At 36.0% G+C, this 122033-nt stretch overlaps 11 protein-coding genes, 5 long non-coding RNA genes and 1 other non-coding gene across 17 annotated transcripts; 14 read left to right on the top strand and 3 right to left on the bottom strand.

Moving 5' to 3' along the window:
* Window positions 1-7703: 7703 nt before the first annotated feature.
* LOC113395386 (U4 spliceosomal RNA) lies at window positions 7704-7872 on the top strand. Its single transcript, XR_003368655.2, has one exon. It is a non-coding gene; the product is annotated as a U4 spliceosomal RNA (small nuclear RNA).
* Window positions 7873-8962: 1090 nt separating this feature from the next.
* On the top strand, window positions 8963-11003 carry LOC135194243 (uncharacterized). The gene is made up of 2 exons (XR_010309726.1): window positions 8963-9078; window positions 10723-11003. It is a non-coding gene; the product is annotated as an uncharacterized LOC135194243 (long non-coding RNA).
* A 2900-nt stretch (window positions 11004-13903) lies between these two features.
* Window positions 13904-36107, bottom strand: LOC113395367 (ITG-like peptide). The gene is made up of 6 exons (XM_026632969.2): window positions 36040-36107; window positions 32220-32367; window positions 29515-29647; window positions 20035-20142; window positions 16041-16177; window positions 13904-14820 (listed from the first exon to the last, which is right to left on the bottom strand). Exons 2-6 carry the CDS (start codon window positions 32358-32360, stop codon window positions 14701-14703), a joined length of 639 nt encoding a protein of 212 aa, XP_026488754.1. The 5' UTR covers window positions 32361-32367; window positions 36040-36107; the 3' UTR covers window positions 13904-14700.
* Window positions 36108-42107: 6000 nt separating this feature from the next.
* LOC135194257 (uncharacterized) lies at window positions 42108-43303 on the bottom strand. Its single transcript, XM_064219550.1, has 2 exons — window positions 43178-43303; window positions 42108-42624 (listed from the first exon to the last, which is right to left on the bottom strand). Exons 1-2 carry the CDS (start codon window positions 43229-43231, stop codon window positions 42196-42198), a joined length of 483 nt encoding a protein of 160 aa, XP_064075620.1. The 5' UTR covers window positions 43232-43303; the 3' UTR covers window positions 42108-42195.
* A 5368-nt stretch (window positions 43304-48671) lies between these two features.
* LOC135194235 (MATH and LRR domain-containing protein PFE0570w-like) lies at window positions 48672-52993 on the top strand. The gene is made up of 2 exons (XM_064219493.1): window positions 48672-48801; window positions 50434-52993. The coding sequence occupies exons 1-2, from the start codon at window positions 48754-48756 to the stop codon at window positions 52849-52851; spliced, it is 2466 nt and encodes an 821-aa protein (XP_064075563.1). The 5' UTR covers window positions 48672-48753; the 3' UTR covers window positions 52852-52993.
* Window positions 52994-54322: 1329 nt separating this feature from the next.
* On the bottom strand, window positions 54323-57062 carry LOC135194247 (uncharacterized). The gene is made up of 2 exons (XM_064219511.1): window positions 56901-57062; window positions 54323-56188 (listed from the first exon to the last, which is right to left on the bottom strand). Exons 1-2 carry the CDS (start codon window positions 56940-56942, stop codon window positions 54458-54460), a joined length of 1773 nt encoding a protein of 590 aa, XP_064075581.1. The 5' UTR covers window positions 56943-57062; the 3' UTR covers window positions 54323-54457.
* Window positions 57063-62747: 5685 nt separating this feature from the next.
* On the top strand, window positions 62748-63850 carry LOC135194251 (uncharacterized). Its single transcript, XM_064219537.1, has 2 exons — window positions 62748-62861; window positions 63455-63850. Exons 1-2 carry the CDS (start codon window positions 62811-62813, stop codon window positions 63788-63790), a joined length of 387 nt encoding a protein of 128 aa, XP_064075607.1. The 5' UTR covers window positions 62748-62810; the 3' UTR covers window positions 63791-63850.
* Window positions 63851-67483: 3633 nt separating this feature from the next.
* Window positions 67484-68559, top strand: LOC135194256 (uncharacterized). Its single transcript, XM_064219549.1, has 2 exons — window positions 67484-67593; window positions 67749-68559. Exons 1-2 carry the CDS (start codon window positions 67543-67545, stop codon window positions 68445-68447), a joined length of 750 nt encoding a protein of 249 aa, XP_064075619.1. The 5' UTR covers window positions 67484-67542; the 3' UTR covers window positions 68448-68559.
* A 2011-nt stretch (window positions 68560-70570) lies between these two features.
* LOC135194236 (uncharacterized) lies at window positions 70571-73582 on the top strand. Its single transcript, XM_064219494.1, has 2 exons — window positions 70571-70625; window positions 72262-73582. The coding sequence occupies exons 1-2, from the start codon at window positions 70578-70580 to the stop codon at window positions 73531-73533; spliced, it is 1320 nt and encodes a 439-aa protein (XP_064075564.1). The 5' UTR covers window positions 70571-70577; the 3' UTR covers window positions 73534-73582.
* Window positions 73583-78477: 4895 nt separating this feature from the next.
* On the top strand, window positions 78478-80784 carry LOC113395351 (protein FAM136A). Its single transcript, XM_026632953.2, has 4 exons — window positions 78478-78655; window positions 79254-79373; window positions 80182-80280; window positions 80549-80784. The coding sequence occupies exons 1-4, from the start codon at window positions 78569-78571 to the stop codon at window positions 80684-80686; spliced, it is 444 nt and encodes a 147-aa protein (XP_026488738.2). The 5' UTR covers window positions 78478-78568; the 3' UTR covers window positions 80687-80784.
* Window positions 80785-82881: 2097 nt separating this feature from the next.
* LOC135194262 (uncharacterized) lies at window positions 82882-84375 on the top strand. The gene is made up of 2 exons (XR_010309738.1): window positions 82882-82933; window positions 84015-84375. It is a non-coding gene; the product is annotated as an uncharacterized LOC135194262 (long non-coding RNA).
* Window positions 84376-87147: 2772 nt separating this feature from the next.
* Window positions 87148-88299, top strand: LOC135194264 (uncharacterized). Its single transcript, XR_010309740.1, has 2 exons — window positions 87148-87239; window positions 87857-88299. It is a non-coding gene; the product is annotated as an uncharacterized LOC135194264 (long non-coding RNA).
* A 744-nt stretch (window positions 88300-89043) lies between these two features.
* On the top strand, window positions 89044-90105 carry LOC135194253 (uncharacterized). Its single transcript, XR_010309729.1, has 2 exons — window positions 89044-89158; window positions 89664-90105. It is a non-coding gene; the product is annotated as an uncharacterized LOC135194253 (long non-coding RNA).
* Window positions 90106-92817: 2712 nt separating this feature from the next.
* Window positions 92818-93805, top strand: LOC135194259 (uncharacterized). Its single transcript, XR_010309734.1, has 2 exons — window positions 92818-92950; window positions 93239-93805. It is a non-coding gene; the product is annotated as an uncharacterized LOC135194259 (long non-coding RNA).
* A 1282-nt stretch (window positions 93806-95087) lies between these two features.
* LOC135194250 (uncharacterized) lies at window positions 95088-97315 on the top strand. The gene is made up of 3 exons (XM_064219535.1): window positions 95088-95210; window positions 96498-96677; window positions 96914-97315. Exons 1-3 carry the CDS (start codon window positions 95166-95168, stop codon window positions 97250-97252), a joined length of 564 nt encoding a protein of 187 aa, XP_064075605.1. The 5' UTR covers window positions 95088-95165; the 3' UTR covers window positions 97253-97315.
* Window positions 97316-102811: 5496 nt separating this feature from the next.
* Window positions 102812-103234, top strand: LOC113395375 (uncharacterized). The gene has a single exon (XM_026632975.2). The coding sequence runs from the start codon at window positions 102812-102814 to the stop codon at window positions 103232-103234; it is 423 nt and encodes a 140-aa protein (XP_026488760.2).
* A 3359-nt stretch (window positions 103235-106593) lies between these two features.
* Window positions 106594-107666, top strand: LOC113395376 (uncharacterized). Its single transcript, XM_026632976.2, has 2 exons — window positions 106594-106720; window positions 107086-107666. The coding sequence occupies exons 1-2, from the start codon at window positions 106676-106678 to the stop codon at window positions 107590-107592; spliced, it is 552 nt and encodes a 183-aa protein (XP_026488761.1). The 5' UTR covers window positions 106594-106675; the 3' UTR covers window positions 107593-107666.
* The last annotated feature ends 14367 nt before the right edge of the window (window positions 107667-122033 follow it).

Genomic DNA, 122033 nt, shown 5'->3' with positions numbered 1-122033 from the left:
ATCAGGATGAATAGTGATGTGAAAATGATATATCGATGTTTTTTGGATGTTCATGAAATCAAGTGTGTCTTTGTCCGGTATGGGACATTTGTGTGAATATTTCTAATATGATGAGACTAACAGACAAAATGTGGTGCGCAAGTAGTATTTGATAATATAAATAACAATATCAAATTAAAAAAAAATACGTCTGCGTCTCGAGACTCCCGGGAGAAGTGATAACTTAAACTAACCGTAAGGAAAGGTTATTTCTTAATAAAATCTTTTATTGACTATAAAATATATTTTTATTATAAGTTACAATTCTTGAATATAATATATACAATGAATTGTGTATGTACATTGTTAGTATAACTATTGCCTGACTACCGTATGCGTAAGAGAAGGGGAAGCCAGACAGACTGGCGCCGTAACGCGTTACGTAACGAAGCGGTTTACCCTTCCATAAGAAGTTACCACTTCAAAATTATCTATCTCAAATATACTCTGATAAAATAAATAATAAATAAAGTTGGAACCCATATGCATCACTTCATCATTGTTTTGATTCTACATAGATCACTCTCAAGCGGTATATAGCAATATTAAATACAATTACTTTATATTCCTGTGTAATTTAATTTGCAAAAAAGAGTAACTGCTGAGTTCATACATTCGAAACGGCGCGGTGGTAGCTTTACATTGAAATAAATATGTTTTCAATCATTACATAGTATAAAACAAAGTCGCTTATCGCCGTCTGTCTGTCCTGTCCTGTGCTGTGTATGCTTAGATCTTTAAAATTACACAATGGATTTTGATACTTGATGATTTTGATATTTTTAATAGATAGAGTGATTCAAAAGTTTATATGTATAATACACTCACAATATAGTAGTGAAACACTGATAATTTTAGAGGTTTCTAAGGTGATGTCGTAAATAAACACATTTTTTTGCGCTTACATTGCAAACGCTGTAATTGCAGGAATATAAATTTTAATTGTAGAACTTACTTGAGTATCGATATCTCAGTAAGTGCAACACTAGGGCAGGACGGCGCAATTGCAGCGTTGCAGGCGGTCGATCGAGCCCCAGTCGACATTTACATAACGCTCCGGGTAAAGGTTACTTTATATAAGCCCCGATACAAAATTGGTACACACGAGAACGTATGCACACATATGCAATTATAATTTTATATGTGTGGGTGAGCACGCTGACGTTGATTAAAATGGCCACTTTTTTTTTTATATTTATCTTTTGTGGCGTTTTATTCCCGATTTCTCCTTTAACACAAAGGTAACTACTAAAGTTACTAAAGGTAAATACTTGGTAATCGTCGTCATTGTTTCTTATTCTATAATTACAAAAGACTATGATGATGAGCCGAGATGGCCCAGTGGTTAGAACGCGTGCATCTTAACCGATGATTTCGGGTTCAAACCTAGGCAACATCACTAAATTTAATGTGCTTAATTTGTGTTTATAATTCATCTCGTGCTCGGCGGTGAAGGAAAACATCGTGAGGAAACCTGCATGTGTCTAATTTCAATGAAATTCTGCCACTATACTTACATAATATATTACATACGTATATAATACAAATATTTATACTTAACATGACGACCGATCCCTTAACCGCGAGCGGATCTGCGGGCTACGCATTGTTCACTTACTGCTGAAAACAAGTTAATCATAATACCAAAAGTTAATGGTTTGACCTTTGTACGAGATTCACTTATTTCGTTGAGCCATTGTAACAGAAATTAATCAAAATTAATATTTCTGAATATTCCTATTATTTTGGGAATCAGTGTTTTACGAAAATTTAATGAATTACTTTAACGAGGACGAACTGATCTCTCGAGATAAGAAACGGAGTCTGTGTCTAATTAAATTCATCTTATAATCTTATCTATAATATTTTACGTGAAATCTTTATTTTTTTTTAAAACTGTATAACATTCTATATGAGTCAATCTTTAGGCTATATTCCAATACAGCAAGGCAGTACTGCTATTAAAACAATCTGTACTACAATATTATAAACGCGTAAGTAACTGTGTCTGTCTGTCTGTACGTTAGGGTTTCGTGATTAAACTACTGGACTGATTATGATGAAATTTGTTACGAAGCAAGCATTTAAGGAGTAATAGGGGATCCCCCTTATCCATAACATTACTCCTCAGGAGGAGGGAGGAGCAATTTCAACGAGTACTAGAATAAATTATATACAAAAACGTAATATAAATACAATTATTTATTTAGAATGGATATTATATGGATAAAGACTGGACGTCTTTTGTATATAATGACTGGACTATATACTATTGTGAAATAAAATATCTGATACTAAAAGTTAACTAAAAATTGAAATTAAGGGATTCGATTGTTTGCTAACGGCACGTACAATTTAGAAGGTAGCGTAGGAAGGTATTATTTAATTTTATACAACGCCTAAGTTAAAATCTACTTTGGGTTAGCAAACAAACTTTAAGTAGCAACTTAAAGTTTAAAATAACGAGTAGTTCAATGAACTTTAGAAGAAGAATAACACTTGGCTTTCAATTAAAACTTGTTAACTCCAAAATATAATAAAGAAAATCCATAAAGTATATAAATCTACCTTTTATAGAACAACTAACGGAAACATATGTTTAGAAGTATAATGAAACTTTCGATATAATATATTGATTCGCTGCGCCTGTTACTTGCAAATAGCAAAAATGGGTTTATATGTTATTTATTTTATTGCTCTCGTCGGGAATAATTCATTAATTTTACAAAATAGCTCGAATATTTTTTGTATAATATAATTAATTATCTCGAATATTATTGGGCTTTTGTCGCTGCATAACAGACATTAATTACCACCTTCCAAAGACACTTGTGAGAAAGTCGAAAACAACCTGAAATCGATAAATTCGTCGTGTAAGTTATTAAATTTTTTGATGGTCAGCTGCCGTAAGGGAATAATTAAAATTCAGTTTAGACATCGCAAAGGCTTTGATATTTTTATCGAAATAGAAAGGCCACCGTCCATTGACATTAGTACTTTAAGAAATATTAATTATTATTCAATTTATTTTCATTCGGACAACCAACAGTAGATACAATATCACATCCAAAATAAAAAATAAAAAATTACATTTCAAAATCATCAAGACAAAAGTTCTACTGCCTACAGGTAGTCTCACCATGCATATCGTATTACACAATATACCAATGCACCATTAACTTTGGAAAAAACATTGATTTTACCAAGGTCGTCCCTTGTGCCTATAGTTTAACGCTGTCTCATTCGCCCTTCAAACCGAAACAAAAATATAATAATAATAAATATTGTTTTGTATTTATATAATGATGAGTGTGTGCTGTGTACCTAGCCAGACGGGATATAAATGAAAAAAAAATTGGAAATAATATTTTAGAAAATATGATTATTCAATATTTCAATTTCGATAACGTTGTACAGTAGTTACTTTGATATATTATAGATTTGAACATTTAGAAATTCTATTTGCGTTATAAATTATAATGTTATTACTAAACTCTGTGATCTGTTTCTCTTTGAAATTGATTTCCCGGGCGACTTTACGGTAAAGGGATGTTTGAAGTAAAGATGATTTTACGTTATGGAACGAAAATAACTCATGGAATTGAATGAAAACAAAGTAAGCGCGACCGGCTGTGTAGGCGGATAGAAGCTCCGTGCGGAGTTGCATCGAGAAAATCTGGGCGTTTTCAAAGGACAAAGGGCAAAGTCTGCATTTGTTAACATGCTATTTATAAACTATGAAAATAATTGTGTAAAATATATCTCTCGTTCTGCGCTGTGCTGAAACGAAACGAAACAAATGCCGAATAGTTATTTTAAATTAACTTTTATTTTTTTGTTGTTAGTGATATTTATTCTGCAGTAATTAAAATTTAATAAATAAGCAATTGTGATATATTTAATAAGGAAACTAAGTTCAACTATTTTCTGCCACATGTGAATCCACTAACCTTGGAGCAGCGTGGTGGAATGTGCTCCTAACCTTCTCCTCAAGAGGAGGCGTTAGCCCAGCAGTGGGAAATTTACAGTCTGTTACTATTATTATATTAATAAGGAAACCGTGTCATATTAAATGACACCTATTTTATATCAGTTTCTTAATATATTATTTTAATTAATTATTGCCACGTATCAATTAATATAAACGTTTGTTTTTGTGTATTATTTAATAGAAGGAGTTTTCTGGAGGGTGAGCGAGACAGCGTAATAAAAAACAAGAGGATCAGCTGATCTCATGGCAACTGTAACCCTTTCCAATCACAAGAGTAATGTACACAAATATATCGAAATACGCGACATCACTGGCCGAGAGCTTAAATAATCTATGATATTCATCACAGACCAAATGTCAAAGCTGTTATCAGAAATTTGGAAGTTAAAGTGGAGCAGTTATGTGGAACAGTGTTGTATTATAAATAAAGATGTATGATTTAAGAACTGTTTGTAGTTTATAATTGTAAAACTCAATTAGAATGTAATACTTTATATTAAATGTATTACCAAAGTCGACATAGCCCACCGGATTAGTAAGCTGAAGTGGCGGCGGGCCGGCCATATTTGTCGTAGAACCGATAACCGCTGGGGAAAACGTGTTCTAGAGTGTAGGACGTCCTCAGGCACGGTGGAGTGACGATTTGCGCAAGACGGCTGGCAGGAGCTGGCTGCGAGCCGAAGATGATCACAGTCGCGTGGATGTGAATTGGAGTAGCCTACGTCCAGCAGTGGACAAGTATAGGCTGCTGATGATGATGATGATTTATTACGAATTATTATTATATTTTTAATCTGGCAACATAACATTGACAGATACTCGTCATGACGGGAAAATTGACTCTTGAATATTTTATAGATTGTGCATCGACTAAAAGATTATTAATAATTCTTATAAAATTATACTAAAAATCTAATAAACATCGTTTTATTTCGGAGCTAAGACCGTGTTCTTACATAATATAGTCGAAGCTATTATCAAATCGGAAGGATTATGTAAATCTAAGGTTCTTTTATCTCTATTTCTTCTTTGGATGGAATAGGCTAGTTTCAAGCAGACGCGAGCGATGTAAACTATTTTGAAAAACTAATTTTATCTTCAAATTATATTTGTTTAGCGTGGCGTTTAATAGATTCAAATGAGCTGACCACATCATAAATAAATATTTATATATCATACATATGCGCAAATAATATTACGCATTTTTTTTGTGAACTGTCAAATTGGTGAGACAGTTGACAGACTAAGGTCATTGACGTTAGATAATAACTATAACATAACTTTTTGCGACTTTAGGGTAAAAATGGTCACCTTGAGTGTTACGTAACGTTTAGAGAGGAGGAGGGGGAGTACAGAAAAACGTTACGGTGCGTTACAAGGGGAGGAGGGAGGCTCAAAAATCTTCAAAAATTGCGTTACGTAATACTTGAACGTTCCCTAAGCCATTTGTATATTATTTCCTTTTGAAATTACAATACCACAGTATAAAAAACACGTCGCAGACGCGCAAGCATTTTTAGTTGACTGCTCCACATCAATGGCGTCGTTTTTAATTCCCGCCAAATATCGATACGACGCTTCAACAGACGGACTAGCAGTCAAATCTTGTTACCTCGCAATTCAAAAGATTACGCTAGCGATGCGATTCTTACCTTATTCGAATAGCTGAGTAGCTTTTATGAGCTATACAATATTTCATCATTCTGAAGAATAAAATGTTGACGTAATAATTATAATGTTTAGTTTTTCTTATAATATGTTGATTTCGCATTTTGCTAATGTTGTACCTTAAGCGCTAGTATTATTGAAATTAAACTTCTTAGGCCCCGATTAGATTTCTTTTTTACAAAGTACAGTACCAATGCCCCATTTTAAGGAACTAATAACATTCCTATCTAGCCTAATACTTGTGTTAGGTGTGGGGATGGCAATAGTCCAAGGGCTCAAAATGTAACCTAAATATTTCCCTTAACTAATTGGTAAAATATCAATTAACACAACATTATATGGATGATAAAAAAACGTGGAGCTAATACTTGTTGACTTTGTATTTCAAGAGTTGCTTTTTTAGAGTTGCGATTGCTTTTATGAGCCTTCATTAATAGAAAACATTTGATTTGAATGCTATCTTGAAAAAAAAAATATATGTACAAACGACTTAGAAGTGCTTCTAAAATCCTACTCGAATACTTGTTTTGATTTGGAAATCTCAGCGGCACGCACATTTCTTACGTATGGCGTACATTTGGTACCAGGTTGAGAATACGGCAAAATAATTCCCGTTCAGTGGATATCAGAATAATTACAATGTACTGTTTTGTTGGTAAATTTAATTACACATGAAATATATCGGCAATTCAAGTATCTGTTATTGCATATACTTGAAGTTAGATATTCCACTTCCGAGCCTAAAACTCAAGCCAAATGGCTGCTCACAGCACGTAAGTCGAGTACGACTAAACGCAATGAATGTGTTCAGATATTTGTTTTGCATATATTTTCGCTGACTGTTAACGAAGCATAACAGCGTTGTTTCGTAATTTATTTTAGTCATTAGTATGTTTAATATATATTATTTAAATTAGCACATTTTGTCTGTACATGACTCGCGTCTCGGTGAAGTACCTTTTCATAAACATTGTCAGTCTTTATGGTTCATGTATCATGTACATGTATATTGGTAAATAAACATGTATATGTTAATAGTCTTACAATATTTCTTGTTTTACATTGACCTTTAATATCAGATTTAATATACAACGAGTTGTTTAACTTTATTCACAAAATTGAAAACATTGTTTATTTTTACTTGTTTAACTTAATTTTTTTCCAAATGAATGTATGATATAAACAGTAGAGTTAACGCTTATAGTCTGTTCCAACCACAAGAGGATACAAGGCAAATAAGCAACATTTGAAAACATCGAGGTAGCGTCGAGAGCTCAATGCTTTTGTATCCACTCATAAGTATTCACATCCACATTCATCATTTAACTAAACCCAGAAGCCGCTGCCTTCGGTAGTTGCCTCGATCTTTAGGTACTATTCTCAGAACCTAAAGATGGTAGTGCCACGCTGCATACATTCGGGTTGCAACCCAATAGGCCGACAAATTCGGGGAAGTATCACTCTCACACTCAAACGTCGGCGTAAAACGGCAGCTACCACTTTTCTAAGAGTCCCGGAGGACCGGCACCACCTAAACAGGGTTGCCCAGGAGCAGGCACCATAATGTAATCTCTTCCACAACATAAGTGGACTGAATTCCACATTGATCCCCAAAGGGATAAATGTTGAAAAGTCATGATTTGTCGTATCTCGGCACTTTGAGAACATTCCCTTGCTGCCACACCAGTATCGGATGCTTGGCATTGACGATTCGAACATCGTTCAGTTCCGCAGTCAATTGGAAGGTAAAGCCAAATTGGTATTTAGAAGGCTCGGTGTGCTCAGCAAGGCAAGATGATACTTCACGTCGACTAAACTGTACAAGGCGCAGATTCAACCTGGAGCGCCAATATGTGGTGGTACTAGGTGATCCTTTTGTCACTCACCTAACTACCTTAAATAAAAAATATATAGCCTGTAAATTTCCCACTGCTGGGCTAAGGCCTCCTCTCCCGTTGAGGAGAAGGTATGGAGCATATTCCACCACGCTGCTCCAATGCGGGTTTTTTTTGCGCAGAGGCAATATCGTAACCAATGAGGTGAATCCGAGGTGCGATTATTGCTAGTTGAATAAAAAATATATACATTAGATATTGTCAGAGGTTCAGTGGTTTCATACGTATAACGAATTACATTTTACAAACAAATTCTTCGCAAATCTATGAATCATGGATTCCTCTTTAGTATTGGTACAAACTACTCGTTCTACAAATAACAAGATTGATAAATAATTACCTGACAAATTCACATCGAATACATGATTCTATAATGAAATTAGCACTTTACAAGACTTTATTATATGTAAAACTAGCACTATGGTGACGAACACAACGTTGATGCAGCAGTTAGAAGAAAATAATGCGGATTAATGTGCTTAATATGTGTTTTGTAATTAACATATCATATCAAATTCCTTCATTCGATATAGAAGCGTTTGCTTATCTATTGTCAAATTAAACACTACCACCGGTTCGGAAAAAATACATTATTTTCTAAAATGTAATTTAAAAACTGAGGAGGTGTCATCAGCAAACAATACTATGTGATGTTTTGTCCCAAGAAGAAAGGGCATGTCATTTATGTATATAAGAAATAGAAAAGGTCCAAGAATTGATCATTGACCCCATACCAACCGAGATCCCAGGCGTCCTTTTTCCTTTAACGCCAACCCTCTGAATTCTATTGTTAAGATAAGAAGTCAATTGTCATGTGATTTCTTAATTTTATTTTTTAATGTCGGCCACTCATTCAATTGTAATTTTTTTTCTGTATTAACTGTTTTAGAAATGATCCGGTGGTAGCTTTACTTTAAATAGTTTGTTAAATGACGATTCAAAAGTGCTTGTAAAAGACTCGAATACAGTATATTTTGATTTGATTTGATTTGAATATAGCATTGATATATTGATAGGAATGTAAACACCGTCTCCTCAATATAAGCTCTCAGCCCAGAAGTGTGACGTTTACCTTCTTAAAAAAATACTCAATCCGGCTAGAATAGTTCCGGGTTGCTGCTATTCCATATTTATAATATAACAAATGGACATACGGACATTGCACTGTTATGTACTTTAAATGAAGCGGAGTTTGTTCAATCGTGGTCAGTTATCGTGTACACGCTAAACAAAATCTAGAAAAATATAACTTAAAACCAAAGACAGACAATTTTAAACCTTATTGCATTGTAATAAGAATATACGAAGGAGTATTTCATTATTAATTATCTTGGTTATCTAGCTTTATATACAGACGTGCATGTCTGCTATCAATATTTTGTTTCGGAATAACACAAACCACAGTCATCTGTCACAGTTTCTCTCATCAAAATGGGTTTAGTAAAATCTCTGCTACTATTGTTCGTTTTTATGCTCACAATTCAGGTATGTGTGTGTTTAAATTTCATCTGTGCATGTGTCTTTGATTAAATCAAAATAACTACCTATAATTTATTCAAAGTAGGTTTTTATAAGTACTTTTGAACCACTTGGACCTTGGAGTAAGTATAGCACCTCGCCTTATTGCCTCCACTGGTTGACAGGAGGGCTGGTTCGTATATTCCCAGAGGATAGCTAGCTATTCTTGCCCCCACTCCACGCGGTCATGATTTATGCAGTAACGGTATTTAATTATGTATGTTACACGATAAATTTATAATTTGTTAGATTATAATCTATCTGGAAAGATTGTTACAAACTGTTAAAAGATTGCGAATTCATTGTAATTGAATCAGAATAACATGTATATTTCGATTTTTTATAATTACTTCACTAGGTTCGTCTTTTTTTAATAACTTAACCGAATGAATTTCAGTTCAATCAATATCAATCTACCGATAAATAATTCGTTATATTGTGAACGTGTTACGGTTCACATGCTTTCGACAGTCTGCAATCTCGCGAGATAGATTGTAATCTAGCGGTATTAACGATTTTACAGTGACATATCTATACCAGTCTTATGAAACTTAAAAGTTTGTTTGTATTTTACTTTTTTGTAATATTATTGTTTATTATTGTTTGATATAATCTGTAGTATAGCCGAGTGGAGTCATTACGAGCAGCTAGTTATTATTAAAGCGAAACCACACATTGATCTCCGAAATTATGAGGCCGATTGCTTAAACTTCAGCATAGTTACAAGTATCTTAACGAGTTTTGCAACGGAAACGTTCGTTGAGAAAGAATTTTTTAATGGATATAAATGGGATTTTGTTACTTTGTATGATTTATACACGAACGAAGACCGGACGCACAGCTAGTTAAAATATATGACTGCTATATATTCGGATATAATAAAGACAACAAACGATAAAAATCTCCGTAATTACTTGCAATGTAAACGCTCGCTATTGTTCCTGATATATGTAGTACCTTTTATTTTATATTTTGTATGAAGCCGGGATACTTAACTAGTTAATAAATATAGCAGTTTAAAAACAAATCAGAAAATCAATTCCGTTCAAGCGAAAATTTTCATTTAACTACGTGAAGGTTTTGTGGAAATAAATCATTTTCCAAACATGTACTCGCTGCAGCCGTGGGGGCCGCCCCTACACGTGGGATAATACCTCGCGTATTATAAACTCGTTTCATTTATGATGAAAAATAGGAGACGAGATGTTTCATTTGGAAAGAAGTGTTATAATAATATATTTACTGGTATATACTAATTATTGTTTTAATACGAAAATGAGTTTGTTTGTTTGTTGCACTTAAACTCGTATTAAAAAGCCTTTTATTTCCTACTCGTACATTAAGTTGTTTCAAGTTACAAGTTAACTATTTGAATATACTTAGCTGTATCTAAATCCTATTTGTTTTTTAATTAGCAATTTTATTTCTTTTACCTATTCCAGTTCAGTTTCGTCTTAACTACTTAGATTGAAAAATACTGACCACCAATAATACGTTTCACATTCTAATTTTTCTTTGAATCGACTATTTGTGGCGTATTGTGCTCTAGGTTTTATTTCCAGTACCTACACCTAAGGTTCTAGTTACTATTAAAGTTATTTCTATTTTCAGATAATTACCTGCCATTGGTACGGCAGGTTCGGCTACCCCCCACCTCCGCCTCCACCCCCGCCGGGCATATTTGGGGGGTTTGGATACGGCGGATTTTACAGACCATACCCACAGATTATAATCGCGCCACCACCCCCACCGTTCTTCGGTTGATATAAGCTTCGGCCGTTGCGACTTCTAACACTTCTGGCCTAGATTCTAATACCGTTGTTATGTAAATGGTTGTATTAATTTTACGATAATTGTATATTTGTAAGATATAATAATAAATGTTAATGTGTTTATTGTGTGTGTCCACTGGGTAACCACGGTTTATTTTAATAATTAACAAACGTTTTTTTTATTTATATAATAATATTATATACTAATACCTTCTCCGAGACGCGCCGGCATGCAGTGGTATAAGTTGTATGTATATTGGTTTAGTAGGTATTTTCTTATTTATTTATTGAAAAAGGAAGTACACTTGGAAAAACACGTCTCGCAGTGTAACAAAAACAATAAAGGATTTCTCTATGATGACCGTGATGGCCCAGTGGTGAGAACGCGTGCATCTTAACCGATGATTTCGAGTTCAAACACAGACAAGCACCGCTGAATTTTCATGTGCTTAATTTGTGTTTATAATTCATCTCGTGCTCGGCGGTGAAGGAAAACATCGTGAGGTAACCTGCATGTGTCTAATTTCAACGAAATTCTGCTACATGTATATTCCACCAACACACATTGGAATATGCTCTAAACCTTCTCTTCAAAGGGAGAGGAGGCCTTAGCCCAGCAGTGGGAAAGACTGTTAATGTGGCGTGTGCTTTCTAGCAGTAGCAAAAATCTCTTATAATTATTATCCATAAGGTCTTTAGTATAAAATACTGAGAATAAAAATACTTCAAAATGCTGATTTTCCTAATAAAAAGCCACAAAAACATATTTCGATAAAATAAAAACGGTTTCTTTGCGACTGGCATACATTCCACTTGAACACCTATAAATATTTAGTGCTTTTGGGATAATAATGAATTACAACCACTTTCGTTGAGTGTAAAGACTAGCATTTAGCAAGTTGTTTATCAAAGTGCCAGATGATATTGAAAGGACAGCTTTTGCCTGTCTGACGTCACACCGTGGCGGCTCGTGTTTAGGTCACGTGATACGCAGACTAAAAATCACGACTTTTAATTTCAATATAACAAATTAATAATGCGCTTCTATGATTCAAAATCAAAAATATTTAAGTATAAGGCTACACATATTTTAATTATTACCATAATTTATTTTTCACAGCCGAAAATATTCCATTGCTAACTCAATTATTATTTATGTAATACTATATGTAATTTCGTGATTTTGTAAACATATATTATATACGTATTACATACATTACCACGACCTCCGTGGTCGAATAGTGTGTACACCGGTTTTCATGGGTACGCCACTCCGAGGGTTCGATTTCCGGCCGAGTCGATGAAGAAAAAGATCATTAGTTTTCTATGTTGTCTTGGGTCTGGGTGTTTGTGGTACCGTCGTTACTTCTGATCTTCCATAACACGAGTGCTTTAGCTACTTACATTGGGATCAGATTAATGTATGTGATGTTGTCCAATATTTATATATGTTTGTTATGCAAAACTTCTGTCCTGCTCTTTCTGGAGTTGCCTGGTTATAACAACACTGCATTTTATTTTGTTATACAATAACGTATTGCATAAATGTCAATGCGTATTAATTGTTTATAAATACGTCTTATATAAACATTTTATGTACACCACGGGTTTTCCCCACACTGTCTGTTAACTTGAACTGAGTATACTGAGATACTAACACGCACACACTAAAACTTAGGTTAGGTTAGGTTAGTTAATACGCGTTAATTATTTAACGCGCACTAAAACATACAATTATACATTTTAATTAATGGTAGTGTTTTGTGTGGACCCTTCCGGGTCGGTGTCTACATATGGTTTGGTGGTATTCCAGTTTCAAACCCTAACAACAAATATCTTTATGATATTAGGTTTTTTAGGAGATAGTAATCTCACGTGCATTTCGACTGGTAGTTCCTGAGATTAACGCGATGAAACAGACAAAGTCTTCAGCTTTTATGTATACTAGTCGTCGACTGCGGCTTCGCTCGCGTTTTGGGGTTTGATCGTCAGTTGTTAGGTGTGGAAAAATACCCTTGCTTGAGGTTCAAACTTGCTTTATACGAAAATTCATGAAATTCGGTTCAGTGGCTTAGACAGACAGACAGAGTTACTTTCGCGTTTAAAATATGAATTTAGATGAAACTCTTTACGTCACGTGTCAATTGATATCGTCTTTTGAAAATGTGTATTCAGAATGCCACAGTACTCAGTGCACTGTTGTTATTCGATAACACTTTGTACAGCGACAGCAAATCGCTTTGGAGTGTGTGCTAATATTTAATTTAATTTATTATTACTGTAATTATCGAAACGGCTCAGTGGTTAGGACTCGTGAATCACACCAGATTGTTCAAACGTTCAAGCCATTATTGCGATTATAACTCATCTCGGGCTCGTGAAGGCTAATAGGCAGTAATGTTTGTATCGTCTGTAGGGTGATAGTGCTTAATAAATATTCACTAGTTTTCTATCGCAACATTGCCCGTATGTCCTCTCACACGAGGGGAGGGTCAGGTATAAGACACCTCATGTTAATTTCTGTATGATCCGTTCAGTATTCGCTCTAGTTATGAAATAGGGGTGGAAATAAAAACGTCAACAGCTGATATGACTGTATAATATAACACATATATTATATGAAATACACGAGTATCATAACATCAGATAGCGTAACGACACAGATATACAAAAGTTTTTTTTTTAAATGTTTTCAACTTTAGTCGATCTATTTTCACGAAGCGTTAGGCCGTTTCCAGCGATCGAGAAACTATTATAAAACGATCGAAATGATAACGCGATGATAACATCGACTGTATAATTTTTGGCAGAAAAATATTTCCTACTATTCTCCGCTAAACTTTATCAGAAAATACTTATGTCAGACTTAATGCTAAATTTTTATCAATATACGCTTTGATTGTGACAATCTTAAACTTTGACTTTTAATAGGAATATATTTAAATAATGGTATGTCTCCTAGGCACCTATCGTAGTGGAATTGCTTAATTTATATATCCTTTAGAATAAAACAAGCGAAATCTTAATTATTCTAATTATAATTTTAACATCAATATTTTTAAACCTATAAATGCCTCAGCCAGTATGATATGTTTTAGTTTCGATAGTGAAGACTTTATTAACCTAATTAATATTAAGGATTAAACATTTTAAAATTCACTATTAATAACACGAATAACATCCATAGTGTAACATTTACTTCATTTAGTAATAATATATTTATACTCTACGCACACTGGTATCATTTGATGAAAACTAAAATTTATCCAGCTACGTAAATTTTTGTTGTTTTTTTTTTTTGTTTTTAATTAATATTCTATGCTTGAAAATTAATAAATCGGTGACCGTTTTTCGAAGCGTTCGTTTCGGTTATTTTTAAATCTTCGGTGGAAATAGTGCCATCAATATAACGAAATCATTGCCATCGCAAATAAAAATTCCGTCAATTCCTCGTGTTAGGAAATTATGTTTAACAAATATAAAATTGCAATAATTTTTAATGGCAATATTTCCAAAAATGTTGCTATTGAGAAAAATCTATAAATGATTTTTAATTTTTCTGGATGTCAACTCGTTTGATAAGTTGTTTTTATTAGCTCTTCTTATCAACTTAGAGAATTTTCTCAATTTAATTGAAATCATTTATAAATGAAAAGGATTATTTAAATTTATAAATGATTCAAATCCTAAAAATACTCCGAGTAAAATGAAAAAATAATTAAATATAGTTAAAAAAAAACAAGTTTGAAACCGCTTTATAAATTATTGGAACATAGAAGAAGCCATTTTACTCGAAGTCAATAAATTGAAGATTAATTTAATGCATTCTGTACAAGCCGAGTCTCTTCTCGCCAGCGGTGTGCTGAACGATTTCGCGGATCTGGTCGGTGGCTACGGGTCCAATGCACACCAGGGGCTCCTTGAAGTATCCACAGCTCTGAAAAGATTACACACAATAATGTTTCTACTTTTGGTAATGAATGATTTTAATATGAGTGTTTTCTTGGCATTTGTAGGTGGACGGGATAATGACCAGTAATGATTAGTGATCACCGCCGCCCATAGACATTGACGGCGTAAGAAATATTAACCATTCCTTACGTCGACAATGCGCCACCAACCTTGAGAACTAAGGTATTATGTCCCTTGTGCCTGCAGTTACACTGTCTCAATCACCCAACAATACCAAGTACTGCTATTTGGCAGTAAAATATCGGATGAGTGGGTGGTGCTCAGATCCAGCCTTGGTCCAACATTGGTGATATATGTCAGTACATAAAAACTGGTGCCGTCTTTTCAGATTCTCATAGTTTGGTAGCATGAGAATCCGAAACGATAGGATGGATATTAGGGATGAGAAAGACTACATGTTCGGCTATACTCGTGGAGAAATCTACGCAGTAGACATTTTAGTAATCGAATGTGTGCGGAAGCACAGGTATACTCGCATAGTCTGGTCAAAACCGCTTCACGTGTATCACGAAAAACAAGAACATCACCTCTGCCAAATTAAATTTCAGGACATTGCAAGGAGAATACGATCGATGAAGAAGAGCGAATAATAAGTTTCTTGCCGGTTCTCATCGATAATGCTTCACCACAAACCGGCTTCGTATTCAATTGCATAATATTTAATGGTGCTACATAATTTCTTTCCGAGAGTATCATTAAAAAGACCTAATGACAGGTATCTTCATCAAAGTCACTTCTTATACAGTTGTTGGGGTGGCCAACAGGATCTCTTGAGCCGGTCACAACACTGTGAATCATCACCATTCGAGCCAGACTGAAGTGGATAATATGTAATACTAATTCTAGGAAAATTGGTAAGTTCAAAATGCCTATTCAATAGCACACTGTGAAACTCTATTCATACTGATAGGAAGACTCAACAGTTAGTAGCATAGCTAATACGATACGATAGAGGAAATATGAACATTTTTGATGACCAGCCATCAATTGAGTCCAAGATGCTATTATTAAGCCTTTAATCACACGAGGATCTCCACATTAAAACATATAAACGATTAAAAGTATACTATATTTCACGTACCACTTATTTTTTGATTAATGGATACACTGATGGTAAGTAGCAATTTTAAACCTTAAACTATCATAATTATGTTATTCCTTAAGCTTTAAAGTTGCTTAACTCACCTTCCTAGGCTTCTGGCGGTGACGACGTTGCATGATGCAGCAAAGACCACGGGTGATGTCACATTCGCTGGACGAGGAGCAGTCTTCGTTGTACTGCTTGTGTCCGGCTGAAGGCGGACGGCAGACGTGCATCTCACCTACACAAATACGCTTTAACATTTACAGCCTGTAAATTTTTCACTGCTGGACTAAGGCCTCCTCTCACTTTGAGGAGAAGGTTTGGATACACATGTGGCAGAATTTCGTCGAAATTAAACACATGCAGATTTCCTCGTCATGTTTTCCTTCACCAGCGAGCACGAGATAAATTATAAACACAAATTAAGCACATGAAAATTCAGTGGCGCTTACCTGGGTTTGAACCCGACGCGTCCTAACCGCTGGGCCATCTCGGCTTTTTTTAAAAACAAATACTTCACTTAAATTCACATCTATACATTTGTGAATATTAGTCCGAAAACAATGTTTTCCTGATCGAATATTGGACACAATAATAATCTCAGAGACTAATACGAATATGATGATAATGAGATCGTCCTGGCTGATTACTGTTGTCGGTTAATGTTCTTTCAGGTTACATTTCGTGCGTGTAAATGGCATGACGTCATTGATAATAACGCTACGCACACTGAGGCCGCTCTGTATAGGGCTCCTGACTTGTCGGGTCGGGCGGCGGAGTCGCCGTCGTTGACGTGCTAATGTGTTACCAGTTAATAATTTCGATATAGTTTAGTGTTTAGTTTATGATCGAGTTCTAATATATTCCGCACCATACGACGTGCCTAACTAAATATTTCATAATTTGCCAGTATACGAGGAAGTAACAATTATGAATGCCTAAATAAGTTTAAAATATTCATGTATATTTTATAGCAGTAGGTATGATATACTGCCACTTGAATCATATGGAAAATTTTCTTCAGAATTGCCGCTGTCGCTTTCATTGACCATCATTTTCTTTCAAGGTAATACGAATATGATAGTCGCCCTCAGTTCAATCGAAAAATAAAGAATTTTATTTGTGATTAATACTAATTTTATGGTTTATCTTATTGGTTTTTATTAATTATTATTCATTATATAATTGTTAAAAAATTTCTTATTTTTAATTATTATGCTTATGTTTGATTTATATTTTCAATAATTTGTCTAATATGATATGCATGGTGAGACTACCTGTAGGCAGTAGAACTTTTGCCTTGATCATTTTGAAATGTAATTTATTTTTTATTTTGGATGTGATATTGTATCTACTGTTGGTTGTCCTGATGAAAATAAAATAAAATACAAATCAAATGAAATCGAAATATTCTTTATTCAAGTAGGCTTATAAAAGCACTTTTGAATCGTCACGTTACGGTGTTGGATTAAATGCAAAGCTACCACTTGTTCGGAAAGTATATTCCACCGAGAAGAACCAGCAATACACTCAGTGGATACCCTTTTCCACAATTTTAATAGCAGAGTATGTCAGTAAAGAATAATTATTTTTTAATTGGGACATACTAAGTCCATGCTTTTCTTTATCTTTAATATAATCTTATATTGAGTAATATGCCTTATATATCATCAATGTTTGTTTACATATACGGTCAAGTCACTAAAAGATAGATCTAACTAAAGTGTGAGTTATGGACGCTCGACAATGTTGACAGCGAAATGACAATTCAAAATGGCGTTGTTAGTTCTCCTTTTGTCCGTCCTGACAGATAAGCAAGTGGCGCTGCTCTCTATACACGGATCCGTATAATTTTTTCTTCTAAACTCTTATGTTTTTTTATTTATTTCACTGGTATTTATTGGTTTTCTTTAATCATAAATGTTTTCAGTTCCCGAGCTACAGGGTGCGTCGAAACGGTCACGTATATTAACATTCCATGCGGAGTACGAAACGTGAGGTACGGTGATTAAACCGACAATGGACAATGTCGATAAGTATTTATATAACGTAACGAGAGCCGAGATAGACCAGTGGTTGCAACGCGTGACCAACCAACTTAACCAATGATTATGGGTTCAAACCAGGCGAGCATCACTGAATTTTTATGTGTTTAATTTGTGTTTATAATTCATCTCACGCTCGGTGATATTCACCAACCAGCATCAAATCAGTGTGGTCGAACAGCTCCAAATCTTCTATTCAAAAAGGAGAGTAGGCCTGAGTCCAACAGCGGGATCACTTTATTTACTATATAACAACAAACGCTAAATGTAAAGTTCAAACAAATATTAATTACAAAATATATTACTTTAACCACATGAAATACAGTAGGTATTTCCAACTAGAAAAATTGCGAAAGAGCTGAGGGCAATGACCTTTGTATGTCGTACGATACGATGTATGTACGTTTGTTATCAAAGGACAATTCTTTGGGGACTGTTTTTATGATCACGCAAAACAGTCGTTGCCGTATCTTTGTCATACTAGCAAATATATTTGTTTAAATGTTGGGTACAAGTTTTTGACCCATCCTTGGGATCTCTTTCTTTCATTCAGGTCTTCAATGTTGGTTTCCGGATGACACATGGGTCTTAGCTTTAGTTGCCTTTCGATCGTGTGAAAGAACTACTAAGTTTGTGAGAGTTTTGTTTAACTATATAATAAATCTTTTGCTCGACTGTGAATTGTAACCATGAACACGCGCCGCATGGAAGCTGGACTTTAGAGGCGCGGAGGAATCTAAATTAAACTCTCTTCTTAAGAGGACAGGAGGTGTACACAAAGTCAAAGTCAAAAATCTTTATTCAATATAGAAGTGTTTACACTTGCTTATTGATTGTCAAAAATCTACCACCGGTTCGGAATTTAGCACCTCGGACCTGAGAGGAACCGGCGACAGAAATTCAGCGGGATATTTTTTTTTTCATTTTGCATGTACAATAATAATTTTATTTTAGCTATTTGAAACAGCCTGGAGGCGATAATTTCATTCCCAAGGTGTGCAGTCAACTAAAAAGTAATTAGTGTTGTAATATCCTTTAGCACACAAACAATCTTTAACAATTCTTTTGAATTTTATAATTGAATAATTTTGAACGTTTTCTGGGATCCTGTTGTAAAAACGTATACATTGCCCCAAAAAAGAGTTACTAACCCTGTGTAATCGGGTACTTGGAGTAACAAGTTTATTCTTGTTCCTAGTGTTAATAGAATGTACGTCATAATTTCTGGGAAAATCATTTATGTTTTTGCGTACATATATTACATAAATTGAGAAGCGACAGTCATTAATTTAATTTCTTTAAATTTACCTCTTAACGAATCTTTTGGGCCCAGGTTATAAATTGCACGAATAGCCCTCTTCTGCAGTACAAAAATGGTATTAATGTCAGCTGCATTACCCCAGAGTAGGATGCCACATATGAGGCTAATACAGTACAAAAGTTATCGCCATGTTGAGCCTTACTCACTCGTTCAGTTTCAAAGTCACCTATGATATTACTAATTTTGTAATAATGTTTAGCTCATAAGTCTTTATTATTGACTGTACATACAAAGTTATTACGAAAGACAGTTGATAGTTGTACACAACTATAACAGGTTCGAATCTGTGCAAAAACTACATTTCCTGTGTTGAATACGTTTTTATAGTACTTGTTATAATAATAATAATAATTTTTAATTGAACAATATTATAAGCATTATTTATTTACCAAGTCGCTTATATCTGCACTGGTTACTAAACAAATTTTATAAAATATTCTTATCAATTTAAGAGAAACATACTACTACGGACAAATTAAATAAAATTCATAAAAATTAAAGTAAACAAAACAAGCAAGCCAGTCGCGACACGAGATTACTGAGTTAATCTAAACTCGTCGCATGAAGTTATACAACTTTATTTAACTAATCGCAATGGAACAGCGTGACAGCACCAAGTCTTAATCTTCTCTAAGAAATGGCATTTGTCGTGCTGCAGGACAGTTACGGTCTGGTACTGTTTCGACTGAAATTGTCTTCGTCAAACATACAAACTCGTGGATAGCATACCTGGGACGACTTCTTCGCAGACCAGTCCAGCGTCGCATTGGTTCTCACGGTTGCACATCTCGCCAAGCTTCCGACCAGCAAACGCTGGCAGACAACGCCCTCCGTCCTCTGTAACGAATTCCTATATGAGTACCACGATAAAAATGTTATGGAATTTTTATTTTATATAAAATGGTAGACTCTTCTTCTCTTTGAAGACAAGGCTTGAAGCTTACTTTACGTTTATAGTTACCTACAAACAGTCGCTCCCACAGTTCAGACAAATGTGATGTCATTTCATAATTATATCAAATGTCAAATTAAATGAATTTTATTCAAGTAAACTTCACAATGAAGCGTTTTAGTATCGCCAATATTTAAACACTACCATCGTTTCGGAAAGCAGCCTTCAGCGAGAAGGAACAAGAAGAAATAAGATTAATATATTTCATATAAAAGGCGGCCGAACATATTTTTATTCTCCATTTACAAAACCTTTATTTTAAAAATAATTCTAATTCTATTTTCCCCTCCTAGTATAAGTTAAACTTGTTTTGACTGGGAAACGAGTCTGAGTCAAACCTACGATAGTCATAGTCCTCGTATACCTTCATGGCATGGAATGGAATAGAATAGTAGATATGACACTTTGTCTACGTATCCAGAGTCCCGGTGAAGTCGAGGGGAAGGGCTTGTATATATTTTCAGCGATATTAATTCCAGTGTGATGTCTCATCGAGCAATGTTTTTACGAGTCATCAACATAGCGGCTAGCGCACCTTTGCTTAAGTAATGAACTGTCAGGCTTCACCTTGTCAGCGGTCAACGAACTGAATATAATATTGTGTATGAAAACATGATTGTAACATTAGATGATTACACAGCCGAGCGGCGCAGTGGTTGGGAAATATATGAACGATGGTTGTGAGTACGAATTCGAATCACTGAATCTTTATGTGCATTCATTTTTTGCGTCGCATTGATAGGGTTTCTGCTTGTAAGTGGTCAACACCATCCAAAGATATTGCCCTACATCGCCAATGTGCCACCAACCTTGGGAACTAAGATAATAAATCCTTTGTGTCTGTAGTTATACTGGCTCACTCACCCTTCTAACTGGAACACAACACAAGTACAGCCGTTTGGCGGGGATGAACTACTCGGTACATGAAAATGCCGCGAGATCGCGAATCACTTGCTTCGGGTCACGTGTATAATTGTAACAATTGAAATTAATAAATATACATACCTACAATAATATTACTTTTATCGTATCTAATTTAATTACTTAAAGAAATACATTTTTAATTACATAGTAACACAAGATTTGAGATAAAAATTTCGGCGAAAGGCAAAATAATTTGCTGGTAATTAAAGAAATATATTATCTTTTTTTATCGTTACAACACGCAATGTATTCTAAGACCTAACAATTAAAAAATTACCCGCCGTCAATCCACGCCCACTCCTTATTACAGAAGTAGCGAGAAGGTCTCCAAATACATTATATTATTTCTGACGATCAAACTTCAGAACCGTGTCACGTGTACACTTGAGCACTACGAGATTCAGGAGTCTACGCCAGAAATTCATATTCATATGAAAGCAAGTATTTGCGGCACTCAAGCGCTCAAGTGCGAGTTCAGCCGCCGTAGTAATATTTCCGGGATGTTTTCTGAATGTGTGTATGTATTTCTAAAATAAAAAGCCTGAAGATAAAACACGTGGATTAAAACTTAATCGAGATTGCTTAATTTTTATTTATCACTGCGCGTCCCGATTTCGCTCGGCTTTAGTACGGATTCTGAAATACGTGATTTTGCTTCAATTGGTCGTAGTGTCGTGGTGTGATGGGCTGTCTAACGCGGACCCGTGGTTTCTAAGAAGCGCGTTCAACCAAACAAGAAATACTACCTCTTCAGTTTTATAATATTAGTATAGATTGAATTGAGCCGAGATGGCCCAGTGGTTAGAACGCGTGCATCTTAACCGATGATTTCGGGTTCAAACCCAGGCAGGCACCACTGAATTTTCATGTGCTTAATTTGTGTTTATAATTCATCTCGTGCTCGGCGGTGAAGGAAAACATCGTGAGGAAACCTGCATGTGTCTAATTTCAACGAAATTCTGCCACATGTGTATTCCACCAACCCGCATTGGAGCAGCGTGCTGGAATATGCTCCATACCTTCTCCTCAAAGGGAGAGGAGGCCTTAGCTCAGCAGTGGGAAATATACAGGCTGTTTATGTATGTTATAGTATAGATTAATCGGTAAGGAATCGCATTAAATATCATTTTTGCGTCATTGTATTTAAGTCTATATTGACGGTATATTCTATTTATTGGAGAATAATTTGCAACATTGGTGTGGGACTCAGGTATGCATTAAATATTACTGGGTTTTCTTGGGAGGGACATGGATTGAAATTATTATACAATGGAGAAGTTCTTGGCACTGAAAAGTACCATTTGTCAATTTAAAGATTTATCATGTCAGATGTCGGAAAATTTAAGTTGATTTGGACGAAGTAAGACATTGTTAGATACTTGCATGTGCTGGATGGAATTCTGCCACATAATCGTGTATAGTTACAATCAGTGTTTAGACTACTGCTGGATTAAAACTTCTTCTCATCTTGAAGACATTAGGATCTTGTTCCATCGCGCTGCTTCAATGAACACTAGACAGGAAGGTGTCCATGAAGTTTCCCTACGTTTGAAAGTTGAATTAAAAGTAAGTGTAGAGATGATTCAATAATATGCGCTTAAGTTTGCGAGTACTAGTCATTTAGTTTCACAAAAAAAATCCAACAAATACGCCTGCGTCTCGGAACGCCCGACAGAAGTTATAACTTAAACTAACCGAAGTTGAACTATTTAATATCGAAATTAAACTTGAGAAAAGCTTTGGTTATTACTTAAATTTTATGTTGATTAATATGATACTGTAAGGAAAGGTCATTTATTAATATGAATTATAAAATATATTTTATTCTTAGTGTACATATGAATTGTAACTGCTAATGTATAAGAGAAAGGGAAGCCAGACAAACTGACGCCGTAACGCGTTAAGTAACAAAGCGGTTTACCCTCCCATAAGAAGTTATCACTTCAAAATACATTATATTACCACGGGTCTAAGTTCTTCAACGGAATATTTTTGAATGTGAGATTTACAGATTGTCTTAAAAACAAGACTATATTTTTTCGATTTTGGGACTTCAGGCGTTTGATCTTTCCTAAAAATCCTTAATTTTCTCAGAAATTAATTAATTAAATAGACATATCACGTCCCGACTCGACCTCAGAGTATAATATCCAAAGCTAATTAGTGCTGAATTCAACGAAATCTGTTGCTGTCCTGAGGCGTCTCGTTTGAGGCGCTTTATTTTTTCATGAACTTCGGTACGAGTTCATTAATTGGTCTCTTTGATGTTTAAAATACAATTTATATAACGTAATGAGAAAAGTAGTTATGAATTCGAGTCGAAGTAATAACTTCCAATTTTGTGATGACTTTTAACTTTTTCGCCGAGTTTGTGAACTCGTTTGCGGTCGTTCGTGATATTATTTTCTTAAATTGGTTGGTTCTTGACAAAGTCCAATATAACTTTTCGTTTCATACAACTGTATATACATATATAGCTGAAACATAGTTTACGTTTTGGTAACATTTTTTCCTCTGTTTGTGTGGTTCTGTTTGTTTATTTGGTAGCCTGTGAATGTCTCGCTGCTAAGGCCTCCCCTCCCTTTGAGGAGTAGGTTTTGAAGCTTATTCCACAACGCTGCTCTGATGTGGGCCGAATTTCATTGAAACTAGACACATGCAGGACGAGCAAGAGATGAATTATAATCAAAAGTACACATTAACACTTGAAAATTCAAGGTTCTTGCCTGGGTTCGAACCCGAAATCATTGGTTAAGATTCAAGTGTTTTAACTACTGGCCTTACTGGGCTACTCGAAAAGAACTTGTTAGTCTTATTTTATATCGTCAATGGAAAGGAAGGTACACTTAAGCGCCAAAATGTTACTTATGGGAAATGAACTTTACTAACTTAACTTTAAACCTCATTTCTCAAAAGTACCATTCTGGCGCGTACCTCTTCTTTTCCTTCTGACGATATGATAATGAACTTGAGTTGAAGTGGTCGCTGCTGGACCTGCGATGGGTTAGTGGCAAGACAAGATTCTATGTCAAAGATTGTCGGTTATTTGAAAAGTAGATCTCGCTACAGTAATATATATAAGTAGCGTATACAAAGGTAGGCTACCTTTGTATACGCAGAATGCTTGTGGAAGACTGTAGAGAAGAAGGAAGAAGACGAGTTTTTCTTCTCGCCTACAACGCAGCAGCTCGGGTTGTTAGGATTGAGACACGTCCAAATTAGATCCTATCAGCTCGGAGCTGCTATTTATAATTAAAAATATATGAGAAATTGTCAATTATTTTTGTTCCGATCACACTGTAGGAACCCAAAACTTCAGTCTGCAGACTCATAGAACAATCCGGTTCATTGGTTAAAGATTTGCATTCATTTCAAATTATCTTTATAATAAAAATGCTGAGAGAAATAAAAAGACAGAAACTCGCAGTCCAACTTAACCGATCCGAATGAAATTACTTTGAAAACTCAACTCAGCACGAGAACTACTTTAATTATAACTTGGTTCTTTGTATATTTTTTACCTTCAACTGTTAAAAGGAAAATAAAAACTAATCTAAGTTATACTTTACGTTGACTGTCGTACGATTTTCATTTCAACTTGTATCAGTTTCAATTACTTTAAAGGTTACTTTACTTTAAATTTAGTATAAATAATGTACTGTGGGGTGATGATTGTAATAAAGAAAACTTTTGTAAAAATAAAAACAAATTGCTATACCAGAGTATTATCGCCGGCACTTGGTGTGCGAAAAGTTTCGGCTTAACCGGGTGTGTGGAACTTACCTAAAATTCAACTCTGCACGGAATTATTATTTATAATTAAAATGGTCCAAGTGAAAAGGGTTTTGTTTATTTCTGATGTGGAATTCAGAATGTTTAGCCCTTTCTAAGATTCAGAATTTATTGTAGCCCGTTCATATATTATTTGGATCGCCAATAAGCATACAATCTCTTGATTGGCAATTTATTTAATGACGTTCACACGTTCTAAAATAGTAATTTTAAACTATGTTTGCGATATCTGTCAAATCTAGTAGTCGCACATAATTACATAATGAAATGCAAATCTGTTCATAGTACGAGATTATCTGTTTGTCTGATGACAGACAGATTATCTGAGACGAGATGACATTTTTTAAATTATAAAATCGGAACCCTACAATGAAAAAATAGCGTTTTGATATATTCAGTACATCGTGGAAAAATAAATTTCAGAACTCTAGCGATATACGTGAGTCGGCATTTGTGAAAGCTTTCAAGTCGCTGAAAGTTGAAAGCTCTCTCTGAGTCACGAGAGCTTTCCAGTAAATGGGGTAATGAAGCTTTTAACGTTTCAATTTGAGAAATAACTTCAAGAATAATTTCAGTAGGCCCGGTACGTTAATACAAAATTTGAATTATTTTCTTTTGAAATTTTACGAAAATCCAATTAAAAGAAAAGTCATAATCTTTATTCTCCTCATGGTTTCATTAGTCTAGTACATTAGCAGCCTGTAAATTTCCCACTGCTGGGCTAAAGGCCTCCTCTCCCTTTGAGGACAAGCCATGGAGCATATTTTACCACGCTGCTGCAATGCGGGTTGGCGGAATACACATGTGGCAGAATTTCGATGAAATTAGACACATGCAGGTTTCCTCACGATGTTTTCCTTCACCGCCGAGCACGAGATGAATTATAAACACAAATTAAGCACATGAAAATTCAGTGGTGCCTGCCTGGGTTTGAACCCGAAATCATCGGTTAAGATGCACGCGTTCTAACCACTGGGCCATCTCGCCTCGTTAGTCTAGGAACCAGCTCATAAAGTTGGCAGTTCTCGGTATCTTGGATTAAAGCGTTCAAAATGTCTCTGTTGCCAAATTTAAAAAATGTAATTGTAAAAAAACGCTTGTGTGCGAAAAGTAAAATTAGTGATAACACGGTTGATAGCATACCTCGGGAATGAACCGATCGCCTCCTAGTTTTTTTACTCTTTTGATATTTAATATATGCAAAAAATATTATTTTTTTTTTTTTGTGTGCAATAAAGTGTTTATAAATAAATAAAATAAATAATCACAAATTATCAAAAAAGTCACTGATTCTCTTTCGCCGGTTCTCCTGTCAGGGTATTCTCTCTTCCGGACCGAACCGGTGGTAGTGTTTCATTTGACTATCAATAAGTAAGTGTTATGCTTCTATATTGATCAAAGGAATTTGATTTTATTAGTCGGTAATATTAAATTACTTTTGCTACTAAGAAATTAGATATTGTCCACTCTTCCATGAGCAGTTGTTTTAACAGTTAAGTTTATTTTCTTGAAAAAATCCTTGAATATGTAGTATATACTTAGTATTAGTAATAATTATGCAAATTAAACTGTAACTCCATTCGTAACTCTGAGTTGACAGGGCAGCGTGGGCTTTGTCGGTAAAAATCATATATTTGCGATAAATAAAAACTAAACCGCACGCAAATGGTAAATGTCAGGGTTTAAATTAACATATAATTATTCTAACTTTGCTTGCTAATATATATTTATAAGAGTTATAAAGTGTTTCATAGAAAGTATTTATTAACAAAGGATTACTATAGTGTTACGAAATGAAAAAAGGTGGTTGGTAACGTGGCGAAGGGGTCACCTGATGGTGGGACATCTTCAACGCCCATAACTGGACACTCTTACATCACCAATGCGCCATTAATCTCGTGAACTAAGATGTTATCACTCACCCTTCAAACCAGAACAAGGCATTTACTTTTAAGTATTGTTACTTTTTTTAAAGAGTAGTTTCAATGCCCCATTATAAGGAGTTACTAATATTTCTATTGACGCCTCCAATTAATATTGAAGCTGGTATTAGGAGTGGGAAGGACAATAGCTCAGGAGATCAGGATCGATCGACTCTTTACATTAAACTTGGCCCTAAAACTACTTGACGACAAAATTCTCGCGGCAGAATATATGTCTATATGAATTCTCCGACTAGCGCTCTGGCTTTATATATAAGTACAGTATTTAATACGATTTCATGTATATGCTTTAAAGTTATTTAAAATATCAAGATTTTAGAATTATAATAACTCGAACCACGAAGGATGTAATTATGTTGTGACGCAGTTAATTAATACTTATAAACCGCATTACTAATAAAAGTCCCTCAGTGATTGGTTTAGTTACTTTGTGTGGGTACCACTGTTATATTATACCGCCAAACAGAAATATGTAGTATTGTTGTGTACTAGTTTTTTGGATTAGTCAGTCGGTGTAATTACAGGCACAAGGGACAGGATCTCTTCGTTTCCGAGGTTGGTGGCGGAATGATGACACGAGGAATGATTAACATTTCTCACGGTCCTAATGTCTATGTGAAGTGTTCACCTCACTATCAGGTGGCCCATTCGATAGCCTGCCTTCCTTTTACATTACATTAACAGCCTGTAAATTTCTCACTGCAGGGGTAAGGCCTCCTCTCCTTTTGAGGAGAAGATTTGGAGCATATTGCACCACGCTGCTCCAATGCGGGTTGGTGGATACACATGTGGCAGAATTTCTTTGGAATTAGACACATGCAGATTTCCTCACGATGTTTTCTTTCACCGCCGAGCACGAGGTGAATTATAAACACAAATTAAGCACAAGAAAATTCAGTGGTGCTGACCTGTATTCCTGTATGTATACCTGTGTAGACATCCGATAAGAACTGATCTGAAGAAACTCCACCCCTAGGGGATAAAACGGGAGTTGGAAGTTTGTGTTTTATAAATTTCGCGCGGGTAAAGCCGCAGGTTCAGCTAGTATTGTTATAATAACAACAATAACGTGTTTAAGATTTTAAATTAACATGGTTATTTTTATTACTAACATTATCTAAAACGAATGTACATTCGTAGATAATGTCGAAATATCGAGCTCCACCAAATAAAAATAAAAAACATGGTAAATATCCCGTTTTAGATAATGTTAGTAATAACGTGTTTATTTTATTAAGGAAACTCTGTTTTTATTTATTGGTTTTCTTTCATTCTTCAATTACATAATGGTCACCATTTTTATCTGCCGCATTCTTCCACCAACCTTTGCTGGAGTTGCGTGACGGAATAAAACAAAGACTTATTAAGAGGAGAGGAAACCGTTGCCCAAACTAATGTTTGAATAGTTAAATAAGAAATAAAAACAATTTACTATCTCATTGATTATAATCTAAAGTTACGTATTATTTAAAGCATTTACTAAAATTTTGTTAATTGTATCCATAGTTAGTTTCAATAAATCCCCACGACTGACGTTAAGCGCCTGATGTTTATAAATAGCAAACTCGTCGATATGTTGAATGACGTCAATAAAAACGCCATACTGATATCAAAGTGCGCTATTGTCTAATGTTACAAAACGTATTTAAGATTAGTAAGCTGATCGTTCAGTGATATAACACTAGACACGACTCTCCCCGTGCAATTGATAGGCATTTAATGTCGAACGATATCAATATAAATAAAATAGAGTTGTAATATTAGCCAAGCTTTTCGCCGCAACGCGCCGTGTCTCGTAATATTTCTAAAAGTTGTGTAATTTATATCGTGTAGAGATTATTTATGAGAAAAATCGTAAACATTTATTTTCGTTAGGCTATAAGACTAAGTACCGAGGCCCCAGGCTAAAACCCGACTCGGAATAATATTAATATAATATTTTAACAAAACAAAGACCGCTTTGAAGTTGTAAATTAAATTATAAATAATATTCGAGTCCATAAAAATTCCATCTCGTATTTTTTTACCCTTAGGCATTTTTTCTTTAAATTTACACGTGAGTTGTGACCGAGTAATAATTATACCCTCCAAAATAAAAAGCATTTCCGTAATCGGTTTATAAATAACGAAGCTTTGAGGTAACAAATATGAGAACCTCCTGGAGTCTGTTTGAAATATTTTTTACGTCGAAAATTTCCTATTTGCAGTCACATGTCTGGAAATTACCAGTCATTACTCCCTCGAGCCCCAAACAGCTCCTAAGCCGTTGGTGCTGTTCCTCGACGGTTTCTGGCCGTGTCAGATTTGAAAGCGCACTGTAGTTTCAGCACACACTTTTGCATCATCATCCTCCTGTCCTCATCCAAATTTTATTTGTGGTCGGCGCAGCGTGTCTTCTTCTTCCACACTTCTCTGTTTGACGTCATCTCACAGGTAACATTCTTTCCAGCCATATCGTCTTTCACACAATCCAACCAACGTTTCTTCGGTCGACACTACTTTTGTGTACTATAATATTATTTTAACTGAGGTAGGAAATAACGTCGAAATCTGTGAGGAGAACTAGTGAACCTATCACAAGTATCGAATATTTCTTACCTGTCTCCAAGCACATGAGTCCACGGCAGCAGTCCCCGTTGGTGATGCACGGCGCGCTGTAGCAGTGCGTGTCCTCGGCGTCTTCAATGCGATTACCTTCCAAGGCCTCCGCGTAAATCTCTTCAGGCTCAACCTAGGGACGAATGCAGTTTATTAATATCGCAAACAATGACCATATGTACTGTATTGTACTATTATATCTCTTAAACTATATCCTCAATTACGTTTATTTTACATTGCCTTTTATTGTGAATATGGACTAGTTGTTGATCGCAGCTTCATTCGCTTTTTTCAAGCTTGGTCGTCGGATATTTGCCATAAAAAGTAGGCTATGTCCTTGGAGAACAACAATTACAGCAACCTGTAAATTTACTACTACTGCGCTAAAGGCCTCCTCTCCCTTTGAGGCGAAGGATTGGAGCAAAATCCACCACGCTGCTCCAATGGGGGTTGGTGGAATACACATGTGGCAGAATTTCGTTCAAATTAGGCACATGCAGGTCGCCTCACTATGTTTTCCTTCACCGCCGAGCACGAGATGAATTATAAGCACAAATTAAGACAATGAAATTCAGTGGTGCCTGAATTTGAACCCGAAATCATCGGTTAAGATGCACTCGTTCTAACCACTGTGCCATCTCGGCTTACATAAGATAGTATTTCAAATATCTTTTAATAAATGTATAGAAATTTATTAAAAGATATATCTATATCTGGCTATCTAGCATCATAGGATGGCTTGAAGATGTTGAAGTTGGCCCTTCCGCTCCGCGAATCTCGCCGACTCACGAGCGATACATATTTCAGATGTCAAGCCGATGTTTATTAATTTGTAAAATTGGTGAATTGAAGGGATTCAATAGTGAATCTTAATAATTCAATCTAAATTCATTTCATTTGGCGGATATTTTTACTGAAATAATAATGCATGCGCATCGTTATACTTGCATTGAAATCACGAAACCAAAAATTGACTTTTTTCGACAAGTCTTTTTTTTTAAATTGGTAGACGAACGGGTAAATAGGCCTCGTGATGAAAAAGTTACGTATATTAAACTAGAATGTTTACTGATAATAATGTCCAAACAGTATTCCCTATATCTTCCAATTGACCAACCTTTCAACGATCGAGTGAGCATCCCGACGCAAAGGTCACGCATGGTCCATTAGGTCGATGTGAAACGACCTTTGATAAACGCGAGATGGAGCGGCTATTTCAGCTGACCTTGCTATTTTAGATTTGTGGCCACATTTTTATTCTGAATATGGTTTTGATTATGGTTCTGTAATTTAATCCTCGTTGGTTCAGGGGCTGAAAAGTCTGTAGATTAGACTGAAATGTAGGTCGTGGAAAAAAACGTTTATTTTATTTGTCAATATTTTGACGGAGCAAAGTACTGGTATAGCTAATGGTCGAGCTGGTGGTGTATGGTCACCATCATCACCACCTCACTCTAATTAGGATCGATGAAGTCGATTTAATTACAGGCACGAGTGACAAAACAATTGAGACATCCGTAGTTACTATTGAAGTCGCAAGTAGTTTAATTTTCTAGTTTCAGTGTATGTGGTAAAAAGTGAGCACTTTCGACCTGGTTGCCCACTTGCCTACCTTAAATAAGTTTAGAAAATAACTCGATAGAACTAACTATATAAAACTCCAAATTGAATGATGCTTTCAAATACTTAAAAAAGAATCCAACTAGAGTAATATCATTTGAAATAAAATTATGCTAAAGAAATTTCGAGAGTGCAGTACAGCGTCTCAAGTCTGAATCCCTGAACATTTCTATTTATAATTGTAGGCATTAGGTGTTCAAGTTGAAGTGACGCAGCTCTTCATCCGTCGGCAAAATTGCCAAGTTATTTTATTCAATTGACTAAATCCCTTTACGTAAACTCTCCAAGTCTACAACTCCGAGAAACGTCCTAGATAATTACTAAATAACTACTAATTGAGAGAGCTATGTGACCAGCGGTTAGAGGACGTGACTCTTAACGTCAGCTGAGGATTGCGGATAGCAACCTTACACATTGTAATGCGTTTAATATGTGTTTCTGTTTATAACGCACCTGCGTGTGTTGAACGGAAATTTGGCAGACGCGTATTTATCATTTCGCATTGGATTAGCTGTGGACTTAGCTCCTAAGGTTATCCGTGAGCCGCTATCAGGTAACTATTAAACTATTATTTAACTATGGTAATTTATCATTGCTGTATCCTGTCTCACGAAAGAGTGCATCGATTTCTTCAGATAAATGCTCGAGATGATAGTTCACGCTGTTGATAATTGCCATTAGTTGATGAGTGAAGATGATGAGAATAGCTTACTTACTACTTACCTTTTTAATATCCCTAAAAGGCCACAGATCCAAAGATCCGGAGTTCAAACTCCAAATCAGACCGATAAAACAATTATTTGTTTCTTTGTCAAAAAGTTTCAGTAGTTTCGAAGGGGGAAGTGTACACTCCTGAGGATCAGGAAGCACGTAATCCGTCGCTCCTATACCTCAGCCTAATATTTGCTGTCCCATCGGTTACGAAAGTGAGGAAATACTAAAAATCCACCCGTGCGCACACCCGTGATAACATGATCTAGTCTCCCTTGAGAATAACCGTCGTGGCTGTCATGAGGTCATCATATTTCCTGTGCAATAGGCTTCCTTGTATCTGGTCCAAATGGCTTAAATTATAAATAACGTACCTGTCCATAAGGGTAATGACGGTATGGTGACCGCCCGTAGCCGAGGTTGGCCAGCATGTCGGAGCTGAACCGGTTGAACAGTCCGCCCCAGGCGTGAGCGGAGCTCAGACAGGCGATCAGGAGAAACGCGATAGCAGCCATTTTGAATCTAAAACCAAATAATTCTTCATTAGACGACATCACAGACGGGTCGTTTCATAATCTATTGCTACTAATAAGATATAGTTAACCCGCGGTTATCCTAAAATGAGCCTAGATGGCCCAGTGGTTAGAACGCGTGCATCTTAACCGATGATTTCGGGTTCAAACCCAGGCAGGCACCACTGCATTTTCATGTGCTTAATTTGTGTTTATAATTCATCTCGTGCTCGGCGGTGAAGGAAAACATCGTGAGGAAACCTGCATGTGTTTAATTTCAACAAAATTCTGCCACATGTGTATTCCGCCAACCCGCATTGGAGCAGAGTGGTGAAATATGCTCCAACCCTTCCCCTCAAAGGGAGAGGAGGCCTTTAGCCCAGCAGTGGGAAATTTACAGGCTGCTAATACTAATGCTATCCTAAAACCGTTTCGCAGGGCGGATAATCGAATTCGTCGGATAATAGAGCGCTGCGCGCGACCCTTTGTAGTCCGGTGCTCCTTTTCTGAGCAGTTCCTTGTAATCTGATAAATTATTTAGCTATCATACCGTGAACAAGTAACGACAAACACGGATGACGAAGATTTGCTAAAAGAAATGTGCGAGATTTTTTTTCATGATATAGGTTGGCGGTCGAGCACATGGGCCACCTGATGGTATGTGGTCACCACCGCCCATAGACAATGGCGCTGTAAGAAATATTTCTTGCATCGTCAATGCGCCACCAACCGTGGGAAATAAGATGTTATGTCCCTGTGCCTGTAGTTACACTGGCTCACCCACCCTTCAAACCGGAACATAAAAATACTGGGTTCTGTTTGGTTGTAGAATATCCGATGAGTGGGTGGTACCCACAAGTGCTTGCACAAAGCCCTACCACCAAGTGAATATAATAACTTCACAAATACAATTAAAATGAAACAACTGTTGCATAAAACGAATTTGTAAATTGAATTAATTGCAAACTTTCAGAAAAATACCCTGTAATAATATCTGAAACTTAACTTAACTTCGCATTGAAACTAATTTCTTTTACGACTTCCCGCTGAGTGTCGCCTGAATATTTCACGTAATTAAGTCACAATTATTATACGTTATCTACATGCGGATTGCGTCAGTAAATTGTTCAAATGTTTCAAAGTAATTGAATACTAGTTCCTGCTCGCAGCTTCGTCGTAATGGGGGAGGTATCAGACAACCCAATCAACCGTGTCTCTGACATAGGTACAGGCACAATTTCATGATGATTTGCTTAGTCGTTAGGACGTGAACGTAACAGACAAGCAAACTTATTTTCGTATTATAATCATCAGGGTTTAATTTGTCCTCTTTGATGTTAAAATGAAAACAAACATATTTGAGTGTCAATATAATAGTTTTAACCGTCAATAGCGCAATCGGTTTACGGGCCGCCTAGCGGTGTAAAAAGACGCAGAATCGATCCTGACCCCTTGACCCCACTCCTATCACAAGTGATAAGCTTAAAAAGGGGGGGGGGGGTAAATATTAATATTAGTAGTTCCTTAATTAATTTGGAAAATTGAAGTTATTATAAGCAACTAATAACTTTAAAAAAAAACATCATACATTATTGAGTTTTCAGTATTAGTCATAATTGTGCAAATATAATCAATGATATTCTTTACAATATTGGCAAATGGGTGACCTAGTGGTAAGTGGTCACCCCTGCTCATAGACATTAGGGACGTGAGACATTTTAACCATCCCTTACATTGCAAATGCGTCTCTAACTTATCGAAGTAGTATGTTGTCTCCCTCGTGTCCTGTAGTCACACGCACTGACCCATTCATACTTCAGACCGAACACAGCAATACTAAGTACGGCTGCTTGGCGGTAGAGTATACGATGAGTGGGTGGTACCTACCCAGATGGGTTTACCAAAAGCCCTATAACCAAGTGCAATTTGTTGCAAATTATTTTCGTTATTTGTACAAGCAAAATTCCTAATCAAATATACGTTTCTCTTAATAGCATGTTCGTACAACGTGCGCGCGCTACGCGGAATCGAATCCAGGACGTAATTAATTTATTTGCTCTCTAGTGTCGACAACATATTGCCAGATTATTCGTAAATTATTAATTGAGTCGAATCATAATCCTTTATTCAATAAGCATTACACGAACTTATTGATTGATTGAAATTACCAACATAAATATTAAAGTGGTGTTGCGTTCAATTTTCAACTTTATGTATATAGCCGTTGCGTTTAAATTTGAGCTCGAAATATTTATTAGTCAAAAGTCAAAAGTCTTAGAATTCCTATATGGTTTGACGTTTAGATATGTAACGCGTGTTACATAATCGGGCAAAAAGAAAGTTTTCCGTTTAAGGTCGATCATTTTCTATACGTTTCGAAACTCCAGTGTCGATTCGTTTTTAACGAATATAATTTTATTTGTGTATTTAAGCTGAAAATCAATAACAAAAAAGGTTTCTTTGGAAAATCAACAAAAGCTACAAAAGCATGACGTATATTCGTCTCAAATGGAATAACAACGACGTAAGACTTCCTAAAGCTATTTGAAAGCCATTTCTCAAAAGTTTATCAAGTAACTATTTGAAATGTAACCTCCTCTTAATAAACATAATTCTACCATCATAAGAATAAATTCGTAAATATAATATAAATCAAAATCAAAATATACTTTATTCAAGTAGGCTTCTACAAGCACTTTTGAATCGTCATTTAACAAACTATTTAAAGTAAAGCTACCACCGGTTTGGAATGTAGATTCTACCGAGATGAACCGGCAAGAAATTCAGTAGTTAATACAGTCATGTTAGTTAAATACAATTATATATGTATGTTATGTCTAAAACCTTTCCATAAATACTTACACACGTAGACGACCCTATTGAAACATATAATCGATCTTCTATTTTGAGTGACGTCATACTATATTTTATGATCGATGTTTTACATACAATAATTCAATAACACAGTGACCGTATAAACATAGAAACAAAGGCAGCAAATATAGCAACTTCGTTTTCTAAAATCGACTTATAGACAACATTTTTAATCATGGGTATACTATGTTGTCGTCTGTGTGTAAAATGATTATAATGAAAAATGTGTGTGAGTTGGAACAGTGATATCTATTATCCACAATGGAGTGCATCGTGGTGGGGTGAGCTTCCAACCTTCTCCTCAAAAGAGAGGAGACTTTAGTCCTTCAGTGTAGTATTAACGAACTGATACTTTTTAACAGTAAGTTTTGTAAAATCCATATCAAAGTTACGACATAAGAAATCAAATCAAAATATACTCTATTTAAGTAGGCTTTTAAAGCACCTTTTAAATCTTCATTTTACAGAATTGTTAAATGTAAAGCTACCGGCTCGAAATGTAAATTCTTCTGAAAACAACCAGCAAGAAACTCAGTCGTAATTGTTATAAACTTACAAAGTAATTTATTTGAGTAAGACTTGGGCGGTAAATATGTAAATTAAAATCAGTTCCGTATTCAAATCAAAGAAATTGTGTTTTTATATTGTGAAACAATGCTTTAAAAAACACTGTGACGTCATCGCAATATCTAAATAAAACGAAAAATCTGACGCGAAAAATATTTTACACGCGACGTAACAAAACATACTTCCCTCCGATAGGGAGAGTGTTTGATTTTATCTTTTGAAATGTAATTTGCCTTCTCACCTGTTCGACGTCTGCTCGCCTCGGCCTCCAGCTTTTAACTGGGGATCTATACCAGGGTGCTCAGTGCGCATGGGTAGTAAGGGTCCAGTTATAATGGCAAAGTTCAAAATGCGACTTCGCTGTTGATGTGGGTGGATGACGCTCGACGACAATCGTGGTTATATTTAGTATATATCGGTATCGTATATACGTCACAGGTGAGGTATAAGGAAAATCGAAAGTATCCATTAAGCTACTATCAGCTAGGAATGTAAACATACTTGGACGCAAGATAAGTGACGAAAGAAGCAGAATTGTTACTCTGATACAGGATATGTTAGAGTGCACGAGTACGGATTCACTCTATTTTTCTCATTGAGTTTTGTTGTTATAAGTCCTTTAGAGCCTTATGAAGGTAGATTGAAAATGGGACGGTCTCGCTCTAAACGGGATTTATGGGCGCGTTGTGTAAGAAGACATATCAGACACATCCTTCGTAAGCTGTTAATTTTCTTCCCACGTCCTTCGCTTCAACATTTATTGATTAATTATAAAGGTCGTAAGATATCGCTAACTTTTCAATATTTTCGTCTTTATTTTATTTCCCTTCAAAGGTCAAAATATATACTAAGCATAATAGCAAACTGAATTCGCAATGGTCGAGTTACATCTGCAAAATCAATAACCAACGGGGCAGATGAGTTTTTAAGTACAGATTTTCTGGTAAACGCGAGACAGGGCATACCCAGGCTAAGTGGAGTGATGATGTACGAAAAGTGGTGCGTAGTGGTTGGAAAATAAATCGGAGGGAGCGGCGTGTTTTGGGTACAGCCAAAAGAGGACAGGTACGAACGGCTGATGATAATTACGTTGGGCATTAACTCAGATCGGAATGACGATGATGATGGCCACGGGACACCAACCAGCTACGAAGGACAGTACAGGTCCACTTTCTATTTCCTCACTCAGTTAATTCGATGGGATGGCAAATCCGATACGAGCGGAAAGAGTTCAGGTGCAGGACCAAAGGCATGGAAGTGTGCACATTTCAAACTTCGACACTTCTGGCTGTTACTGAGAAATAAATAAAAAAACTTTTTATGCCAGCCTGGGGTTTGAACTCAGGATTTGCAGCCTCATATCTAGCCACTAGACCAACGAGGCAGTTTTTTAGACAGGTATATTATATATGTGAAGGAAGGTGTTTCATGTGTTAAATTAAATTTATTGATTTTATTTTGTAATCGCTTTCAATAATAGTGCTTTGTGGACACGCCTTAAGCTTCCCCGTAAAATAAACACCTCTAAAAGAATTTCCGTGAATTGAATTTAATTCCCGTATAAATAAAATATAATTAGTTAATGTTGAAATAAACGAGTCTAGTTGTAATATAAAGTACGCGTTAAATTGTTGTTTTATTATTGAAATATATTATTATTAATGTTGTTTATTAATTGATTAATAAAAAAAATTATAAATAAATAAAACACGCAAATGTTTCACAAAACAGATTTGGCAATTTATTCCCACCACGCTTCTCCACTGCAGAAGCGTGGCATATTGTCGGCCACCACATGCAGGCTTTCTCACGAGATTACCCTTTACCGTCGAGCACGAGATGAATCATAAACAACAATTAGCATATTCAAAGCCAGTATTGATAGTTTACATTCGAACTTGCTATCTTTGGTGTATCTACATGCTATTGACTAAGAATATATATATATTTTTATGGCATTCTTTGGCGGATGAGAATATGGGCCACCTGATGGTAAGTGGTCACCACCGCCCATAGACAAAGGCGCTGTAAGAAATATTAACCATTCCTTACATCACCTATGCGCCACCAACTTTGGGAACTAAGATGTTTTTTTATTTATTTATTGGAAAAGTTATGTCCCTCGTGCCTGTGATTTTATCTTTTACTGCACGAGATAAATATTAATTCTTTGTTTGGGTTCGAACTCGCGATCTTTGGATCATTCAATCAAAGGCGTGATCTGGCTGGACTGCAACTTAGCTTTGTTTCAAATGGCATTATGTGACATTTATCAATAAACTAAAAGCTCAAATTAAAATGTACTACTGGTTAATTATTGTACAGGATATAAGTTTAATTGTATATAACTTTGGAACTGGTGGTAGCTTTTTTATTAAAAATAGCCTGGCCAACTTTATGACTCATGGCAACCGAATGGTTAGTAGTTACCACCGCTCATATTGGTACTGTGGGAAGTATCAACCAACCCTATCATCACCAATCTGCCACCAACTTTGGGAACTAAGATGTTCCGCCACTTGTGCTTGTGTGATAACCTGACAGGCTTGCAAGGCTCCAACGCCAAGTGAAAAACTAATTTTGTAAAATGGGGAATCAAATCGCTTGTAAAACCTGCTCGAATAGTTTAGTCTTTGATGCTTTAAGTCCATATGGTTCGTAATACTGACACAGTATATCAATAACTTATTTAATATACGAGATGTGTTAAAGGTAAGTTAGAGTCTGTGGGGTGACCATGATTCTGCAATATTGTAAAAATAACCGAACCGCTAGTGATATTGATCTCGACTCCACTTTTTTTCATGTTAATATCACCTCACCAGGTCACTCCTGCCCACAGTTATTGATACTGTAAGAAATATTAATTCTCCACATCACCAATGCGTCAACTTTGGGCAGTAAGGATACAAGTCCCTTGTGCCTTTAGTTTAATTTAGTAAAAAATACTAAATATTGCTGTTTGGTAATAGATATTATGATTAGTACAACGTATTTGAACTTATTTTAAAATAATTTATGTATTGTAAATGACTATTTTGAAATAGCCCTTTTATAACTTTTATGTTACTTGTAGTGGGAAACGGGTCGTCTTTTTTAATACATCAATAGTTAGTTATATAAGTGTGTTGTCAGTTTTGACGTTTTAATAAAACAGAACGTACGTCGTATTTTCATACGCTTGTATTGCTTCACTTTAATGGTCCGCGCGATTGTTTTGTAATCTAAGATCTACTCCAAAGTAATGCTTTTTGAATGAGCTATATACGTGACGCAGCTCTGCTGTTTCAGCGGCATCGTTTAATCTTACTAAACGTGTCCCATTTCAAGCAAAATATTTTGAATTGAATGTCTTTTCCAATCACATTTCCACAAAATTATAGTAAACGTAAATATACCACCGGATCGGAATGTACAACCGGGAAGAACCGTTAAGAAACTCAGTAGGTAAACTTTTCCAATGTTTTAAACTCAAAGTTATATCAATCAAATACAGCAAATTTTATATAGCCTGCTTGAAAATCAACAAGTATGAGTACTAACTCCACGCTTTTCTTGTGTCGAGTATGATTCCGTATTAATTTATTAACCAGTTGATATCTGCTCAGTAACTGTTTCATTCCTTTTTTTCGTTTAAGTGTTTGTTTGTCTAGTCGCTTGTTTTTACGAACTCAGATCCCGAGGTCCTTAATTCTCCACACTTCCGTGTCTCGGCTAAACTGTTAGTCCTATGTTTGATTCGTTTCAATCGTTTGATTAAGAGTGAGGGAATGGAGAATGCGTTTGTGTGTAGACACCCAGTAGACCTGCACAGTGATCTGTCGAACTCAAGAACGACCTCGGTGATTGAAAACGGTGAAAAGGATCATAATATGTAGCTTATCGTGTTATGTCTTCTCATATTCAAAGCCTACGAACAAATCGTAATTTTTTTATATTAACAGCCTTTAAATTTTCCACTGCTGGGCTAAGGCCTCTTCTCCTTTTGAGGAGAAGGTTTGGAGCATATTCCACTACGCTGCTCCAATGCGGGTTGGTGGAATACACATGTGGCAGAATTTCGTTGAAATTAGACACATGCAGGTTTCATAACGATGTTTTCCTTAACACAAATTAAGCACATGAAAATCCAGTGGTGCTTGCTTGGGTTTGAGCCCGCAATCATCGGTTAAGATGCACGCGTTCTAACCACTGGGCCATCTCGGCTCTTGACCTTATCTAATATAGATTGGGTTGGTGTGTATTTTTTTTTTTCAATTATATTGAACAACATAGTATTTTTACTTCATCATGAGCATATTATGCTCTACATAAATGTAATTATTATTGGCTAATGTGGGTTGTTCCAATCATTTCTCAGTCAGAAATTCCCTTTAGTTACCACTAATTCCGAAGGAATACTCGAGCATAACCGTAGACGACGTCAAAATTGACGAATGACTAAACGTCAATTTAAACGAATAACTATTTGTCAATTTACAAATAAAATCGTAAATGATGACGCTGAAATATTATGTAAATTGCGTCACACAGCTCGTTTAGAAATATGTACATTATTCGGTCGACTAATGTGGACGTTTGATATGAAAACTAACGATTTGTTTTTAATTTAAATGTTTAGCTGCCATGTGTTTTAAATATGCAGGCATGTTATATTACAGATCTATTTATAACAAAATAAAAGTTCTGAAGAACAATTTGATTATGGAATTAAATTAAAATGTACTCACCTTATTCAAGTAGACTTTTTCAAGCACTTACGAATTATTGTACAAAATTTATGTTAATTGAAAGTGATCATCGGTTTGCAATTAAACCTCTTTCGAGAACTAAAATTTTTAAAGTTTATGGGGGAGCCCCAAAAAATATTTCTTTACTTACAGTCTTAGTTCTTAAAGTCCTACCTCCAATAGGACTTTTTTTCTAGTCCGTTTGTGTAGTTAAACTGGCTCACTCACATTTGGAATTGGAACACAACCATACTAAGTAATCCTGCTTGGCACTGGAATATATAATGAGTTGGTGGTGCCAGTAGTTACGGGTACAAGGGATATCTTAGTTTCATTGTTGGCGCTTTGACGATTTAAGGAATGGTTAAAACTCACTGCGTTAATGTCTAACAGCAGTGGTGACCACTAACCATCAGGTGGCTCATTTGCTCGACCACCAATGAATATTATAAAGAATAATAATATTTCATAAGGATTTCCTATTACGTACGTAATGATGGCGTTCCTAGCGATGAATGGACACTACCCCACCCCCATTGACGTCACTCATTCAGCCGCCATTTTGGTTCACGGTCTATCGCGCTATCGATAAAATACTGTTCCAGTGAATGGCTATAACGTTGTTTGGAAGTTATTATTACGTTTTTATTTTCATCTTGTGCCGGCGACCTTTGCTTGTAACTTAAATTGAGTTAGGTAATGTTTCAATCGGATATTTTTTATGCTAGGATCGTTATCAGTTTTTTGTAGACTTGAAGTTATATAACATAATATATATATGTATGTACTTTAAATAAACCCATAGTGGTAGAATTATATTAGTAATTGTGACGATTTCATTAAAATCCAATGAAGGAGTGACTTACTCAATAGATCTATACTGATATTATACACGTGGAAGTAACTCTGTCTGTCTGTCTGTCGCTCTTTCACTGCCAATGAACGATGAAAAACAATGAACCGAATTTTATGAAAATTGGTATGAAGCAAACTTGAACTCCAAGGAAGGACATAGGCTACTTTTTTTGCTTAACACATGACAATCAAACCCTAAATCTTAAGCAAAGTCGTGAGCGACAACTAGTATTTATATTAAATAGCTAAACCCGCGGCTTTACCCACGTGAAATTTATAAAACAGACATTCAACCGCCGTTTTACCCCTGATGGGTGGAGTTCCGTAAAATCCGTTCATAGCCGATGTCTACGCTTTCTTGTAGTTTCTGAGGTTTCGTGATTTACTGAGCGGTAATTTTATTTTGCTTTTATATATTTATATATATATAGATTATATTATTGGATTGCTCGTATTTTAAATTTTAATTAAAATATGTGGAGGGTTTTATCAGTAGTGAGAAAATGATTAAAAAAGACATTACGAAATTTAACACAATCTATCTATTCGCCATGTTGGGGATGGGGAAATGGAATTAGATCACAACCCGAGATATAATAAATAATAGTTCAATTGTAATTGCACGAGACCAGCTTGACCTCACAACTAGGTTACGCAAATTAAACTTGTAGTATTTGAAACAAAGAAAAATATCGACTAAATTGCATAAAAACAACAAAAAAAAAACGTTTAACAATAATTTATTAAATAGTTTAGTTTAACTATTTTAGTATAACTATAAATAACACGTCTCATTACCAATTTGAATTGGATTAAAGTAACAAGTTAAGCAAGGCCTGGACCACGCAGACCACGAGCTGAAGAAGACCTGGAAGAAGGCCACCGCCAATACCAATGAGGACATCGTCTGTGAGGTCCGTGATAGCTGTGACCAGGCTCGTGAGGAGCCCTTGCAAACTGGCGACACCAGCTGATGGACTTTTTGGGTTCGCTCCGATAGCATATTCCGGCAAAGATCTCAAGAAGTTCACGATAGCCAGTGCTTGAGAGTACAGCTTGAGTAATGATGTCTCTAAAGCTGATAGGTCTACCGGAATGAGGCAGCTTATGGCTGGTGGTAGGGAATCGAAGATTGATAGAAGGGATAGAAGTAGATTGTACACGTTATTTAGAAGGGGTAGAAGTATGTTCACGAGGGGGTACACTGCCGGTAGCTGCACGTTCGTCGCTGATACTGATCTCTGAAATTATAATAGTGTTTAAATATCTGAAGACAAGTTAGAATTTAAAAAATACGAATAGTTTTTCTTATATATAGTAAAATATTGTCAACTTTATGCTTTTAATATGAAACTACTGTCAGTTACTCGTAGCGTTTTGAACGGCAAGTAGGAAACCAATGGTGGCTTCTGAACAAGCCCCCATGGACCATTATATCATTGCCAAAACTATTATTTCATATTAGAACAAGTTTGTAATCAAATGCTAGTTCGAACAACGGAAAGCTAAATTTCATTTTGTGAGCGATATGGCTCAGTGGCTGGAACGCGTGAACCTTAATTTAAGTTTGCGAGTTGAAATCCAAACAGCACAAATTAATTTAAATGTGCTTAATTCCTGATTACAATTCATCTCGTGCTGGACGGAAGGAATATGTCGTGAGGAAACCTTTGCTCACCAGTGGGATTTAGGCTATTATTTAACTTTAAATTATCTCACGAGAGTGCTTACTTTAGTTTGTTAATATATATAATTATTTCAAACGTGTGACGTGATTTCTCCTAGCAAACTCACCGTTAGAGAGCAAACAGCAACAATGATTAGCGCAATAGTGTATTTCTTCGTCATTTTAATATATAAAATATATATTTACCGACAAAAGCGTCTCCAGACCTATCAACTATATAATATGTGAATCGGTGAGAACGTTATATATGTATACATTGCGATATAATTATATTTTCGATATCTTATCGTGAACTATAGTTACCTCATTATGTCAACATCGAATCGTACCATTCTTTAAGTCGTGTTCAATGGTCTTGTGATGTTTATTCATTGGATTTATATTTTATTGTTACGTGACTTAATGGTGGGACTTTGTCATCGGGATACGTACCACTAACAACATACTACCGTCACACAGCGTTTGAAAAGTGCGTGGCATAAGAACATAACATGTTAGTTCTGCTTTGGGGGCGCATTGGTGGTGTGAAGTATGGTTGATATTTCTTCTGGTGCCATGACTATGGGTGGTGGTAATCACGCCTATTTCATAAAAATAAAAACTTTATCGACAATTAGTGGTAGCGTGATTTTAATGACTCGATTCTCATGGCATCCGGCAGCCCATTTATACAACCTATTTAAAAATATACAAATTTCCACCAAATCTTTCTAAACATATTTTTAACTTAAATTATAATTAAAAATAAGCTCTAATAAAACATATGCTCGTATATATTATTTGAATTTTGCAATAAATAAACTTCTACTGTTGAGTGATCACAATGAAATGCATATTAGAATTTTCTTTTTTTTGAAAATACATCCCATTTGGTCCCTTTAATTTGAAGAAAACTTTCTATGTCCGAGCGACTTTTCGGAGGAAAAGCTGTCTATTTTATGGTCTGAATCAGATTTCGAAACCGAGACAGAACCTCTAAATTTCCAGATGCCTAATTAGTGTTTATAATTCATCTCGCGGTGAAGGAAGACATCGTGAGGAATTTTATTTGAAAGATGAATTACCAATCCGCATTGGAACAGCGTGATGGAATAACTTCCTAACCTCTCCCCAAACGGAGGACCCAGTTCAGCAGGCATAATCACTTTACTTTATTATTTTTATTTTATACTTTAAAAATATATTTGAAATTGTTCAAAGTTCACGACTGCTCTGTTTCCTCCGATTACAAATAGCGTTACCGGCAACGATTCGTTTGCCCTATTATCGTTTCTTTTTAACCAATGACATAATACTAAAGATAAATTCAATTTAAAAAATATTATGTACAAGTTTATTACATAATAACTTTGATAACAGTCGCTTATATAAAACTTATGTGATAATTTTTAGACAAATCGATTTAGTCACAGATAAATACCGGTGTACTTTAGTTTTATAATATATTGTATATTATATAAAATGAGTGCACATATTCTAGTATCGCTGGCATTATTATGCTTGGTTAGTATTCATTTTGTTGTTAACTACGTCTTGTGTTTCGCTTGTAAAGCAGTTCACGAGCGTCCTGGGTCCGAACAGGTTGTATGCACAAACGGAGCGAAGCGAGCAAAGCTTGGCAGATGACGGTTTTAACGCTCCCTGGCCTCGGAACGCACGTACAACTGTTGGTCTTGCGGTTGAACTATTTCCTTTGGTAACGGATTATGAGAGTTCATCGGTGTTCGCACACACTCGTGACTACAACATGTCCTGTGCAATTGTCTGTTCTCCAATAACCGCCGCAATTACCGAGCAATCATTAGCAGCCTGTAAATTTCCCACTGCTGGGCTAAGGCCTCCTCTCCTTTTGAGGAGAAGGTTTGGAGCATATTCCACCACGCTGGTCCAATGCGGGTGGAATACACATGTGGCAGAATTTCGTTGAAATTAGACACAATATGCAGGTTTCCTCACGATGTTTTCCTTCACCGCCGGGCATGAGATGAATTATGAACACAAATTAAGCACATGAAAATTCAATGGTGCTTGCCTGGGTTTGAACCCGAAATCATCGGTTAAGGGCCATCTCGGCTCTTACCGAGTAATCAGAAGGATATTATTATGAACCAATTTGTATCCTCAAAAGATCTCATACTAAGTGAAGATGCTGCTAGTTGTGCTAGCTACTGACAAGTCGCCATGCTATAGGCGCGCCGGGTTAAAACTACATAATTTCCACCACGGAGACCAATACTCGCTTTTCCGCTCACAGACAACTTCGAACCGCTTGCGACTTCAACGTGCGTATTAATGTCCTGCTTATAATACGTCCCTATTTATGTTTTATGAGTTGTATGTCTTTATATATCATTGCGTCATACGTTACTCAGCGGATCATATCTTGCTGTTGAAATTTAAACCAGTATCAAAATTTTCAATGTTAGTGATAATCTAAAATATTTATAAGGTTTGTTCTAACTGGATGTTTCTTTTGCAGGTAAAAAGCAGCCAAGCGATGATCCCAGCTTATTCGGTATCAGCTCTGCGGCTCGCATTCGACGAAATATCAAACGTTCTACCGGTCGCCAATCAGCTGGCGTGCCTCTTGATACCGTTCTTGATAAATTTAATCAACAATTTGAATAATTTGTCGAACATCGTCCAGAACTTGACGCCAGCTCTCTTGCCGTACTTTGGCTGTACACTGCCGTTGCTTTACGCAACGTTGACAGATCTGGCTTCGGTCCTGTTTCTGTACATAAGCGTTTTAATATCGCTGTTCAGGTCGAATGTCCTGGCGGCTCCGGGCCTGCTGCTGGGTCTCGTGTCACAAGTCCTAAACCTCGTGTTAGGTCTCCTGACAGGATTATCGGACGGAACCGGTCTGTTGTCGGGTTTAATCAAGCTGATAACGAACGTTGTTGTTGAGTTAGAAAAGTTATTGTTGTAATTGTGTAGTTGTTAATGTAATGTATTTAATTTTGTTGTAATTAATATACTGTTGATATATTTATTTGTGTTTATTATTTAAAGAGTTGTTGTGCCAGTGATACTACAGGCATAAACGACATAACATCACACTCCTCGGGATTGGCGTCGCATTGGCGCTGTAAGAAATGATTAAAATTTCTCACGGCACCAATAACTGTGGGCGGTGGTGACCACTTACCATTGCGTTGTCCGTTTATACAATCGTCGACCTTTTTACAATATATATATATACATCTATTTATTTCTAAAGCTGTGACGTAATTTAACCAATAAAACTTTTGCACAGCGCGTGGCGTCATTAAAGCTAGTTTCAACTAAAAGCTTCTTGCTTAAAGCACTTAGTACGTCATAAACAAAACTAAACAAGTATCTACGCTATAATTTTTTGTCTTGTACAAGTTTTAGATGAGGACAACGTACATTATAGAATTTGAAGAAATTATTAAAAAGGTCGATCGATAAATTAGCCCTGCAAGTATGGATTTACCTATTTTTTTAAGTTTACTGCGCTCAAATTTTTTGGCCGATATAAAAAAGTATCTTTTGTGTGATGTAATAAAAAGTAAGGAATGATAAGTAATAATAATCAATAAGGGTTTTTAATATATTTGTGATTCTATAAATTAATCGTTTGAAATAAAAACTAATTCCTTTATCCAATATCAGATGCTTTACACTTACTTATTGGTTGTCAAATCAAACACTACCAACTATTTGGAAAAGAAAATACCCCGACCTGAGAAGAACTGGCGAAAGAAACTCAGCAGGCTTTTGTATATTTTTTTTGTCGAATCTATGTATGTTCACATATATTAAATATCACAAAGAAATAGCCAGGAGGCGATCGTTTTATTCCCAAGGTTATCATCAACCACGAACTCATTATAATATAGTAACCTTTCGCATACAAGCGTTCCTTAACAATTATTTTAAATTCGGCAACAGAGGCAATTTGAACGCTTTCTGATATCCTGTTGTAGAACTGTATAATGTGGCCTCACAAAAGAGTTACTAGAAAAAAAGAATGCTACTTTGCGTTCGCAATAGGGGAAGTCACTTCGAGCAAGAACTAGGCTAAATTACAAAATCTTAATTGTAACTTAGCTACTGAACTGTTTATGAATCTAAATTTAATTTTAAATTTGTATTAAGTAAGTAAGTTAAGTAAATAAGTTAGTTTTTTTACATTGGTTATTATTTTAAATCAATTTTGTGGGAATTTTAAAGAGCGACCTTTATAGTACGAATTCGGTCATGTTCGAATACGAATTTCCACCAGCGTCCTTTCTGATCATTTTATTTCGGTTGCTTTGAAATAAATTCCTAGTTTTTATACATTTTCGGAAAGCTAATTAAACGATTATGTTTTTAAAATAATCAGCAGAACAAGTTTCATAATGTTTTTTTTGTTTTTTAGGCATATTTGAGGGAAAAAAATAAAAAATATATTGAAATAATATCGTTTTCCGTCTCGCATTTTTAAATTTGGACCGATAATTATTGTTTAAATATTGAAAAATATCCAGTGTTTAATCGTTTTTATAAATCAGAAGAAAAAAGTAGATTTTAAGCGAAACTTTTTTTTAATAAATTTATGAAGTTGCAATTTTGTCTTATTTTGAAAAATCTAAAACACGTGAAAACTCAAAAATGGTTCACTTTTGCATCATGCATATGGGGGTTAAAATTATCGCAAATAGTCACCCCTATCACCTCCTAACGGGAATTACCAACAACCCTGTATATATATATTATCGTTGAACCAAGACTGAGTGACGTGGCTTGGGAAGTGACGTCACCGGACAGAGGTGGCATAAGTAAATATATGACGCGCGGGCGGCGAGGCGGCCATCTTTAGTTGACTTGAGATAGAGAATTGAGTAGTCGGTTGCATGTTAAACGAGTTCCTTAATGTTTTTGTCATTTTCTAAAATATAATTATAACTTTGTTAACTAATGAGTACTTATGTATATTTTTTCAATATTTTTGTGAATGATAGATTATATATATATATGTATAAAAGTAACAGCCGGGATTCTGAAAAGTTTGCGCTGTTTAAATTCCCGTTCTTCGCTACCGTGCTGCCCCTGACATGACAGGGGTATCACGTCAGATGAATGTCTCATTTGATTACACTGAGGGTTGCCCCTATATTTGCACAATAATATTTCCCGCACAAGTGCGTCTGCGTTGAAATGGGCAGCTGCTGGCGAAATCGGACAGAACTTCAGCATCTATGTTATTCAATAACGCATCGTGGTTGTCTTAAAGGAAAATCTTTCAATGTTCCCTTCTCCATGTGAAGATAAGGTTTAGAGCTTATTCCACCAAGCTGCTTCAATCTGAGTTAACGAATTAATGTCATAGAACTTCACAGAACTGGATGTCATTATTTTACACACATGAAAACACAGCTCGCTTCATCTGAACCCTCAAGTTTTGCCTCAAATTCACTTTTAGTTTAGAATTGCGATCATTGTAATTTATCATGTGCGGGTTTTAGTTCTTGTATTGGTTCTTTTAATTAATTATACAATTGATACCCATTCGTGTTTAATCGTTATCAAAATAACAAATCACAGATAGTAAAGAGACCGTTATCTCCCGCTTATAAGACGACAGATGCCATCTCCATCACGTATTAGTCTGACAGATTTCGATGTGGTTTCATCTTTGCTACTTCGAGGGTTAAGTATCACGCCATGATAAATGATGTATAAATTGTTTGTAATATGTATCCTGAAGTGTTTGACGTTGGTGAGTGATTCACTTTTTTTTTAAATTTAATATAGGAAACAAACGGCTGAACGGAATACCTGTGGTCACGACCGCCCGTATACATTGGTAAACTGGGAAATGAGACGTTATGTTCCTGTTGCTTGTTAGGTTGTGATTTACGGGCAGTACCACTGGCCACACCAATTTTCAGGTGTCTAATTTGTGTTTTTAATTAATCTAGTATTAGAAATATTTCGGGTGAATATCGTCCTACGTACCTTTTCCTTTATTCGTACCTTCTCTTAAGTGGAGGGGGAGAATTAGCCCGGATGTGGAACTTTTGTATTTTTTTTAATTATAGTATTCCATTAAACCGTTTATGTCATTTGAACGTTTCGTAAATACAATAGTAAGTCTAGGAAATAATCACATTACACAGATATTGTGTTGGAAGTTATTTAATAAGATATCAATTTAATTTGAATTTTACTTAAAATATATGATGTAATGCTTACCTCAAACTGATGTACGTCGGACAGGTTTTGAATCACGCGGGCGCCATATTGGAATTATAACGTCACATTTGTAACAAAATATAATAATGAATTAGTACAATTATTAAGTTAAGTGTTTTTAAGACATTTTTGTTATTTTGACAATTCTCAAATTAATTTAAACGTAAAGGCTTTTTGTTTTTGTTAAAATGTAAGGTATCGTTCCGAACGCGTTTCACAGTTAGGCAATGGCTTTTTTAACGTTGATAAGTTTATTCCACCACACTAAAATATATATATAGGTTTCATCTTGAATACGAGATAAATTATTAGCACAAGTTAAGTCATTTTTACTTGTTCGGATTGTTCGAATGATTTTCGGTTCCATAATAATCACGGAAATAGCATAGCACAAGTTTAAACAATAACAAAATAGTATATTAGTGCCTCGTTGGTCTAGAGGCTAGAAACAAGGCCGCGGATACTAAAGTCCTGGTTTCAAACCCAAAGGCGATAAACGTTTTTGGATTTTTATGTGGAAATATTCTCAGTAGTAGACCGGAGTCTGGAAGCAGGAGGTGTGTACCTGTGCCTCGGAAAGCATGTCAAGCCGTTGGTCCTGCTCCTGAACTCATCGCAGTCACGTCATTCGTTGCTAGTATATACTGAGATCATGCGGTTGGAGTAACTCGTATCTGTCTTTGGTTTATTGTAAATAACATTGCACGGAGGTGACCGGTATAATTTTATACGTCACGAGTTAGATTTTACATTGATATTTTACTGGATTTTCAACAGTATTTGTGGTTTTTATATATTTATAAATATATAATGTTAATAATTAATTAAATAAGCTATGTTCGAATACGTTAAGTTATTGCTTTAATAATATTGCAGTTGTTTGGTTCACTGTACTTTCATCAACATAATTATATCATAAATTTTCTAATACATTGAAAAGATTCCACTTTAGTCGATCAATTTAAATAAAAATATTTTTTTAAATTTAATCAATAATTATAGCTGCACCATGCAAGCAACCGATACATCTCTAATCTGATCAAGATATTGTTCAAATCGTCTTGGATTTATGAGTCTGTCAACTCCTTTCTTATAATTTTTAAACTAAGAAAAATATGTGAAATAACGAAATGATTTAATATATGTTAACTTTCAGGTGGCAACTAATCCATTGCAAGGACTACAGTCGTGTCCTCAAGTCAAGTATGTACAAAATTACGGGCAACTCGACGGACCACTAATACCAACGAATTATAAACCTTACCAGCAACAGCTCATGGTACAAAATCAAATAACACCTACAATCCAAACAATCCCTTATTTACACGATGAACAAATAAGCCGATTGTATTACAAAGTCCAGCCAATTCCAACAATAAACGCATTTGCTGATGTCAACACGCGTGTTTACGATCAAAATGGAATTGAAATTGCAAGATACGCGGCTAATCCAGCCGGAGCTGCGCCTAATGTCGTTAATAATTACATAATAGTGCCACCGGAGTATTTTAAACTCAATCAAAGTATTCCTAGTGAAAATTTATATTATCCGTACCAGAAAAAAGGTTTAAAAGATGACACCGACATAAAAAATAATGACTACACAGAAAAAGAGAAACACAAGAAGAACAAAAGAAATGAACATAGTTTTGAAAAACATGCATATGTTGATAACAACAATAATGACAAACCAAAGAGTGATAAACAAAATAATGATGTGCCGAAAAAGAAAGCTAAAAGAATAGGAAGTAAAATGAATAAAAGTAAAAGAAAATCTTCCAAAAAGAATAAAAATAAAGGTGAGGAACTCGAAGTTCCAAAGGTCATAGATGAGGATGATGTTGTACCAGATAAACAAAGAACTCATCGATCAAAATTAAAAGCTTTAGAAAATCAAAATGACAAAGAAATAGAAGAAAATAGAGAAAGTAAAATCAAAAGAAGGAAAAGTGATGACAGCTCGAAAACAGTAAACAAAAAGATTCAAAAGAAAAAAAAAATTAAGCCTACTCAGGAAGAATCTATGGATTCTCAACCAAAAGAAGATCTACAGGACGATATTAATTTAAAGATTAGCCCAAACGAAATCACTAAGAAAACTGCAGATGTCGATGTATGCTTTGATATCAACGAAGAGTGTGCCGACCTAGAAAGTCGCAGGACTCGTAATAACTGCTATGATCGTAAATGCAATAATAATAATCATCATCATCATTATCACAATAATAATCAGCAAAACGTGCAGAGAGACTTTCCTGCAAATATAGCTTCTTACTTGAACAGTATAATGTCTATGCCACAATTAAACACAAATTACTTTAATGCAATGGGTAATTTCCCTTACAATTTTAATTACTTGTATCAAATACCACCTCAATCTAAATCAAGATCTAACGAATCAAACAAAAAGCGCAAAAAAGGAAAAAAGAAACAAAAAACCAATAATAGTAGTAAAGACGAAAAGCAATGTGCGAATCAACATCAAGTTGAAGAAGTAACATCTGATGATTGTGAAAAAGTAGTAGAATTAACACCACAATTCATAGAAATTGAACAAATAAATGAACCAATCATTCCGGAAGTGACGTCGCAAAATATAGAAAGGAATGAAGATAAGACTGTAAAAGATTCTAAAAAAAAAGATTTCGAGAAAGAGATAAGAGTTATTGAACCTATTGAGAATAATAAACCGAAAATAATTGAGCTCTCACCAGAATTAATTGAACCTCCACCAGAATTAATTGAACTTCCGCCAGAAGTAATTGAGTCTCCAGCAGAAATAATCGAGCCTCTATCAGAAATAATTAAGCATACCTCAGAAATTATTAAGCCGTCAAATATTTATATAAGTGATGATTCAGCAGAAACCTTGTATGTCGCTCCTGTGTTAGGCCCAGATGAAAGTTTGTATGTTGCTCCAATGATTGGTGGTGAAACCATTCCATTTTTCGATGACAATGACGTATTTGACGAATATTATCCTGATTTCACATCAGATAATATATACTTAAGTAAAGAGGATTATGAATTAAATAATTTCCACGACCGTTACTATTATGCTTCGGACAATAAAGCAGAAATGAGTAGAGAAAAACGAAAATATGAACACGTCAAAGGAAAAAAAATGAGGAAATCCAACGATGCGCATAACAATAAACAGACAGTGAAAAATACTAAAGACAAAAAAAATACCCAACAGCATAAAGATACTTTAAAAGATAAAGAAAATTCGTCAGAAGTTAAGTTTCGCATTCCCCCACCGCTTGAATTTCCAGATTTTAAAACTGAAATGGTAAACAAGGATCGAGATGATCCTAGAATACAAGACGAACACAATAAAAATGAACACAAGAATGATATGTCTAAAGATGTTGATCACGATAATCAAGTTGAAACTGTTTTTGCGCATTCGAAGGTTGTGAAATACGGCGCTCCACCGAACACAGAAGAAACGGCATTATTTAATTTAACACCAACGAACATCGACGATGATGAGAAAATTCTATTTTCAAGAGATGGAGACACAACTGTCGTAATAGCGAGGTCTTTAGGTTATTCAGACGGTTATTATTAGTCACTAAATGAACCCAATTCAAAACTATTTCTTGAAGTCTCTTTATGAAATCGAATATACGATTGATATAAAAAATGTTTTAATTTTTTTAAATAGTATTCATTATTTATTGTTAAATATAATAACATTAATTAAATCAACTGGTACATGATATAATAAGGTCCGTTAATCTCCCGCATATGGAATAATGGTTCTTGTTATCCTCTTAAGAAGGTTATACTTAATATAATTTATCACACAGTTCCTGGTTGCGACTGGGTATGTGAAACAGAATTGTTTACGACTACCATGGGATTCCTTGATTGAAAAACTCAAATTAGGCACATTTTAGATTTCAAGATAACACAAAAAATCAACTGTTAAATAATGACAGGTTGATAAAAATTAATTTGAATAATTTTTATACTTCTAATTTCTTTTTAATTATGGCATTCGGAATTGATTTCTGATCTATTTTTTAATTATAAACTACATATTATTGTGTGTTTATTTAAAAATAACTCTTAAAACCAGAAAACAAGACTATAAATAGCATAACGCATTTTTTTGTTAACCAATTTAACATTCAATACGAATTTAAATATGTGACATGACGAATTTAAATATATAAAACTTTTTTCCGGAAATCTGGCTTTATGGTAAGTTAGAATAATAATATATATTTGTCAAGTCAGCCCGTCTACATGTACGAGTATACAAAATGGGTAAATATAAATATGTCTTCCCAGCTAAAAGCTTTACCAAGTTCTGTTACTATGGCATAAATAATTTGCCCATACACAACGATAGCGGTACGCGACAGTAAGAGCCATTCCTTACGATGTCAGAAGTTTGCCAACCGCGGCTCGGCATTTTTTAACACTGCATATGATATTTTTATTTATTGTATATTTTTCAGACGGAAAATTGTACTTGTGTTATTTAAAGTATACTTTATTCCACGTGGATTTTAATAACATAAAGAAACATCATTAAATGAAAACTTACCGTCGGTTTGTAATGTAGATTCTGAGGGGTACCGGTGAGAAAGTGAATAGTTACATTGTTCCAGTAATCTAAAGGTATTTTATCAATGCTGAAAAATTGAAACAGGGTGCGAAAATGCAGTTCCCATTCTACACAGCTGTACTCCGCTTCCTGTTAGAAGTTAAATGGTATCTACCCGAGTGTACCGGAGCCACATTGCTTTTCCCTCGTATAAACTGCAATAATAAGCATACAAAACATATCTATATGTATGCAAATTTTATTAGGTATGCAGTAAAGGATATTTTTACTTAAAGTTGTTTTTATCTCTCGTTTAAATAATTCGAAGAAATTTTAAAATTATTTCTTTGACTTTAATAATACTTCAGTGTTAGATAAAAGGATCTTACAAATATTATATAACGGTTTTATGTTGGGTAATATTATATAACACGAAAAAAATTGTGAAACCTGTTAAGTATTGATAAAGAAAGTAAAACACTCATTACAAGTAATATCTTTATTATAATATGAAATAACAGATTACGTAAAACTAGATAACAACAGGAAACAGTAGTAAGTTTTGATGATAACATTTATTCCATACAATTACAACAATAACAACAAACATTTAAAAAAATTAAATCACAATTATAATATCATTCGTTGTCTCTAAACTTGGCATTATATTTATAGTAATAGATGCTAAATACGGCTTGCATTTTGGAGCTTCTTGTGTACATACAGCTGAAGGTGTTCTTAAGCACTCATGTGAGTCAAAATCTTTCAAAGTTAAATCTATTTCAGGCTTTGGCAAAATCACAGGAATATCTATAAGAGAAGGAGGACATGAAGAATTTGAAGGATTTGAAACGAATGTATCTGTATTCATAAAAGTGGTTGGAATATCTATTGCAGGTTCTTTAATAGGTTCGTATGTAATTTCTATTGGTACAATATCTGGTATTAGTTCAGGAGTAGTGTTTCCAAATACTGTTGATATTAAACCCGCTGTTAATAAAGAAATGATACTATTCAACGAGCAACTCAATTGTGAAGTAAATGTATCTGATGTGGCGTCATAACTACTTGCGCTTGTTGGTATAGAACATGGTAACGTAGAAGATCGTAGTGACGGTTTGTTGATTGTATTGACGTTGGGTAGCTGAGATACAGGAAGTGTTGGTAATTCATTATCACGGGTGTAAGCTGGATTGATCAAACATGATGTTGACGATGAAGTCGGTAATCCCGTACAGTAACATACAGATTCAGGTTTTGGAATTATATTAATTTTATTACAGTAACAATACATATTCTCAGGTGATTGGTTGTTGATTTGGGGCGGAATGGCATTGACAATTTGAGTCAATTCTATTTTATTGTCTACTGGTGCAACTTTTGGTGGAATGATGGAACAGGGCTGAGTTTTCTGAGTACTTGCTGTTTGAAATTGATTGCAACTATTTGAACCGTAACTGAATATAACGTTTCTGATAGGATACTCTACTTTACCAGTGGAGGCCGATATTTCAATATAGTTAGTAGACTTTGGTTCTGTTGTTGCTTTATTTATAAGTTGTTGTTGGATAACATTATTATTAGGATTAAAAAATGTTACTGGATTTTCTACGAAAACAGCAGAAGCTTGAGAGATCATATAATCTTCTCTTGCTAGATTCAAACGATAATCTGCTATTGTATCTTGGACTACTTCATATTTCGGTACAGGGTTGGCTACGTTTTGTATTACATAAGGATTAACCGATGCGAGATTTGTAGGTATTTGGTAACTTTTGGATGATTTACTGCAATCTATAAATATTGGTTTCGAATCAGCGATTTTTACTTTATGGATATTGCTTGGTAAATTATCAAGCATTACAGGTACTAAAGGGAATTTTATTTTATTGTTACTGTTATCTGTACTAGTTATTACGTAATTGGGACTGTATTGCACTACAGGCGGAACCAGTTCGCGTGTACCATCAATCATTTTATTATTAACAACATGACTGCTTTCTAAAGAAGATAAGTCTATTTGAGGAAACGCTAATGTTTTAGGTGTAAAAGCATTTGCGGTGAATGATTGTATTTGTAAAGGTTTATCAAGTGCAGGATTCAGAGGTGTCGATATTGACACCGTATTAAACGGAGGTTGGGGCTCTTGGACACTACAAGATTCTTGTGGTAATTTTGTAGGTATGTTGACGGATTCTATCGATCTGGAACCCGACGTGTATGTCGTTGGTTTTTCATTACACGCGTTTGGTGTAAAAGATACAGATAACGGCTTCTTATCTATCGGCGACGATTTGTAAACTATAGATGTTATGGGTAAAGTTATTCCATCTGGTCGAACGGATGAGGTCTGAAATTAAATATATAACATTTTTATAAATTAAGTATTTGAGTATGATTCATAAAATAAAAATAAAAGTATTACAAAAATAGCTTCTGGTTTAATCCATATGTTATCCTGATCAGCAGATTTTTCAAATATTTATATTAAAATATATTTACACATAAAAAATCAAATCAAATAATTACACATAATCTCCTCATATATTTTCTAATGTCATAAGTTCATTAAGGATTCAACACATACAAAATAGCTGTAAAACTATTCGGCGTGGAAAATGTTTCATACACGATACACCTCAAATGTCGTACATTATCATATATTTGCCATGGATTATAAACACTAATAACACTTTTCAGCACGTTTTTTTAAATAACAATAGCAATGTCCCAATTTAAGGAATTACTAATATTCCTATTTACCCCCCTTTTTAAGCTTATCACTTGTGTTAGGAGTGGGGACGACAGTAGCCCAAGGGGTCAGGATCGATCCTCATTACGTAGCTAGGAGGCCCGTAAACCATTCCGCTATTGACACTTGAAAGTTATAAAAAATCATAATAAACGTTGCATTCAAATTCGACCTTGAAATTTTACTGTCAGAGGAGATTGAACTGAAAATTTTAATTCTGTTGATCAAGATTTAGCATAATCTTCAAGATTACGTAACGTTTTCACTTGGTGGTCTCAGTTTAAAACAATTGAAAGTATTCAATATTCACCTGACACATTAACAGCCAACAGCAAACGACCACTAACATCATATCGGAAAGTTCTCGCGTAAATGACACAATATACTCGAAACGATTATTATGAACTGGAGTTGTCGTTTGTTAAATCGTCACTGGGTGATGTTACCAAATGAAATTGTAATCGGGTTAGCATTACATAAATATATTGTAACAAAGCTCAGGTGGACTAGTAAACGACAAATGCTAGTTTGCGTCTTCAATTCCGGACAACATTTTATAGTAGACTCGACCGTCCGAACGCTGTACACCGTAGTACCTGCGTTGACTTTGGACGAGATCTAAATACATAAATCAACGTACGCTATACAAACTGGAATGTTTATGGTAAAAACAGTCCTAATTTATTATATTTGCACTGCACTTCGCTTTTAATAAAATAAATGTGACATTATTTTAAAATCATAACATTCTGTGTTCAATCATTGTTTTACTGGCTTAAATACATTTAAATAACTACAATTTTTTTTATCTACGATTTAAATTTAATTTTATCGAGTGATGCCTTATTTATAAATAGTTAAGTTATAATATTTAAAATGAGACTGACATTTATTATTTCGGAAAGTTTAAGTTTTAAGTTAAAGACGCGAACGCTTTGCCCAAAGGATCAATTGACTTTGCGGAAACGAAACTTACCAACAGTAACGAGACACGCAAACATTGTGATATCAACAGTATGACTCAAACTCATTTTGTAATAAGATTTCTCGTAAACGAAGTTTTTGTTACATTTTAATTAAACATAGAGAACTAATTAACTTTTTCTAGATCGACTCGACCGGGGACCGGGAATCGAACGAGGGACCCCGGAGTGACTTGAAAAAAAAATGAAAACCGGTGTACACACTACTCGACTACGGAGGTCGTCAAATATATTATTTGTAGAAATTTTAACAAAGTGCTCTTTTCACTCCCTTTTTATTAATTAGTATATTTTTTATGAAGTGGCTTGAAGAACGGAGGAGGTTATCGTCTCAGTTGTATTTTTCATGATATTATGTCATTTCTAAGCCGATATGGAAAAATATTTTGTAAAATTTGAGTTCGGTTGTTTATTTGTTGTTTTTTTAATGTTTATTTATACGCAGAGACAAATACGTTTTTAGGCCTAACATTTTAAGCGAGTGTTTTCACCAAAAGTGGTGTGGAAGGGATCGCTCTCTCAGCGATTGTATTTTTACACATTTGGTGTAAAATGTAAAATTATAAATTATATTTCAATCAATCAATATATATAAAACTCTTCCGTTACTGAGTGATTGAGTGACTGAGTGACTGACAGACAATGCGCAGCCTAAACCACTGGACCTAGAGACTTGAAATTTGGCACACGTATACCTTGAGTATCCTAGAGGTGCAGTAAGAATTTTTCAATAAATGGGATTTATATTTTCGAATTTACCTAAGTAGCTCTATCTCCGTAACTATAATTATTAGGGGTTTCAAATTTAGCATGCAAGTAGGTTATAACAAAAACTAAAAACTATTTTTAGGATATTTCGGAATTTTCAAGGCATAGGGAATAAACGGGAATTGTATTTTTTTTTCTTGAAAGTCCGTAGTCCTAGAAACTGGAAATTTGGCATGAAGATAGTCAAAGTCAAAGTCAAAAATCTTTATTCAATATAGAAGTGTTTACACTTGCTTATTGATTGTCAAAAATCTACCACCGGTTCGGAATTTAGCACCTCGGACCGGAGAAGAACCGGCGAAAGAAACTCAGCGGGATATATTTTTTACCATTTTCCATATATATATAGTTATTATAGCACAATAAACTAAAAAAAAAAACTGAAAATCATGTGTTTTTTTTGTTTATAAAAAACCAATATAAATTGATCCCACACTGCGTACATTTTGCTTAGGAGCAGGGCTCTGCTTACATTCGAAAATTTAAAAAACTTGAAAAAAGGGAAATATCTTCAAGAATCGTTCCCTTTTGGTAGATCTATGAGCTATTTACATACCTATAAATATGTATATGGAACCCTCGGTCCACGAGTCCGACTCGCACTTTATTCGGTAGGTTAGTTTCAATTGAATAGTTACTTTTAGGTTTCATTTATTTTTAGTTTGTAATTAGATTTGCAGGTTAAAGTTGAATAAAATCGTGTCACCACATTTCGTTAAAATGATTCAGAAAACACACCTCAGAAAATATGTTTGCAAATTTTGATGACCTCTGTGGTCGAGTAGTGTGTACACCGGTTTTCATGGGTACGCCACTCCGAGGTCCCGGGTTCGATTCCCGGCCGAGTCGTTGTAGAAAAGGTTCATTAGTTTTCTATGTTGTGTTGGGTCTCGGTGTATGTGGTACCGTCATTACTTCTGATTTCGATAACACAAGTGCTTTAGCTACTTACATAAGGGTCAGAGTAATCGATGTTGTCCAATATTTATTTTAAAAAAAAACCATACTTCCATACTATATTTAATATTATAAATGCGAAAGTAACTCTGTCTGTCTGTCTCGCTTTCACGCCAAAACTACTGGAGCGATTTAAATGAAATTTGGTACACATATAGTCTAGAGCCTGAGAAAGGACATAGACATAGACTTTTTATTTGGAAAAAAATGCTGTAAAGGGTTGAAAAGGGGGATGAAAGGTTGTAAGATGTTGAAAGTATTGTCATTTTTAGGACTAGAAGCATAAAACTTATATTTTAGGCTGTACACTTATAAACTAACATATCATGACACCCACTAAGGAGCGAATTTTGGAAATTCTACCCGTAAAGGGGTGAAATAGGGGTTGAACGTTTGTATGGAAGTTCGTAATTTTTTAAGTTAGATACATGAAACTTTATTTTTGAGATACTGATTAAAAATGACTTGATTCGCATTTAAGTGTTTCTGGATATTTTACGCCTAAGGAGGGAAATTGGGTTAACATTTCGTATGCAGGTTAGTCTGAAAGTCCGTCATTTTTGAAGTTAGAAGCATGAAATACACACCAATGTCAACGTAGAGGTCTTACATTAACGTAATATTTATGTTAATTTGTAAATATATTCAATTATTCATATTCTACGCGAGCAAAGCCGCGGGTAACAGCTAGTATAATGATAAATGTATTATATATAATTAAATAATGGCGAAAACTAAAACATTTAGTTTAGAAGATATTTGCCGACAAATGGAAGGATGCTAAAGGCTTTGTTTTATTGTGTTAAGAGATAATAGTTTGGCCACATTTTTACAGCAAAAGAATAACTTTCGATGACGCATTCGTTGTCCGAGTTCCATATTACGCGTAGAAACAGGGATGTCCTATAATTTTACTATTTGTACGAACTTCTGGTGACTTATGATAATTACAAATGAAGGTAAAGACCAATTTCAATGGTATCATGTCGGTGAGAAACAAAATCGTACTAATCATTAAAGATAAGGCTTAGACTTCGGAACCTAAATCTGCAGAATTAAACATAAAAATTATGTTACTAACACAATACAAACGCTGCGTTAGTAAGAATGTCGCTATCGGGCAACGTAAACAGGCGCCGAGGCACCGCGGTTCAGTTTGCACCAGTCAGCGAAACACGAGCTGCGGCAGACAGCCAGCCTAATGCGGTGCAATGGCCACGAAGTGTCGGGTGTTAATGACCTAATTACGTCACAGACATAAAATACGAAAGCGACACAAATTACTTCAAACCATTGCCTAGAGAAAAAGATACTCCTTGCTTAAGGTGAAGGGTGTCGATTACTATTACCAAAGGGCCGCTCTAAAGTGGACGATAGCAGCTTTATTCACTGGAAAGGAATTAAAGGCAAAAGAAAACTGTCAAACGTACTCCTATCAATACCGATGGCAAAACTTCTCTTGTAACTGAAGGTGTGAAAAAATGTCTAACCAAGTTCCTATTAATTACACAGTTGGACATATAAAGATTGGGATATACTCTTCTTCAGTCCTACGTGCATGGGAGAAGTTGTGATATAGCCGGACGGGAGATTGAGCTGGACAACCATCTTCCAGTCCTACACCCTCCGAGTTTAGGCGACACTTTTAGTAGGTAGGAGGGCTTTCTGTAAGCCCATCTGAGTTGGTACCTCTCACTCATGAACTCAACCGTTAAACAGCAACATTTTGTGTTGTTTTCTTCCGGTTTGAATGGTGAGTAAGGCAGTATTACTTCATGAAAAAGGGACATAACATCGTTGTGCCCCCAGGAACAAATGTCTATTGGTGACCATAAGATGGCCTATTTGTTCGTCCGCCTACCCATACCATAAAAGAACAATTAGGACAAGTATCTCGACGATAATTACTTAACTCTACTCGAGCTAAGTCGTTAAAGGGAGGTACGATTTAAGCCGCTACTCATAATGTTAAACCAGAATGGTTTTATATAAGTAAGGTATATATGATTTAGGTATTTGTTACCTGGAAAAATACTGGCTTTTGATGTGAAACTTGTATAATTGGCGCGCCTTGGGTTAAGCCTACTTGAACGCTGTGATAGCGTGACCCTCTCTTAAGCCGTCATGTCCGATCTCCACCGGCGAACCCTAATCCCTCGTATGTGCGTGGCGCGTGTACTAAATAATTCGCTGCTTTAATATTATAATAAGTAAAATGTCTAGTCAATGTATATAAATATTTATTGTAAATGTATCCTATGTAGTATATTGATTGTAAAGTGAATGATGATGGCAAAGAGTAACTACTGAGTTTCTTGTCGGTTCTTCTCGGTATAATCTACTTTTCGAACCAGTGTTACACATTTAATTCAACATTATAACGTGACCATTCAAAAGCTTTTATGAGCCCACTCGAATAAAGAATATTCTGATTTGATTTGATTTGATTTGTCATAGGTTTTACAAGTGACCACTTACCACGTCAAATACTGAGCCATGTGGTATTACAAATCTACAATCGTATAGTCTAATCCTTAAGGGCCATTTTTTAGTCGAAATCACAATTGCTATCGAATGGTATAAGTATTTATTAATTTAAGACTTTTTAAGACAAATTTTAACTTGACTATTGAGTCACTATCTTTTGCTTCTTCTAACATAGGATTAGGATTAAATATCGTTTCCTCCGACGCCTCTGCTGTTGGCTCGGAGCTTACATAAGGGGTAATAATGATTATTTAGACACCCACGCGAGAGCGCATGGCAGCGCTTGGAATTGAATAGAGCGTTCGAGGTTAAATACTGTCCGATATAAATATGTTCTTAACTAAATATGGCTGGCAGGCTTGCAAATGGGTCACCTGATGGCATGTAGTCATAACTGCACGTAGACATTGACACAATAAGAAATATCAGACCATCCCTAACCTTTCCAATGCCTAACCAACCTTGGGAACTAAGATTTTAGGTCCCTTGTACCTGTAGCTACACTGGCTCACTCACCGATCAGACCGGAACATAACAATACTGAGTATTGCTGTTTTGTGGTAGAATATATAATAAATAAGCGGCGCCAAGTTAATATATAACAATACATTATGTATTCATATGAAATATACGTATAAGATTATAAAGTAACATTCATCCCTTCGTATAAGTCCACGCGTCAGTTCATGACATCCTGTAAATAATATTTTTTAATTAGTTTTAAATTAAACACGAGTATGATTAGCTTAAAATAAGTTATCTATAATAATAATTTATTATTTAATATTTTTTCCAAAGTATATATTTCAAAATTATTAATTTTTTTATCATTTATAATATTTCATAATAGAATATCGATATAGATAATAAAAAAACGTGATATTATAATTTCCAAATGTTTTTTATTTAAATAAAAAAATAAACATTGCGAAAACAACTGATAAAAATTAGATATAAATAATTCTATATCATTTTATCGATCATTAAGTTCCGACATTTGTAATAACGCCCACGTCTTTCACAAAATGGCCGCTCGTCTCGTTTTACTGCTCGGCATCTCGTCGATTGTGATGCAGGTATATTACATATGACATTAAAAAGGTTAAATTATATTTCAATATAATAAAACTATTGATTCAATTAATTTATATCATAAGTATAAAATATTGAATTGTAGGTATGTAAATAGTTGTGATGTTATTTTTTAATAACTACGTGACAAAGACTGATTGTGGTATGTCGTTATTTAAACTGTTTTTACATTACAAATAAAATATTAATTCAAGTACAATTAATAATTATATCTTATTACCGATTGCATTAATACTTTTTAGTTAAAGATTCTTGTATTTAAGCTCGGGTTACAAAGCAGGACTGAACAAGAACAGTTACAATTGTGATTACTAACCTTATTGTAAATCTGATTAATATTAAAACAGTAACTGTGCGAGATTCTTGCTATTTCGTTTCGTTTGAAGCATAAAGCGTACAAAGAGTAGAGTTCAAATATTGACGATTCAAATAAGGTTCATTGCATTAATTTAAAGGAAATACAATGATGTAATTAAATAGATTTACCTCACCTCGCTTTACATTATTGAAACGGCAATGTCTTATTTAACAGCCTGCTTCTTAGCTTTCACTTAAACAATACAACGTTTTATTTCAGAATGCTTTAAGTCAATGCGTGAATCGAGTCGGGTGTGGACAAACTGTAGTCGAAGGTCTCCTCCCGAACCAGCTGTTACTGCGTGAGCAAGGGTTACCCCTTCTACCGACTGTGCCCGGGCCCCTCTGTCCTGGGCCTCTCATGCCGGGACCTATTATACAGGAGGGCTTTGGATACGCCCCCACTGTGATCCAAGACAGCAGTGTAGCCAACAGCTTAGCTAATGCCTTGCAGCTTTTGGTAGTAAGTAATCTCCTGAGCAGCACCCTGCCGGGCCCCTGCGACAACTACCCCTTAGATTTCGTGGGGCTGCCCACTTATAATTACATTTATTGATTAATTAATATTGTATATTTATTTTATTATTGTTAATAAATTTATTTTGATATAAAGAGTCTTTTGTTTAATAATTTTTTTAACGACGAGAGTTTGGCTAATCGAATTTCTAGCTTTGCCAGAACACATTTATAGCGAGGAGTTAGCTTTCGTTGATTCCATGCAAGATAGGTAGAATTGTCTTTAAGTATCTATGTAACTGACGTGTCGGAAGAGACTAATTACTGAGTTTCTTGCCGGTTCTTTTCGGTAGAATCTACATTTTGAATGGTCGATAACGTTAAATTAAATTACATTTTAAAAACTATACTTTTTTATTTAAGTTTTTATATTCATTACATTTTTTTACGTAAAAGTATGCAACAATAAAACAATCTCCAAGATTCTTGTGTACCAACTGTTCATTTATTTGATATCGAATAAGTCGGTAACCAATTTATTTCAACCTAGATATTATAATAATGGTTAAAAACATATCTGAAATTGCAAGCCACCTTGCCTTAGGGCAAAGGGTTGCTTATTAAACAAAAAAAATATGATATTATTATTCAAGGACCCAAGGGTATTATCGTTATCAAAACAGTATTTTTTTTACGTTTGACTACAATAACTAAGGCTTGGACTAAAGCGTCATAAGCGAGATTGAACCAGGGATTATAAGTTAGCTCAAATACCTGCCTCGATCAGCTGTTCGAGTTACGCAATGGATTACGCTGATGTCAGTGTTCGTCTGTACATGTCAATACAATTGTGAAAACGCCGATGACAGCAGTTTCAAGCAAGCCGTTGGTTTTCCTAGTATCTTACCTTTGTCACGTTTATTCAGATACATACTTAGTAAAATTATATCTTTTTTAATCAAAATCTAACTATATGAGCCAAGAGGACTTATGACTGACTTGTTTTGCTTTACTTGGTGGTTGAGCTTTGTGCAAACCGTCTGGGTAGGTACCATCCACTCATCAGATATTCTACCGCCAAACAGAAGTACCCAGCAGTATCGTTGTGTTACGGTTTGAGCCATGTCACAAGGGACATAACATCTTAGTTCCTAAGTTTTGATGGCGCATTGGCGATGTAAGGAATGATTAATATTTCTTGCAGCGCCATTGTATATGGTCAGCGGTGACCACTTACCGTCAGGTGGCCCATTTGCTGGTCCTATATAAAAAAAATCTTGCTTATACTCCTCAATCCTGAAAGATTCTGGGTTAAAACTCAGGAATATTTTTGTTACTCGTGTGTGTTCAAGTTAAAATTAATTCTATGATATTATATTCCCTTAAATTCTACTCTTACACTACATGGGCTAGTACAAATACACCTCACACCAGGATCTGTAGATAAATAGAGCGCTAGACCGTCTAAGCAGAAAGCAAACAAAGCACACGTAGAACAATATGAATATGATATTGTTGATGATTCGCGTCACGTCGCTTCCATTGCCCCCGAATATCATTTCGGATTGGACGCTCCACGTTTTACATTTCTCCCTGTAGCTGACGAGCTCGAGACGATACCACTTCAAAATGAAATTGCTTTCATAAGGGACGTGCGGTGCCTTCATCCACTATACCGGACGTGTGTCTCTAGAATTCTGACCTATGACTGCTTATATTAAACCAGGATCTATGTCTATCAATATTCAATGACGCTTCGAGTTTTATCACCATCAAGTGGCCCATTTGCGCGTCAGCCTACCTCTATTACAAAATAATAACATTATAATATAAAAAGTTATATTCATTTTTATTTGAGGTGAAATCTTGTCAAACCAAACATCCTTAATGCAATAAATAGGAGTATACAATATTAATCTATGTACGTAATAAATCAGGAGAGGTTTTTTGTAATGCTAAGATAAAAAATCTGCTAAACCAATATACATAAATCTTATACCAGAAGTTACAATGCATTTTCGAGAAGGTCTTGGTAATGGCTGTGTTTCGCAGTTTCACTCGCTTTAAAGTTAGATAACTTCCTCGGCAAGCATAATCTTCATGTTTCTTTTATAAATATAATTATACAAAATAATATTTTTAATGAATACAACATTTTGAATGGGATCCTGCTGTAAAAGCGTATACATTGTCCCATACGAGACATTAACCCTGTATAATCGGGTAATAAATGTTTTTTGTAAAATAACGTCGATTTCAACTGCAGACCCCAATAAGTTGCTTTAATGGAACCAATCAGTTGTTCCGTTCCAAATGGTACTCATTTTATATTTTGACACGACTCGCATTTACAAAACTGTACAACCTGAAACCTTCATTACTTCTGATATTGGGTCCAACGTGTCGCGACGTTGCGAGCATGTTGTACAAATGTTTTGCGAGTTTTATTTGTATTTTCAACTACTATTTTTACTTTGTTCGCGTGGATATTGGAAGTCTTTTGTATCGTTTGGGTTATATTTCATTGCTCTGGATACAAATTATGTAACGATGTCCTACTGACCGATTTCGGACACAGTAGCCTCAACGGAAACATCTCAATTAGCAATAAAAAAGCAGATTTCTTTTATTGCTAATTGAGATGGGTATTCTCTGGAGTTTGACATATCTATAGACTTTACTTTTAGAAGTTTTGCCTGAATCTTAATCTATTTATTAATACAGTCAAACAGCAATCCTTAGTATTGTTGAAGGTAGAGTGAGTCAGGGTAACTGCAGCCAAGAGAAACATAACAACTTTGCTCCCAAGAATGGTGGGGCATTGGTGCGAAGAATGTCTTGACTATTTCTCTACCAAAGGAACACCCCGGCCCAAGGTTTCAATTCTATGTTTCAATGTTAATTAGCAAATACATAACAAAATCAGAATATTCGTTATTCAAATAGGATCTTAGAGAAGGCATTCATTGTACATAATTAAATTAAATGTTAAGCTGTCATCGGTTCGAAATGTAGACACTGCTGAGGACAAAGGGCAACAAATTCAGAATTTAGTCCTTTCCTTAAAGGAAACTCATCGTCATATTGATAATATTATTCAAATTATTTATTACGAAATATTCATTAATATTATACCTTCTCATTTATTTTATCTATATATATATATATATAGTCGATATATAAATACCACTCACTGATTAAACACGAAATCTCAGAAGCTATAAAACCTACAAACTTGAAATCGGTAATTGGCAGGTAGGTTCTTTATATGGTGTAGACATTCGCTAAGAACGGATTTTACAAAACTCCACTCCTGAGGGGGTAAAACGGGGTTTGGAAGTTTGTATTAAATTCCTGTGTTTTTGAAGTAAGAGAATTGAAATTTAAAATGCATGCTCTATAGATGGTGTGGACGAGTACTAATAATGTATCTTTAGAAATCAACCCCCATTTAGGGTTAAAACATCCCCCATTTAGGGATAGTAGCTTGCATGTTATTGAAGTTAAAGTAATTCTAACAGAAGGATTTTAAATGATAAGAATTATTGAAAACAACTGCTTACTACACATATTATTAGGAGGGGGAGGAGGGATGGCAAAGCTAGGAATTAAATATAATTACGTTTCTTTTGGAATGACGTCATACTTAGGCAGTGCTTTACGAAATCGCTTACGCATAATTTATTATGAAACAATATTTAATATCGAAAGAGATAACGCGAAACGTTCAAACGCCGATATAACGATCTCAAGACGTGCTCGATAAGATATTCAGATAAATCAGAACTTATATGAGCTAATGTACTAACAAATCATAGCATTTTAACATTATTCTCATAGAAAATAAGTGATATGACTACACGACTATTTCAAGTTTGTCTAACGCAATTCCTGATTATTAAGGTATTGATACATATTTCATTGAGTAATATTATGTTTGTTTATAATTTAAGAAATATTATAATCTGTTGCTGAAATAATTTCCGAACGGTTCTTTTTTTAAATTAATGATTGTGTTCATGATCAATTTACAAATTGCATTAACGGTTTTTTTTTAGGTTATGGCGTCATATGGTTTGCCATATTCTCTGAGTCCTTACATCACAAGAGAATCACCGCAAATTTCCCAAAAGCCTTACGTAACAGAACGTGCGTACCACCAAAACTATCCACCGAACTACGCTCATCCTGTGTACAAGAAATCTGAACCAGTTTTGCTACAAGTCGTCAATCCACCGAGAACACCAGTTGTACCAAGTATCAAGACTATTCCAGCACCAAATAATTTAGAAATACCAAACAAATGTTCAGGAAACTTGGACTCTCACGTGCTTAATAATTTAGCTATCGCTTTGCAGCTTTTAATTGTTAATAATATTATAAACAACCCGCCCCCTGAACCGAATCACCTGGCTATACCTTTAGAAATGGGATTACCTTTAAATAAACTAAACGTCCAAGATCATGAAGTACCATTTCAAATGCCGAACTCCAAATTTTTAGGTTCCTCAAATTTTGGCAACGATGTGATGTCTAAGGGTATTATAGGAATGGGTTCGTTAGGCTCGCACTCAGCTTCACCGTTTTCTAGATCCGGTACCAACCTGATGTCACCATACGATGCCATCGCAAACAGCGTTCCGCTGTCGGACGCCATCACCTCGTCTTATTTGTCCAAAAAAGATTTCCAAAGTCCGTACGCCGCAATATTGGCGGCAGATTTGAATAGAGACTTATTCTCCATGGATTTCTTTTGAAGTTGTGTGTTATCTAGTCGATAATTTAAATATTTATTGAAATGTATTTAATGTTATTATTCAAATGTTAATTAAAGTATTACTGTTTAATTTATCAAATAGTTTTTTTTATTTAATACTGAAAACGTATTTTAATAAAGCAGCATTTCATTTCTCATTTTCGTATGAAGCGTAAGTTCTAACAGAACGAGTCCGAGTCGAAACAGGGAATTGAATAAATTCCCTGTTTCGACTTGTTGTTACGCGATATACCTTAATTAGAGGAAGAAAATAATTGTACCATAATAATGGTAGAAATGGACACAAAACGTATAAGATTTACAATTATCTTCTGTACAAGAAACTGACATTAATTAACTTTGGCAAAAATCTGATGATTAACGTTACTAATGAGAAAATAATTTGTAACACACGATGCCGCCCACAGAACGGAATGGAGTGGGGGGGGGATGTCCGTTGCCCTTTTCTTAAATCTCGACAACGTATTTATACAAAGAAAAACATGATTACTAAATTCATTTCCGTATTTATAATATAAGTTATGAAAATTTAATTGCCAATGTTGAGTACATGTCAAAATGTATAATTGTTGTATAAAGAGCGATTTCATTTAATTAAGCGATTCTTCGTCTTCTTCTTTCAAATGATAAAACGATTGGGATAGAAAGAGAGTTTCTCTCTTTCTATCCCAATCGTTAAACAGCGTTCAACTAAGCCGCTGTGAGTACCATGTGCCATCTGTCTATGAGCTTACGTTGTCGAGCAAGGGATTGTACGGGTGACGTTTTGATTGTATCTCTAAACCTACGTGTGTCGTGGGTGTAAGCTTAACGGGCACCTATTATTGTCAATGTAATAATTCAGCATTAGCAGCCTGTAAATTTCTCACTGCTGGGCTAAAGGCCTCCTCTCCCTTTGAGGACAAGCCATGGAGCATATTTTACCACGCTGCTGCAATGCGGGTTGGCGGAATACACATGTGGCAGAATTTCGTTGAAATTGGACACATGCAGGTTTCCTCACGATGTTTTCCTGAGATGAATTATAAACACAAATTAAGTGTAAGTAAACTCATGAAAATTCAGTGGTGCTTGCCTGGGTTTGAACCCGAAATCATCGGTTAAGATGCACGCGTTCTAACCACTGAGCCATCTCGGCTCTTCAGCCGCCTATTTATTTGATAAATCTTCCTGACCGATTTCGGTCACAGCTGTTCTCAATGATGTGAAGCCAACTGCGCAGATATCACTCCGCTCAAATATATGCAAGTGCAGCTGCAACTTCAATTGTCTCACGTTCAATGAGGCGGCCGACTGGAGATTTTCAGACGCAGGATGTTACGTGCAAAGTCCTGGGTGTATTAACATATCATACAGACAGACAGCTTTCAAACTTCGGGCTGCTACGGAATAAATCTTGACAGTTTGACATTTAATTTTTAACTTAGTGTTGCATATCGGTGTATATCGATAGTATTGTCACGTGTCAATACTATCGATAGTATCGATAACTCCCCGTGAGCAATACTATCGATAGTCCAAAACTATCGATACTATCGATAGTATCAATAGTATTGCCGTAATCAATAGTGTTGCTCACGGAGAGCTGTCGATGCTGTTTTAACTTTGTATTCACTACCCGGGGCTTGCAGTCCAATAACAGTAGATTTTATTATGTATCAAATATAATATAACAGTTAATCAATGTCAATGTTAGCTAATACTTCCTCTGCTCTGACTGTTATGGAGTTCATATGTCCAAAGGTTACCACCACTGGTATGAGAATTATAATCAGTCAGTTGATCAGAATTGAAACTGTAAGAAATATTAATCATTCCTTACAACGTCAATGCGCCGTTTGGTAGATACACTGGCTCATTCACATTCAAATCGGAACACAGCGGTACTATAGACACCCATCCTCGACGGGCTTGCACAAAGCCCTGCCGCCAAGTAAACATATCACTAATGTAATCTTTAACATTTATGGAAATATTGTAACGATAAACTTATTTCATATTTACCGAATTTCACATCCATCTTTTTACGCAATACCAGTATCGAGGCGTTGCGCACTTTAACCTTTATAAACGGTATCACTGTGTCATTTGTATCACTTTTAAAACTACAATGGAATACATAATTTTAGTTTTCACCTGCCTCGTGACATTTTGTCAGGTATGTTGGTATTTATTTATATACTAGACGAGAACCCGGCTTCGCACGGGTAAATGTTGTATGTTTTATTCACTCGGTATTATTATTTTTGAACAATCTATATTTTATCGTGGATAAGTTACAATCGAATCTGCCGAGCGCGAAATTATTATTTTGAACACACTTTCTGAACGCACCATACATGGACTGCCATGTCATTGAACTTCATGGATTTAATGTCGAAATATCTCGATTGTCCGAATAGGCGGATACACAATGTATAATTGTGGATAGGTTTCGATCGGGTCTGTCGTAGACCTGCACGAAATTATTAAGATAGATCTTAATTAGAAGAATCACTCATATCGACAGCGTTTATTGTGCTCAGTAATGTAGAACCGTTTGTGTGGAGTCGAATAAAGCAAAGTATGTAATAACAAACTGGAATAAAACTTATGAATGAAAATTCCGGGGATCAAATCCAAGGTCGACCCATTAAGGAATTGTTAAGTGTTTTAACTTTAAAAACGAAGGTTCTCAATTCGTTTTTCTGTCATTTATTAATTCATTTGAGAAATCGTTTTTTGTTGAAGAAGATTTACTTTCCATTTGGTCCCATTTCAATTTGAAGGAAAAATACCATCCCTAGGGGGAATGAATCGGGATTAAATATTTTTGGACTCCAATTTTATTTAAAATTTATTTTCATGGCGTTGACGTTTTTTGTTATAATTTAATATTATCTGTCAATGAATCGTTGGTGGCTTGTGAGAAAGCTGGCGGATATATAGTCTCGTGGTTTGTTAAGCAGGGAAGGCCGTTGACCGTTAGTAACCGAGGGTAAAATCAGGAGGGCTCATTACTCTAATTATATAAATGACGGAAAGTACTCTTATGTACATGTAGCCTAAGGTTCTTGACATTCAGATTAAAATGCATCAAGATTTTTATTATTTTGGTTCTTTTTGTTAAAATGTAATGTTGTAGCAATTTCGACAAAGCGGACACTAAAGATAACTTGAATCTCAGAGGATACTTTTTAAAATAAACGCCTTAAAGATAAAATATTGTATGAAAATTATTTAGATTTAAGTAGTTACCAAATTTTCGAATTGACGGGACTTGTCCGTTGTTTAGAAAGAAAAAGATTCATATTCTAAATATTTTTCTACGTTCGTTCGCATTTATTATGAATGTTACTTTAAATCGTGATTATAGCTTCGGGAGCAAGTTTAAAAATGTACATTTCATTCCGAGAACTGCAAGAGACATTTATCTGAATAAAAAGCGTATTCCCCGGGCACAGCTTTAATAGAAGAAAAGTTCAAAGTGCTCTCTGGACCATTTCATGAAATTTATAAAGCAAATTAAAACTTTACTGGACGCTAAATGGTAGAAAATTAAATTGAAACTAAATAATAAGATACTAAGAATGTTATAATCTTATATATAAAAATAGGTGTTTGGATAAATTTCATCCGATATAGACTTTTACATATTTTCTAAGATGACTATAAACATTGGAACAGATTATACTACCCGCTCTGTTATTAACAGTCTAGTATAGTTCAATCTGACCTGGTTGCTATTTGGTGGTTGCCGTGGGCAAAATAACAAAATATTCTCAATTGTATTGTATCTTTTTTTATAATTTCAGGTTAATTCACAATACTGTGGGGGCTGTGGACCAAATCCCATCGTGACGAGTCCACAGCTACTTACCAATGGACCTTATTTAACTGCACCGCAAGTCATGACGTCACCAGTGGTCTCTACGACTGTAGTCGATAACTCCGTGTCAAACGCTTTAGCGAATGCTTTACAGTTATTAATAGTGAGCGACCTCATCGAGTCTAAGCTATCGAAAATCGCTCCGAATTCATTACTGAACACATTCGCACCGATTCTTGAAAGATTTGGTCCATTGTGTTCTCCCGTAGTTGATGTCGTTGCGCCTTGCCCTACACCTATCGAAGTTATACCTCCTTGCGTTCCTTTAATCGAAACCATAACGCCCACTTGCTATGGAGGTATTACAGAAACTTTCTGCTCGAATCCTTACGGCGTCACTGAAACTTTCATTCCAAATTGCTATAACGGATACACTGAAACAATCGCAGCAACGCCCTGTGGGGTTACAGAAATTATTACTCCTAATATCGGCTTCAATAATATAGCAACACTGAATCCTAATATATACGGGGGTCTTACTGAAGTAATTTCAACAACACCATGTGTACAACAATTCCCGTTAAATAACGTGTTTGGTGGTTTTACAGAAGTTGTTACACCGACATGTGGCTCTAACTTTTTTAGTGGCGTAACTGAAGTTTTTACACAAAATCCGTTCACGAATAATTATTGTGATCGTTTCACAGAAGTCATTACACCAGTGTCCGCTTTTAATCCTGGATGTATTGGAGGTGTGACTGAAATTATAAATTCAAATCCATGCACACCGAACTTCTATGGAGGTCTGACGGAGATAGTCTCGCCCTTCACACCAGGCTGTTTTAGTGGAGTAACTGAGGTACTCACTCCCACGTCATACATGCCTAATTATTTACCTAATTACGGTGGAGTAACCGAAGTAGTTACTCCTTCCCAATTTTCACCGTTCTTTGGTGGTATCTCAGAATTTATTTCTTCTGTTGGTCCTTTCAATCCGGGTTATATACCAGAGGTTATCACGGCTAATCCCTATTGTCCCAATTACTTTGGTAACGTAAAGGAAATTATTGCCCCAACTGGGCCATATGCACCTGTCGCCGCTGAGGTACTAATCCCACCCGCTATTCCAGCTCAATTAACATGTAATTTCGGTTACATGCCGACAACTATGCCATGCGTCAGTTTCAACGTGGAAGCGTTACCGTTCGAGCCTTGTGGTTGTGGGTGCAACGGCTTCCCAAAAGGTTTCTATTATTAAGTATTGTTATTATTGTTAGACATTTATGTAATAAACTGTTTTTATTTAAGTTACATTGTTTTATTTAGTATCAACTACAAAAAAAAAAATATACATCAAATGTTTGATATACATACATTTCTTAGACATATCTCAGAAATGTACCTATATCAATAACCACTTTCTTATGATTGTATCATGCAATCGCTATTACTAAAAATAATTGACAACAGTTCCGTCTTTTGTTTTATTTAAGGAGTAGTTCGTTATACACGATAAACATATTGGCTTCATCTCCATCCACATTAAATTACGCACGGTGAGCTTACGAAATAATAAAATCTCTGCGTACAAAGCATTCAGCTTTAATCCCGAGCTGTCTTCAGTTAAGTGATTAACCTAACTTTAAATAATATTAAAGACTACTATAACAAAGCGGTGACATATTATTTATAAGAGCTGTGAGAGGTCCATACTGATTGTTGGTAAAAACTTTTAAATCTTGGGTCGAGGTAATTTACAAAAGGCAAAAAAGATACAGCATACTCAATAATTTATTAATTTAAAAATAATAATAACTTAAATACTAAAACGATCATTTACCTAACATACCGAAAATATTTCCAATTAAAGGGTTATTGTTTACATGAGCAACACCTGGGCCTGAAAGTACGGAAGTTCCAGATATTATGTTAGAATTTATCAGACCTGGATATAAATCAGGAAAATTGATACCAGGCGAAATGATATTAGGAACAGTATTTGGAAAATACCTTTCAGGACAACCGCACGAAAACGCCGGCGATGAAAGGGCTTCTCCAATAATCGGTGATGCCAGTTGAGCCGCTAATTCTGAACCACCTTTCGTATTTTTGAGCAAATTACTCACTATCATCAGTTGCAACGTATTTACCAAGTTCTGGCACACGGATGGCGTACAATCTGTAATGATTGTGGTGGGAGCTGGTGATACGAGTTGGGGTAATGATGGAATATTCGGATTTTCTATCAGAGTTTGTTGATATGATAAAGGGTTATTGAGCGGTGCTTCGATTATTGTTTCTGGAATTTGCCTGTTGAATACGATGTTTTGGGGTTGACGGTTCAGACATTGCGAAATGACATCCTGAAATAAAAAAAAAAAAACATTAATAAAATAAATAATCCATAGACCCACGAGAATACATTCGTATCGATTAAGAAATGGAGAATAGAATAACTGAGGACGTATTATACGAATACAGTAAAATTAAACAATCTTGGTCTTTTTTAAAAATTAATAAAGGTTTGTTTTAAAGGATATTAAATCTATAAAAATGATTGACAGACTCGAGAAACGTAAGAAACAACTTGATATTGTTTTGAACGATGCGACGAGAAGTAAGTCGGTAGACAGGCAATCACCGAATACTCTGTATGTTATTTATTAACATGCAATTCACGTTTCATAAAATTACACCGACTAGACTACATGTTTCATGAATATCAGTGTAGTAATTTTTTCTCTTAGGCGTTACAAAATAATGTGTCCTCGTTTATTAATATATTGGAAATAATTTAAGATATATCTTAAAATAGGTTTACCTAAAGGTTAGCATAGGGTTAGGGCTTAATAAATGCCAGTGGGTATGTAATATAAAATAAAAGATACGCAAAATGGATCACCGGATATTAAGAGGTCACTGTTAGTCGAAGACAGTTGTAATTATCTTTGGTCGTGTTTACCAATTAGCAGTACGTGTCCTCCTGGGGGTGTATATATATGTTAATGTATATTAAGATATAATCTCTGTTATGGTGAGCTTGAGCTCTTGACTAGTACGCGAAATATCTATTTTCTGAAGAAGTATCTTGATAGAAAATATTTTAGATGACATCAGAGGGCTATGAGCATTAAGGTAAATTGTAGTACCTGTACCGGATACAACGATAAATATTTATACAGGGAATCAGACACATTATGCCATAGTAGAATTTTAAACATCTCAAAAAACGTAAAAATTCTACAGATTAATTCTTTATAAGGTAGGTAACACTGAGACCGCGATCTTTCTTTACAACCTTGCTTATAATTATCTCTTGCTCCAATATTTAAAGGTTAAGGTATAATTTTCATGCTATTTATAAATTTATTAAAGTTTTTCGTGCTCCATAGACCGACCTCTTTTACGCCCGAAACTTATTTGTTTAGGATTAAGTGTAAATTACGAAGGTTAAGGCTTCGGGTATGAAGGTTATCCACATTGCTACATATTAAATTCTATTATAATTTTCTTTTCTTTTTTTTATAGTTACGCAACCGATCGACCGTTAACAACTCAATTCAATTAAAACATAAGAAAAACATTTTCAGAAAAAAAAATTACTTTTGTTTATTATTTATGTATATTTATATTTATATTTGAAATTTCAAAAAATGATTGTGTGATATTGTCACTCCGAGTATAACAAAGTTAACTGTAATTTGGACTTTATTATAATAAATTTAAAGATAATAGAAATTAACTTACTGGAATTTGAAACGTTGCAAAACAGAAAAATATAAACAATTTCTCCATTTCTGTCGTTATAGATGTGAATGCACTCGACGAAGAAGGTTTTATTGAAATCATTTTTTTTTCTTATATATTTATTCTTGTATTATCTGTAGTTCGTGTCGTATCTAAATCACGCGTTGATAACATTTCCATTAGCGTTATAATACGTTGAGCAAGCAATGTTCAATGCAAAATAAAGGCAAAAGATTGTAGTTTCGATGGTACGGGAACAGATGCTTGCTTAGAAATGCCTCAACGGCTTGCTCTCATAGCTTAACGTGATAGATAATTGGACATGTCAATGTGTTTGATATATTTTTACTTATCGCGGCTTCTCTTGCGGTACCACCATCGAAAGATGCTAAGCTATTGTTTAAAATGTGTGAATATGTTATAAGTTTACCTATTCGTTTTTAATAAAACATTATATAAAAATAAGAGAACAGATTATTGATGAACATATTATATTAATGAAGTAATATTCAGTTCATTAGATGTTAAGTTGGTTTGATATTGTGTTTTGCTTGCACGGGGGCGACATCAGAGCTGTCTCAAGCTATGCTGGGGCCCTTGGGCACCCATGAATTTTCGGCCCTTTTGGTAGATATTTACTACCATGTATAAATACTTTGCTTATAGCCAGGCCTTAAGTATAGTTTCAAATAAACGGTGCGGTGATTTTCGTAAATTCGTAGGAATCTGATTGGTCGTACAATCTTATGGCTATTTCATAGTATATCTATTTCTTTCATGAAGAGCACGTCTTTCTACTTTTAAGATCGACTATCGTTAATAGCCTTTTTTGATAAATATGTTAGTTATTTCTTACAAATATTCATATATATATATATATATATCACTTTCGAAAATATACATAACAGTCAACGTGAGTACAAACGTGTGAAGGAAATTGTTGGTTCTTCGGGGCCCTCTCAGGATGGGGTCCCTGGGCACGTGCCCCATGTGCCCAATGGTAAAGACGGTAATGGGTGACATAGTCAACCCGATGACTAAACACGCAGGTATAATAAAATAATAAACAAATTACAGATATAAAAATATTTACGCTAATAGGAAGCAGCGTTAGAGTGGTAGAGCTACTGCTCTGCAAAGTGCGAAACAGGGGACTATGCTCTTCCAAAATTGTTATCAAGCAACTATTAAATTTTTTAGCATGAAATCGGTTGAAACGTAATGTATAAAACATTCCAATTTGACAAAATCGTGAAGCGTTCCACATTTTTGGGATACATGTCAGTCACCTCCTCGTGGTGTACCCTGGGCAACGAGGCCGGCTTGAGCTTGCTCGTCGGCCACGGCTAAGACTGGTCCGTTTTTCGGCAGGGCGGACCATGTGAGTGGCCTCGTTGGCTAGGAGGGAGTGGGAGGGCTCGCTACTCGAGCCTCCCAGGTGTTTTACACCGGTGGTCAGCGGCGGAGCCAACCGTCTTATCCGCCGCAGGGCGTCAACGAAGCCTCCAGTGGCGGAGTCGGGGGAGTTCGTCACATTCCGACATGGAGGATGAAGGGGAATGCGCGCACTAGGCGCGTGTTCCACGTATTAAGCCGCCTCACGGCGACTGCCGCTGGTGGGGCCGCGGTTGCATGCCATTGGCGATCCCATTGCCTCACCACTCGGCGGCATGGTGGGAACCCGAGGATGGTTTTAGTGGGTAGGACAGGGCACTAGGCCCTACATAGTCCCACATACACGTCCCGGTCTCCCGATCAGTAACGCTATTGCATATAGTCTGTTATTTTCGTTTGACGTCTTTTGCTGCACCAGTAATTTTGTTGTATTTTTTTACTTATTCATAACGTTAATAATTAACGTTAGTTATTGAGGCATCTTGGTGCTAAAAAAGTACTTTTATAATCATTTTGCTGCTTCCAGAGCTTCTTTATGCAAGCAATCACAATTTGTAAACTAAAGAACGGATTTCTTAGAAAGTTCGGTATGTGTGATGCCGACAGTTTATTACGGGCTAGGAGCATAAAGCGACAAAAGAACGTACACATCTGCGCAATTTTGACTAATTTTGGCGACTAAAAAAGAACTTTTTATTATTTAATATGTCGTTATTGAGAGTCGGTATAACGCTATATAGAGTGTACCATTGTATGGAAGACGAGCTGAACCATCCAAAGTCGAGTGATTTCGATGCTTTAGGGAGTTTGTCGTTAAATCGAGTGACGGTACGTGGAGTTTACACTGTATATATATTTAATTGTTAATATATATTTTTTACATTTACAGAACATTGGAAAAGAAAACCTAAGGAATGTGATTCGTAATAAATCGGTAAGCTTTGATTGAAATAAAATAAAACTAAGTTCCAACAAACTAATTTTTTTGTGTGTAAATTAATGGATATACTACTGGCAACTATATTACACTTGTCAGTGTCACAAACTAATTGTGATACAGTTGTCAAATTATACTGACTTTATCAAACCGCCAACTGAAATTTTATGCAAAACAATATTTTTTAAAAACACGAAATATTAATATTAACAAAATGGTTGAAGCACAGAAGTACAGAATTGAGCAGGAGATGACAAATCTCGTCAATGAGTTAGACAGAAGTTATTTAAGAAAAATGCAAGTAAGTTTAAGGTTATGCCTTATCATGTGAGACTTATGCAACAAAATAGTTTAAATAAAAATTAGAGTCTCATTTATACATAAAAATGAACATTGCACTTTCAATACATGATCACATGCCTATATCATGTCCATAGAATAAGAGAATATTACTAACAATAAATTTAAACTAAAAATGCATTTATTCAATTATTTAGAACTTAATTTTTGGGCTTAGGTAATTCTTATATATAATAATCAAGAAGTTTTTTTATAAGCTTAAAGGATAGATAGTCTAAGAATAATGAGGTATTACTAGAAAATAGAATCTGAAGACATTCTTATTAAAATTTCATAAGTTATATTTTGTCCCTATATTTTGCCTATAATGACTATAATAATTACTAATTATTGCAATGTTCAGTAAAAACCTAAATATTGTTATTTAGGTTTTTACTTACGTTTCTACTTACTACAATACTTTATTAATAAAACATTTATTATTACAATCAAAATGTATTGTTCAATCTAAGTATAGATTGTTTCTATAGAACATTTAAATAAAATGCACAAAGTATGAGCTTGATTTAAAAGTTACTAAATAAATATATTTCTTCCAGGGTGACATGCACAGATGTGCGTCGAGGTGTTGTGATGATCAGCAGTCATCCTTAGAGAGAGTGCATGGCTGCATAGAGAACTGTACCACACCTCTTAACCAAGCTAACAACTATGTACAGGTGAGCATTTTTACATGACAACTGTATTAGATAAAAATCACTGTCTTATCTGTTCCAAATTAAATAAGGAAATTGTGTTATGTGAAAATTATTATATAATAAAGGATACTAATTAATTTATAAGTCAAATAGTTCATTACAAGATTACACAACTGGAAAATAGTGTTGAGTTGGAATTTGTTGATTTTCATGTAGGATATATAAATCATAATTTATTAATATGTGGAGTAACGACTGAATTGTTTTCCAATTTTTTTTATTAGAATATACCTTATAGACTGGTGGTACATTGACATTTAATATGATGAGGAATTGTTATATGTAGTATGTATTAGAAGTTACTAAAGAAAAAGAAGAAAAACTTATCAGAAAAAATATCATATCTTATCATATCTTCTCCAGTCATGACACGCACGTGTTTTTTCTACTTCTAATCTCATAAAATTTCTCAAGGACAATATATTAACGAGCTCAAAATTAAAGTTTCCATTTTGGTAAAAATCTGCTGTAAATTAGTATTATCATAATTAAAGTATACTGTGTCATTCCAATTGAATCATTTGAGTTTAATTTACCATCTCTGTCTGTTCTGTTTCTGTGAAAACTCAGCTTGGCAGCATACACGGATAGAAAATCAGACAAGTAACTGATATTGATACTGCTCGTTTTATTGAATATCTGCTTAGAATGAAGTTTGTCAGGCTAGAGTAGGTATTCTGTACCATGCATAGCTTGAGTTTTCTAATGTTAAAATAAATAAAGTATATTAAACAAAGAAATTCATTAAATTAATTGATTTTTGTTGTAGAAAGAAATCAACCACCTTCAAAATAGACTCCAGCGCTGCGTCATGGACTGTAACGATTCAGTAAGAGATAGACTGGGCCCCGATCCCAGCCAGGAAACTGTAAGTTGACGTCTTAGCTACTTATATATAAACATGTTGCTGAAATGAGACAATAAGAAATAAGATACTGTGTTTATAAAACTATGAAAAAGATGAAATTGTAGTTGATATTATGGATTTTTTAGATTAGATTTTTGGACAAATTTACACACAATGTTAGTTCTGGCAACAATTGAATATTATATTTTAAATATTATATTATATTGTAATTTATTCAAAATGGCCGCCCAAAATAAGCTTGTGTTTTAAATTGCTTATTTATTTATAGATCGACAAATGCACGATAGAATTCGAGAAATGTGCGGTGAAATGCGTGGACAAGCACATAGGCTTGATTCCTGGGATGATGAAGTCGATGAAGAAGGTACTAGCAAGTGGCAAACCACCTCCAGTGAGCAATGAATGAATGACAATTTGAATGAACATTATTTCATAGAATATTACCATAAGAAAATATATCAACAATGTACTATTGTTTCATAAATTATGTAACAAAAAACAAAACACCAAAATGGTTACTTTAATATTTACAATATTGTTTTATATTTTCATTTCCGTTTGTATTTATTTATTAGCATTTATAAAGCCAAGTTGATTGTATGTATCTCGAGTTGGGGTTGCCGGTTCAAATAAAATCTCTGTAAGCATTTACTTTTTTTATAAATTTCAAAATTGAATAAATAAGGTTTATATCCAAAGGACTTTTAAAAAAGAAATAATTTTAATGTGATAGTTTTATGAACTTGAGTATTATATTATTTTCAATAAAGTATATCATTTAATTTAAACATAATAGAAGAACATACTACTGCTCTAGTAGGTATGACTAAAGGCAGTTGGAAGATATATCAGAAGATCGTGTTTCAACCAAAACCATTGTAATATTGAAGCGTCTGCTCTTGATAGTAGTAATAGAGTTATACTATAAATCACACTGTATTTTCTAATTTCGACGCGATTCTATCCTTTTAAGTACTTCCTTTAAAAAAACATGTAATCGTGTTATAAACATGTGACAGATTACAAAAATGCGTATATTTTTGTAATCTGTCAATCAATTGTTACCGATTAAGTGACGTCAAATTATTTATTATGTCAAATCATAACAAATATAATACTACATAAAATATATTGCAAATCATATAATAAAGGTACTTCACTTTGCGAAAATATGATAAACTTCTAATTTACGAAATTTATTTAGATCCGAATCTATCAAAGAATGATTGGAGTTTTAATTTGAAATCATTTTGACATCAGTTTTGATATCAACAGCGCAGGATTTTAGGTTGGCCTTAAAACGCGACGCACTTTTTGAAAAAAAGGCAGAGTATCTTAATATTACTTAGGATTTTTTGTAGTACTAATAATACGATCATTTTTCTTATGTAACACGAAGTTTCTCTGATCATTGACCAGTATGTTAAAAAGAAAACTTTTCCTTTAAAATTGAACTGTAAGACTATATGTCAAATGTGGTATTTGACCACCTTAAATGAAATTCTACCACTTCTACTTTTTAGTGTCTGGTTAAATGGAAAAAGCGGGAGACCGAATACAATCAAATTTATCTGTATCCGGTTTCGTCCGAACATCTGGCAACCCTAAAATGTCAGAAATAATTATACAATATACCTCTCTACAAAAGTATACCATATTTTAAAATAGTTCTAAGGCCTTTACAATACAACTCGCTTGAAGTGTGAGTAAAATAAGTTTACATATTTTAATATGCTTTTACAATATATGATGACTTCAAATACTTGTAATATAAAGTCGTTCGCTTGTTCTTCAACGTTTCAACAGATGAACGAACTTTATATGACCGTGTCGATGTACTCGGTAAATGTAATATTTAATTACTTCACTTATGTCATTTAACAAAACGGATTAACTTGCAATCAATATTGATATACTATCTTTCTTATGTATAGTCTTTTAACATATTTTATAAGAATCTTGTTGGAATATTCAAGTTTGTACAGCGTACTCGTAGTTTTTAGTTTAGTTTGTTCTGAATAAAATGGTTTAACATTATCAAACTTATTTTATTGTAACATCCTTTGCAATAGCTGTTGCCCGTCACTTTGTCCTCGATTAATTTATTTTTCCCGTTGATCATGTAATTTATACGCCCTTATCCAGGTGCTTGTCAAATTTTAGATCAGTAATGTAACCATTTTGTATTTAAAAAGATTGGCAGACTGGCAACGAACTGATGGCAGGTGTGCATAGACATTGGCACCGTAGAAAAATATTAACCAGTCCTTATGTCAATGCGCCACCAACCTTGGAAACTAAGAACCCTCAAACCGGAACATAACAATTAAAAGTATCGTGATGAGTAAGTGGCAACTACCCAGACGTGCCCGAACAAACCCTTACCACGACACTTGTCAGTGCCGTAACACACAGACGAGTTTCTCGTTACCGATTTGGTTGCAATTGACAACGAAAGTTCAAGGCAGGTGATACAATTTCACAAAGGTGCCTTATCTACAACAATATACTATTAACGTTGAATTGGGCAAATATGTATGAAACTAGTTTCAAAATCACCAACTGACATATATATAAAGAAATAGCTAGACGGCTACCGGCTAGAAAGTGTATCACCATGAAGTCCTCGTCGCTGGTTCTACTCTTTGGATTTGTAAGTGAATACTTCTAAAATAAAAAATAAATAAATTATATTACATGCACCTATTATATTTTGTGTTTATATTTGTTCTTCTCGTGCTCGAAACTCCGAGAGGAGTAAATCTGTAAGTGTTGAATGAAATTCAGCCTCTCGTGTAGCCATTCGGCATTGAAGGTTGAATAAACTCTCTCTTTAAGAGAATATTATTCCCGACATAGTATAGTAGTACAGGCTTAGTTGTTTTATGAAAGTTATAAAAGAATTATCACCTAGGAAAGTCAGATAGGTTTTGAGTCGATAGTGGAAATTCAATACATCTAACGTGTTAACATTGTAAGGAAATTGATGGAAAAATAACTTCTAAGATTTTTAGATCATCTAACAATTTAGAAATCCATGCAATAACATATTTTCATATATTATCGAAATATTTATGTATTATATTTAACTACAAGAAGAAATTCGATGAAAAAAAAGTTGAATTCTATACCAGCACACATGTTCTCCTCCACTTATTACCTGGGTTTCTTCAAACGAGGCGTGAACACGTATTCTGCGGGCCGGCACGGCGAGGACGGCTAGTGCCGTTCGTCCTCGACTGTGCCTTCTTCGCGTTTGGACTCCACTATCACTCACCATCAGGTGGAGTGGAGTCATATGCCTACCCGGTTAATATATTTTAAAAAAAAAACAAGAACAAAGCCTGAATAATAAATAATTTTGTGTTACGGTTTGAAGGGTAAGCGAGCCATCCCGTCTACATTCATTAAAAAAATAATATATTCGCGGCTCAGAATGTTGGTTTAGAATTACACTATCATTATAAGTAGCTCAGGTACATATCTTAGGTCTTTACCTTTTCTATAACTTACAGCTCCCTAGGAGTGGAGGCACATATCAGAAGTCCTTTGGCAAACAAAAGGTTTCCCAAAAAAGTGTTTTACTTTGAAAACGTACAGAATGATCAAGTGTCTTTAATGTTTTTTTTGAAAAAAAATTTGAAAATGAAAAATTTACCTAATAAATGACAGGGCCTCACAAGTTTTGTTGGTGACATTTTATTTGCATTTTATTGTATTGAATATAATTTCAGATTAATGTAATCAGGATCCAATCCCCTGTACATGGCCATACGGTGGCGATTCAGCCTGGGTGTGGGTGTTCCCCCTGTGACGTCAGTTACGTAACGACTGAATATAAGCCTTGTATGAACGTGGCATTGAGCCCAGCGCTGGAGTGCTGTGGCCGTGGTGTCTATCCGAATGGAGACGCGTGCGGATGTGGGGTATTGGACTTGCCGGTTGGTTTCCTAGATCTTTATGCACCTTGTGGTTGCCCAATGCCTTGCGGTTGTGGACTTTCAGATTGCCCGTGTCCGAAGTATTTAAAAAAAATACCTATACCGCCACCGTTTTTGTGAATCTTATTGGAATAAATGTCGTTTTGTATTTTAATATTGTTGTTATTTACATTACGTTATAGTAGATGTTACGTAAAAGTATTTAATTATAACAATCCATCTAACAAATAATCCATCCTTTAAACAAGCAACTTGTCAGACGTCGAAATAACTGCAATGACTTACTCGTCTTCAAAAAAAAATCAAAATACTCTTTATTGTACACCAGTAAACATAAAGTTGAACCACATTTAAGAAAGATGCACAAGAGGCGGCCTTATCGCTAAACAGCAAAAGCCACAAAAAATCTCCCCAGCGAACTTAAAATTAACAGCTAAATAATTGCACTAGGTTTAATAATAGCACTAAATGATTTCAAATAAAAATATGCGTGATCACGATTCGCCAATTTTATTAACAAAACCACAAAGGGACTCGAATAAGAACATCGATGTCGGTTTCAAAATCATTAAACGCTTACACACTGATAACGATCAGTTACAGATAAAATTGATGAAATTATTCATTATCTTAATTTTTATCTGAGATCTGATTTTTTTATAAAACGTATAGCGATATTTTATTTTATAAAAGCTTGTTTCTCGTGAAAGTCCTAATTACATTTGATCTGTGTCTTGGTGGGAAACTAATCCATTCTTATTATTTATACAAATAACATATAATATATTGCTTTTAATTTATTTCAGGATCCAAAATGAATTTTCTACACATATCTGTAGCTTTGGTTTTAATCTCCACGCAAACTGTGTTTACAAGATGTCACAAGCGAATGGCCAACCAGAACGCAGTTGCAGCCGCTTTACAAAATATACTCGGACCGCAAATTCGCGAGAACGCAATGCCAATGCCTCGTATGCCAACCCAAAGGCAGCAGGAAGTCGCGCCCGCAATGCCGTACCGGGCAATGTCGCGTGAAATAAGCATGCCAAACATGAGGTTCGTGGAACCGAAATGTCCGTGCCAAATGGAAGGAACATACCCGATACGGACAGAATTTATTAATGGTTTAGATAACATGGTTGGTTTTCCAATGACTTCCAGCATGCCAGCATATGCTATGCCCATGCCTCAAATGCCAATTTACTCTCAACCTACTCCAGAGATCTTTACTATACCGGTTCCGTATCCTGTTCCATCACCAGTTCAGAATAAACCTGGCTGCGGTTGTTCGTGTTCCGCATCAGCGCCATTAGTTAGCCCTTTCCTTCCATCGGCATCACCAGTTTCAGCGTGGGCACCGCCTACATCCAATCTGCTCCCACCAGTCATACCGAGCCAGGTCAGATCTCATTTCTTGCGAAAAATACCCATTCCACCGCCAACGTTATAAAAATTAGACGCTAGTTATTTATTGGTTATTTAATAAATTATTATTTATGACAATTTTGTTTTATTTTTATTATGGTTGTGTATTTATTAATGATCGATTTCTTTCTCCCTTGGGAAATGGGAGTGACGTTCTGATACGATTAAAGAAATATCAGATATGGGACAAACTACTCGATGTTTTTATAAGATTTCTGTAATTTGGGAGTGTTGATGATGATGATGATGATGATGATGTTATCTTGACCTATTGTGACCTCGATGGCCGATCTCAAAGGACACCAGTCACCTACGCAGGATATATTTTAGTGCACGAGTATGAGCGCAAGCACAGGTGCACTCTATATTCCATCATTCTTATAATCCGACAGCACGGCCATTCCTACACAATCAGAAAGAGTTCTGAAAAGGCAGGACTTTCCAAGGCTCGGGAACCTGTACACGCTTCGAACTTCCAGACTCTTTTTACTAACTATTTTTACGGCCTTAACTTTGGGACAATTACTGGGGTCTCATGACTAAAACTTACTAAATCTCACATGCTAATGAGAATTGAACTCCATATCTCGAGATCTACAGCGGTATTAACAAGCCACTAAACCAGCGAGACAATTAATCTAAATTACTCTGAGTAATGAATCGTTAACTGCAATGCAGGCACATTTTTGTCACACAATTTTGCACTTCAACCAGAAACAGTAATTGAATTGTTGACGTTAGCGCACCTTCCGTCATTGTGTTATTGTTTCTATTAAGGTTTATCTGTGCCAACTTGATATATGATATTTATTTTATTTGGACCGAATTCGATACCTCGCTATTTGTTACCAAATAATTTTGGATTGGAATAAACTACCCATACTCATCCACGTATTACTGTGTTTGTTTATTTGTTCACGACGTTTAGTTAAAGCACTGGTTGCACTTTCTTTTTTATGATGTTCTCGTTCCCATTCCAATTTCCATTTTGAAATTTTTACAATAATTAGAAATTTCAAAATTACTTTATTCAGACAGTTTGGTAACTAAAGACTTCTAATTCAATATTTCGTTACTTTTTAGAAAATAATCAAATCGATATTTCAAACACGAATAGATAATATACTTTGAAAATTACAAAATTATTATTTAATGTCAAATTCTGATAGATTAGTTGAAATTGGGTTCCTTACATGTTTTAATGAACGAGAATCCATAATTTCCCTGCTGTGGCCTAAGTGCCTTTGTAAATGTATGCATTGTATAAAAAAATAATCCTTACAAATATTACTCAAAACAAGACGGTGCTTATTGAATTAAATAATGTTGTACATAACCTACGGAGCCCTAAACATTAACACAAATGTGTCATTATGACATGAACTTCACACGTTATTGACAAATATGTCACAACAATAGTTTAATGTCATGTCAATTAATGAAGTAATCTTGTTATGTAAATACATCGGAACATCGCTTGCAATAGATAGTCACCCAGTACATAAGGACGTTACCGCCGGCCACGTGCGTCATCCACGAAATAATATAATGATGTTAACTTGTATATTTATCTTAACTTTATCAATTATAAGTGTAAGTATATCTATAATCATTATTCATTGTAGCTTTGGTTATTATGTATCTTGTTGTTACATTGAAAATATTGGATTCTTCTCAGACTCAGAAGCACGTAAAGATAATGGACCTGAAATCTTTTCCATTATGTTGTATTGTATATGTTTGCGCCCATACTTGGGCAATATGATATGACCTCAGGCGTTCGCTAGTCACCTTAAACTCACACGACACGCCAATACAATGTCATTTAGTGCAAGACGTGGAAAAGTATATGACACGCAGTTTTACTCACGGCCTTCTTTTATCCTCAAGCACGGGATGAAATATAGAAACAAATGTTTTGAGAAGGCACATGTGTTGAGAAGGTCCAGTGAATAGAATGTGTGAATTCTAAACAAAAACCGCTTTCTTAAGTCCACACGAGCGACTCTAAGTTGGAAAAAGTTCTACCAGATGTCCACCAATCCGCATTAACCCGGAATGGCGTAATGGAATAAGCACGTAGTGGAAACAGTAACATGTTCACTTTAATATGAATTCTAACTTATAACAATGCTTACAATGGAATATTTTTAAAAGAATATTTTTATTAAAACGCATCGAATACAAATTATACTTGATTTCTTTTCCAGGTTCAATCACAAAGAGTGGCGCCATCTAGTGGGCGGCATGTCTCCCCAAACACCAACGCGTTTGCTGCGACAGAACCATCTATACCAAAGACAGCGGAAGCCGCTGTACCAAATACTATTCTGCCAGTCATACCATTTATAACCGAATTGCCAACGTGTCCAGATCTGTGCTTTGATGATATTTTAAAGTCACCTTTGGGTTGTTTAGATCCAATTTTAGATGTGTATGGCAAAACAACAGCAAAGCCAGGCACGGATACGCCCGGGGGCCCGCCGATAGCATCGCGAGTTGCACGTCTAGCTCTTTCGTCCACTCTACCGGGCTGCGATTGTAGGAATCACTTTTTGGACAGACTGTCGATACCGCCGCCATTTATTTAATCTAATTTATTGTAAATTTATAACTTTAATTTAATACTAATATAAATATTTTATTACATAAATTACTTTTATTTGTCACTTTTAAGACGTCACTTTTAAGCAGACAATATATAAAAACCCATCGGCTTGAAATAGAGAACTCATAGACCTGGAAAGAAATTCCATTAAATAAAAGTAGCTTGCTATCATAACTAATATTAAATTCGAAAATGGGTTTATCTGTTTTGCTTTCGCGTCTTAACTACTGAACCGATCATGCACGTTACAATTACAGAAAAGACCAAAGGGTATGCAATATTCGCCCCAGCACCAGCCAAGACGGCCTATATATTGCAATGCGTGTCGTAACGGAAATATGTGAGCTTGAATTTCTATATATGTACTTATTTTTGTTTACAATTCATCTCGTTTCCAGTCGTGAAAGAGAGCGTCGTGAGGAAACTTGTATGCGCCGGACAATAATCTTTATTACGTATATCCTACAGTGTAGTGGAATAAATTTCTCCTCTTATGTTGAGGAGGCTGTCTAGCAGGGAACAATGTATTTATATACATAAATACATAGAGTGCTACCTTACATTTATCATTTACAATACGCCGCTGTAATTTGAACAATAACTTGAATCGTAGCGCTGCAAAAATATTATGTGCTGATTTAGAATAGAATTTTCAAAAGAATGACGTCACAAATATGGCTGAGCTTTGTAACATTAGATCATTATTTCAAAATTTATCTATTTAAAGATAAAAGGTGAAGTAACAGATAACATGAGATGAAAAGATAACAAATGAGCGAGATAAGGATTAAGTACAAAAGCAGAATGTGCGTATTCATTGAATTATTGTTGCAAACGACGTCAGACCAGAGAAATGGAAATGTTAAGAGCCGCGCTAATTCTGTTGGTATCATGTATTGTTAATGTAAGTTAAAGCAAGAAATTTTACACATCTAGATTAGAATTACCTAGTGTACAATTTGACCGCGGGGTTGGTGGCAAGAACCCGTTGAAACGCACTTATTATTCTTTGGGTGAAAAATTGCCGGGGAGTATGTGTTTTAGAAATGTTTTTATTTTTCCTTTAAGGTCCGAGTATTTCAATTGATAACGATAGAATTGTTTTTAAATAAGTAAAATAATATCTATCTCTCAAATATTAACACAAAAACAGAATACATTTGTTGTAACCGTGTACTTGGTATAATTTTTGTTGTACATTCGTAGAATTTTGGACAATGTATAACAAAAAAATATAAAGTAAAAACATTAAATTGCTTAACAAGATACATTAAGACACAATTGAAGATTGAAAATTTGGTTTTTAAGGTTTTAATATTGAATAATACATGATTAAATAATAATTAAATATACATTTTAATGATCGATAACATAAAATGAAGATTAAATCAAATTAAACTTTTTTTCAGACTACATTCGCCCAATATAGACTTCAAGAATCTTTATCACCACAGGCGTTAAGGATCCAACGACAAGGTTACAACGTCCCAGCAACTATCTCGTCTTTAGATTTTCTATCAACCCCACAAACACAAATACCGCGCCCTCGGTATGGATTCAAAAAAACATCGAGAAAAAATTCAAAAGTGGCGAAGCGACAATATTTGGCTGAAGTCTTCAAACAGTCTGCGATAAAAAACATGGTGGCCGCGGCGAACGCGTGCAGCAAGAGCGCCGTCAACCTGCCGCTGTCAAACCAACTGACGTATCAAAATAATGTTGCCAGCGACATTTCAAAATGGCGTTTATAGTTAATTGTTAAAATCAAGCTAATTTATAAGTTAAGCTGTTATTTATTGTAATATTAAGTTATTAAATCATAATATTTATGCTACTAATATTTTTTATAAACATTTGAAAATAACAAAGTTTTTATTTATTATTACATTTGAGGATCCCTTTTGCGTCAACATTGAAATAATAACCTTTTTTACATATTATAAAGCTGGAGATTATGTATAGTTAAACGATGCAGTCGCAAAAATAGACAGTAATTTTTCATTAAATAACTTATTTATTGAAGAAAGTTATGGCTTAAAGAACTCCATATTAAACAAAAAAATCACTAATAATTATATCGAACTGTAAAGGTGACTTGTAAGGAGAATGAAATATACTCGTACTATTCAAATTTAATAATTAAACAGCGAAGCAATGTGTTTAATAATAAAAATGAACTACTCGATAACTATTAATCAAGGATTTAAATAAGTATTAATATATTACATTTGCAAAAAAAGTCGGAGTAAATATAATATTTTAGAATAGTTTTTGCTTTATTTTTTCCAAAATCAAATGTCAATTGCAGAGGAGGAACGAATATATTATGAAAATGATTAAAATGAGCAGTGTTGGAACATCCAGTTGGTTTTCCCGACGGCCCAAAAGTTTCTAACGCTAATAGAGATTACATTACAGCAGTGGAATAAATCATAACCGTATACTAGTGATCAATTTATAATAAATAATTTTATTTTCAAAAATTATGAAAATAAACAATTTGTCGCGTATACTGCAGTAATATAAAAAATAAACACGTGTATACGCCTCAAGACACAAATACTTTATTTATTTAACTAAATTTTAGTATAGAATGTAAACATAAGGTGGACTTATTGCCACAGTCTCTTCCAGTCAACCCCAAAATGAAACGGTTGTACTCGTAATTACCCTCAAAGTGAATGTTGGCAACGACTATTTGCCCGATGGATCACCAGAGTGTTATATAGGATCCCATAATTTTGCTTGCCTTGCCTGGTAAGCTGATGTCGCTAAGTAAAGTAAAATCTCCTAGAGGTAGGCAAATAAAGGAACCGGACTGTTCCAAGATAAGGAGAGTTTGAAAATGAAGCGTGCGTAGAAGTATAAGAGACCAAATGTTTTTATATAAAATTGTCCATAACATTGTTGATTCTAAGAGTCTCCTTAATAAGGTCCTTTTTAACTGTCCTCGCCTTAACGTGAGAAAACAAACTTTATTTTTTGTACGCCTTTGTAAGTGTGACTAGTCAAACAATATGTTCTTATTACGTGCATGTAAAATTTTAACATACATTGTAAAGAATTACATATATTTAACTCAAAAATTAGTGAATTTAAATTTAGTTTACGTCATATTATCTTCTATATACAGGGTTATTGGTAATTCGACGTATTCCCGTTAGGAGGTGATAGGGGTGATTATTTGCGATAATTTAAACCCCCTTATGCATAATGCAAAAGTGAACAATTTTTGAGTTATAACGTTTTTTAGACTTTTTCAAAATAAGTCAAAAATGGAACTTCAAAAATTTATTTAAAAAAAAAGTATCAATTAAAATCTATTTTTTTCTTCTGATTTATAAAAACAAATAAACACTGGTTATTTGTCAATATTAAAACAATAACTATCGGTCCAAATAAAAATGCGAGACGGAAAAAGATATTATTTCAATTTTTTTTTCCACAAAAAACTTGTCCTGCAGATTATTTTAAAAACATAACTGTTTTATCAGCTCTCCAAAAATGTATAACAACTAGGAACTTTTTACAAAACAACCGAAATAAAATGATCACAAAAGACGCTGGCAGAAATTTGTATTCCTTAACCCCCATAATCCCTTTAGGGGTGAAATAAGGGTTAAAAGTTAGTATAGAACTCAGTCATTTTTTAAGGTAGAAACATGAAACTTTGTTTTTGGGATATTGACAAAACATGAGTAGATAAGTATTTAAGCGCTTTTGGATATTCTACCCCTAAAGGGGTGAAATAAGGGTAGAAAACTTGTATGGATGTCCGTTATTTTTTAAGTTTGTTTTTAGGATAATGTTTGAAAATGTGTAGATACGTATTTAATCGTTTCTGGATATTCTATCCCTAAGCCTCTGATTTTTTATGTTAGGAGATTGGCGCGATAATGCTACTGAGCAATTTAAACCTCAAAAATTATGCAAAGGCACCAGACTAATATTATGGGTTCTCTATCGTAATGTCATAGGTTACAGTTATCACTGTTCTAAAGGAGAAATAGTGTATATTCCACGAATATCTTTGATAGCATCAGAATACCCATTTAATTTCAAGAGAGTACAGTTCGCTCTTAAAGTATGCTTCACCATGACAATTAATAAAGTACAAGGTCAAATTTCTAAAATGGCCGGAGTAGATATAACAGAAGATTGTTTGTCGTATGGACAGCTCTAAATAGCCTGTTCGAGAGTGAGCTCTGTAAGCAGTCTGGTGTATCTAGCCCACGAAAGTCGAACCACAAATGAGGTCTTAAATTAAGGTAATATTTTAAATTACTCTGTAATATATAAATTTCCACGCGAGCGAAGCCGCGGGCTACAGCTTGGAAAGGATAATGGCTCACTGTGTAGACATTACATAGTGGACAAGTGTAAAAACAAGGGCACTGTCTGCTGTCTCACATTCCCAAGCCGTGACCTCGGGGCCTGTAGTTTAATAAATAATTAAATTAGTAGAAATATACATATTATCTTATGATCAATCGTTATGTAACTCTATGGGTATTGTTATATAATAGGAATCTGATTTTGAAAAAGAAGATAGTCAACGTACTAGAGAGGTCGGTGCTGTATAAATATGTTCTACAAACACACCAAGCGCCACTCGCTCGCTGTTTATTTAATTGCGATGAAATTACTCGTTATATTGTTGTTGTTACATACAACTTTTGCTGATAATAATGTTCAGGTAAAAACATTAAATTGCTTAAGAAGATACTTCAAGACACCATTGAAGATTGAAAATTAGATTTTTTATATTGATAAATCAATGATTAGTGAAATATTTATTCATTATATTTCTATCCATATGTAGTCTAGGTTGTAAGCTATACCGAGTACCATTAGTTAGCCACAGACAGACAATGCCAATTCCATTTTCATAAAAATCAAGCGTGATATCATTCAAATCTAGTGGACAAAATTGTAAAGGTGTATTTAAGAAATTAATTTAAAAAAAAAAATATTTTTTTTACAGCAAACTTTTAAATTGACTCCATTAGCCATGAAGTGTGGGTGCTTCGAAATTCCAATTCTATCAGCGAGACAAAAATCTCCGGCAGCCGGTTGTGGATGCCAGACACTGAGAAATGTATATGCACCAATACAACGAGCCGTCATTGGCAACACCTACAGGAATATGCCATTGAATGGAAGAAGAAAGTTTAACAAATTTCCAAACCGAAATCTAATACCAAATCGAATGGCAAATGGTTTGTCAAATTACTATCGACCAGCCAGTCGGAAACATATGAAGAAGTCAAAACAAAATATGCTTCGCAATTACGAATTAAAAAATATAAAATCTCGTTTGGCAGGATTGGCGAATTTGGCACTTTCAACAGCAAACCTGCTATCGAATTTGCCAGTGCCTTCAACAAACCCATACACAGTAAATAATCATAATGGCTATCATACACTGCCAGGGAAAGATTTGCCAAATGGCATTCTGGGATACCAATTAAATAACGCAGTCTGGTAGAACAATTTTATATAGGCGTAATTTTAAGTTAAACTTATAAAATAAATTATTTATTTATTTCAATTACTTGTATATTTCTTAACAAATTCCTATGCGTAGACTATTTATAGCTGATAAGGCGAGCATATGCACACAATGATATGTTAATATAAAATGTGCATTTGGTGCTATTATTTTAAAATACGTGAATATTTTGTTTTGAAAACCGAAATTGTGGATGCGATCGTTCGAATTAAATGTAAATCTTTATCTCGTTAAATAAAAGATGGAAGTCTTCCTCTCGGCGTTATTCCGATTTTTTTTTTCGCTGGAAAAACGCGTTACGCGTTTCCCCCACGTGGAAGTGGGGGGGTATGTGGGACTCGCCGGTGCCCAAGATGTTAGCGACACACCGGAATACTCACTAAAAAACCAGCGGTACCCTCTCCGTCTCATCGGTGGGCGCCACGGGATCGCTTTCGCATGCTACCGCGACGCCCTGACGGTCAGCCCGCCTATGCGGACCTCCAATTCCTAGGGGGGATTCCCGGGGTACTGAGAATATCGGCGTTATTACTGCTCAACCTTAAGATTTATAAACTTCAGATTTCACAGATACGTTCCTTATGCAACATAAATATGCTCTAATTGAATCTCCCGAACGACCCCGTGGGAGGGAGCCGGGTGGAGCTTAATAAGCAAATGCTCTCCTTGGAACTGTATTATGACGTGTTATATAAATATTTTACTATGAAATAAGTTTCAAAAATTCATTTAAGAGGAGAGATGCCCTTTACCCGCTATGCTGACGACCTGTAAATACTACATGCACAGCACGGCAGACATAAAACAGAGGAGATAAGATATATTTAAATAGTTAATTAGTTGTTGAAGTTATAAAATTGCAGATTCTGATGCTATGTGTTAAAACTTTGGAAGGGCCGCTGAGAAATTATTTAAATAAAGCCCTGAGATTAGGGAGTTGGTTGTGTTAATACTCCATCGCAGTGCAGTGCATCGAGCGCAGATTGCTCAAATCAAATCGAAATATACTTTCTACAAGTACTTTTATATATATATTTTTTTTATATTAAAAGTAAAACTACCACTACACTAAACTACCAAAAGTAATACTCAAGATGTCAATCTTAATTCTTTTGTTTTTTGAAACCGCGTGGAAGGCGGCAAGAGTGACAACAGAACTTTTCCTTCGAATCGCAGTTCAAACTCCAACATTATATTCTTGCTAAAATTAACTTTTTTTACTGTTTCTGCAAGCGGTTAGGTCGACAACTGATTCGGTAGCGCCTCGAGATATCAAAACACGAACGTGCTAATACATAGACAAAGGAGGACAAAATGATTCATTGTTTGATGATAACGACGTACATATGTTGTTTAGGACCAAACAATTACGACTGGGTAGTATCAGGACTTGACCGAGATGACGCGGACGATGGCAGTCTTTATTTGTTTTTTATTAACCCAGGTGAGTGGTTTATTTGATCTCCAAATCCTTTACAAAAAAAGTTCCAACGTTATTTAAATGAAAGCTCTAAACAATTGTATTTTGCCTTAATTTAACAAAATGTATTTAATTTAAATTTTCATTGTTTGTAGAAATGCAACTTTTTGTAAAACTTCGTTTTGATTGAATACCTCATTTAAGATTCCAAATAGTCAACGCACATACGATTTACTTCTGTGTTTTTAATTTGTCAGTGAGCAATGAATTTGTATAATTCATATCGTGTGTTCCTGACGCACGGCTGTGTATTGATTCCGTTTGAAGTGTGTGTGACCTCTTCTAATTACAGGCACAAGGCGCATCAAAACTTAGTTTGTTCCTCATAATTGGCGGGACATTGATTTTGAATAATCTTAATATTTCATACAGTGACAATGTCTGCAATGACGTCAACCACTTTTCACTGGTAGCTTTCTTTGAACTTCGTATAAAAAAACTGAAGTAATTTTTAGTAATGAAGTAGATATTATTTATTGTAGGTTTTAATTAGTTTTAAGCAATACCAGCTATGTAATATAATTAATATTCTATTTTTAAACTATACTACTTATGATTTTAGTTTTTTAATGTCCTAAAAGTAGGCTGACTGACAAATCTCCCCCACCTGATAGTAAGTAGTCACCACTGCCCATAAACATTGGCAATTAAAGAATTATTTATCATTCCTCATGTCACCAAAGCCCCTCTCATCTTGGGAACTAAGATTGTGTGTTCCTTGAGCTTGTAACAAACAACAATACTAAGTACAACAATACTGTTTGGCAGTAAAATACGTAATGAGCTAACCTAACCTACCCCGACTGGGTTGCACAAAACCCGCCACCAAGTATTCTACTTATAGTACGATCTATTATACAAAATTTTATTTGTTTATGAATGACTAGCCAGAAGCCCTAGTGGTTAGAACGCATGAATATAAACCGCAGCATATGATTTAAAATCCAACCAGCAAGTGAGCACCAAATAATTCTCATCTGCTTCAGAGTTTGTAAATCTTCTCGTGCCTATTTGTGAAGAAACATCGCAAGGAAAGCTACATGTGTTTGATGAAATCTGCAACATGAATCACCGACTCACACTGAGGTGACATAAACTCCAAAACTTTCCCTTAAAAGAAGACTCCACTTTTCCTTCACCTTTGCCAGCGGTCGAACTTTATAGACCCCTTACGTTTATATTCATATTTTTATTTATACTTGATAACCTTTTTAAATACATATTAGTAATAGTCAAAATTAAAATTTTCAGATATTGGTGGTATTAGAAACAGAAGCTTGGCTGAACAATCCTGGCAAAATTAGGTGTCAAAGTTTTTCGGGACCCGCATTACGGACCGTCTCTCAAAGTTGGAGTCAACCGCCATTTCTCAATTTCAAATCATTTCTAAATGCTTATAACAACGAACCTCCATTGAAACCGTGCATTGGTGTGAGTGTTCACTTTAATACTAATGAGAATTCGATAAAAAAACCCAATATATTTATATTTCTCGACCCAAGTTTAAACTAAGCGCCTCTATATCTGCAGCCTTTTGCTTTTCAACCTGTTCAACCACCAGACCACGAGGGGCACTGATTGCACGCTACCTCAGTACCGAGACAATTTTTGTAATTGTATCATCTGTGTTATTTAATGATACCATTAAAGTTATTGTGTATTTTTAGGCAATATATATACCAGAGCCATTTCAAGTAACCGAGAAATCATCAGTAATTCTACACAAACAATGTGGAGGACACGCCGACACGGATGATGATGAAGAAGACACAGAGCATAACTTTTATTATAACCCATTAGAATCATCTGAAGAATATTCATCAAATGAATGTGAAGTCAATTATAAAGAAATTACTTTTAGAGAAGATACTTGTGAAGAGGAAGATAATTCTGACGAGGATGAAGATGATACAGTAAATGATGAAGAAGAAATTAACGAAGAAATAACACAAAATTATTCAATCCCAGATGATTGTGATCATCTTATCGTAACTTTACTGTTATAGCGAATTCATATTATCAAACACCTCTGTACATTAATTACTTTCAGCGATAAACTATTAAATATTTTTATTAATTTTGCCTTAACTCCTGTGCGTACAGTAAATAGTCATTCTACCATTTCAGCACAATATTTCGTTCTGTTTCATACGAAGCATTTGTTATGAGATTAGAAAAGGATGGAATACTATCTAAAATATTCAATAAATTTACGTTACACAATTTAGATAGTTTTAATTGTTCCAAGTCACGTACATCTGCTATAACTATTTCACCTGGAGACGCGAGTTAATAGCTAGAGTTTTTTCTTTTTATAATATCACCAAAACACGAAAATAGAAAAAATTTAAATAAATTTGTTATAGCATTATTTGCAAACGGCGTGTAATTGATGAATTGACAAAAATCATTGTGTTAATCATCAATATAATTACTGATCTACAATTTCTTAATAAATTTAATTACTTAATTAATTTTGTTTACGTCGGTTACATTAACAGATGTGTAATTAAAATTTCCGCTGAATAAAATTATCCTATTTACCAAACTCGAAGTGACCCAATATAAAAGACACATAAAATACTTTATAATAATTTTGTGCAAATTAGTTTTTTTTTTAAACTAATAACGTACGTAAAGACATAAATTTGAAATTTGCATTTATTGAATTTTTTATATATTTGAATATTATTTGTGATAAACATTTTATATAAAAGTGGGTCAAAGCATCGCTTCACGTATTCGTAATATTGTTTTTAATAATAAACAAATAATTAACGAATCCAAATTAGTTTACGATTTAAACGATGTTTTGTTTGAATTTGATAATTCTCGGCCAAATTGTTTTTGGAAAAGTAAGTCGAAATTTTTATATTTCGTATTTATGTTTGAGTATTTTGATAACGCCTCTTAAAATATTATGTTTTATGAAAGCGACTGGCTTTGTTTGTGTGCATATTAGATATTCAAAAAAATATATAAGTGACAATCCCTTAATACACTACACAAGACTATCGTGTTCCAAGCATTGGGTCATCTCAGAACCTGTTCAATATTAGGTACTCACGTTTGGCACACATCAGCTGCCGCTGAATGCCCATTACGTATAATGTCCAAGGTTTTATGTGTTTCTTCATGTTGTAATGTTTCTTTTTATTTTCAGGAAATTCTGTGTCATGTCATACAGAACTATAAGGAATACCCTTCAGCCGTGAGTGACTAGATTATAGTTTTTAATCAAATTTAAGAAACATTATAGTCGTTATAAATGAATTAGTCTATAAATGTCAATTTTGCACTAGAGGAGTAAATGTAAAACCTTTTTGATGAATAAAAATTTATGAAGAATTTCAACCGACCCACGCGAGTTGCCTCATGATGCTGTCCCTTACCTCTAAAAACAAGATGAAGTATAAAACTATCTGAACTTCTCTAAAGTTATATTAGTTGTCATTATGAACGCCAGAGAAACGCGGTGATCTGTTCATTTATGTTAAACGATAACGATTTCAAGCATCAATAGCATCGTCTTATTTACAAAGCGTATCCCAATCGAGCTTTCACGTTGGAACAATGTTTTAGAAAGTACAAATATTGCAAAGAAAGCAAATTTACTCTCACAAGGACAGGAGCAGTCAGAGTTTCTCCAGATTCTTTAAACTCAACTGTAAACCTTACTTTTCCTTGAAAATTTTACTTTATTTTGCGAGACAATGCCTCGCAATATATATCATTGAACCTCGAGGTTTGAGAAGATTTAGTTTAACAACAATAATAATAAATAATCGTTGAAGTATTTTTACATTTTTATCAACAGGTCGATATGGTGAATCCTCCATACATATCTGACGGTTTGGGGGAAGTGAATTTGTCATCAAAAAAAATACCGATCACTGGTACAACTACTGTTGATGGTAGTGTACCCGTAGTTGGAGCTGTGAACTTTGATGGTGAAGTTCGAGCATCTGGTACTGTGACTATCGTTGCCAGGAGTCGACGTAAGTATTATAAAGAAATATTTCATGTCTTAATCTATGTACTTTATCTAAAGAAAAGTAAATAATCCATTACTGGACAAAAGTCACCTCTCCAGTTAAGAAGAAGATTTGGAACTAAAAAAATAAAAAGTTATTAAATACACTTTTTTTATGTAATAGGTAGGCGGACGGGCAACTGGGCCACCTGATGGTGAGTGGTCACCAACTTTTGTCCCTAAACGTTCATGAGTTATGTCTCATTATTTTACCCATCATGTGATCGGGACCATCTAACAATCATAATGACAATCATAATATATTTTATTTTCAGCATCCACAGAACCCGGACCTTTGGTGATCATGCTGGTCACTCCGGCCGAGTCTTCAAAAATTCCTAGGTCAATAATACCCATAATCCTCCGTGCTAAATCGTCGCCAATTACACAAGGTATCTCTTCTATTTCCATTCCTGCGCTGCAGCCAGTCACAGCAGCTACACCCCCCACCGACCCTACTTGGTCCTTTAATCCAGTTTCTCCACCGATCCCTAATCTCGCTGTGCCGAGCTACCCTCAAGAGGAGGCAACAGAATGTGGCTATATTGTCGTATCAGGAAATGAAGTTCGAATAGCTGGCACGACCGTTGTCGATGGTGTCTTAGGATCGAGTGGTGATATCACTTTTAATGGATACGTGCCCGCTAAGGGCTCTGTTGTCATAACTTGTAAAAGTTTTTAAGTTCAAATAAAGGAACCACAAGAAGAAGTGGAAAATGCGATGACTCTGCCGCATTAAATATAATCAGAGAAGAATACACTCTTTACATTCAGAGGGTGTCGCTTCGTCTTAGGCTATTAAACAAATCGTTTAATATTTTTACACAAATATACAATCCATTTACTATACGAGTATTTAAAAAAAATCCATGACATACCGTCGAGGTCAAGTCAACATGGATTGTCTGAGAAGCGTGCAGGGAGGAAGTAACCGGCTATAGAGGGGGACGGATGGAAGACAAAACACACGGTGCGGGGTCCAAACGTGATAAGGGGAAGAAATGATGATGATGATGATGATGATGATCAATTTAGACGAAATTGTTTAATTAAATTAAAAATAATATTTAATTCAAAATATACTTGTATGAACACTCACTTTCAAATGTTAATTAAACAGAAATACATTAAATGTAAATACAATTATTTCCACCTTCTTTTGGATAATCTAATCATTTGTTGGTATTTTTTGTAATTAGATTTTTTTCTTAATTATTAAACCAAACTGTATGACAAAAATTTTAATTAAATTATTCCAATCCGAACGAGTTTCTTTTGTACATATAAAATAAACGTAATTGCTGATAAAACTAACACGCTGAGTACAAAATTAAGGAAGTATATAAAAAGTAACAATATAATTGTATATTTTATTCAAATAGGCTCCTACGAACATTTTTAAATCGCAATTTCACAAAATTATATAATTGGCAACAAAATCAAAATATTCTTTAATCAAGTGGGCTCATGAATGCATCGTTAAATCGTCATGTACAGCGTTAATTTAAATGTAGAGCTGCTTCGGAAAGTAGATCCTACCGAGAAGCACCTTCAACACTTAGTAGTACTACCCAAGTATCATTATTTCTTATATATACTGCCTAGATGTCAACGAATACTAAGTCCAAGCCTTTTTATCTTAATATAATGTTGTATTGAGTAATATGCCTTTATTTATCGATGTGTTTTGGCCAAGTTAAAAATAACGGTGAAACCTTTTACAGAAACGAATACCGAATCCCGCACCGCAAAAAACATCTATTAACTTTGAGAAATCGTAAACTAAGTATCATTAGTTTACTTATTTTGTCTTCTCATCGTGTCTTTTCAATGATTTTCACCGTTTTTTACGAAAATAATCTGTATTTCTAATTTTAACTAACACTTAATGTAGATTCAACAAAATCAAAATATACTTTCTTCGAGTAGGCTTTTACGAGCACTTTTGAATCGTCATTTAACAGACTATAGCAAGTGAAACTACCACCGGTTCGGAATGTAGATTCTATTGAGAAGAACCGGCAAAAAACTCAGTAGTTATAACCAGAGCCAGTTATTCTTTATAGTTGTTAATAGAACACTATTATTTAATCTAATTATGATCGAGAGCTAAGATTCATATTACTGTTCTATTGGACTGTTTGTTTCCCGAAAATAAATAAATAAATAAAACAAAAATAGGATGCCCGAGTTGATAGAACACATCTGACATTTCATTTCAGTTCAGTCCAAATCTGACAGAATTATCATCTTCATGATTTTTTATAATATCGAACACAACTTTCAAGCATCACCCCTTCTCCTTAAAAGGAGCCCTTCACCCGGCTGTGCGACATTTTTTTATAATATAAGTTGGCGGACTGGCAAATAGTCCACCTGATGGTAAGTAAATATAGAGCTAAGTGACTACCAAAGCCGTTGGCGCCACATACCTTAGAGCTGAGAGGTTATGTACCTTGTGTTCCTGTAGATACACAGGCTGAGGGGGAAGGGTCCCCTTCAAACCGGAACACAACAAAAGTATTGCTGCTTGGCGGTGGAATATCTGATGAGTGGGCGTGTTTGCCCCACGATCAAGTAAACTTAACACATAATTTTTTTACAGGATGAAGGTTGTGTTGCCTGCAGTACTTTCGGTTATGGTTGTCAGCTTATTAGTACATTTCGAAAAGGGTTAGCGCCGACTCTACTGGCAATAGAAGCATAAACCAGTGTTAACCAGTGAAAACATCTTAAAATATATTTTGGTATCTAATGAAGGACTAGAGGTCGTCTAACGTATAGGAACACATATCATTTCGATTTCGATCAGATAAAAATTGCCGCCACTTTTTATTAATTACATAATAAACAGAATTAACTAAATAGTTTCAATCACATAATTTGATGTAACGAATGTCAAGATAACAAACGCAAATCAGATAGCGATTATGTAATCTTATCTAAATTAAAGAAAAGTTTCTTGACCAAAGTCACGCGCGATGGCGACAGCAGACCACAACAGACTCGATATAAAAGATGGCGAGTAAAAGTTTTATCATTATCGTAATTGCTTATTCATGATCAAAATGTTTCTACTTGGATGTTTAAGTTCACTTATTTTCATTCAGGTGAGATATACGACAACTACATATAAGTTATTTTCAGCAAATATTATTAAATTGTTGGTTGTGACTTGACTCTACATAACAAATTGATGAGTCTGTATTTGAAATATAGTCAAAACAATTCTATAAAAAAAGCATGTTTTGAATAAGTTTTTTCTGGAAATCTAATCAAAAATAAGTAACAGATATTAATAATAACCTGCAAATTATTTTTGGAGTATATTCCTATATATATCAATTATTATTTTCATAATTCATTATCTTTTTTTTTATATTTGCAGATCGCTTTCGCTCAAAGTATTTCATACATGCCAAGGAATGGCATTGCAGCTTCTAATATTGTTTCTGCTGCTCAACCCCAAAACGTAATCGCTAATTCCAATAACATTGGATTAGCGAGATCTCCAAGCGGGGTGATAACAAATATGCCACTCAGTGCTGGAAACGGAATGGCGAGCGTTATAACAAATACACAATTTGCTAATGCGATAAATGAAAATGCAGCAATCGCTGCCGCCAATCAAGAAGTAGCCAACGCGATCACCAACGCCAACTTAGCAAATGGTGCAGCGAATGCCAATCTAGCAGCTCTAGCGAGTGCTAATTTAGCCGGAATTAATGGTAATATGGCAACTTTCAATCTTGGCAATGCTTTCACTATTACAAGTGGATCGCCTGGCAATCCAGGCTTCGGAATCCAAGTTTCGGGTGATGCTTTAGAAGTCGGCGGTACGGTGGCCGTTAATGGCCAAATACCAATCTACGGGACAGTAGCTGTTAACGGTAACCTACCTACAGAGGGTTCCGCAGCGGTTAACTACAACTGTGGAAGGCAGACTATTGATTGATATATTTAATTTAATTTAATTGTAAAATTTAAATAATAACTATTTATACTAGATTAAGATAAATTAAATAGTAATAAATATGCGGCGTATTATTTAGATATCCTTTCCAGTGATTAATAGTTTTTTCCCACTAATTCGGTATACGCGTTTTCACGTCTCAAGCTGCGTATCCCAAAGATTGATAAATGCATAAACGCATTGCTTACAGTTTTAGTCATTAATATCCTATTGAGCCCACTTTAATCCACTGATAGACAAAGGTCTCTTCTTTCACGCACCAATTCTCACAGATCCTGCCGTTATTCTGAAATCATCTGACAATCGGGCGGGTTTGCTCACTGGTTTCCTTGCTTCTCTCGGCCAGCAATTCCATCTGAATCTGATCTTCGGCCTTCGTCTTTCGTATATTTTTTTCAGTCAGTGCAGTATCAGTTACAGAGTACACCTCGTGTAGGATATTCCATCGCTCTTTTTCACAGTTTTAGTACAAAATGGATTATTTCTTAAATTTATTTTTTACAAAATTTATATTTTTATAACCATGCAATCTCCTAACGAAGGATACATACGATACGACATAGAGACATCAAAAAACTAAAACATTAAGAATATCATCCGCTAACTAAACAATACTTGTAATTCTAGATTCATGAATAGAACCATGTCTAATGGACCCGATGTAGAAAATAAGTATGTATCTTATTTAGAAATACCATTAATTAAGAAATGAAATAATAATGAACAATTAGTGAATTAGACCTAAGGGAAGGACCAATAAAACTGCTCATTTACTTTCACAGCGTAATGTCTCACGGTGATATGCTTTGGGGTATCTATACGAAACGAGTGCTGCCGAGGTGGGCTATTCACGCAATCTATGATCTAAGAGCTGAAGAATCTTTGAGGCGTAAATTTGTATCAATACATGAAATGTTGTTATGTTATGTATGTATGGATAAATATTAACTCGGAGATCGCTGGCGAAACTTCGCGTCTATTCGACAGATTTTTACAAATTTCGAATTCTATGGCGGGTCTTGTTTTGATTTAATTTTATTGTATAATGACGACGTCTATTTGCATGTTTCATATTTGTTTTTTTTTATACAACCATAGCACCACTCTCTAACCGGCTAGTAAAGAATTACGCTCTATAAAATTCTTTGTTAAATCGTAAAAATTTAGTAAATTGCAATTAAGAATCCTTTTTATTTTTCTGCACATTTACGGTTGGAGCTCTTCAAAATGAGACCATTTTTTATGTGCTGCTATCGTCCCATAATCACTGGGACAAAAATCGGCTCACGCTATTAATATATAAGATAACATTGTGAGAAAATATATTACTCGTAGCATTAGTACAAGGAACTAACACAAACTTATTACTCCTGTTACTCGACTGCATAGGGTCACTAACTCTTTATGTGGGGTCTCAGAAAGCATTCAATATGCCTCTAAAAGCTAATTTAAAAAAATGTGAAATTACTAATTCTTTAATGGAAAGAAGTTTTAAGAGAGACTGCATGTAACAATGTAAAGGAACTGCATGTCAATTGAGCGCCACAGATTAATTTTGATGAAATGAAAATAAATCCCGTACATTATGAAGGACTAGTTTTTAATAAAACTAATAATTAATTGCTAAGATCATTGTAACGGCAAATGTAAGAAGATCTTATAATCGTATTCCGCGTGACGTTATTTGGCAACGGAATTTCTATATGACGACTGAAATCTACAAAAAACCCCCAGCCTATACCCGCAGAACCAGAAATATAGTGAATTTCAATTTAAGAAATATTACTTAGAAAGCGATAAAATCGATAGAATCTTTATAATAAATAAGTTTCTGTTCTTTCGTGTAGTATGACTTATTCCTTTGTAACTAACAGTATTTAAAACGGGATATTTACCATGTTTTTTATTGTCTTGTTCACGAGAGACATTCGTAGATAATGTCGAAATATCGAGCTCCACCAAATAAAAATAAAAAACATGGTAAATATCCCGTTTTAAATACTGTTAGTAATAAAAATAACCATGTTAATTTAAAATCTTATTCCTTTGTATTCTAATATAAAGCGCTAAACTTATAGAACAAGATTCGATAGACATAATAATTTTAAATGAGGTCCTGTTGATTTGAAATTACTCACTTTCATAATAAATTCTGTCCATGGATGGATCAAAACATTTTCATCTCTTATAAACGTAACTTAACGTAACGTAAAAGAAGCGATACCAGATAGATAGTAAGCCATAGTGAAGCTAGACGAATACTAGGCGAACGATTACTGCCGACAAAATAATTCTAAACGTAGACTCGGTTGATATACAAAAAAAATTAAGCTTCCGTGCAAGGCAAGTAGTAGCTAACACTTCTATTGTTAAAAATATATTGTTGAAGATACGATTTTAAGAGCTCACAGATACGAGTACATCATCAATTTATATCAACAGAACATCATTCAACAGAATAACTACGAGTCATTAAGCAAATAGCGTTACCGTCTACCAAAGCTCAAACTATAACAAGAATTAGTCTCATTACACTTAAAAAGTTAGAACGGTGCACTCACGTCTATAACTCAACAAAGATTTAAGCTTATCAATTGGCAGAAACATTTCTTCCGTAGCAATTTGAAAGCCATAAAATTTGATATTTTTATGAATTCTGACAATATTATGCAATAGCTTATAGACGCATCTCTTTTACCGACTTATAATTCCAACATCATATAAAGATGAATAGCTGGATATTTGTCATCTTTTTCACTCATAAAGAAATTAGGTCTGGTTAACGAGGACAGCTATCTGTTGCTGCAACGATACTCCATAAGAACCTAATTATATTATCAGCCAACCTTGACATGCTGTTTTGATGAGCTTACATTATACTTTAAATGTTATTATAATTACTATGGTCAACGTCATATATTATATTGTACCATTTCCATGATCGCGGGCTGCGATAAAATCGAGCCTGTGCTCACAGAATATCTGAAATGTAGTTAAAAAGGAGAAAATAAACTTTGTCTTAAAAAAAACTAACAAACATTGCACGATAAATTAAAGTTATTAAAATAAGTCAAGAGTCGTCTTTGGCTTCATTCGGAGAGGCCGCTTGGTCGATTTTATTGTATGCAGACTTTTTATAAAAATGCTTGTAAAAAAAGGATATTTTTATTTGAATGGTTACAATAAATGTATCGATCCACTGTGTAGCTTTTTCCTACACAATACGAAAGATTTATATCTACGTAGAGATAACGAAAGTTGAAATCGTTTAAGATCTCACGAACGATAACACTATCTGCTCCTCGTGGCGTCACGTCCAACACTGCGTTGGGAAACGATTGGTTTTTAATGATATTAAACAATTTATAAGTCAAAATACATCATATAGCGACGTACTCTGTTGTTGAAACTGTTGCCGGAAAGATGTCCCGACTCTTAGTGACTTGTTTCTTCATTGGCATTTGCAAGGTAAATTATTGCATATTGTGTGGATATAATCACACAAGAATTATAAAACAGCAAAGTAGAAATATACTTGGTTGTAGGTGTTTATGCAAGTCCTTCCCGGAGGGTCCCACCCACTAGTCACATGTTCTTAAGCCAAACAGCGATACTTAGTTTTGTTTGAAGGGTGAGTGAGGTTATTACGCAAAGTTGATGTAAGGAATGGTAAATATTTCTCAATAGCGCCAATGTGTATGGGTGGTGACCGATGACGTCAGGTGGCTCCTTCACCCGTCAACATAACTATTTATATTGGACAACGTAATATTTCATTCGAAATTCTTGAGGTTTTTTCGTAATTTAGGTCAAGTTTTTTTTTTAAATTTCAGAGTTCATTTGGCCAAGTAGGGCTTGGCGCAGGATTTGGAAACAATCTTGCATTTAGCAACGGACTGGCAGCAAATAGTTTAGCAGCAACCAATCTCGCAGCGAACGGAATCGCTAATAATTTAGCTTATGGAAATGGTTTGGGTTTTAATAACGGCGTAGTTAATCCTATGGGCAGTACTATTGCTGGTAACGCTATAGCAGCCACAGCTAATGCTGCTGCTGTAAATGCTATTGCTGGTAACAATGCTGCTGCCATCAATGCTGCAGCCGAAAGCGTCGCTGCGGGTGTAAACGGTTTATCATTTGCTGGCTTGCCAATATCTGGAGTTTCTCCAATCGGATACGGTGATGTTGCTGTAGGAGGAGAGCTACCAGTGGCCGGTGCTACATCCGTGACTGGCAATGTACCTGTAATTGGCTTTGTAACCTTCGAAGGTACTGTGCCAGCTGGTGGCATGGTGAGTGTGGCCAGCAATTGTGGATGTAACGGACAAATTGTTTATTAATGTGTTTAGTGATTAGTTATAGTTCTTTATTTATTGATTAAAATATTTAATTGAATAAAGTATTTTTTTTATAATTTCGTAATATTTGTGTGAACTAGTGCAAATGTTATTGCTTAAATTGTTAGGAAGACATATTTCGAGGCTTACTCTGTTTTGGTTCACGATTCTCTGAATGTTCGGGGGAGCAAATGGTATGAGTATTTATTCTTCCTAATTAATGTCCAGTACGCGCGGCGACAGGTGCTTCGGCAGCGAAAATATATTATGAAATTTGTTAAAAATTGAAATTTATGTAGAAGAAATATACTTAAATATTTTGATTTTGAATCATAAAAGCATTATTTTGTTTTATTATATTAAAATTAAAAGTCGTTATTTTTAATCCGTATTTCACGTAACCTAAAACACGATGGTGTGCCTGTATGACATAGGTAAAAACCGTCGGTTCAGTATAAGCAGCTAGGTCTGTCAAGTTTAACTTTAAGCAGAAATAATTGTGTTCTTTCGTCGGTGCATTTCATTAGTACCAACCGGTTTTTTAAAAGTTTTCCAGTGTGATGCTACATCTAAACCTTTATAAAAATAACCTTTATAAAAATAAGTTAAGAGCCGAGATGGCCCAGTGGTTAGAACGCGTGAATCTTAACCGATGATTTCGGGTTCAAACCTATGCAGGCACCACTGAATTTTCATGTGCTTAATTTGTGTTTATAATTCATCTCGTGCTCGGCGGTGAAGGAAAACATCGTGAGGAAACCTGCATGTGTGTAATTTCAACGAAATTCTGCCACATGTGTATTCCACCAACCCGCATTGGAGCAGCGTGGTGGAATATGCTCCATACCTTCTCCTCAACGGGAGAGGAGGCCTTAGCCCAGCAGTGGGAAATTTACAGGCTGATTATGTTATGTTATGTTATAAAAATATAGTTTAATATATTTAAAACAAATAATAATTATTTCATAACTTGTGTTTTATTTTTCCTAAAATATAATTGTATGTACTACATATGTACATAAAAATTTTATTTCAATTAAACAATGAAGAGTTAATAGTTTTAATTGTCTGTTTTAATATACCCAATTATTGAAAAAGTATAAATAACAACAACATAGTATTTTACTAAGCAATAAGAGTGTTTTTGAAGTTGATTATTTATTAGAGTATTCATAACAAATCACAATAGTGAAGAGTATTTATATATATGTATAGATGTTTCTTATATAATTTTGCAAAAATTTTAAATCATTCTAAATTCAATTACATTTTATAAAATCATAGGAACCATATGTTCAATAGAGACAAATCCATTTTTTAGTATATTTATTGTTTGAATTAAATAAATAGGAAATTATGTAGAAATGTAGATTGCATGGTCACTTGTTTTTTCGATGTTGTCTGCAACAAATCATCATTAATAGCGTATCTGCTCCAAATAAAGGATAGATACAATGATAGCCTGAAAAATATATTTATTTTATTTTATAATGATTACACTAAAGAATAATAGTTAATTAATAATACTATGCATGATCCCCATCATATCTTCAAAGCATTCCCAACTGCCATAAACCAATGAATATAAAAAAATAATATTTTTATTGTTTTTGAAAATACTCATTTAAACAATATACATATCACAATTTTATCTTTTATTTTAATATTTTGTTCTCTACTTTATGCAATTTAATGGCATTATGATAGTTAAATTAAATTATTTTATACAATTATCATTTATTTTCAATCTAATTAAATATCGTGCTAGGATGCCATTTGAAAATAAATTTTAAATTTAGACTCACCTTGCGTATCATATTTGTAAATATATTTAAAATAAATTAATATTTATTATTCATTTCTTCTTCACATGTTAACACAAATACTTATTAACTTTTTTCTAAGGCAATTCTCAAGAAAATATGTTAGTTTAAAATACGGCTAATTGAAGATAAATTTCACCGCAGAATTTAATTTCGTTGCTTTTTATTGTTATAAAAGGCTACCATAACGGTTGTAGCTAGTCTTCAAGCATAATATTGCCTCACACGCTTAATAGTTAATTTTTAAAATGTAGTTTCACTTGCTCTCACCTAAATAAATCAAGTGAGTTCAAACTCGACAAGAAATTAACGAAAACGTCAATTTACATGCGTAAATCTGTCAAAAGTGTTACTCGTACCACCAAAATGTCGAAAACCGCCCGTTATTTCGACTTCAAACTCGATAACGTTAATTATAAAAACTCTTACTAAGTTACTACCGATTTTAGTTCCTTTGCGTTTACGCTTGGGGCGCTGATAGGATTTGTATGAAGAGAAAACCGAAAGTAAATTACTTGAAGTTAACTGTCAAACTCGTACTAAGGGTACAGATGCTAAATAGACGTGTCGAACTTTTCGCCGCATCATTACGTTACGAGATATTTTTTTTTTGTCATTTTAATTGTAAATTCATTGTTTCATGTTTTCTTATAATAAATATTATTCTTTCTTGTAAATAAATATATTAAATTAAAATAGTGTAGTAATAATTAGGCACTTGTTTTTTATTATATTATTTGTTATAAATTTTAATTTTGTAAATATGGGAAATAAAGTGAAACGAGTGAGGAAAACTAAAAAACTTTTATATAAATTAAGCGCCGAACATACATATGAACGATATTAAAAGGTAAGAGTATTATTAGTAAACATATATTTTTTTAATAAATTATGAATATTGATAACATCTATTAGAAAAAATGTGCAATCAGTTCGCATAGAATCAGATTTTTCGAGCTGTTCTTCAAATATTATGATAGAGTATTTGGTGAAAGGTAGAATAAAATCAAGTGACAGTGACTACATTCGATCCCCATGAACTCGAAGCAATTTGATATTTTTCATTAAAAGTACTATGGGGCATATTTAGATACATATTTTTTAAATACATACTTTTATAATTACTAAAAATATAATTACTAACATATATAAATTTTTTACAGAATAAAGAAAGTCGAATAACACGGAAGCTATTTATATTGCGTAAGAGTTTAATTTTATCGATTTTGTTTATAATAGGAATTAAAGTTATGTATGAACTAATTTTAATAATAAAAAAATAGTCGTATAAAAAAAATGTAATTGTTGTGAACCAGAGAACTAGAATATTTAGAAGTGTCATTTGTACATAATTCAAAAATTTTATTTTTTTTGTAACGTCCGCCATATTGGATTGAATATGGCAGCAATTCATGAATCGTGCATTGTCATCGAGCCTAAATATGTGTGCCAACTTTCAGCTCCATAGCTTCAGTGGAAGTGGGTGTAATACTGATTGCAAGATTCCAGGACATACATTCATACATACAAGTGAAATTAAATAAAAGATTTTAATAAAAAAAATTAACACTTAAATTTTTTTTTTTTGTAGTACCAAATATAAATAAAATATTTTAATTTTAATTAAATCAGTTTTATTTTTTAATCAATCTATCCTATCTATTTTTCTGAGATTTATGATTAACCTAGTTAACCAATGATTCAACCAAATCGACTTGACGACATTTTTTTCTAGTAAATATTTAGATGTTTTTTTTTTAAATTGAATATATATTTTTTCTTTGTGAACCGATATTAATAAAACGAACAAACACTACGCTATATGTTACCCCACGGTTACTACACTACAGATTTCGAACATTTACGATTTTATTATATAAATAGATTATCAAACTTTCATAAAATGTTAAAAATTGGTATGTTTTAATATTTAGTATAAGAACTAATTGTGGTAGGTATAATAATATAAATAAAATAAAAAAAAAAGTTAAAACTAACTGTCTATTTTATTGTATACAAAATATAAATAAAAATATTGTAAGTTTAATTGAATCAGTTTTATTTTATAATCATTTATTAACTAACATCGAAAGAATAAAAACAATTCTGTTGTCCTATCTATTTTTTATGAGATTTATGATTGATCTTACTTCGCTCGGTTTGCCGCCATCTATTAGAATATTTGGACGTAACCTCGTCACCTCGCTTAGCCATTAGTTCACGGGCTTGCCGTTTTTGTCGATTTTGTAAGAATGTGCGTGCGATTCTCAAGGGCACTTAGCTCTTGTAGTCCTCTTAAAGTCAGATCAGTGCCCCGAATCTTGCTCGGTGTTATAATACAAAATAATTAGTTAACGATCTAATTAGTTTTTTTTTTTTTTATAAAACACTGTGATACCATGGTTGTGTTTTGTGCTTGCACTTTACACCGATGACGCTCACTACAAAGAGAACGATATTTCTACAACAAATATAATATATATTTAGGAGATTCCTTTAACTATACAACTGGCTAGAATGAATAAAATAAAAAAAACGCGCGAAACCCTATCAAGCTGTCATTACTTTGGCTTTTTAGGCGCGGACAGTAAGGTCAATATTGGCGCGACTTGTAATTTGTTAAAAGTGTTATTTGTATTTTTATTTGGATTTGTAAGCTCAACTGAGTAAGTAATTTACTTCAATATGTATGATTTGGTGATTTATTTATGTTAAGATACATTCGAAGTTAGAACTGTTTGGTTTGGTAGTAAATTGTTTAAACTAACTTACATTCTTGTCTTTTTTTTATCTATTTCACTTTTGTATGCTAAATAAATTATGTATATGGGCTGAAATCGCCGTCTATCGGAAATGTTTATAAAATATTGATCTGAATACATTGTTAATTATCATTTTATTATATAAACGACTAAAACACATAAGATTTATATTTAAATCGTTATATGTATACTGTTAGTTATAAAACTTTAATATGTATTAAACATTGATTAGATTGTTTTAATATTTTAAAGACTTTTTATAATGGACCGTCTAATGTATCAAATCTCTTAATATTTGGAGTAATTGCAATTGTTTATTATAAGAATTTGTATTAAGTTGTATTGCGAATAATAAACAATTCATTCATAGACTCGACGACGTCACGTTGCTAAAAAAAAGAAACATGTTATGAAAGAAAATAAAGTTTATTTAAATTGAGTGACTTTCCCTGTGATATAAACTGGACCTGGAAACCACATTTACGACAGTAAATATTCGTTCTATTCGGTAGGTAGGTAGGTAGGTAGGTAGGTAGGTAGGTAGGTAGGTAGGTAGGTAGGTAGGTAGGTAGGTAGGTAGGTAGGTAGGTAGGTAGGTAGGTAGGTAGGTAGGTAGGTAGGTAGGTAGGTAGGTAGGTAGGTAGGTAGGTAGGTAGGTAGGTAGGTAGGTAGGTAGGTAGGTAGGTAGGTAGGTAGGTAGGTAGGTAGGTAGGTAGGTAGGTAGGTAGGTAGGTAGGTAGGTAGGTAGGTAGGTAGGTAGGTAGGTAGGTAGGTAGGTAGGTAGGTAGGTAGGTAGGTAGGTAGGTAGGTAGGTAGGTAGGTAGGTAGGTAGGTAGGTAGGTAGGTAGGTAGGTAGGTAGGTAGGTAGGTAGGTAGGTAGGTAGGTAGGTAGGTAGGTAGGTAGGTAGGTAGGTAGGTAGGTAGGTAGGTAGGTAGGTAGGTAGGTAGGTAGGTAGGTAGGTAGGTAGGTAGGTAGGTAGGTAGGTAGGTAGGTAGGTAGGTAGGTAGGTAGGTAGGTAGGTAGGTAGGTAGGTAGGTAGGTAGGTAGGTAGGTAGGTAGGTAGGTAGGTAGGTAGGTAGGTAGGTAGGTAGGTAGGTAGGTAGGTAGGTAGGTAGGTAGGTAGGTAGGTAGGTAGGTAGGTAGGTAGGTAGGTAGGTAGGTAGGTAGGTAGGTAGGTAGGTAGGTAGGTAGGTAGGTAGGTAGGTAGGTAGGTAGGTAGGTAGGTAGGTAGGTAGGTAGGTAGGTAGGTAGGTAGGTAGGTAGGTAGGTAGGTAGGTAGGTAGGTAGGTAGGTAGGTAGGTAGGTAGGTAGGTAGGTAGGTAGGTAGGTAGGTAGGTAGGTAGGTAGGTAGGTAGGTAGGTAGGTAGGTAGGTAGGTAGGTAGGTAGGTAGGTAGGTAGGTAGGTAGGTAGGTAGGTAGGTAGGTAGGTAGGTAGGTAGGTAGGTAGGTAGGTAGGTAGGTAGGTAGGTAGGTAGGTAGGTAGGTAGGTAGGTAGGTAGGTAGGTAGGTAGGTAGGTAGGTAGGTAGGTAGGTAGGTAGGTAGGTAGGTAGGTAGGTAGGTAGGTAGGTAGGTAGGTAGGTAGGTAGGTAGGTAGGTAGGTAGGTAGGTAGGTAGGTAGGTAGGTAGGTAGGTAGGTAGGTAGGTAGGTAGGTAGGTAGGTAGGTAGGTAGGTAGGTAGGTAGGTAGGTAGGTAGGTAGGTAGGTAGGTAGGTAGGTAGGTAGGTAGGTAGGTAGGTAGGTAGGTAGGTAGGTAGGTAGGTAGGTAGGTAGGTAGGTAGGTAGGTAGGTAGGTAGGTAGGTAGGTAGGTAGGTAGGTAGGTAGGTAGGTAGGTAGGTAGGTAGGTAGGTAGGTAGGTAGGTAGGTAGGTAGGTAGGTAGGTAGGTAGGTAGGTAGGTAGGTAGGTAGGTAGGTAGGTAGGTAGGTAGGTAGGTAGGTAGGTAGGTAGGTAGGTAGGTAGGTAGGTAGGTAGGTAGGTAGGTAGGTAGGTAGGTAGGTAGGTAGGTAGGTAGGTAGGTAGGTAGGTAGGTAGGTAGGTAGGTAGGTAGGTAGGTAGGTAGGTAGGTAGGTAGGTAGGTAGGTAGGTAGGTAGGTAGGTAGGTAGGTAGGTAGGTAGGTAGGTAGGTAGGTAGGTAGGTAGGTAGGTAGGTAGGTAGGTAGGTAGGTAGGTAGGTAGGTAGGTAGGTAGGTAGGTAGGTAGGTAGGTAGGTAGGTAGGTAGGTAGGTAGGTAGGTAGGTAGGTAGGTAGGTAGGTAGGTAGGTAGGTAGGTAGGTAGGTAGGTAGGTAGGTAGGTAGGTAGGTAGGTAGGTAGGTAGGTAGGTAGGTAGGTAGGTAGGTAGGTAGGTAGGTAGGTAGGTAGGTAGGTAGGTAGGTAGGTAGGTAGGTAGGTAGGTAGGTAGGTAGGTAGGTAGGTAGGTAGGTAGGTAGGTAGGTAGGTAGGTAGGTAGGTAGGTAGGTAGGTAGGTAGGTAGGTAGGTAGGTAGGTAGGTAGGTAGGTAGGTAGGTAGGTAGGTAGGTAGGTAGGTAGGTAGGTAGGTAGGTAGGTAGGTAGGTAGGTAGGTAGGTAGGTAGGTAGGTAGGTAGGTAGGTAGGTAGGTAGGTAGGTAGGTAGGTAGGTAGGTAGGTAGGTAGGTAGGTAGGTAGGTAGGTAGGTAGGTAGGTAGGTAGGTAGGTAGGTAGGTAGGTAGGTAGGTAGGTAGGTAGGTAGGTAGGTAGGTAGGTAGGTAGGTAGGTAGGTAGGTAGGTAGGTAGGTAGGTAGGTAGGTAGGTAGGTAGGTAGGTAGGTAGGTAGGTAGGTAGGTAGGTAGGTAGGTAGGTAGGTAGGTAGGTAGGTAGGTAGGTAGGTAGGTAGGTAGGTAGGTAGGTAGGTAGGTAGGTAGGTAGGTAGGTAGGTAGGTAGGTAGGTAGGTAGGTAGGTAGGTAGGTAGGTAGGTAGGTAGGTAGGTAGGTAGGTAGGTAGGTAGGTAGGTAGGTAGGTAGGTAGGTAGGTAGGTAGGTAGGTAGGTAGGTAGGTAGGTAGGTAGGTAGGTAGGTAGGTAGGTAGGTAGGTAGGTAGGTAGGTAGGTAGGTAGGTAGGTAGGTAGGTAGGTAGGTAGGTAGGTAGGTAGGTAGGTAGGTAGGTAGGTAGGTAGGTAGGTAGGTAGGTAGGTAGGTAGGTAGGTAGGTAGGTAGGTAGGTAGGTAGGTAGGTAGGTAGGTAGGTAGGTAGGTAGGTAGGTAGGTAGGTAGGTAGGTAGGTAGGTAGGTAGGTAGGTAGGTAGGTAGGTAGGTAGGTAGGTAGGTAGGTAGGTAGGTAGGTAGGTAGGTAGGTAGGTAGGTAGGTAGGTAGGTAGGTAGGTAGGTAGGTAGGTAGGTAGGTAGGTAGGTAGGTAGGTAGGTAGGTAGGTAGGTAGGTAGGTAGGTAGGTAGGTAGGTAGGTAGGTAGGTAGGTAGGTAGGTAGGTAGGTAGGTAGGTAGGTAGGTAGGTAGGTAGGTAGGTAGGTAGGTAGGTAGGTAGGTAGGTAGGTAGGTAGGTAGGTAGGTAGGTAGGTAGGTAGGTAGGTAGGTAGGTAGGTAGGTAGGTAGGTAGGTAGGTAGGTAGGTAGGTAGGTAGGTAGGTAGGTAGGTAGGTAGGTAGGTAGGTAGGTAGGTAGGTAGGTAGGTAGGTAGGTAGGTAGGTAGGTAGGTAGGTAGGTAGGTAGGTAGGTAGGTAGGTAGGTAGGTAGGTAGGTAGGTAGGTAGGTAGGTAGGTAGGTAGGTAGGTAGGTAGGTAGGTAGGTAGGTAGGTAGGTAGGTAGGTAGGTAGGTAGGTAGGTAGGTAGGTAGGTAGGTAGGTAGGTAGGTAGGTAGGTAGGTAGGTAGGTAGGTAGGTAGGTAGGTAGGTAGGTAGGTAGGTAGGTAGGTAGGTAGGTAGGTAGGTAGGTAGGTAGGTAGGTAGGTAGGTAGGTAGGTAGGTAGGTAGGTAGGTAGGTAGGTAGGTAGGTAGGTAGGTAGGTAGGTAGGTAGGTAGGTAGGTAGGTAGGTAGGTAGGTAGGTAGGTAGGTAGGTAGGTAGGTAGGTAGGTAGGTAGGTAGGTAGGTAGGTAGGTAGGTAGGTAGGTAGGTAGGTAGGTAGGTAGGTAGGTAGGTAGGTAGGTAGGTAGGTAGGTAGGTAGGTAGGTAGGTAGGTAGGTAGGTAGGTAGGTAGGTAGGTAGGTAGGTAGGTAGGTAGGTAGGTAGGTAGGTAGGTAGGTAGGTAGGTAGGTAGGTAGGTAGGTAGGTAGGTAGGTAGGTAGGTAGGTAGGTAGGTAGGTAGGTAGGTAGGTAGGTAGGTAGGTAGGTAGGTAGGTAGGTAGGTAGGTAGGTAGGTAGGTAGGTAGGTAGGTAGGTAGGTAGGTAGGTAGGTAGGTAGGTAGGTAGGTTAGGTTAGGTTAGGTTAGGTTAGGTTAGGTTAGGTTAGGTTAGGTTAGGTTAGGTTAGGTTAGGTTAGGTTAGGTTAGGTTAGGTTAGGTTGGGGTACATGTCAGTCGCCTCCTCGTGGCGTACCCTGGGCAACGGTGTCGACGACTTTTTCGTCGGCAACGGCTAAGACTGACGCGGAGGGATGTCGCGGGGCCGCTCGTGGTGCGTCTTTGTTTGAGCAGAGTGGACCTTGTGAGTGGCTTCGTGACAATTTGGGGGGTTTTATATTTTATATTTTGTTGGTTTTGTTAAGTTTTTGTTGTATATACAATTCTTTTGTTTTGTTTATTTGGTGTTAATAGTATGTTCATGGAGGATTGGTCTTCGGGATCTTTTGAGTCACCGGAGACCTGAGGAGGAAACTCGTAATCCTTCTCCGAGGTGTCGTGGACATGTCTCGCGACTTCGTGTTGGACCGAGGGTCTTGCCTTAACTGGCCGGACCACGAGGAAGAAAACCTCTATAAAAATTACCCCGAATCCCAAGTGGCGACGCAGCGCGAGGGGATGCATGGCTGATGGGAAGTTCAGTCGCAACTGCGATCCCCGTCAGGGTACCAGCCGACACCCTTGACGAGTTACGCTAGGCTTATCCAGGTGCAGGGGGCACCACCTGGACGGACCTTCACTTCCCCCATACTCGTGGGATTTTATATGGAAGTTCAAAAATCAAAAACTCACAACGGACAACGAAGTGCTAAACGATTGGAAACTGACGATATGGCGGTGGAGGTGGGCGCCCCGATGGCGCGCGCTGAAACCTTTTACCCTGGCGTGAAAAAAGGACTTGCTGCCCGACCTGTTCTACTCTCTGAGTCGGACTCGTCGGTCTGCAGCGTACGGACGGCGGAATCACCGGGTTCGGCTAGTGAATTTTGTGATCGGCGAAGAGGTGAAAAACGAACTCATGCTGGTGGTAGTTGCTTGGGCTCTGACAGCGACGCGAGCCCTGCTGCACAGCAGGGCGACGACCTGAAATCAATAAATAGGTGGCTGAAACCCGCCAGCAAGAGAGGGCGGGGCCAGCAGCTCACCCATGGAAAATACGTTGGCCTGGAGAAGGCACAGATGGAGTCCAGAAGTGTGCAGTCGGCAAAGGACCGTCTTCAAGCAGAAGATGCGTTGGCTGCCTACAATGAAGCGGCCAAATTAAAAATTGAAGAGAGAGCAGCTCGTTTAAGAAATCGTAATACTGAGGGTACTTCGGAAGGCGCACCGAAGACGTCTGCCACTTTGGATGCGGCCGTCCAGGAGGCTTTAGGAGTGGTGCTTCAGGTTGCCGACAAATCGGGCAACCTGAAGGGAACTTTCATTCGGGCCCTGAGGACTGCTGCGGATACTATAAAAGGTGCGGTGGCAGATCTCAGGGCGATGACCATGTCGGAGGAAGTGGCTCGACTGGAAGCGGCCAACGCGCAGCTTTCGGGCCAGTTGGTCGAGCTGCGCCGCGAAGTGGCCCAGATGCGTCGGCAACCGGTGCTGGCAGACACAAATGTTCAGCGTGTTGTGGAGGAGGCTTTGCGTTCAAACCGGGAGCAATTCGGCAACATGCTGAACGCTCGGATGGAGGGCATCGAGCGCCGCCTTCTTCCGGAGCCTCGGCTGCGGCCTCCGTTGGCTGCTGACCGCAACGCGCCGCGGGCTGCTGCTGTGGCTGAAGAGACTGTCGAAAATGTGGGTGCTCCAACTGCATCAGTATCTGTTGTTCCTTTGGCTAACAGAAAAAAGGTGAAACGGACAAAACGACCAACTCTGGCTGCCCAAGAAGCGGCAGCTAGAAGAATTCCGGAGATAACTACAGCGGATCAAGGTACTTCTAAGGCGTCCTGGAGTGCCGTTGTTCGAAAAACAGCAAAGAACAAACCGGCTAAGAAGACAACCATGAATTCAACGATGGAGAAGAAGGCCCCTCGCAAGAGGAAGCTCCGCCCTCCTCGCACCGCGGTGGTCACAATCACCATAAGGCGTAGCGCTGAAGAAAACGGAATGACATACGAGCAGGTCCTGGCTCAGGCAAAGAGCAGCATAAGATTACATGAAATAGGCCTGACATCTATTCGGTTTCGGATGGCGGCCACGGGAGCGCGGATGCTCGAAATACCGCCGGGCACCAGTGAACCAGAGAAGGCGGCAGATGCCCTGGCGGACAGGCTCCGCGAGATCTTCAGCCCGGACGATGTCCAGGTTAACCGTCCGACTAAGTGTGTTGAAATAAGGGTCATGGACTTGGACGACTCTGTTTCAGCAGAGGAGGTTGTGGCAGCGGTTGCTGAGGAGGGAGGATGCTCGGCAGGAGCGATTAAGCCGGGTACGATTATTCGGCGCTCGAGTGGCTCTGGTTCCCTCTGGCTTAGCTGTCCTGTGGCGGCTGCTAAAAAAGTGGTGGAGGTTGGTCGCGTGAAGGTGGGATGGGTCTCGGCGCGAGTGATGCTACTCGAGCCCAGGCCTTTACGTTGCTATAAGTGCTTCGAGGGGGGTCATGTAGGGGCCAAATGCGACAGAGGTGTTGACCGCAGCCGCCTGTGCTTCCGCTGCGGTCTGCCCGGCCACAAGGCCCGTGAATGTGCCGCCCCTGAAGCAGAATGCGTCGTCTGCTCAGCGGCTGGTAAGTTGGCGACACATGCCGTTGGAAGTAAGGCGTGTCCGAGCAATAAAGTTCATCTTGTAAAAAGAATAAGAGGAGCGGTAACGAAAGTTCCCGTTACTGCGTCCCTACGGACATTGGAGGTGACAATGGAGACCGCATCGTAATGGCCTTGCGATGTCTCCAAGCTAATATTAACCATTCTGCCAGGGCTCAGGACCTTCTAGTCCAAAGCATGGCAGAGTGGCAAATTGGGGTAGCAGTGGTATCTGAGCCCTACCTCATTCCTTCACGGGATGACTGGGTCTCCGATCATGAAAGAGTGGTGGCTATCGTTGCCCCTGCTGTTGTCGGCTCCTCGCCCATCGAGGGTGTAGGCAAAGGTAGGGGGTGTGTGCGTGCCATCGTAGGCAGTGTAGCGATTGTGGGAGTATACGCCTCTCCCAATCGGACTCTCGCCGAGTTCGAGCAGTTGCTCGTCGAGGTTGGGGCTCTGGTTGGGCAGGTATCGTCGAGTTTGGTGTTAGTGGCGGGGGACTTCAATGCCAAATCTATGGCTTGGGGTTCCCCTGTGACGGATGCCAGAGGAGAGGCTTTGGAGGAGTGGGCAGTTTCGCTGGGTCTCACGGTGATCAACAGTGGGTCGGAGAGCACGTGCGTGCGGCCACAGGGCGAATCGATCGTCGACATTTCGTTCGCGTCCAACGCCCTGGCCCGCTGTGTTCGTGACTGGAGGGTGGAGACGGGGGTGGAGACTCTATCGGATCATCGATATATCCGATTTGATGTCTCCACGGTTCCCGTCGTCCAGCCGGCTGTTGAGCGGTCAGAAGGTCCGCGGTGGAGTCTTGGTCGTCTCGACAGCCAGTTGGCAAAAGAGGCGGCCATTGTGGAAGCCTGGTGTGCCGGTTCTGACCCGGTAGTCCAGGTCGATCGAGAGGCTGATCAACTTGGTGCCGCCCTGTTTCGCATTTGCGACGTGGCGATGCCAAGAGTGAAGCCTCAGACTCCACGTCGCCGTGTGTACTGGTGGCGCCCGGAACTCCGCCAGTTGCGGCGGGCTTGCGTTGCGGCTCGTCGCCACTACGTGAGGAGCAGAAGAAGAAGGATACGCGATCATAACTTAGAGGGTGTCCTCTACACTGCCTACAGGGCTGCCTGTGAGGGTCTTAAAAAGGCCATTGCACAGGCTAAAGAAGAGGCTTGGAAGGAGTGGTTGGCGACGCTCGAGAGGGATCCGTGGGGGAGACCGTACCGGGTCGTGAGGAAGAAGCTCCGACCCTGGACTCCTCCGCTCACCAGCGGTCTCCGGCTGCCGTTCGTGGAACACGTTTTGGAAGAGCTCTTCCCTGAGCGAGGAGCATTCGTTCCGCCGATGAGAATACCGACTTCCTCCTCAAATCAAGAGGTAGTGGATCAGGCGTACCCGGTTACCGAGGCGGAGTTGCGTGCGGCTGTTCTGAAGCTCCGCTCGAGAAGAACAGCCCCTGGGCCTGATGGGGTACCGGGGTGCGCCTTGATGATTGCTGCAGAGAAGGTCGGAGAGTACATTCGGCGTTTGTTCTCTGCATGTCTGGCTCAAGGCAGATTCCCCGAGCGGTGGAAAACGGGAAGGCTCGTACTCATCCGTAAGGAGGGACGAGCCCCTGATCAGCCGTCGGCCTATCGACCTATCGTGCTGCTCGACGAGATTAGCAAGCTCTTTGAGCGTATAATCGCAGCCCGTCTGGTCGGTAGTATGGAGCCTGGCTTGAGCGAGGTGCAGTTTGGCTTTCGTCCTGGTCGTTCGACGCTGGACGCAATCGCTAAACTGAGGGAGCTTGCTGAGGAGGAGGTTTCTCGGGGTGGGGTGTTGTTGGCAGTGTCATTGGATATTTCCAATGCCTTCAACACTCTGCCCTGGGAAGTAGTTTTGGAGGGGCTCAGATATCATAATGTGCCGGGCTACCTACGACGAATCATCGCCGACTACTTCGCCGGCAGGGCGGTGGCGTATCCGACAGTGGAGGGTGGTTATGGTAGGAGGAACATGACGTGCGGTGTTCCACAGGGCTCGGTTCTGGGGCCGCTACTGTGGAACATCGGCTACGATTGGGCGCTTCGTGGGGTCATGCTGCGAGGGGTCAGCGTAACCTGTTACGCGGATGACACCCTCGTTACGGCCCGCGGCAACTCACATGAGGAGGCAGTACATTTAGCGACTGCAGGTGTGGCACATATGGTCCGCCGCATTTGCGCATTAGGTCTCAAGGTGGCCTTGCACAAATCTGAGGCCCTAGTCTTTTATGGTCCTCGGAAAAGGCCACCTGAGGGTATGGTTTTAAATATTGACGGAAGTTCCATCTCCGTCGGGTCAGCGATAAAATACCTTGGACTAGTCCTTGACGGAAGGTGGAAATTTGACGAGCATTTTCGGCGCTTAGCCCCGAGATTGGTGGCTGTTGCTGGAGCTCTTGGGCGAATATTGCCAAACATTGGAGGGCCTGGATCGATTTGCAGGCGGCTCTATACTGGCGTGGTGCGCTCGATGGCACTCTACGGTGCGCCGATATGGGCGGATGCTCTGAGCGCTCGTAACGTCGCCTCACTGCGACGTCCGCAGCGGGCGATGGTGCTCAGGGCGGCTCGGGCGTACCGGACGGTGTCATACACTGCAGCTGGCTTGCTGTCCGGAAGTCCGCCATGGGACCTCGAGGCTGAAGTAAACTCGAGTGTCTACTGGCGGGCCAAGGCTGCAAGAGCCGAGGGGGGCCGACCCCACGCTCGTGAGGTTCGGCAGTGGCGAAAGGAGGCACATCAGTGTCTCCTTGACAGATGGGAGGATAGACTACGAGTCCCACAAGTTAGTGGGGAGCTCG

This window comes from Vanessa tameamea, chromosome 28 (genome assembly GCF_037043105.1).
Source record: "Vanessa tameamea isolate UH-Manoa-2023 chromosome 28, ilVanTame1 primary haplotype, whole genome shotgun sequence".
NCBI lineage: Eukaryota > Metazoa > Arthropoda > Insecta > Lepidoptera > Nymphalidae > Vanessa > Vanessa tameamea.
This window is presented reverse-complemented; position numbering and strand designations above follow the sequence as displayed.

Coding starts and splice junctions, on each gene's coding strand:
- LOC135194235 (XM_064219493.1), top strand. CDS start 48,754: ATGATGTATAAATTGTTTGTAATATGTATCCTGAAGTGTTTGACGTTG. Junction 48,802..50,433: donor TCCTGAAGTGTTTGACGTTG/GTGAGTGATTCA, acceptor GTTAACTTTCAG/GTGGCAACTAATCCATTGCA.
- LOC113395351 (XM_026632953.2), top strand. CDS start 78,569: ATGGTTGAAGCACAGAAGTACAGAATTGAGCAGGAGATGACAAATCTC. Junction 78,656..79,253: donor GTTATTTAAGAAAAATGCAA/GTAAGTTTAAGG, acceptor TATTTCTTCCAG/GGTGACATGCACAGATGTGC. Junction 80,281..80,548: donor CCGATCCCAGCCAGGAAACT/GTAAGTTGACGT, acceptor ATTTATTTATAG/ATCGACAAATGCACGATAGA.
- LOC135194250 (XM_064219535.1), top strand. CDS start 95,166: ATGACGCGGACGATGGCAGTCTTTATTTGTTTTTTATTAACCCAG. Junction 95,211..96,497: donor TTTGTTTTTTATTAACCCAG/GTGAGTGGTTTA, acceptor TAAAATTTTCAG/ATATTGGTGGTATTAGAAAC. Junction 96,678..96,913: donor CATTGAAACCGTGCATTGGT/GTGAGTGTTCAC, acceptor GTGTATTTTTAG/GCAATATATATACCAGAGCC.
- LOC135194257 (XM_064219550.1), bottom strand. CDS start 43,231: ATGACGAAGAAATACACTATTGCGCTAATCATTGTTGCTGTTTGCTCT. Junction 42,625..43,177: donor TTGCTGTTTGCTCTCTAACG/GTGAGTTTGCTA, acceptor TTATAATTTCAG/AGATCAGTATCAGCGACGAA.
- LOC113395375 (XM_026632975.2), top strand. CDS start 102,812: ATGCCACTCAGTGCTGGAAACGGAATGGCGAGCGTTATAACAAATACA.
- LOC113395376 (XM_026632976.2), top strand. CDS start 106,676: ATGTCCCGACTCTTAGTGACTTGTTTCTTCATTGGCATTTGCAAG. Junction 106,721..107,085: donor TCTTCATTGGCATTTGCAAG/GTAAATTATTGC, acceptor TTTAAATTTCAG/AGTTCATTTGGCCAAGTAGG.
- LOC113395367 (XM_026632969.2), bottom strand. CDS start 32,360: ATGGCTGCTATCGCGTTTCTCCTGATCGCCTGTCTGAGCTCCGCTCAC. Junction 29,648..32,219: donor GTCATTACCCTTATGGACAG/GTACGTTATTTA, acceptor ATTCGTCCCTAG/GTTGAGCCTGAAGAGATTTA. Junction 14,821..16,040: donor ACCGCCAGAAGCCTAGGAAG/GTGAGTTAAGCA, acceptor TAATCTTTTCAG/AGCTGTGGATACTTCAAGGA.
- LOC135194256 (XM_064219549.1), top strand. CDS start 67,543: ATGACTACACGACTATTTCAAGTTTGTCTAACGCAATTCCTGATTATT. Junction 67,594..67,748: donor CGCAATTCCTGATTATTAAG/GTATTGATACAT, acceptor GTTTTTTTTTAG/GTTATGGCGTCATATGGTTT.
- LOC135194236 (XM_064219494.1), top strand. CDS start 70,578: ATGGAATACATAATTTTAGTTTTCACCTGCCTCGTGACATTTTGTCAG. Junction 70,626..72,261: donor GCCTCGTGACATTTTGTCAG/GTATGTTGGTAT, acceptor TTATAATTTCAG/GTTAATTCACAATACTGTGG.
- LOC135194251 (XM_064219537.1), top strand. CDS start 62,811: ATGGCCGCTCGTCTCGTTTTACTGCTCGGCATCTCGTCGATTGTGATG. Junction 62,862..63,454: donor TCTCGTCGATTGTGATGCAG/GTATATTACATA, acceptor GTTTTATTTCAG/AATGCTTTAAGTCAATGCGT.
- LOC135194247 (XM_064219511.1), bottom strand. CDS start 56,942: ATGATGTTAGTGGTCGTTTGCTGTTGGCTGTTAATGTGTCAG. Junction 56,189..56,900: donor GTTGGCTGTTAATGTGTCAG/GTGAATATTGAA, acceptor ATTTAATTTCAG/ACCTCATCCGTTCGACCAGA.